Genomic DNA, 144,179 nt, shown 5'->3' on the forward strand with positions numbered 1-144,179 from the left:
GTATTATATTTATTAACCCCTAATCTGCCCCCCACAACGTCGCCTCCACCTACCTAGACTTATTAACCCCTAATCTGCCGACCGCAAAGCGCCGCCACCTACGTTATCCTTATGTACCCCTAATCTGCTGCCCCTACCACCGCCGACCCCTGTATTATATTTATTAACCCCTAATCTGCCCCCCACAACGTCGCAGCCAGCTACCTACAATAATTAACCCCTAATCTGCCGACCGCAAAGCGCCGCCACCTACGTTATCCTTATGTACCCCTAATCTGCTGCCCCTAACACCGCCGACCCCTGTATTATATTTATTAACCCCTAATCTGCCCCCCACAACGTCGCAGCCAGCTACCTACAATAATTAACCCCTAATCTGCCGACCGCAAAGCGCCGCCACCTACGTTATCCTTATGTACCCCTAATCTGCTGCCCCTAACACCGCCGACCCCTGTATTATATTTATTAACCCCTAATCTGCCCCCCCCACAATGTCGCCTCCATCTGCCTACACTTATTAACCCCTAATCTGCCGACCGGAGCTCACCGCTATTCTAATAAATGTATTAACCCCTAAAGCTAAGTCTAACCCTAACACTAACACCCCCCTAAATTAAATATAATTTACATCTAACAAAATTAATTAACTCTTATTAAATAAATTATTTCTATTTAAAGATAAATACTTACCTGTAAAATAAATCCTAATATAGCTACAATATAAATTATAATTATATTATAGCTATTTTAGGATTTATATTTATTTTACAGGTAACTTTGTATTTATTTTAACCAGGTACAATAGCTAGTTAAGAACTATTTAATAGCTAAAATAGTTAAAATAATTACAAATTTACCTGTAAAATAAATCCTAACCTAAGTTACAATTAAACCTAACACTACACTATCAATAAATTAATTAAATAAACTACCTACAATTACCTACAATTAACCTAACACTACACTATCAATAAATTAATTAAATACAATTCCTACAAATAAATACAATTAAATAAACTAGCTAAAGTACAAAAAATAAAAAAGAACTAAGTTACAAAAAATAAAAAAATATTTACAAACATAAGAAAAATATTACAACAATTTTAAACTAATTACACCTACTCTAAGCCCCCTAATAAAATAACAAAGCCCCCCAAAATAAAAAAATGCCCTACCCTATTCTAAATTACAAAAGTTCAAAGCTCTTTTACCTTACCAGCCCTGAACAGGGCCCTTTGCGGGGCATGCCCCAAAGAATTCTGCTCTTTTGCCTGTAAAAAAAAACATACAATACCCCCCCCCCCAACATTACAACCCACCACCCACATACCCCTAATCTAACCCAAACCCCCCTTAAATAAACCTAACACTAAGCCCCTGAAGATCTTCCTACCTTATCTTCACCCTGCCAGGTTCACCGATCCGTCCTGAAGAGCTCCTCCGATGTCCTGATCCAAGCCCAAGCGGGGGGCTGAAGAGGTCCATGATCCGGCTGAAGTCTTCATCCAAGCGGGAGCTGAAGAGGTCCATGATCCGGCTGAAGTCTTCATCCAAGCGGGAGCTGAAGAGGTCCATGATCCGGATGAAGTCTTCTATCAACGGCATCTTCAATCTTCTTTCTTCCGGATCCATCTTGCAGACCTCCGACGCAGAACATCCTCTTCTCCCGACGCCTACTAGCCGAATGACGGTTCCTTTAAGGGACGTCATCCAAGATGGCGTCCCTCGAATTCCGATTGGCTGATAGGATATCAGGACATCGGAGGAGCTCTTCAGGACGGATCGGTGAACCTGGCAGGGTGAAGATAAGGTGGGAAGATCTTCAGGGGCTTAGTGTTAGGTTTATTTAAGGGGGGTTTGGGTTAGATTAGGGGTATGTGGGTGGTGGGTTGTAATGTTGGGGGGGTATTGTATGTTTTTTTTTACAGGCAAAAGAGCTGAATTCTTTGGGGCATGCCCCGCAAAGGGCCCTGTTCAGGGCTGGTAAGGTAAAAGAGCTTTGAACTTTTGTAATTTAGAATAGGGTAGGGCATTTTTTTATTTTGGGGGGCTTTGTTATTTTATTAGGGGGCTTAGAGTAGGTGTAATTAGTTTAAAATTGTTGTAATATTTTTCTTATGTTTGTAAATATTTTTTTATTTTTTGTAACTTAGTTCTTTTTTATTTTTTGTACTTTAGCTAGTTTATTTAATTGTATTTATTTGTAGGAATTGCATTTAATTAATTTATTGATAGTGTAGTGTTAGGATAATTGTAGGTAATTGTAGGTAGTTTATTTAATTAATTTATTGATAGTGTAGTGTTAGGTTTAATTGTAACTTAGGTTAGGATTTATTTTAAGGTAAATTTGTAATTATTTTAACTATTTTAGCTATTAAATAGTTCTTAACTATTTAATAGCTATTGTACCTGGTTAAAATAAATACAAAGTTACCTGTAAAATAAATATAAATCCTAAAATAGCTATAATATATTTATAATTTATATTGTAGCTATATTAGGATTTATTTTACAGGTAAGTATTTATCTTTAAATAGGAATAATTTATTTAATAAGAGTTAATTAATTTTGTTAGATTTAAATTATATTTAATTTAGGGGGGTGTTAGTGTTTGGGTTAGACTTAGCTTTAGGAGTTAATACATTTATTAGAATAGCGGTGAGCTCCAGTCGGCAGATTAGGGGTTAATAATTGAAGTTAGGTGTCGGCGATGTTAGGGAGGGCAGATTAGGGGTTAATACTATTTATTATAGGGTTAGTGAGGCGGATTAGGGGTTAATAACTTTATTATAGTAGCGCTCAGGTTCGGTCGGCAGATTAGGGGTTAATAAGTGTAGGCAGGTGGAGGCGAAGTTGTGGGGGGCAGATTAGGGGTTAATAAATATAATATAGGGGTCGGCGATGTTAGGGCAGCAGATTAGGGGTACATAGGGATAATGTAAGTAGCGGCGGTTTACGGAGCGGCAGATTAGGGGTTAATAATAATATGCAGGGGTCAGCGATAGCGGGGGCGGCAGATCAGGGGTTAATAAGTGTAAGGTTAGGGGTGTTTAGACTCGGGGTACATGTTAGAGTGTTAGGTGCAGACGTAGGAAGTGTTACCGCATAGCAAACAATGGGGCTGCGTTAGGAGCTGAACGCAGCTTTTTTGCAGGTGTTAGGTTTTTTTCAGCTCAAACAGCTCCATTGTTTCCTATGGGGGAATCGTGCACGAGCACGTTTTTGAGGCTGGCCGCTTGCGTAAGCAACTCTGGTATCGAGAGTTGAAGCTGCGTTAAAAATGCTCTACGCTCCTTTTTTGGAGCCTAACGCAGCCTTTATGTGGACTCTCAATACCAGAGTTATTTTTATGGTGCGGCCATAGTTTTTCGGGTCGTTACCGACAAAACTCCAAATCTAGCCGTAAGTGATTTAAGTTATATGAGGTAATAAAGTACAGTAGGAAAAGTAAATATAAAAAATCTTCTGTTAGTTTATCATTACATGATAATTACATGATAATTAAGACTATATGGACAAACAACTTTTGTCAGACTATATCAAAATGGTAGAATTGTCGTTAAAATGAATTTTAAAGGAATGTAACAGAAAAGAATATAAACAGATGTAAGGGAACAAAACAATATGTAATATTTTTTCTGTCTTTTTTTGTTAACACTCTTACAATTTATGAATATGATATTGTTCTATGTATTGTAAACTATTGTAACATCATTAAAAGGATAATATATTTTGTGTTGATAGGAATTAATAAAAATTAAATTGGAAAAAAACCCGCCTAATACTATTTTACATACTACAGTACTGTGTGTATATATATATATATATATATACATATATATATATATATAAATATATATATATATATATATATATATATATATATATATATATATATATATATATATATATAAGAAAAGGTAAATGGAAAGTTGTTTAAAAATTAAAATTCTATCTGAATCATGAAAGTTTACTTTGGACTTTGCTGTCCCTTTAAACATCTATATCACTAATCTCTCACTCTGATTTCCCTTCAGCAAATTTTGTATATTTGTTCTTCTTTGGCCTTCAGTCTTTATTTTTCTTTATCTCCACACAAACTTCCCAGACAGTTTAAAGGTACCTGTTACTATCTCGGAAGTACATTTTATCAGTGGTTTATAGGATCATCAAGTCCCACATACTGAGGTGCTAGTGATGCACATGTCAATCAATATGTTAGTGTTAAGGATAATTATCTGACAGAATTCTAAAGGACCATTAAAGGGACAGATATCCTTAATTGAAGAAAAATCAATGCACATAAGTGAGCCAATCACAAGACACTTCTATGTGCAGCAACCAATCAGCAGCTACTGAGCCTATCTAGATATGATTTTCAGCAAAGAATATCAAGAGAATAAAACAAATTAGATAATAGAAGTAAATTAGAAAGTTGTTTAAAATTGCATGTTCTTTCTAAAACATGAAAGAAAAAACTTGGGTTTCATGTCCCTTTAAATACAGTAATTGCATAATTAAGTATTTAATAAAAAGACAATGGAATGACTGTTACTATGAATTTCAGATAAGTAGTGGCTTTTTTTCTGACATATTTTTTCCTGTCTGCTGGCCCCTGTATGACGTGACAGCTATCCGCCAATCACAGACTAGTATACGAATACCCAGTGAATTTCTGGCCATGCTCAGTAGGGCTTGGTGCCTCAGAAAGTGTATAATAAGTGTGCAAAATTTGATGATGGAAAGTTTTGAGACATGGAGGATTTTAATCTCAAATTTTTATCTCCACCATAATTTAAATGAATTTTTATTTTTAGACTAAAACACTTTTACAAATTAATTAAAGGGACAGTCAAGTAAAAAAAATAAATCATGATTTAAATAGGGCGTGTAATTTTAAACAACTTCCCAATTTACTTTTATTACCAATTTTGCTTTGTTCTCTTGATATTATTAGTTGAAAGCTAAATCTAGGAGGTTCATAAGCTAATTTCTTAGACCTTGAAGGCCACCTCTAATCTGAAAGCATTTTGACAGTTTTCACCACTAGAGGGCGTTAGTTCATGTGTTTCATATAGATAACATTGAGCTCAGGCATGTGAGCTCCTAGGAGCAAGCACTGATTGGCTAAAAATGCAAGTCTGTCGAAAGAATTGAAATAAGGGGGCAGTTTGCAGAGCCATAGATACAAGGTAATCACAGAGGTAAAAAACATAATTTATGTAAGAACTTACCTGATAAATTCATTTCTTTCATATTGGCAAGCGTCCATGAGCTAGTGACATATGGGATATACAATCCTACCAGGAGGGGCAAAGTTTCCCAAACCTCAAAATGCTTATAAATACACCCCTCACCCCACCCACAATTCAGTTTAACGAATAGCCAAGCAGTGGGGTGATAAAGAAAGGAGTAGAAAGCATCAACAAAGTAAATTTGGAAATAATTGTGCTTTATACAAAAAAGCATAACCACCATAAAAAGGGTGGGCCTCATGGACTCTTGCCAATATGAAAGAAATTAATTTATCAGGTAAGTTCTTACATAAATTATGTTTTCTTTCATGTAATTGGCAAGAGTCCATGAGCTAGTGACATATGGGATATCAATACCCAAGATGTGGAGTCTTCCACTCAAGAGTCACTAGAGAGGGAGGGAATAAAACAAAAACAGCCATATTCCGCTGAGAAAATAATCCACAACCCAAAAATATGTTTATTTTCACTTTTGAAAGAAAAAAACTTAAATCAAAAAGCTGAAGAATCAAACTGAAACAGCTGCCTGAAGAACTTTTCTACCAAAAACTGTTTCCGAAGAAGCAAATACATCAAAATGGTAGAATTTAGTAAATGTATGCAAAGAGGACCAAGTGGCTGCTTTGCGAATCTGATCAACTGAAGCTTCATTCTTAAAAGCCCATGAAGTGGAGACTGATCTAGTAGAATGAGCTGTAATTCTCTGAGGCGGGGTTTGACCCGACTCCAAATAAGCTTGATTAATCAAAAGTTTCAACCTAGAAGCCAAGGAAATAGCAGAAGCTTTCTGACCTTTCCTAGGACCAGAAAATAAAACAAATAGACTAGAAGTCTTCCTGAAATTTTTAGTAGCTTCCACATAATATTTCAAAGCTCTTACCACATCCAAAGAATGTAAGGATCTCTCCAAAGAATTCTTAGGATTAGCACATAAAGAAGGGACAACAATTTCTCTACTAATGTTGTTAGAATTCACAACCTTAGGTAAAAATTTAAAAGAAGTCCGCAAAACTGCCTTATCCTGATGAAAAATCAGAAAAGGAGACTCACAAGTAAGAGCAGATAGCTCAGAAACTCTTCTAGCAGAAGAGATAGCCAAAAGGAACAATACTTTCCAAGAAAGTAGTTTAATGTCCAAAGAATGCATAGGTTCAAATGGAGGAGCCTGTAAAGCCCTCAGAACCAAATTAAGACTCCAAGGAGGAGAAATTGACTTAATGACAGGCTCAATACGAACTAAAGCCTGTACAAAACAGTGTATATCAGGAAGTATAGCAATCTTTCTGTGAAATAAAACAGAAAGAGCGGAGATTTGTCCTTTCAAGTAACTTGCAGACAAACCCTTATCCAAACCATCCTGAAGAAACTGCAACATTCTAGGAATTCTAAAAGAATGCTAGGAGAATTTATGAGAAGAACACCATGAAATGTAACTCTATAATAAATCTTTCTAGAGACAGATTTACGAGCTTGTAACATAGTATTAATCACTGAATCAGAGAAACCTCTATGACTTAGAACTAAGCGTTCAATTTCCATACCTTCAAATTTAATGATTTGAGATCCTGATGGAAAAACGGACCTTGAGTTAGTAGGTCCGGCCGTAACGGAAGTGGCCAAGGCGGGCAACTGGACATCCGAACCAGATCAGCATACCAAAACCTGTGTGGCCATGCTGGAGCCACCAGCAACAAAAAAGACTGTTCAATGATGATTTTGGAAATCACTCTTGCAAGGAGAACTAGAGGCGGGAAGATGTAAGCAGGTTGATAACACCAAGGAAGTGTCAGCGCATCCACTGCTTCCGCCTGAACATCCCTGGACCTGGACAGGTATCTGGGAAGTTTCTTGTTTAGATGAGAGGCCATGAGATCTATCTCTGGAAGCCCCCACATCTGAACAATCTGAGAAAACACATCTGGATGGAGAGACCACTCCCCTGGATGTAAAGTCTGGCGGCTGTGATAATCCGCCTCCCAATTGTCTACACCTGGGATATGCACCGCAGAGATTAGACAGGAGCTGGATTCCACCCAAGCAAGTATCCGAGATACTTCTTTCATAGCTTGGGGACTGTGAGTCCCACCCTGATGATTGACATAAGCCACAGTTGTTATATTGTCTGTCTGAAAACAAATGAACGGTTCTCTCTTTAGTAGAGGCCAGAACTGAAGAGCCCTGAGAATTGCACGGAGTTCAGTATTGAAATAATGAAAAAAAATTGGCGCCAAGGATGACGCACAACGTAACGTAAACTTTTTTGGCGCCAAAAATGACCGGAAATGACACACTTGCGTCACTAATGACCCGCCGTGTGAAAGGTCTTGGCGTCACGTATGACGCAGGAAATTACGAAGTTGCGTCATAAACGTATTTTTTCGCGCCAAAAAAAGTTTGCGCCAAAAATGACACAATAAAGTCTAGCATTTGACGCACCCGCGGGCCTAACACCCGCAATTGCAAAAAGTAGTCAAATTGAAAAAAAGACTAAACCCCAGGTAAGAAATACATTTCTTAAAGTGTTTACATTCCCAAATATGAAACTGACAGTCTGCAGAAGGAAATACATGAACCTGACTCATGGCAAATATGAGTACAATACATATATTTAGAACTTTATATAATTGCATAAAGTGCCAAACCATAGCTGAGAGTGTCTTAAGTAATAAAAACATACTTACCAAAAGACACCCATCCACACATAGCAGATAGCCAAACCAGTACTAAAACAGTTATTAGTAGAGGTAATGGTAAATTGAGAGTATATCGTCGATCTGAAAAGGGAGGTAGGAGATGAATCTCTACGACCGATAACAGAGAACCTATGAAACAGACCCCCGTTCGGGAAATCATCGTATTCAAATAAGTGATACTCCCTTCACGTCCCTCTGACATTCGCTGTACTCTGAGAGGAATCGGGCTTCAACAATGCTGAGAAGCGCATATCAACGTAGAAATCTTAGCACAAACTTACTTCACCACCTCCATAGGAGGCAAAGTTTGTAAAACTGAATTGTGGGTGTGGTGAGGGGTGTATTTATAGGCATTTTGAGGTTTGGGAAACTTTGCCCCTCCTGGTAGGATTGTATATCCCATATGTCACTAGCTCATGGACTCTTGCCAATTACATGAAAGAAAGTATATTATTATAACTGTGTTGGTTATGCAAAATTGGGGAATGGGTAATAAAGGGATTATCTACCTTTTTAAACAACAAAAATTCTGGTGTTTACTGTCCCTTTAAATTCATTATAGTCAAGAAATATATTACTTTCCTATAAAGAACTACTTATTAAGTTATAACAATAAGGATTTTGCTGTGACCGTTACTATATATGATCCTAGGTACCACTCAATATTAAAGGGATATACAACTCAAAATAAATCTGTTATGATTCAAATAGAGTGTGCAGTTTTAAGTTTTCCATTTCTGTTATCAAATTTACTTTGTTCTCTGTATATTCTTTATTGAATATCATACCTAGGTAGGTTACGGAGCAGCAATGCATTACTGGGAGCTAAACTGGTGACTACACATGTATGCCTTTAGTAATTGGCTCACCAGCTGTGTTCCACTGGCTCCCAGTAGTGCATTGCAGCTCCAGAGCTGACTTTAACCATGCAGAAGTTAATACGACTCATAATACTAATTTCCCTTGGCCAGCTCAGCTTTTATCATTTTTACAAGTTTAGCCTAATATACATGAATGCACTGGGGCATGGAGTGAAATAAGTAAACCAATAAATAATTCATTTTCATTTAGACAACTATAAATAACTTTGCCATTCTGAACTTGTATTGACAATTAATGTGCACACATTTTATGTGTATTCATATATAAAACTTTTTGCACTATAATCGTTTCCTCTATCATACAAGTTTTTTTTGTACTACATTTTTCAATAATTATTTTCACTGTCTCAACCACTTAATCTCTGCAAATTCAGCGGGTCAAATTCATCTATTTCATGTCTTGAGTGTCATAAACAGCAAGAATAAACTAAACCAAGCAAGGTTGCATTGTTGACTTTAAAAGACCTGCATTAATATCAATCCATCTACTGTAACTCACTCACGTGGCACCTCATGACTGCATTAGCAAGTAGAATATGCAGGTGGCATATACCTGATCCACTTTGACCTGACATACAGCCTTCATTTGCTTGTGTTTACACTGTGAGATTTATAAAGGTTTTATGGGTAAATTAACAAAACAATAACAGCTCTCACTGAATAACTGATCTACAACCCATCTCAAAATCAGTTCATAAGTGCAAATAACTATATATATATATATATATATATATATATATATATATATATATACAGGTGGCCCTCGTTTTACAACGGTTCAATTTACACCGTTTCAGAATAACAACCTTTTTTTCAGTCATGTGACTGCTATTGAAAAGCATTGAGAAGCAGTGCATTTATTAAAATAGCCAGTAGGTGAGCTGTCCGCTTGTGTTGTAGCAAAGCCAAGCAAGCTAAAATTAATCAATTTAACTAGACCTGAGCTATTGAGCAGATTTCAAAGGAACAAGATTTTCCTGTCTATAAACCAGTCCAGACTGGAATGCATAGAAAGAACTGTTTGCAGAAAAATGCAAGTGAAGTCTCTGTTGTGTGATTATTTTATTAGGTTTATAATGCCGTTTAGCAAATGTTTTTGTTCATTTAACTTAGTTTAATTATATATTCTGTGTTCTGTGGTTATTTTATTAGGTTTATAATGCTGTTTAGCATTTAAAGTCTTCATTTCAAAGCTTTAAAAATAATGTATTGGGTGTAACATGACAATTTTGAGAGGGGCCTGGAACCTAACTCCCTCACTTCCCATTGACTTACATTATAAACTGGGTTTCAATTTACAACGGTTTCGATTTACAACCATTCCTTCTGGAACCTAACCCCAGCGTAAACTGAGGGCTACCTGTATATATAAAACGACTCCATTTTCAGTTATTTGTTTTCACAGATGAATGATAACTTGATTCTTAGAAACCAGCTGGTCTGGTTTCTCTTACTCACAAGCACATGATGGAGCACTAAAGTTATGTCATTATGCCTAAATCTCTACCAATGCAAGTATCTCTTTATAAAGCTTTTTTATGCAAACCTCAAGGGCAAAGATAACTGAGCCTTGGTGTCCTTATGAGAAAGACTCTTTGTCCTCTTCACAATAACCAGGATCTCTAAAACAAAATAACACCAAACTGAAAAAGAGCAAGAGTTACAGAATAACAACTGGTGGCAAATAATTCTGCAACAGATATTTAACAAACTTTATTGAATTTGTGACTGTTTCATTTCTCTATCTGCACTAATTCTATGTGACACCCAAGAAGGTTAGAGTGATTTTAAAGGGACAGTCTACCCCAGAATTTTCATTGTTTAAAAAGATAGATAATCCCTTTATTACCTATTCCCCAGTTTTGCATAACCAATACATTTATAGTGATGTCGCGAACATAAAATTTTGCGTTCGCGAACCGCAAACTTCCGCAAAAGTTCGCAAACAGGCGAACCGCCATTGACTTCAATGGACAGGCAAATTTTAAAACCCACAGGGACTCTTTCTGGTCACAATAGTGATGGAAAAGTTGTTTCAAGGGGACTAACACCTGGACTGTGGCATGCCGGAGAGGGATCCATGGCAAAACTCCCACGGAAAATTACATAGTTGAGCCTGACACAAAAAACAGACTGATGTTTCACAGTCCAAAAAGTTGTTGTTTTTTTTTTAAATGTACACTTACACTACTATTAAACAAGATATGAGTGGTGGCACTGGGCAAGTGGGCACAGTATACGCTGTGAGCCTGACACAAAAAAGCAGACTGATGTTTCACAGTCCAAAAAGTGTTTTTTTTTTTTTTAAATGTACACTTACACTACTATTAAACAAGATATGAGTGGTGGCACTGGGCAAGTGGGCACAGTATACGCTGTGAGCCTGACACAAAAAAGAAGACTGATGTTTCACAGTCAAAAAGTTTTTTTTTTTTAAATGTACACTACTATTAAACAAGATATGAGTGGTGGCACTGGGCAAGTGGGCACAGTATACGCTGTGAGCCTAAAACACACGCTGGCAGGCAGGCAACTGCAATTAGATTACACAAGCAGACTGATGTTTCACAGTCAAAAAAGTTTTTTTTTTTAAATTTACACTACTGTTACACCAGATATGAGTGGTGGCACTGGGCAAGTGGGCACAGTATACACTGTGAGCCTGACACACACGCTGGCAGGCAGGCAACTGCAATTAGATTACACAAGAAGACTGATGTTTCACAGTCAAAAAAGTTTTTTTTTAAATTTACACAACTGCAATTAGATTACACGGGAAAAAAAAACAGACTGATATTCTAGCCCTAAAAAGGGCTTTTTGGGGTGCTGTCCTTACAGAAGAGATCAGATGAGTCCTTCAGGACTGTAGTGGACACTGAATACACCAGCCTAGCTATCAATTCCCCTATTCAATCAGCAGCTACACTGCCCCTCCTCTCCCTAAGAAAGCAGCTTCCAAATGAATCTAAAATGGATGCTGTCCAGGAGGTAGGAGGGTCTGGGAGGGAGGGTCTGCTGCTGATTGGCTGGAATGTGCCTGCTGACTGTGAGGTACAGGGTCAAAGTATTACTCAATGATGACGAATAGGGGGCGGATCGAACATCGCATATGTTCGCCCGCCGTGGCGAACGCGAACATGCTATGTTCGCCAGCGAACTATTCGCGACATCACTATGCATTTAGATTAATATATGTTTTACCTCTGTGATTACCTTTTATCTAAGCCTCTGCAGACTGCCCTCATATCTCAGTGCTTTGACAGACATGCAGTATAGCCAATCAGTACAGACTCCTAAATAACTTCACGGGAGTGAGCACAATGTTATCTATATGACACACATGAACTAGTATTGTCTAACTGTGAAAAACTTTCAAAATGCTCTGAGCTAAGAGGCGGTTTTCATCGGTTTAGAAATCAGTTTGAGCCTACCTAGGTTTAGCTTTTCAAAAATATCACCAAGGGAACAAAGCAAATTTAAAGGGCCAGTAAACCTAAAAAATAATGTTATATAATTCTGCAAATAGTGCAGAATTATATAACATTATATTAGCCTTATCTTTATAAAACCTAATATTCCCTTTGATTTTTTTTTTTAAAAATGACTGTTTTTCAGACTCTTCTCTGTGCTCTTCTGAGCGGGTCTGTTTTTATCACACAGCGCATCGGGCCAGCTGTATAGTCACAGCCCAGCCCGACCGCGCCATTATACTCAGTGCAGCTCGCTCCCGCTGTCTGACAGAGCAGGAGCGAGCTGCACTGAGTATAATGGCGTGGTGCAGAATTATATAACATTATTTTTTCGGTTTACTGACACTTTAATGATAAAATTCAATTCGAAAGTTGTTTAAAATCGCATGCCCTATCTAAATCATAAAAGTTTATTTTTGACTAGACTGTCCCTTTAAGAGATGTATTTGAGTACTCTTTATTATAGGTGGGGAAATCATGAGAACCTTAGTAAAATAATATAGCACAAATTATTAACAGTTGTTCACTGAAGTTTAAGCAATAATTACTAAAGGGCATATGTTGTGTCATAGAGCAAGGCAATAGTTTCTGGCAGGGAAGAGAAAATCAAAACAAAGAATAAGAGTCAGACTCCTAAACTGATGGAGGATGGGACAACATGACTTCATGCTGTTAACTTATTCTGTGCAGCCATAGCTCAAATTTCACTGTATTTTTTATGTTTTCCTTTGCTCCATAGGGGCCCTACGTTATATTTAGTAACTCGTGTTTACCATGTCCTTTGCTTTATGGTTTCCAAATTCGCTCACATACTAATATGTAAACATAAAATGAACGCGCATTTCTAAAGGCAACCCGATTTGCTTTACCTCACATAAAAAGAATTGTATATATAATATGTATATACTGTATATATATATATATATATATATATATATATATATATATATATATATATATAGGCCATAGTATAAAAGCGCTGAAGCAAACTGTTGGTGACCACGAAGAGCTGTGTAAACAAATGCTCGTATTTATAAAAATGTTCTAGAAAACAATAGTTGTGTTAGTAAGTACAACATGTATCGCAGCAAGTCTGACAGTGTACTGGGGTTTTGTACAGCTTTCATCTTGCAGGGACACATGTCCTTCAGTAGTTTGCTCATCAATTGGAAGTATTTCTTACGACAAGGAAGTTGGTTTCTTATTCAAGCTGTTTCTTATTCGTGAAATTCTGTTTCTTATTCATGGAAGTTGGTTTCTTATTCATTTTTCTTGTCAGACTGCTTTAAATTGACTTTAAAATAAAAATATAGGTTTTATTTAAATAATAATATGATTAATATAATGTAGTTACACAGAGGTGGAATCCCTTTATGCAACAATTGGATATGCAAACTGGAAAAAGGGCATACGTTGGCCCCAATACAAATATTAGTATTTTGAATAAGTAACAGATATTTTCAAAGGGTTAATAACTATTGGGCCACTGATTTCACTATGAATATATACAGGGTAGACCCCCCTCCATGCCATGCAATTGTTTTTAGCCTGCCTCAATTGTGTTTTGGGCACAGAAATTGAGGCCAACCCTGGCATAGGTGACATAATTCTCATTTTTAAATAAGTAACAGATATTTTCAAAGGGTTATTAACCATTGGGCCACTGATTTCACTATGAATATATACAGGGTAGATCCCCCTTCATGCCATGCAATTGTTTTTAGCCTGGCCCAATGGTGTTTTGGGCGCAGAAATTGATGCCAACACTAGCATAGCTGCTCTAATTCTCCTTTTTGAATAAGTAACAGATATTTTCAAAGAGTTAATAACCATTGGGCCACTGATTTCACTATAAATAAATACAGGTTAGATCTCCCTCCATGACATGCAATTGTTTTTAGCCTGGCCCAATGGTGTTTTGGGCGCAGAAATTGATGCCAACCCTGGCATAGGTGCTGTACTTCTCATTTTTGAATAAGTAACAGATATTAAGGGTTAATTTAAAAATGAGAATTAGAGCACCTATGCCGGGGGTTGGCATCAATTTCTGTGCCCAAAACACCATTGGGCCAGGCTAAAAACAATTGCATGACATGGAGAAGGATCTACCCTGTATATATTCATAGTGAAATCAGTGGCCCAATGGTTATTAACCCTTTGAAAATATATGTTACTTATTCAAAATACTAATATTGGTGCCAACGTATGCCCATTTTTCCAGTTTGTATATCCAATTGTTGTATAAAGGGATTCCACCTCTGTGTAACTACATTATATGAATCATATTAGTATTTAAATAAAACCTATATTTTTATTTTAAAGTAAACTTAAAGCAGTCTGACAAAAAAAATGAATAAGAAACCAACTTCCATGAATAAGAAACAGAATTTAACGAATAAGAAACAGCTTGAATAAGAAACCAACTTCCTTGTCATGTATTTCTGACTGAATGAAAAATCAATACTTAGCTGCCCGGGTAGGTTTCCAAGAACTGTGAAACAAACAAACAAAAGCGCGTTCCAGCATGCCAGTCCCTCCTCTAGAGTTCTGATTGGTTACCGGCAACCATGCTATTACGTTTCCTATTCGCTCAGCGCATGGTTGCTAAGCTACCGAGAACGCTGTTCTAAGCAGGTGTAAGTCCTTCAGCCGGTTTGAACCAGCAGGCGCGAGACTGCGGCTCTGCGGCTAGGATGTGCGCGTGAGGGAGCAGGGAGGCACGAGCCCAATACGGCGGAGGAGGGAGAGAGGAAGCGCAGTGACAGAGGGACATAAAAAGAGAAGCTGTGGGTGTAATGCAGGAAAAGGAAGGCACAATAACACATATGTACAGAAAGCTACTGTTAATGTACTATGACATGTTGTTGTTATGGTATGGGGTAAATTATGTAGATATAAGAAAGAGATTATTTCACCAACACAAGTGTTCTATAAAAAACCATTACTCAATAAACAAATATGTTCCCCATGGCTAGAGTTAAACGTCCATGTTCATCCTATAGCTATATTGTCACAGTGAGATAAGCTCTTTATCTACCTAAGCAACGAATAAGATCAGCCGAATCAGTAACAGTACACTTCCCCTAGTACTCTGGTACTGAACACACTACTCGCTAATAAACAATGTAGCACTCTCAACAGTATGGTCCTCTTTCATTAACCCGTTTGATGCTACCTTCACCTACTATCTATTTGTTACATCTTAATCACCCGAGCCGCCTCCTGATTGGCCAATTTCTGTCTCTATCCCCCCTCACAGCCAATCACAGACGAGCAATGTTTTTCTCAGAAGCTCTGCAATAAAAAGGACCTGAATAAAGAATAGGAAAAAAAGCCGTTCGGGCCCGAGAAGGACAAGGGGAAGGTTGCGGCACCGGGGACTGAATACCCGAAAACAACAACAAGGTGCCGCCCCGGGACCCGGACTGATTAAGACAGAACATAGTAACCAAGAGCTGACATCACCTGGAACATCTGTAAGGTAGGCTCCGGGAGCTGTCACTGAGTGCTATAGGGGACACTTTACAGTGTATGGACAGCAGTGTCACCAATTAGTTATAATGGGGGTGACAGTGGCCACTCGGATAATGTAGAGATAATGGGGGACTCCGGCGTCTCCAGTGACTATTAGTTTGCCAGTGCTGATTGCTCTCTATAGTGAGAGTGGGTATGATGGCTTAGGATGCTGAGTCAGTGCTGTAGTGAGATATGGATGATATGTTTAATAATGAATTGAGGTGCATTCAATTCTTTACTTTAAGATTATTATTATATTAACCTACGTGGTTCTAAAACAGCACTCTGTATCTGCAGGCATTGATCACTACTTCATTCGTACCGTTCTGTGTGCTAGTGTGACAGTGACATTTATATGAGCATTGGACAATTATTATAAAGTGGAGCATTACTAAGAATATTGGCACAGTGATAGTTTGTCAGTGGTAGTGCCATGGACATATGTTGTATGTAGTGTTGCTTATGATGTATCTCTAGTATTGACATACAATGCTAGTGTGGTAGTGCCATGGACATATGTTGTATGTAGTGTTGCTTATGATGTATCTCTGTAGTATTGACATACAATGCTAGTGTGGTAGTGCCATGAATATATATTGTATGTAGTGTTGCTTATGATGTATCTCTAAAGTATTGACATACAATGCTAGTGTGGTAGTGCCATGAATATATATTGTATGTAGTGTTGCTTATGATGTATCTCTAAAGTATTGACATACAATGCTAGTGAGGTAGTGCCATGAATATATATTGTATGTAGTGTTGCTTATGATGTATCTCTAAAGTATTGACATACAATGCTAGTGTGGTAGTGCCATGAATATATATTGTATGTAGTGTTGCTTATGATGTATCTCTAAAGTATTGACATACAATGCTAGTGTGGTAGTGCCATGGACATATGTTGTATGTAGTGTTGCTTATGATGTATCTCTAAAGTATTGACATACAATGCTAGTGTGGTAGTGCCATGAATATATATTGTATGTAGTGTTGCTTATGATGTATCTCTAAAGTATTGACATACAATGCTAGTGTGGTAGTGCCATGAATATATATTGTATGTAGTGTTGCTTATGATGTATCTCTAAAGTATTGACATACAATGCTAGTGGGGTAGTGCCATGGACATTGGCATGAAATCTTGGTGCATATATAATGTCAGTGCAAAATGTAGGTAATACATGTGAGGTTTATGAAAAAAGGGCATACGAGGCAGTTAAATATAGGGATTTTGGGGTTTTCCAGAAAAGGGTATGTTTTGTATGTGTATAATGTTATACATGAAGCAAAGCACAATAGGTCTCTTACCTCAATAATGCTCACCATTGGTTAAACTAGCAACTTTTTTCACCTCACTAGGAGGGTATTTTTCCTCAAATAAAGTGTGCTTTGGTATTTAACACAAGTGTAATGTAGGATGTAGTAAACCATAATTTCCTTTTGAGTTATCTTCTTATATAATTGGAAATTAACTGTTAAGTTACATGCAGTAGTTATTGAACCATAATAGAATATATAATTATTTTGCATGACATTTTTTTTTGTAAAAAAAATAGGACTCAGATGTATTTGATTTGTTTTTAACACAAGTTGTAATAATCATGAGCCTTTATATATTTAGATCCTAATTTGTTATACATACTGTCATATTCAACTATACCACTGCCCTCCCCTTCCTCAACAACAATGGGTTGGTTTTAACCGGTTTTACTCAATGATTATTGATGTTCCTTTTGTTGTGATTTTTTTTGTTTATTTCTTTTCTTTTTTTTTTTTAAATTGAAACTATGTAGCAAACAAAAGAACATATTATTCTCTTCTGGGATGTAAGCCAGGGTACAGAAAATCACAAGATTGTTTTTAATATATTCAGATCGTTTATATATCTGTTGCCTGTGAGATGTTGGATTACATGATCAGGTTAAATGGCTAAACAAGAATAAAAGAAGCCAAAAAAGACAGATTATAAGAACAAAACAGTGTATTTCTGCAAGTCAAATGCTTCTTGTTAAAGGGATATCAAACCCAACATTTTTATTTCATGATTTAGATAGAGCATGATATTTTAAACAACTTTCTAATTTATTTCAATGATTTTTTTTTGTTCTTTTGGTATCTTTTGTTTAAAACCAGTGATGTATGCTTAGAAGCCACCCCCTTTCTGGCGCACTATATGGCAGCAGTTTTGCAGGAATTTTATTTATTTGCAAGAGCATTAGATTGCAGCACTTTTTCCTGCCATGTAGTGTTCTAGATGTCTACCTAGGTATCTCTTCAACACAGAATACCATGGGAACGAAGCAAATTTGATAATAGAAGTAAATTTGAAACTTTTTCAAAATAGTATGCTCTGTCTGATTCACAAAATAATTTTTTGGGGGTTTCATATCCCTTTAAAGGAATCAATACAAAACACCCAGGGTAATAGTATGTATTTTCCATGGTGTAAACAAATATATCAATAGTTTAAATGATGTCTCTTCCACTATTTCCTTCATATACAGAACATAACCAGTTACTAAAATATAGGTTATGCCAGGAACTCATCTGTAAGCACGACAGAATGTTCTATTCTAAGTAACGATGCTTTCAGAGCTGATTAACCATCTGTGCTCAAGCAGCAGTAGCCATAAAGTCTGGCCTCCTAAAGTTCTCTGGAGATGGGTTTGGGGGGGGGGGGCGGAAACAACAACCAAGGGTTGACAAAAGTGTGACAGTATAACATTTGTATTCACTGAGTTTGTTCACAACATATTTTCAATACAAAACTAATTAAAATTGCAACATAATTATATGTCTCTGCAAGTCTCTACTTTACGTTACCCACTACCCTTTGCAATTACTAAATCTGGAGCCAGTTTTACTGGATCTGGAGCTGTTGCGAGGAACTAATACTTAAAGGGACATTTTCTTTCATGGTTTAGAAGGCGCAAACGATTTTAAAAAAACTTTCCAGTTTTACTTCTGTTATCTAATTTGCTTCATTCTCTTGATATATCCTTTGTTAAAAAAGCATATCTAAATAGTAGAACTCAGTAGCTGCTGATTGGTGGCCTAGTGTGATTTGCTCACCCATGTTCATTTCAATTTCTTCAACAAAGGATATCTAAAGAATGAAGCATTCAGATTATAGAAGTCAATCGATCTGAATTCTGAAAGAACATTTTTGGGTTTCATGTCCCTTTAATGGGACAGGGAAAGCAAAAACAAACTTTATTGGTTCGGATACAATATGCAAATTTAAACAACTTTTCAATTTACTTCTATTATCTAATTTGCTTTGGTCTCTTGGTATCCTTTGTTGAAATGCATACCTAGGTAGGCTCAGAAGCTGCCATGCACTACTGGGAGTGAGCTGCTGATTGGTGGCTGCACATATATGCCTCTTGTCATTGGCTTAGCTGATGTGTTCAGCTTGCTGCCAGAAGTTTATTGCTGCTCCTTCAAAAATTGATACCCAGAGAATCAAGCAAATTTGATAATAGAATTAAATTGTAATGTTGTTTAAATTGTAGACTCTGTCTGAGTCAAGAAATAAATATGTTGTGTTTCTTGTCCCTTTACATAGTAGATATAGGACATGGATTTTTTCATCACAGTTGTAGAAGCCCTACAGGTAGGACATTTTAAAGTCACGTAAAGTAACATTAATAAAATGCCTTAATGTGCTGGAACAGAACTATGGGGTAGCTCAGAATCCTTTAGAAGAGCGTTTCTGATTATTTTCTATAGGAAAATACTATTAAAGCCTTTTGGCAATTTTTGTGTCTAAATCATTTGATACGTTTATGCAAAGGATTGTGATCGACCCCTATGTGTTTAACTCTCGCAAAAGGAAACACTACTGGCCTAGAGCTGAACAGAGGCAGCATGTTTTTGTAGCGGCCTCAATAACTGCGTCCGCTCAGGATTAGAAGTGCATTTCTACCCTTGATCTGACTTTAGCCATGTGTTTTACTCTTTTTTTTTTGCAGAGGTTGTGTTCAAGCAATAGTACAATGCCCCAAGGCAGAACATGCAGTGAGCTGAAATGTCATTGTGGAAAATGCAGAAGGTCTGCAGAAAGAACAGGACACAAGCAGGAACTACTATTAGTGCTTTAACTTTGCAGCGCTGCTCCACATTAGGCTATTCTCTTCAAACATTGATGTGCTCTGGCTGCACAGTGTAAGTTTTCCTGAATACAGTGCATCCAGAGCAAAGTACTGTTTGAAGTGGAAAGTCAAAGATGCAGTAGCGCTGTAAAGCGGCAATACATTGATTGTTGACTAGCTCTCAGATATTTTTTCAAACCTGCCCCTAGCCTTTCCCAGTCTGCAAAGCTGTTTTTTTTCTGAATGTAAGTTCTAAAAATGAATGCAACTTTTTTTTTTTTACTGCATTTCTAAATCAGACCAAGAGAAAAGGAAACAAATTTAGTCAAGAGACATTTTACAATTTCTTTTTTTTTTGTCTGCAGCTAATTTGCAATGTAAGTTTCAACCACGGTACTACATTATAAAACTTAAAAAATTGCTTTATTCTCCAGTTAACGAACACATTGCAATTGACCTGGTGCTTTAGTGTAACTGCCTAATTTAACATTTTATTTAAAAATGACCGGCAGAATAATTTTCACTAACAAAATCTCATTGCAGAAAGTAAAAAAAAGTTCTGCTTCTGGGGTGCAATGATAAATTGATCTAGCTTATTGCTGCTTTCAGAATACCTGGGATAATTGTAAGGTACTATGGAATGAATTAATGGATGGGCCAATCCATTTAACATTTTGAAAAAAAAAAGTTTTAGGAATCTGGTCATGCCTATTACTAGAAATAGACAAAGGATACAAAGCAACAAGATTTATGTTGCTCTTGTTCTTGTAGGAAAGAAAACCTTTTAATAGATAGAAAGCAGACAGGACGTGCCATTCTACCACTGATCTCTTGCATGAATATCAATAAGTATAGCCTGTCAAACAAAGTGATACATTTCATGCTGGTAACACAGCTGTCTTTAATCTTTAACGTTTGTTGAGGATGATACAATTTGGGTTCAGTGTCCCTTTAAAGGAAGTTGTTTAGTTATCTGTTTATTTTATTTATGTAATCTTTACTGAGGATTTGAGTTGGTTGTTTTTCAAGTTTTTAGATTAGGGTTGATCCTCCATTGTAGAGATCCTGATTTGCTGGATACAGTTTTGAACAATATCATAAAGTGACATTCTATTAAGTTATCTTGTTTTTTTTAAAAAAATAAATCACTTTTGGTAACCACTTTAATAAAATCATCTCTCTCTTCCCACTATGAGCTTTATGAATTGTTAACGAAGCATCAGAACAACCTTAGTTTATAACATCAGTACAAACCTGCAATTTATTTAAGAAACTTGTGATAAAAACAAAACTGTGATTGTGGAAGTAATATTGGTACAACGTCAGGATACCTACTTTATTCTTCTGTGTATTCCATATTAATTTAGTTTCTGGCACAGAATACAATGCATTACCTGTGCACAAAGTAGCAGATCTGTTTGAACACTATGGTTTTCAGGCATTTTAATTATTAATTATAATGTTTTCAACTCCTTGTTTTTCAGGTTGACGTTCATAAATAAGCAAGAAGGTCCTGCTTGAAACAATGGCTCCGACTTTGGCAACAGCGCATAGGCGCCGCTGGTGGATGGCGTGCACAGCTGTAGTAGAGAATCTCTTTTTCTCTGCTGTACTTCTGGGATGGGGGTCCCTTCTTATTATGCTAAAATCTGAGGGCTTCTACTCCTACTTATGTCACTACCCAGGTGAGAAGTGACTTTGCAGTGATTGTTTTTAGCCTGAGTATACTGTAATTAAAGGAACATTGTTATGAAGTTCTTTTATTATTATTACATAACAGCTTGTTGCAAACCACAGGTTTAACCCCTGTAAAGGGTTTTAACTTGAAACTTGCATGAAGTGAGTTACTGTGCGCAGCTAATACGTAGATATCCATTGCCTGATTGTGACAGTTTAAAGTGATTTTAAACTTAAATGAATTAAAGCCCAGGATAAAAAATCATCTTAAAAACAGGGGAAATTTAATTCATTAAAGTTTACAAAGACACTTATTTTTTTTAAAACTTACCTTTGCGTTATAGTAAACATAACGCTGATCCTTCACTAGCATCTCCTTTAGCATATGGACAAATCTAGCTTCCTCCAATCGTTGCGTTCCCCCTTTGGCGCCCAGCTCATGGGACATGCAACGATTGAAAAACAGCTGAAAAACATATGTGCTGTGGACGATTACTCCATATCATTAGATGTATTTAACATGGGAGGTAGTGCAGGCGTATCTAAATGATGGTGTTAATTTCTGCCGGGTGTTGACTGTCCCTTTAATTAATTAAAGTTTACAATCACTTTAATTCCACATCTGTATTGGAGGGCTGTGTCAACCCTTCACAAGCTTTGTAAAAAAAAAAAATATTTTATTCATATCATGGGTATATAAACTGTGCCAATTTCAGACTTAAAAAACAAAAAGGCCCTGTCACAATGTATACTACAATGTATGTTAGAGTTATAAAATCCAAGCATATTAGATAACAGACAACCCCTTTAAGCAAATAGTAAATATATTTTATACCCTGAGTTTGATGGAACAGATCAAAGTAAAATGAGAAATTGTCCCTTTAAGATGTCAGCACTAACTGAACCTATTTTCACACATTTTATACTGTATACACATTTGTATACATTCTTATTTATTTATTGCTTCTGTTTAGTTATTACCAATTATTTGTTTTGGTGAGTGACACAGTGAATGCAGCTAGTGAATTAGCATCAGGAATTCTCAGGCATGAAAAATTCTGACTCTATATTAAGCATCATTTCCTCTCTTACATGATTCTTTTGAATATGGTTGTCATGGTCACTGGAATACCCATAATTGCTTTTATTTAATGGATAGTAACACTAACTTTATGAGTTGCTTACTAAAATTTTAGGTTTTTTGTTGAAGAAATATTTTAGTGAGAAAATAAACTTCTCACTTTTGTTAGAACAGTTAAAAATAAAGGGCAATTATAGTGAAAAAACTACGTGGTCTGAGGGTCTCATTAATTTGAGCATGTCATTTTATCACTATTGACTATAGTTAAGGTACTACTCAGGATCTGCAGAAAACTGCTGGAACAAAACAGAAACTGCCTCTCAAGCAATCACCAGAGCTAGTTGCACAACTTGTGTGTGTATTTATGTTTATATTTGTAAATATGTATGTACACACATACATACAAATATACACATATAAACACATAAATGCACATGTATACGCTTTCCATGTAAATACCTTGAAACATGCAATATCATTTTAATTAATTTATAATGTGTTTTGAATAAAAATAATTAACATTTCAATATTCTTTACATAGAAAAAATGTCCCTTATTTTAAATATATATATATATATCTTTCTATACAATATCTATCTAATTCAATCTGTATATATTCCTATACATATACCAGGTGGCCCTCATTTTACAATGGTTCAATTTACACCGTTTCAGAATAACAACCTTTTTTTCCAGTCATGTGACTGCTATTGAAAAGCATTGAGAAGCAGTGCATTTAATAAAATAGCCAGTAGGTGGAGCTGTCCGCTTGTGTTGCAGCAAAGCCAAGCAAGCTGAAATTAATCAGTTTAACCAGACCTGAGCTATTGAGCAGATTTCAAAGGAACAAGATCTTCCTGTCTATAAATCAGTCCAGATTGGAATGCATAGAAAGAACTGTTTTCAGAAAAATGCAAGTGAAGTCTGTGTTGTGTGATTATTTTATTAGGTTTATAATGCTGTTTAGCAAATGTTTTTGTTCATTTAACTTAGTTTAATTATATATTCTGTGTTGTGTGATTATTTTATTAAGTTTATAATGCTGTCTAGCATTTAAAGTCTTAATTTCAAAGCTTTTAAAATAATGTATTGGGTGTTCCTTATGACAATTTTGAGAGGGGCCTGGAACCTATCTACCTCACTTCCCATTGACTTACATTTATAAACTGGGTTTCAATTTACAACGGTTTCGATTTACAACCATTCCATCTGGAACCCAACCCCGGCGTAAACTGAGGGCTACCTGTATATGTATAACTATATACCCACATGGAATAAATTTGACATTTTTGAAAACTAACACGGCACGTTAAAATTTTAATTTGAGCGCAGTTAGAGCGCGAGCGAAAAGTTTTTAGTGCACCAATTGTAATCTGGCCCATAGTGCGTTCTCCTGAGACTACATCAGTATGCTCTCATGTTTTTTAACAATAGATCCCTAGAGAAACTGGTACATTTAAAGGGCCACTAAAGTCAAAACTAAAGTTTCATGATTCAGATAAAGCATGCAATGAAAAAAACAAAAATACTTTACAATAATCTTTCATTATCAAAACATGCGCACTCTTTTTTTCTATGCACACTTTCAGAGGCAGCAACTCCTACTAAACGTGCAAAAGTGCATAGTATATACATAAATGCATTTTGTGATTGGCTGATGGCTGTCACATTATACAAGAGAGAAGGAAAATTGGATTAAATTTAAAATTTGCCAGAAAATATTCTACAGCTTATTTCAGATACATAGTTTGTGCATTTGAATTGTCCTCTTATTGTGAAGTTGTCAATTATTGAATTCTCCTGTACTTAGTGGTCCTTTAATAATTCAAGTAAATTGGATTTTTTTTTATCTGAATCACTTGCATATCTCTTTTAACCCTTGCTAAATGGCTAAACATATAGACAAAATTGCTTGCTGCTTCAGTTGCATAGAGTTGTTAGCCAAGCATGGCTGTTATATTTCAGCTAGAGCGTGCCATTTAAAAAGACGTCTCAATTTACTTTTATTATCAAATTTACTTTGTTCTCTTGTTGAATAGCATATGTAGGGTCAGGAGCATCAGCAAGGCACTACTGGTAATAATTGGTGGCTACATACATATGCCTCTGGTCACTGGCTCACCAGATGTGTTCAGCTAGGTCCCAGTGGTGCATTGCTGCTATGGAGCTGACTTTAACTATGTGTTTAATCTGTTTGCAAGCAATAGTTCAATAATAATTCCCTTATGTTGCACATTTTTGCAAAATTAGTAGAATGCATGTAATATATTCAGCAGTTTCACAAATACAATTGGAAAATATATCACAGAAATGTGCATTGCACACTGAGGGTAGGGTTGCCACCTCGGCCATGTTTTCCTGGACATTTATGAGTTACACATGCTGCAGGGTGGGAAGGGAAGAACATGTATTGTGCTGTTTATCAGCATTATTCATGTAATGTCTAGAGGCACAATACATGTTCCACCCTGCTTACCCAGCAACATGCGTAACTCATAAGTGTCCAGGAAACATGGCCGAGGTGGCAACCCTAACTGAGGGTCTGGTAATCTAAAGATCTGTGAACTAGCTGCGAGATTATCTAACAAGTCTCACCAACTCATTTTAGAAAGGCAAAACTTAGCTTGATAACTGTTTATTTAGTTATGCAGGTGTCTTAATGTGAAGCAGAGACAAATACATTTAGTTCTCAAACAGAACCTGCACAGATTTTGCAAGATACTTTATTTTTAAAACATTCATAGTATGTGGCTACAGCAGAACAAATGTAAATGAAGTTGGCCGGGAATGTCAAGTTAAGGTGAACTAAGTAGTTAAATGCCTCCTATCACCTTGTAATTCATTCAGTCAGGAGGTGACACGTGAGTGAGTTACAGTGGCTGGATTGATATTAATGTTAAAGCTGGCAATACAAACCTGGGTTATGTCAAATAATGAATTATTACCGCTTGTGAAACTTAAAGGGATACTAAACTAGGGTTGCCACCTGTCCCTTAAAATACAGAACACTTATAAGTTACACATGCTGCAGGGTGTGCAGGGAGGAATGTGAATAGTGCTGTCCAGAAATACAATACATGTTCCTCCCTGCTCGCCCTGCAGCATGTGTAACTCATAAGTGAACAGGAAAACATGGCTGAGGTGGCAACCCTATACTAAACCCAAATTTTGTTCTTTCATGATTCGGATAGAGCAGTGTTTCCCAAACCCAGTCCTCAGGAACCTTACTCAGGCCAGATATTCATTATATCTTAACTAGAGCACAGGTGAAATAATCAGCTGATCTATTTAAGATGGGAAAACACTGATATAGAGCATACAATTTGAAGCAACTTTCTAATTTACTCCTATTATCAAGTTTTCTTTGTTCTTTTGTTCTCTTTATTTGAGAAACCAGGAAAGTAAGCTTAAGAGCCAGCCCATTTTTAGTTCAGCACCTGGGTAGCATTTGCTGATTGGTGGCAAAATGTAACCACCAATCAGCCAGCGCTAACCAGGTGCTGAACCAAAAATAGGCCGGCTTTTAACCTTACTCTCCTGCTTTTTCAATTAAAGATAGCAAGAGAAGGGAGAAAAAATGATAATAGGATTAAATTAGAAAGTTGCTTATAATTGCATGCTCTAACTGAATCATTAAAGAAAAAATGTGGGTTTAGTGTCCCTTTAACAAGGAAGATATTCATTTGATCTGCAGCCTTTTCTTTGCTACTTAGTCTACTTCAGCATTGAAACAAGAAGAGGAGGTTAGAGATTCAGACATAAAATATCACCAAATAAGGGTACAGAAAAACACTATAACACAATCAAACCCTGCACAAGAAAGGAAAACTATATGGTTCATTTGACACAGTGAACTTAGAAACATACGTTTCAGAGGTGATGGAAAGTCCTATTTACAGAGGATAAAGTATTTAAAGTACTTCTTTTTTTGGCTCATTATTTTTTCAAATAGAAAAACAATATTGATATAAGTAAAACTTTATAATATATCCTTTTTTTAAAATGTTCATGTAACTTCAAAAAACAACAATATTTAAAATTGACACACACCATCTGACATTCTCGCTTGTGTGAAAGTATTCAACAGCACAACTTAAAATTGTACTGTTAGGGCTAGATTACAAGTGCAGCGCTATTTTATTGCGCACCCATAAACGGGCAAATTGGTCCATTTACGGGCGCACAATAAATAACCAGCCATTGCAAGTTTCAGGCGAGCTTGAAACAGAAGTTATGAAGCAGCGGTCTAAGGACCACTGCTCCATAACTTGTCCGCCTGCTCTGAGATCGGGTTGATTGACACCCCTTGCTAGCGACCGATTCGCCGCAAATCTGCAGGGGGCGATATTGCACAAGCAGGTCTGGTGAACTGCTTGTGCAATGATAAATGCCGACAGCGTATGCTTTATCGATGTGCAGCGGACATGATACGCTACATCCTATCATGTCCGCTCGCACTTTGATAAATATGCCCCTTCAACTGTAATGAGTTTTAAAAGTTGCTGGCAGAGAGGAGAAATTAAGTAGGTTCTGCAAAAAGAAGGACTCTGATCCCTTCTGCAACAAGTACACTGTTATCTTTAATCTGCCTAGACACAGCATCTCAGCAGTTCAGGAGCTGGCCTTTGGTCTGCTATGTAAAACTTCACAGCTTTTAGAACTGCTGAGTGTTCAGCTGAACATCGGCCACTGAAGAGCGTCCATCTGACTCTAAAAAAGGATACTGTAAGGAAATAACGATTTCATTATATGACTTATTTATGTGGCGTCAGTTGTACTGCATGCACATTACAAATAATATTCAAATGTCTGATTTGCTTTTGGTAAAGAGAGACCAGAACTCAATAATTCCTGTAAACCATAAAATGCTTTATTAAATAAATGTGCAATAGATTTGCACACATATTAAAGAAAATAGAAAATATTTAATCATCATATGCACCATGTAGATTTGGTACATGTACATTATATAAATATGTGCTGCATTCAGTTTCTTTTAGGATAGACCTATGCTTAAAATCAGACTCAAACATATGAAGTCTAATATTTAAAGAGACAATAAGTTAAAAAACGTTATGATTTAGATAGAGCATGCGATTTTAAAGGGCCATAATACCCAAATGTTTAAACACTTGAAAGTGATGCAGCATAGCTGTAAAAAGCTGATTAGAAAATATCACTTGAACATCTCTATGTAAAAAAGAAAGATATTTTACCTCAAAAGTTCCTCAGTAGCCACCTCCCATTGTAAAGGATTTCTAAGCAGCATTTTAGTGTGTTTGTCCTGGGACATCTGAAGGGACTAGCATTGTGCACTCTCATATTATTTCACCAATCAGGTAAAGGAAGCTTACTATGAAATCTCATGAGAGTTAAGTCAAATCTCATGAGATCACAGTAAGAGTTCATGACCTCAGCACTGCTGATGCTGATTGGCTGCTGTTCATTTCTTCATATTTTTTAATTTTTTTACCTGCAGCTGGGAGCAGCTGAGTATAACTTTTTACACAGAACTTACTCTGCTGAGCTGAGGAAATTGTGAGGTAAAATATCTTCCTTTTTTACATAGAGATGCTCAGGTGATATTTTCCTGTCAGCTTTTTACAGTTATACTGCATCAGTTTCAAGTGATTTAGCATATGAGTATTATGTCCCTTTAAGTGACTTTCTAATTCACTTCCATTATCAAAATTTGCTTTTGTATGCAATCTTTTTGAGGCGTATACTGTCCATGTGCAAGAGTTTACAGTGTATATGTATATGCATCTTGTGATTGGATAATGGCTGTCACATGATGCAGTGGAAAGGAAAATGGAACTAACTTTGAAATTTGTTGGAGACATTATCTTCTACTCATTTGAAATTCAGAATAAGTGCTTTTGCATTCTCTTTATTGTGCATTTCCTAATTATGCAATTCTACTCTATTTAATGGTACTTAAAAACTGCAAGTTTGTAAAATACATGCGGATAGATTACGAGTTTTGCGTTAGAGGCTATGCGGTGCTAACGAGCAGCTTTTTCTCACCGCTCACTTACCTGCAGCGCTGGTATTACGGGTTTTTACAAATCCGGGGTTAAAAGACAAAAAGTGAGCGTAGAGCAAAATTTAGCTCCATATTTCACTTCAATACCAGCGCTGCTTAAGTCAGCGGTGAGCTGGTCGTACGTGCTCGTGCACGATTTCCCCATAGGAATCAACGGGGAGAGCCGGCTGAGAAAAAGTCTAACACCTGCAAAAAAGCAGCGTATAACTCAGTAACGCAGCCCTATTGATCCTATGGGGAAACACATTTTATGTTTACACCTAACACCCTAACATGAACCCCGAGTCTAAACACCCCTAATCTTACACTTATTAACCCCTAATCTGCCGCCCCCGACATCGCCGACACCTACATTATATTTATTATCCCCTAATCTGCCGCTCCGTACACCGCCGCCACCTACATTATACTTATGAACCCCTAATCTGCTGCCCCCAACATTGCTGACACCTACATTATATTTATTAACCCCTAATCTGCCACCCCCAATGTCGCCGCAACCTACCTACACTTATTAACCCCTAATCTGCCGCTCCCAACGTCGCCGCCACTATAATAAACATATTAACCCCTAAACCACCGCACTCCTACCTCGCAAACATTAGTTAATTATTAACCCCTAATCTGCCATCCCTAACATCGCCACCACCTTCCTACATTTATTAACCCCTAATCTGCCGCCCCCAATGTCGCCGCCACTATACTAAATGTATTAACCCCTAAACCTAACCCTAACACCCCCTAACTTAAATATAATTACAATAAATCTAAATAAAAATTACTATCATTAACTAAATAATTCCTATTTAAAACTAAATACTTACCTGTAAAATAAACCCTAAGCTAGCTACAATATAACTAATAGTTACATTGTAGCTATCTTAGGGTTTATTTTTATTTTACAGGCAAGTTTGTATTTATTTTAACTAGGTAGAATAGTTATTAAATAGTTATTAACTATTTAATAACTACCTAGCTCAAACAAATACAAAAGTACCTGTAAAATAAAACCTAACCTAAGTTACAATAACACCTAACACTACACTATAATTAAATAAATTAACTAAATTAACAACAATTAAATAAATTAAATTAGCTAAAGTACAAAAAAAACCCCACTAAATTACAGAAAATAACAAAAAATTACAAGATATTTAAACAAATTACACCTATTCTAATAGCCCTATCAAAATAAAAAAGCACCCCCAAAATAAAAAAACCCTAGCCTAAACTAAACTACCAATAGCCCTTAAAAGGGCCTTTTGCAGGGCATTGCCCCAAAGTAATCAGTTATTTTACCTGTAAAAAAAAATACAAACAACTCCCCAGTAAAACAACAGTAAAACCCACCACCCACACAACCAACCCCCCAAATAAAATACTATCTAAAAAAACCTAAGCTCCCCATTGCCCTGAAAAGTGCATTTGGATGGGCATTGCCCTTAAAAGGGCAGTTAGCTCTTTTGTGGCCCAAACCCTAATCTAAAAAATAAAACCCACCTAATACACCCTTAAAAAAACCTAACACTAACCCCTTGAAGATCGACTTACTGTTCTGAAGACCGGACATCCATCCGCAAGGAAGTGGCAGAAGTCTTCATCCAACCGGGCCGAAGTCCTCACCGAAGCTGGGAGAAGTCTTCATCCAAGCCGGGCAAAGTGGTCCTCCAGACGGGCAGAAGTCTTCATCCAGATGGCATCTTCTATCTTCATCCATCCGACGCGTAGCGGGTCCATCTTCAAGACATCCGACGCAGAGCATCCTCTTCAAACAAAGTCTTCTTACTGAATGACGGTTCCTTTAAGTGACGTTATCCACAATGGCGTCCCTTAGATTCCGATTCGCTGATAGAATTTTATAAGCCAATCGGAATTAAGGTAGAAAAAATCCTATTGGCTGATGTCCGGAACAGCAGATTAGGGGTTAAAAATTTTATTTTAGGGTTTGCGATGCGGGAGGGCCTCGGTTTAGGGGTTAATAGGTAGTTTATGGGTGTTAGTGTACTTGTTAGCACTATAGTTATGAGTTTTATGTTACGGCGTTATAGTGTAAAACTCATAACTACTGACTTGTAAATGCGTTAGGACTCTTGATGGGGTAGGGTGTACCGCTCACTTTTTGGCCTCCCAGGACAGACTTGTAATACCGGCGCTATGGAAGTCCCATAGAAAAAAAGACTTTACGAAGTTTACGTAAGTCGTTTTGCGGTAAGGCCAAAAAAGTGTGCGGTGCCCCTAAAACTGCAAGACTCGTAATACCAGCGGGTGTAAAAAAAGCAGCGTTAGGACCTGTTAACGCTGCTTTTTTACCCTAACGCACAACTCGTAATCTAGCCGATAGTTAGATATTTAAAACTTCCACCAAAACATGAAAAACTAATTTTCTATAACAGAGTAACAGTGATAATTTGTAAGGTGGTACTATGATTATATTAGCCCCTTCTTCTACAAAGACTTCAGATCATTAGTTACTGTGGGAAGGTTGTCAGCTGTCCACAAAAATTATGCAAAATTAATGATCCAGTTTTATTTAAAATAACCCTTAATGATTTCTAGTCACTGTGGTTTAAATTATTTTGATGTCAAAAACACACCGCATATTTAGCATCCCTCCTGAGTAATCCAATTGGAACCATTTAAAAATGTTTATTAGATTTATCATAACTCAGTGAACCAAGGTTATAAATAATCAAATTGATAAACAGAGTTGCCTTTGGCTGTTCATTGCAGACAATGAAAAGGGTAGAATGCTGACTAAAAGAAGAGGCAAGTCTTTATTGCATACCTCAGAAGTCAGTGCTGCTCCCTGTTTTTACTGGTGGTGTTAGTGATGCTATTCTGGATAGTAAGCAACAATACACTTAAACTCTTTGTTTTTGTACTATCAACCCTGAGGAATGCTGTCTGTGGACAACTTTACAAAAATAACAATACTTACAAACAATCCTAGAGTGCCTAAATCAAATATTAAATAATGATAATTAAAAAAATAAAAAATAAACGTACTGGTAGATAAGCAGGTTCTCATGTTCAGTGTTGCTAAATAAAAAAGAAAAGAGGAATTTAGACATTAAAGTCTTGATCAGGAGCAGCAACATACGCCATTCCTGAGCAGGACTCAGTTGGTGAGCCAATCAAAAGCAGCATAAACACATACCCACCAATTATTAGCTTTATTCAGGACCAGCTCAAGAAAAAATCATCCGCAAACATGATGTGTGCAATAGTAAAATGTTATAACATAAGTCAGTCACGTTATTTGAGATCAAGGTAATGCTTCAATGTTTATTCCCTGTAATGAGGTTAGACACACAGTTAGAAATAGCACTCAGGACTCGTGGTGCACTGCTGGTGCTGAGAAGAAAACCCTGCTGATCCAATCAGCAGTACTAGTTGGACATCTTAGTCGTGTGACTAGTGCTGCTGATTGGATCAGCGGTGAGTCCCGAGCAGTATTTCCACTGTGTGTTTAACCCCATTGTAGGGGTCGCTGGCTTTGTCCATGGTCCTCTACACCGAGCAGCTCAAGTGGAGAAGAACTACCTCAGTGTGCTCTGGTCTGAAGAGTGTAATGTGGGAGGCTAGAAGAACCAAAGGAGGGTTTAATGGAAATTATGCCGGCATTATTGGCCATATGCTCCCACATAAAGGAAGGTTTTCAGGTTATGTTTGAAGAGATTTAGATTTGAGCATAGAAGTAGGTTCCAGGCAACACAAGACACTGCCTGAGTGAGAAGAGTTTATGAGAGTCAAAACTCATTGATATCAGGAGGGAGTGTAATAGCAACAAGATGTAGATATATTAAAGCATAAATCCACCATTTAACATTTATTTTAATGGGCCCAAAATGGCTCATTGTTTGATATAATACAATTTTCCAGTAAAGGATTTGCACTGTAAGCTTTGCTCTATTACCTGCAAAAAAAAATATATTTTCTTCTCAATCCCTCATTGGTGTAACTTTAGACCAAAAGGGATAAAAAGGTTAAAATTTAAATTTAAATGAGTGCATTTAAATTTGAGGTTATTACTGTTATTAAGAGGCATACGCACATATGCTGTGAGGGCCTTTCCACTAATATTCAAGCTCAAAGAGCTAGCGTTGGTCGAATTGTGTCTGTGAAGACTTCATTTGTGTCACACTAAGAAGGTGTAGTGTATAAATACTGATGTGTGGGCCCTCACAGCATATGTGTTTATGCCGCTGAAAAACAGAAATAACTTTTATTAGAAGCATTTTAAATAATGATATATTGCAAAAATGCATTTATTTAAAATTGAAATGCACCAGTGCACATTTTAATTTTAACCTATCCTATTAATGTGCCTTACCATCCCTCTGAATCTGTATCCGATTCTGACCAGGGTGTCCAGTTTGCGAATATGTGAATCATAGTTTAATAAGGACTTGGCAAATAATTATAGAAATGTGTTGTTTCACTGAAAGCAATATCAAAGGATTTTTGCAAACAAAGGGCTAGATTACAAGTGGCACGCTTTTTTTCCGCTTGTGCGCTAACAGCACTCAAAGTAAGCTTTTAGCGTGGATGGGTTAGAGTGCATATAACAAGTTGAAAGTAAAAAGGTAGCGTAAGAGCGAAAGTCCGATTCGCGCTAACTTCAGGACTACGACTATTGCGACCGCGCTAACTTCTTTTAAGTGCTGTTCAAAAAACATGCTTGTGCACTATCATGACACCGCATTAGACCAACAGCACTAAAGCTGAAGGTAATTATGAATACTTTATATTCCAATGTTCTTCACGTACAAGAAAATATTTTTATTTTTAAATAAATATTTACACACACACACACACACACACACACACATATATATATATATATATATATATAAAATTATTTTTTGTAAAATATATAACTATACCAATACATATATATATGAATATATACAGGTATACATTGGAATGTAAAGTATTTTCATTAAAAAATTGTATAAAAATTATATTTCATGTTTCAATGTATTTATCTGGAAATGACTCAAAAGTGTGTGTGTGTGTGTATGTATGCATATATATATATATATATATATATATATATATATATATATATATATGTGTGTGTGTGTGTGTGACTGTGTGTGTATATGTATATACATATGTATATATCTGTGTGTATATAAATATTTAAACAAATATAAACAAATAAATAAACATGCATATAAATCACATATACACATACACATTTAGACATATATCATGTAAAAGAGAAAAAAAGAAGAAAGCGCACAGGGCCGACTCAAGTGAAATATTTTATTAACAGTGAAGTATACACATAAAAACTGACACTTACAAGATTCGTAAGTGCTAAAAAGCACATCAGTTGAGCACTGTGTAGGTACAGCTGCTGCTCCTCCACACCAGGTTCAAGATGGAAATTTTCAGGCACGGTATCCGGAACCCCTGCTCTGATAACCGTGGATAGGATTCTGAGGCAGCTGGCCAAACGCTTGCTCTTTAATAGCCTAACGCGTTTCCCCCGATCAGCGGCCGGGCTTCTTCATGAGGCAGTAATGACGTATGTGTTTGAAATTGCGCCTTTGTTATTTAAAGGAGAGACAGCCAATTATCATAAAGAGGTGTGTTACTTGGCCAATCCTGTTCATAGGTGTGTCTCATATTGCTCCACATACACAGACTTTTAGTTCGCTGCAGTGTAAATGATGTCTTGTCAAACATTTTTACATTTTTACATCAAATTGCTAGATACCACATAATATATACAGAAGAAATACTTATAAAACTAGTTAAAAGAGTTATATAAAAAAAAAGGAGAATACATCATTATTCTTTAAGATTTGACCGCTACTATATACAATAACGTTTTGTACCCAAAGTATAATCGCATAAGGCGCGGTCAGTGTTAAAACTTTATTTACATGAAGTAATTGTCCCCATACTATTCATTTTCCCTGGAGCTGTCTATCAGGGTTTTCACTGTACTATTATAAGATTACTACAGAAGTTTAGTACTGTGTTCTACGTATTACGTACTGTGTGCTAGCTGTATCATTGGATAGAACAGAACAGTATATTACAATAATGGTGATAACAAATAATAAAAAATGTTAACCTGGAATATTTTTATTTTTATTTCTAAAACCAAAAAGTGCAATAAGAGATTAATAAATTATCTAAAAATGTATATTTAAAAATTGTATTAAAAAAGGATTATTAAATATATATAAAGGAAAATTATTATAGCTACATAAATGCCGCTATGTCAATATCTATATTGAGACCTAGTGGTTGCAGGGTTTTTAATTTGTAAATCCACTTAGTTTCTAATTTTCTAAGTGCTAATAGCCTATTTGGTCTAGATGGGGGGATCTGATCTATAATTTGGATTTTAAGAGAACTAGGGTTGTTACCATGATGTTCTAAAAAATGCTTTGGTACACTATGTTTTACCAATTTTTCTTTTATATTATAAACATGTTCGTTTAGCCTTCGTCTGGCTTTCCTTTTTGTGCGCCCCACATATAAGAGGCCACACCCACATTCCAATAAATATACAATATGTGTTGAATCACAATTACTTCTAAACGTGATATTATGTGTTTCAGTTGATTCACTATTATGATTTATAATATAAAAGAAAAATTGGTAAAACATAGTGTACCAAAGCATTTTTTAGAACATCATGGTAACAACCCTAGTTCTCTTAAAATCCAAATTATAGATCAGATCCCCCCATCTAGACCAAATAGGCTATTAGCACTTAGAAAATTAGAAACTAAGTGGATTTACAAATTAAAAACCCTGCAACCACTAGGTCTCAATATAGATATTGACATAGCGGCATTTATGTAGCTATAATAATTTTCCTTTATATATATTTAATAATCCTTTTTTAATACAATTTTTAAATATACATTTTTAGATAATTTATTAATCTCTTATTGCACTTTTTGGTTTTAGAAATAAAAATAAAAATATTCCAGGTTAACATTTTTTATTATTTGTTATCACCATTATTGTAATATACTGTTCTGTTCTATCCAATGATACAGCTAGCACACAGTACGTAATACGTAGAACACAGTACTAAACTTCTGTAGTAATCTTATAATAGTACAGTGAAAACCCTGATAGACAGCTCCAGGGAAAATGAATAGTATGGGGACAATTACTTCATGTAAATAAAGTTTTAACACTGACCGCGCCTTATGCGATTATACTTTGGGTACAAAACGTTATTGTATATAGTAGCGGTCAAATCTTAAAGAATAATGATGTATTCTCCTTTTTTTTTATATAACTCTTTTAACTAGTTTTATAAGTATTTCTTCTGTATATATTATGTGGTATCTAGCAATTTGATGTAAAAATGTAAAAATGTTTGACAAGACATCATTTACACTGCAGCGAACTAAAAGTCTGTGTATGTGGAGCAATATGAGACACACCTATGAACAGGATTGGCCAAGTAACACACCTCTTTATGATAATTGGCTGTCTCTCCTTTAAATAACAAAGGCGCAATTTCAAACACATACGTCATTACTGCCTCATGAAGAAGCCCGGCCGCTGATCGGGGGAAACGCGTTAGGCTATTAAAGAGCAAGCGTTTGGCCAGCTGCCTCAGAATCCTATCCACGGTTATCAGAGCAGGGGTTCCGGATACCGTGCCTGAAAATTTCCATCTTGAACCTGGTGTGGAGGAGCAGCAGCTGTACCTACACAGTGCTCAACTGATGTGCTTTTTAGCACTTACGAATCTTGTAAGTGTCAGTTTTTATGTGTATACTTCACTGTTAATAAAATATTTCACTTGAGTCGGCCCTGTGCGCTTTCTTCTTTTTTTCTCTTTTACATGATACTGCATTGGAGCTGAGGATTGGATTGCCCAGCTGATCACAGGCAGCACGAAAACAGCCACTCAATAAATTGTTTGCAATCAAGGAAAGCAACATATGCCTTCTTCTTGGAATATCCAATAAAAGAATATAATTGGACTGGACTCAATCTGAACATTTTTTGATTGTATGGACACAACCAGTAACCGTAAGGTATTATATACCATTTAAAGGGATAACACAAATAGGCTGAAATTGGTTTTTTAATTTGCAACTATCTGCAACTGTTTACATTCCTCTATCTTGTGGTTTTTTTTATCCTGTTGTGGTTTTGATATAATCCTTTTTTGTTGCATTCTTAGCAAGATCTACTACGTGTGTATTTAGATACAACATAGATATTAACCAGTCTTATATATATACATATATATTCTCTAGCGCAATTCATTTTTCTTTCAATCATTTAGACATATATATTGCATTGAGCAATGATACTTTTTTATTGGACTAACTATATATTTATAAGTAGACAAGCGTTCGGAATATTCCTCCCTTTCTCAAGTATGAAGCAATACTTTAGACTTGAGAAAGGGAGTAATATCCCGAAAGCTTGTCTACTTATAAATATATAGTTAGTCCAATCAAAAAAAGATCATTGCTCAAAAGCAATACTTGAGTGCATATTTTTCTGCGCTCTAGCACAACCGTTTACTTTCAACTTGTAATATGCACACTTGTTGGCGTGGTTGAAATATTGCTTAGCGCGTCCCGCGCTAACATTAGTGCTCCCACTTGTATTCACACCCTAAATGTGATAGAACTTATTCACCCTATTTTTTTCTCTGTTATGTCTTGATACTGTAGGTGTCATAATCGGAGTACTCAGCTATTCCTGAGACTGAACTTTAGTTGTCCTTAGCAAATGTATTTATGATGTTTTATAGCAGAACTATTACTAGGTATTCACCCTTGTTCTCTGCTTGAGATAATATTCCAGTAATCATGAAGTTCAAGAGCCAATTTCTTATTTTTATCATTTGTTTTCTTTAGTTTTTCTGTTTTATATGGCGAAATACAGACTTTACCATCCATATCCATTTTAAATTAAAAACAATATTAACCCTTTGAGTATTAAGCACTTTCCCACCTGGGTGCTAAGATTTTTTAATGTTTTTTTTTTATTTTTTTATTTTTTGAACATTTTTCAGACTGTTGGAAAGGTTAGGCAATTACCTTTCCAGTGGTGGGTCTTGGGGGTCTGTAGCTGCTTAGATGTCTAAGATACAGGCTTCTAAGCAGCATGCACCCTGCTCCTATACTTAACATTGTTAAGTATAAATAAAGCTGTGCGGTGATGTCATCACGTTATTGTGCGTGACATCATCACACAAAACGGGAAGCCCCGGCGATGCCTGTCACTCTACAGGCACGATCGCCGGGGCAGGAGCGGGTGGGAGCCCCCAGATCTCCCTCAAGGTGGGAGAGTGCTAGTGACAGCTCTGAGCCGTCATTAGCACCAGAGTGGGAAACTCTGTGACGGCTCAGAACCGTCATTAGCACTCAAAGGGTTAAAGGGATACTGAACCCAAATTTTTTTCTTTCATGATTCAGATAGAACATGCCATTTTAAGCAACTTTCTAATTTACTCCTATTATCAATGTTTCTTTTTTTCTCTTGCTATCTTTATTTGAAAAATAAGGCATCTAAGATAAGGAGCCAGCCATTTTTTGGTTCAGCATACTGGACAAGCACTTGTTTATTGGTGTATGAATTTATCCACCAATCCGCAAGAAGAACCCAGTTTGTGAACCAAAAATGGGCCGGCTTCTAAACTTACATTCTTGCTTTTCAAATAAAGATACAGAGAGAATGAAGAACATTTGATAATAGGAGTAAATTAGAAAGTTGCTTAAAATTGCATGCTCTATCTGAATAATGAAAGAAAAAAATTGGGTTCAGTGTCCCTTTAAGCTAAAAATACATGTATAATGCATATGGAAGGCTGGCATTTAAACCTCTCAACTAACTGCATCTTATCACATATGCAGCAAAGTAAACAATTATAACTGTTGTATAATATGAAATAAATGAGTAATGTAAAAGAAACTTATAGCAGGGTGTAAGGGCTTAACATGTTTGTTCTTAAGGAAATGGTGTTTATGTTAAGGATATGGCCAATCAGTGTGGATAAACACACACTGCTTTCAATGTAGACTGAAAGAGACCAGGTGCTGCACAGGACAGTAAACTCCCCATTGTTTGTAAAGCCATTTGAATACCTTAAACCTACTTTATTTTGTAAAAAGCACCTGGATGTTGGTGCATCTTAAATTCAGTCTCTGTTTTTGGAATGCAAAATATGAGTGTTTCATGCATAAGAACTAACAGAAATACATACATATCAATGAAAAGCAACACAAATGGGCCATCTTAAATACCTTTATCTTGTGTGCAGAGTATAACTGGAACATCAGTCCTCTTTCCATTTACCCTTTATTTGCCAGTGGGAGTTGAACTTTAGCACACACCTTTATCAAACATATTTTTAAGAAGAATTTGTGATTATAAAGCAGGGGTGTAAAGATGTATATCTTTGTATAAAGGATCAATGTGTCAGTGATGACAGCATAATAACCAGATAAGCTACTCCCAACAATAAATAATTGGGGATGATTGTAGTATTTTTATTGTCCTGCAATTCTGCTTTCAGTACCAAGAGAAATTAAAGGGAAATTAAGCGCAAAATGTTTGTTTCGTTATTCAGATAGAGCATATCATTTTAAACAACTTTCCAATTTACTTCTATTATCAATTTTGCGTTATTTTCTTGGTATCTGTTATTGAAGGAGCAGCAATGCACTACTAGAAGCTAACTGAACACATCAGTAAACCATTGACAAGAGGCAGTGTAGCCACCAATCAGCAGCTAGCTTCCATCTCCTGAGATTACCTAGGTATCCTTTTCAACAAAGGATACATAGAGAACAACGCATATTAGATAATAGAAGCAAATTAGAAAGTTGTTTAAAATTGTATGCTCTATCTGAATAATGAAAGAAAATGTCCCTTTAAGTATAATGTGGGGTTATTTAAATATTACCACACTTATTATTTGATTAGTTTTAAGGAGATTTATAGGTCTGTTTTTGTAACACTTATGCTGTTTCCTTCTAAATGATTGTTGTGAGATTTAACTCTTATCACTTGCTCAATTCCTGCTTTGAAAGAGATTTTGAATGCTCTGTGGAAGCCCATGTATAGCTCGCACAAACATAAAGGTAACTACCAGGGTGCAGGTGAAAAATTATTCATGCGAAATATGACCGCACTCGCTGGATTTATAACCTCATCATAAGTTAATTACAAAAAAGGTTTCGGGGACAGAACCCCCTTCTTCAGACTAACCAGTTAGTCTGAGGAAGGGGATTCTGTCCCTGAAACATCACCTTTTTTGTAATAAACTTATAATGATGTTTTAAATTCAGTGAGTGGCTGTCATGTTTTGAATATGAATATATATATACACCTGGGTGTATGGAACATTATTATATTACATCACTTAAGTCCAAGGCTTGGCACATTTATGTCACACTTAGCCAGAAAAAATGGTAATTCAGCACTTATTTCTTATCCTTAAAGGGACAGTATACTGTAAAATAGTTTTTCCCTTAATGTGTTTACAATTGCTTTTTTTACCAACTGCAGAGTAAAATTTTTTTTGAAAATTAGCTTTTTAAGGCTTATTTGTGTATATTAAAGCTCTGATTTTGAGTTTTGAAGCCACAACCTAATAAAATGGGTTGAGCTTGTAGGTATAATCTGATCTCATTACTGTATCACATTGTGCACATATACCTGCTTCTTTATCTTATATCTGTCCTTAAAACAATCACCAGTACTTTGAGAGAACAAAGGAAAATCAACATTTTATTACCTTATCTCTGCTATATCGCACTGGGAGTGTAATTTCTTCTGCTGGCTGTGTTTACAAAGCTTATCTATAGCTGGTACGCGCGGCCACAAACTTTCAGAATAGGTGGGGATACCACATGCTAAATCAACAATTTCAAATGCCAATATAAGGGTAAAGGAGCTACTTGTAAACAATTTAATACACTCCAGCAGGTAAAGTGGATCATTGGGAACAAATTAAAGGGGAGAAAAATTTTGAGTAAACTGTCCCTTTAAATGGAAGGTGGGGGAGCGCAAGGTCTCTCACATCCACCAGCTCTGTGATGTCGTCATGGAGAAGTGGAAGAGGACTCCAGTGGCAACCTGTGAAGCTCTGGTGAACTCCATGTCCAAGAGGGTTAAAGGGATAGTCCAGCCAAAACTGGAAACCACATGGGTGCATTTCTGTATTGAACAGAAGCAATTTTGTAATATACATGAATTAGCTAAAATGATTCTAATAAAATCTATAGCTGTTTCAAAAGTGTATTTAAGTATGCACTGTGCACCAGCATTTTAAACACAGCACTTGCTCAGAGAGCCTAAGGCGCTTGTACCACCTGTTAATGATTTAATTTATTTATTGCTGACATGATACAAGCCCCAGTGATGATCTGAGCAGCTGCATTATTTAAAATGTGGCTGCAGTAACAATATCTAGCTATGCTTCACATGCAGAGAAAAATGTTGACACTAAAACGGTGATAACTTTTACTAAAAGCATTTTTGCTAATACCTGTATATTGCAAATATGTTTCTATTGAAAGATGTAATTAATCTATGTGCATTTAAAATTTGACTGGAATGTCCCTTTAAGGCAGTGCTGGAAAATAATGGTGGCCACACAAAATATTGACACTTTGGGCCCAATTTGGACATTTCCACTTAGGGGTGTACTCACTTTTGTTGCCAATGGTTTAGACATTAATGGCTGTGTGTTGAGTTATTTTGAGGGGACAGCAAATGTACACTGTTTGGGGCTATGTCTCCCTGTATAGACCTATTTTAGTGCAGGATAAAAATACAGCTGTGTCAGGGTTAAGGCCCTTTCAAGGTATGTTAACTGTCTGGAATTTACTCAACTCTTAGATAAAAATAAAGTCAGTTAGTACAGAACAACACTATGATGGACACATACCTTTTACTCCCAAGTAAAGTCAGGCTAATGACCTGAAACTGTGCAAATACAAACTGCATTAGCAAGAGAGCAAATTCAAATAAAATACCTGAAACAATGTAATGGACTGTAGTTGTGAAAGCTGCTCTGAACAAATAGAATAGCAAGCAATATAAACTGAAGTGCTTAAAACATCAACGAACATGTGCCAAAAAGGTTATTGTTGTCAATTATTCACATAATCCTAGATTACAAGTTTTGCACTATAGAGGGTGCGAAATGAACGCAGCAAAAGTTGCGTTATTTCACCCTCAATAGCGCTGCCATTACAAGTTTTGAAAAAGCCGCCTTGTGCATGCGATATGGTTGCGTTGAGCTCCATACTTCACAAAATACAAGCGCTGCTTTGAGGTGCTTGTGCACGCTTTTCCCATAGACATCAAAGGGGAGAGTGTTAGAAAAAAAACTAACACCTGCAATCACGTAATTAAAAGCCCCGTAACGCAACCCCATTGATGTCTATGGGGAAAAAAAATGATGTTTAACCTAAGACACTAACATAAACCCCACATCTAAACACCCCTAATCTGCCACCCCCGACATCGCCGACACCTACATAATGTTATTAACCCCTAATTCGCCGTCACCAAAAAAATCTATTAACCCCTAATCTGCCGCTCCCGATATCGCCGCCACTATAATAAAGTTATTAACCCCTATTCCCTCTCACCCCAACATCGCCCACACTATAATAAAGATATTAACCCCTATTCCGCCGCCCCCGACATCACTGCCACTAAATAAAGCTATTAACCCCTAAACCTCTGGCCTCCCACATCACTACCACTAAATAAACCTATTAACCCATAAACTTCCAGCCCCCCACATCACAACAACCTAAAATTAAACTATGTTAACCTCTAAACCTAACCCTAAACCTAACCCTAATTGTAACCCTAACCCTACCTAAACCTAACACACCCTAACTTTAACATAATAAACATAGAGCTAAATTAAAGTTACAATTATTAACTAAATAATACCTGTTTAAAACTAAATACAAACTTACCTGTGAAATAAAACCTAAGCTAACTACAATATAACTAATAGTTATATTGTAGCTAGCTTAGGTTTTATTTTTATTTCCGTACGTTTGTATTTATTTTAACTAGTTAGATTAGTTAGTAAATAGTTATTAACTATTTACTAACTACCTAGTTAAAATAAATACACTTACCTGTGAAATAAAACCTAAGCTGCCTTACACTAAAACCTACCATTACAAAAAAATTTAAAAAAATACCATTACAAAAAATACCAAACGAAATTATCCAAAACAATAAAAATTATTCCTATCCTATTCCCAATTTTTTTTACTAGGTTTATAGGTTAGACCAGGGGTCAGCAACCTTGGGCCCCCAGATGTTTTGGAACTACATTTCCCATGATGCTCAGACACTCTTTAGGCTGTCTGAGCATCATGGGAAATGTAGTTCCAAAACATCTGGGGGCCCAAGGTTGCTGACCCCTGGGTTAGACGATTACCTTTCCAATGGTGGGTCTTGGGGGTCTGTAGCTGCTTAGATGCCTGAGATACAGGCTTCTAAGCAGCATGCCCCCTTTCCCTATACTTTGCATTGTCCATTTTAAATAAAGTTGTGTAGTGACATCATCACCTCATTGCACGTGACATCACCGCACAAAACGTGAACCCCCGGCGATGCCTGTCACTATACATATATAACATATACATAACAGGCACTCACTCTCCGGATTATTATAGCACTTTAAAAATAAATATTATTATTTTGTCAGAGACATGTCTCTTTGTCTGATGAAGGGGTGAGATCCCCAAACGTCACATATCATTGTATGTGCAGTGTGCTAAGAAGACAACAAACATTTTATAATTAACATAAAGGGGTTGTGCGGACATGATTCTCTGTATTTAACATTGCACGAGCATTTCTTGTGAAATGCTTGTGCAATGCCGCCCCCTGCTCACTCACGGCTAATCGGCGGCTAGCAGGGGCCATCAATCATCCCGATCGTCTTGGATAGGGATGATTTTGGTTCGCAAGACGTTAAGAAGCAGTGATCTTATGACCGCTGCTTCTTAATTGTGGTTTCTGGTGGACCAGAAACGATGGGGCGTCAATGCAGCATCCGCTGCTTGTTAAATCGACCCCAAAAAATACTCTGTGGCTATGTAATAAAGGAAAATCTGAATTGTATACATTAATGAGTTTATTATTCAGTAATATATATTTTATTGCTAACAATAGCTTAAAATATGAATTAATAGTTCATTGTAAGCTACTAGCCACTCAAGCTTTTCTGCAAGATGGCAACTAATTTCTAACAGAAGTGTGTGAAGCAGGGCAAGAGGACAAGCCGTGTGTGCCTGGCTACTAGACTATCACAACTTGCCAGACATCGGCCTTGTTTCTCTAACATGTATAGGACAATGAGTCTCTCTATGGTGGGAACTAGCGGCAGCTCATGTCCTGCAGTGCAGGTCGCTTACTATTTCCAGCCTTTTTATTTCCAAACTAAATATATATTAGGATTTTATAAACAGAACTGTTAATTTAGCTGACTGCACAAATGTCACTGTTTTTGTAACGTTTCCTATACAGCTTTTACACATTGCTTCTGAAACCGTTCCTCAAACACAGAGTCCTAAATTAACCTAAAGCACTGGTTTTCAAACCTGCCCTCGGGGTCCCTAACAGGCCTCATTGTGAGGTTGTCTGAACTAGAGCACAGGTGAAACAATCAGCTATTTAGTAACCATGGTAATTAACCTGCTCTCATCCAAGGTAATCCTGAAAACCTGGCCTGGGAGACAGGGAGACAACCCTACTGGGGAGGCCTGAGGTGAGGACAGGTTTGAAAACCAGTGACCTAAATGAAACAATAAATATAGTAGATGCCACTATACATAGAAAGAACGGGTTACAGTTCTTGACCCCGTCCAACCTTTTCACATGAGGGGAACCCAGTGAGAATGTTATAAAAATTCAATAAAAAAATATAACAGCTCATGTTTATTTAACAGATTATGTAACTCAGTTTAATAACCTGCAGCTTCCTCCTCAGATATAAATGCATGTGTGATGTTAAACAAACAAGGCTGATGTCTGTACTGGGAGCAGAGCCAAGATCCTTCGGGACATTCTTAGTGCCAAGGACACTGGCTGGGTCCAGGACCTTCCTACAGACAGGCTGTTCCCTCCACAGACTTGTTTGCTATGAAGTTTATATTTGTTGCATTGTTCCCACTTGGTTCCACCTTTAACACCAAACTCATCTACACAGCAACTCATGAGCACAACTACTATATATGAAGTAAACACAGTTTTTTTAACAGCTGACTCAGCCTTACATTACACAGTTTATGTCTCACTGACCTTTCCCCCACATCTGTTTCCTGTTGCCTTATCCTGCTTGATAGGCATGTTAGGCTGAAGGCTGCACAATATAGGAAGGAGATGTATGGCAGAGTAACAGTGGGGTGATGGGAGGTGGAAAAAGACAGTGGCTGGCTTCAAATCAAGTACAAACAGCACTTAAACATCTACATAGATTTTGATGGTACATAAGAACCATAGGTCCACCAATTTTCTATAAGTGTAAGCTTAATTAGTTCATAGGATAGCCTTATGCTTTCTTCAGGCATTCTTTAGGGACAGCCGAGTCAAAATTAAACTTTTATGAATCAGACCAGGAATGCGATTTTAAACATCTTTCCAATTTACTTTTATTATCAAATTTGCTTCACTTGGTATTCTTTGTTAAAAGCTAAACCTAGGTAGGCTCATAAACTAATTTCTAAGCCTTTGAAGGCCGCCCCTTATCTCAGCGTATTTTGACAGTTTTTCACCGCCAGACAGTGCTAGTTCATGTGTGCCATATAGAAAGCATTGTACTCATTCACTAAAGTTATTTATGAGTCAGCACTGATAGGATAAAATGCAAGTCTGTCAAAATAACTAAAATAAGGGGTTAGTCTGCAGAGGCTTAGATACAAGGTAACCACAGAGGTAAAAAGTGTATTAATATAATCGTGTTGGTTATGCAAAACTGGGGAATGGGTAATAAAGGGATTATCTATATTTTTTAACAATAAACATTTTCAAGTAGACTGTCCATTTAAGCAGTGTTGGGCTATGATGATACTGTTCTTTATAATAGGCAACATATGCATGTATAGACAGGAGGAGAGCTTATTGTTCCTATGTACTGCCGCAGAGACGTTTCTTTGAATTAACGGTTACAGGGACTTTTTTCCACCAAAGGATTCTGTGGACTTTTATACTTACTTTTGACATTACTGTGACATACTTTTACTGAGAATTGCAATTTTAATTGGATTGTTTAAATTAATGACCTATGCATATACTTTCACGTTGGCTATAAGGACCAATTATCAACACTTACGCGCGCTTCCTTTTAGGTGTTGAGATTTATAATTTTTAGACTGTGAATAAGAAGTCTTTTAACGGCTTAGTTTGTGCTGTTTCATATCTAGATGAGCGCTGTACCTTATCTGTTTAATCACAAACCATCCACTAGTATTTGATTAGATTCTATACATTGGTTAATGGTATGAGATGTTTTTAAATAGACTATAAATATTGGGCCAGATTACGAGTGGCGCATTAACAGAAACGCATGAGCGATAAGGGGTTAGTCTCGGTTGTTTGCGCGCGTTGGGTTTTCCGCTCATATTACAAGTTGAAAGTCAACGTGATCGCTTGAGCAAAATCACGATTTACACTACAATTATTACCACATCCTCAAAGCTCTAAAGCTGTATATGTATTTTTATATGTGTGTGTGTGTATACTGTATATATATATAAATCAATGTAAATATTTGCATAGGAAATTAGCACATCTAGGCAAGAATCCCTGCTTGCTTTTTCCCCTGAAATAACTCATATACAATGTTACCAATGCACAAGAGAATTCTGGGTAAGCTATGCAAGTTAGATATGCAAATTCTCAGTTTTTTTGCTTCAAAAATACTGTTTTAACACAGCGATCCTTTTAACAGGATTATAGCAGCAAATCAGAAATCACTCCTAGACAGCCTGTTTTCATTCTATTTGGAACTCATCAGTAGGAGATAGATTTCTGGTTGCTGCATTGATAAAGCTATTTTTAAGGTTAAACCAAAATTCATTAAAATTATGGGGGGAGATATAATACTGAAATTAAAATCCTCCATGTCTCAAAATTAAATCAATGTAAAGATACAAGGTAACCACAGAGGTAAAAAGTGTATTAATATAATCGTGTTGGTTATGAATTTTTATTTATATATATTAGGGTTACACCGATACCGATACTAGTATCGGTATCGGTGCCGATGCCAAGTATTTGCATGAGTACTTGTACTTGTGCAAGTGCACCGATACTTAAACCGATACCTCCAATTCCTACCCATATGCCATCTTGTGGCATTTTTCAAACTGCATGTTCCCATTTCATTTTAAGCTGGAGTGGAGGCTTAACTAAAAATTGCTCTGCCAATACAAATTGCTATTATTTGTATTATTGTACATCAGAGCAGTCATTCAGACAAACCCCTGAAGTACTGGGCAGTTAATAAACTGAGATTTAATGGCCCAAACATATCTTTCTAACCCATGCAGTAGTGTGAAAAGTGAAAGAGACTGTTCAGCTTAACGTCAAACATCCTTGCTGTTAGCAGAAACAGACTTATAGCTGAACATGCAGAAATGCTTCTGTTCCTTAATAAGAACTTGCCACTAACGTTTGAAAAAATATTCTAATTGCTAGATTGCCTGTTATACTGCTAGTTCTCCTCTTGTACAATTATGCTCAAAACATACTGTACTCTGAGGAACAACCTTAGCCAGGGCTGGACTGGGAATAAAAAGCAGCCCTGGAAAAATATGAAGACCATCCCTATTTTCTGTTGAGTCAGTAGAATGCAAATGCCCCATTTTTCTCAGAGGATTACTGGGATACTCCTTCCTCAATATTATTTTCAGAATTAAATTATATTACTTTGTATTAAGTACAAATGTTAGATTGATGAGTTATATAGGCACCCTACAACCCAATTGCATCCAGTAATCCCCCCTTTAAATTGTAGCTTTCCAGCTCTAGCTGCTGCAGCTGTTATTTATTGTTGTTATTATTAACATGTTATTGTAATATTATTATTTATAAACATGTTCTGTAAACTTTGTGACCACAAGCGCATAAAACTGTTTTATTATTTCAAAATGTCTTTTGAGATACAGTTCACAATTATAAAGAAGTGATCTTAAATCATTACTCTGTAATGTGCTAGGTAAACTGTCATGACATAAAAAGTGAGTATTTGAAAAAAAGTATCGGTACTTGTACTCGGTCTTAAAAAAATGGTATCGGTGCAACCGTAATATATATATATATATATGTGTGTGTGTGTATACTGTATATATATTTATATATATGTGTGTGTGTGCGCGCGCATATGTATTTATGTATTTATATGTGTATCTATGCATTTACAGACATATAGAGACATATATATACACATATAAACACATAAATACATATGTACCATATATATGTAAAAACATATTAATGCAATATTCATTTTTAATAAAGTGTTATACTGTAAATAGTTCACATTCCAATGTATTTCACAGAAGTGAATATGTTTTTGTAAATAGATATTCATATATATATATATATATGTATGTATATATATTTATACCTATATATAATTTTATATATATATATATATATATATATATATATATATATATATATATATATATATATATATATATATATAGGTATAGGTATAAATATATATTTGTGCAAAATATCACCAGATATATGTCCACTTGTAATCTATCCCATTATGTTTTTATGTTTAGTTTGGATATTTTGCTTTAATTAGTAACAATTGTAATTTAATGGAATATTCCAATAAAAAAATAAAATTATTTATTTTACTGCACTTTGGTTAAACACATAGTTGAATCTGCACACATTGTGTTGTGCTGTAGCATTTCAAATAAGGATACAGTGGCCAATCAGGTACAGGCATATGTATGTATGCTCCAATTACAGTTCAAACCATTATTTTCACAGGCAATACTTTGACATTGTGTTTAACCATTTTGCATTAGTCATACTCATAGTAAAAGAAACAGATCATTTTATTTTTGTTAGATTGTCCTTTAACTTAGTGTACACTTGTTTTGCGTTCACCTAAATGATAACATTGTCTTTCTAACTTTTCCAGAAAACATAACTTCAGAAAACCTCCCTAACAGCTCCTTGTTTGAGAATGAGACAGACAAAGAACAAATAACAGAAATGAATGGCTGGCTAGTGTGTAAGGAACAGGACGAGATGCTAAACTTAGCTTTTACAGTGGGATCTTTTCTACTCAGCGCTATCTCGTTACCGCTCGGAATTATCATGGATAAATATGGACCCCGTAAACTCAGGCTTAGTGGAAGGTTAGTAAATCCCTATAACAGCCACTTCAGGCCACTGTCCCCTTTTATGTGAGACAAAAATATAACGTCTGTCTTTTTTTCTTGCAGTGCCAGCTTTGGCGTTTCTTGTTTGTTGATTGCTTATGGAGCAAGTAACCCTAACTGTAAGTAGCATGTATTTGTGTGTGTATACTTGTTAGTAATAACTTTTCTCATTATAGCCTCTATTTATTATTATTCAAATCACTGTATGCAATTATGGGCTAGTTTACGAGTGGCACACTGTTGCACGCCAGCGGTAAGGGATATGTCACGGATCTTTGCGCTCGTCAGAAGTAGCGCGCATATTAGTTGAAAGTAAACAAGTTCGCTTGAGCGCAATTGAATTTAACATGTATTGGGATAGTGCAACTTCAGAACTCTGGTTAAAGGGAAACCTAAAATTTTTCTTTCATGATTCAGTTAGAGAATACAATTTTAAACAACATTCCAATGTACTTCTATTAACTAATTTGCTTCATTCTTTAGATATCCTTTGTTGAAGAAATAGTGATACACATGGGTGAGCAAATCATATGAGGCATCTAAGTGCAGCCACCAATCAGCAGCTACTAAGCCTATCTAAATATGCTTTTCAGCAAAGGATATCAAGAACAGTGGCGTCACTAGGGGGGGGGCGGGGGGGGCGGGCCGCACCCGGGTGACACCCTCCAGGGGGTGAAATTCAAAGAAATACAATGTTGAGATGCATAGATTATTTTATTAGAGGCTGGCATTTGTGAACATTAGTGGGACTGGGGAAGTTGTAGACACACAATTTTTTTGCCCCTTGAGCCAGTGCTGCAATTTCAACAAATAGTTTTCCTGGCTGCTTTTGCTTGTTTGTACTTTGCTCCTCCCCTGCCCAATTTCACTATGAATGTTGTGGGTGTGCCATGGGGCTTGCAAAGTTGCGCTGCTAGCCTAAACCTGCCTGCCTATCTGTGCTCACTGCTCAGTGACATGCGGCCCAGGGCTGTGCACTGACAGACTTGGAACAGAGTCAGAGAGCAGAATTTTCATAGTTTGTGCGCCTAAACCTTTTCTTCAGTGATTTATTTTAGAGTGCTCTGTTTATCTTTCATTTGATGTTCTGCTGAGCCAGGGAGCAGCTCTAGGCATGAGCTTTATAATTAATGCAGTGCAGTTTACATATTTTGTATGTGTGTGTCTGAGTTTTTGTGTGTCTCAGTGTTTTTGTGTGTGTGTTTTTGTGTGTGTGTCTGAGTTTGTTTCCGAGTGTTTGTGTGTGCATCTGAGTATGTTTTAAGTGTGTCTGAGTGTTTGTATGTGTGTTTGCCTGTGTTTTTGTGTGTGTCTGCTTTCTGGGGGGGGGTGACACCATGACTTACCGCACCGGGTGACACCAACCCTAGTGACGCCACTGATCAAGAAAATGAAGCACATTAGATAATAAAAGTAAATTTGAAAGTTGTTTAAAATTGCATGCTCTTTGTAAATCATGGGGGGGGGGGGGGAATTTGGGTTTCATGTCCCTATAACTTTTACGCGAGACAAAAACGTTGCATAAACAAAAAATAAAAAATATTCAAAAGACATGAGGTCTCTCAGGTGTTTGAAAAAAAAGGGCTTTAAGAGATACATCATGTCTATATATATATATATAAAACAACATTTACGGGGAGGCGAAAAGTGAGTTTAAAATCCTCCACTATGCAAAAGATATAGTGAAAATAACTCCTTGTGTAGTCCATTAACACATAGACAAGCCGGAAGACTTGCTTATTCCAAAGAAATCCTCTGAATACATTGTTTCCAATGCAGCAAAGGATTCTGGGTAAGATATGCAAATGAGGTTCGGAATGACTTTCATACTTCAAGCCTGCTGTTAGGCAGATTCCCTTTATGCCATAGCATTGCTGTATACACATCTTTTAAACTTAGTAAGGGTTAGTACAGTGATTCAGAACCATCCCATGACAGCTGTTTCATGGTGTTTACTACTCATCAGTTGGGAGTAGGTTGAATCACTGCAGGGTGAAGTTGATTTCTGGGCAAAATACAACAACATTTAAAATTATGGGGAGGCGAAAAGTGAGTTTAAAATCCTCCACTAAGCAAAATATATAGTGAATATAACTCATTGTTTAGTCCATTAACAAATCTAGACAAGCCAGAAGACTTGCTTTTCCCACAGAAAACCTCTGAATAGATTGTTTCCAATGCAGCAGAGGATTCTGGGTAAGATATGCAAATGAGGTTCACAATGACTCACTTTTATACTTCAAGCCTGCTAATAGGCAGACTCACTTTACGCCATAGCATTGCTGTATACACAGCTTTTAAAGTGAATGTACATTTTGAGGAACCAGTGTCCGTTTTTTAATAATCCTATTAAAAACAGGGGCACTTTCATTCATCAAACTTTACATTTCACTAGTTTTGTTAAAATATGTACCTTTTCTTTGTGAAACCCGCTCCTGGCGCTCCCCCCCCCCCCCCCGCAAACCTCTTCCTACGTCAGAAATTACGATCCCGGCCTTCCTCCAATCACGGCGTTGCTTTAGGCAATGATTCCCCCGGGGGGAAAGCCGTGATTGGAGGATGCCGGAATCGTCATTGCTGACTGATGAAGAGGCTTGCGACAGGCTGGAGAGTCTTTCAAGAAGAAAAGGTAAGTTTTTTAACAAAACCAGTGAAATTTAAAGTTTGATGAATGAAAGAAAGTGCTCCTGTTTTTAACAGGATTTTTAAAAACCGGGCACTCTTTCTGCAAATTTTACATTCATTTTAAACTTAGCTAGGACAGTGATTCAGAACCATCCCAGGACAGCCTGTTTCGTGGCGTTTGCTACTCATCAGCTGGGAGTAGGTTGAATCACTGCAGGGTGAAGTTGATTTCTGGGGGAAATACAACAACATTTAAAATTATGGGGAGGCGAAAAGTAAGTTTAAAATCCTCCACTAAGCAAAATATATAGTGAAAATAAGTCATTGTGTAGTCCATTAACAAATCTAGACAAGCCAGAAGACTTGCTTTTCCCACAGAAAACTTCTGAATACATTGTTTCCAATGCAGCAAAGGATTCTGGATTCAACCTACTCCCAGCAGATAAGTGGCAAACACCACGAAACAGGCTGTCCTGGGATGGTTCTGAATCACTGTACTAACCCTAGCTAAGCTTAAAAGCTGTGTATACAGAAACGCTATGGCGTTAACCCTTTAAGGACACAGATTTCAGTTTGCTCAATTGTTTTATGACGGAAAAATTCCGTCATATGTCCTTAAGAGGTTAAGTGCGTCTGCCTAACAGCAGGCTTGAAGTATAAAAGAGAGTCATTGTGAACCTCATTTGCATATCTTACCCAGAATTCTTTGCTGCATTGGAAACAATATATTCAGAGGTTTTCTGTGGGAAAAGCAAGTATTCTGGCTTGTCTAGATTTGTTAATGGACTACACAATGAGTTGTTTCCACTATATATATATATATATATATATATATATTATATGTGTATACGTATGTATTTATATGTGTATATATGTATTTACAGATATATACCCATATAAACACATGAATTCATATGTATACATATATAATCCTAGGTGTACAAATAGACTCTCATGTGTATAATCACATAAAAGTCTAATCCTCCTACTCAGCTTAGTTGTTCAATAAATAGTGTTATATATCATTATCATAGTATCATTGGTATGTGTATACTAAAATAAAACTGCATGTAATAAGCTACAACTCCAGCTTGCAAATCATGTCTGCAAGCCTAGTCATTCAATAAATGAAATGCAGGGACAATTTTATGAATACGGCTCTTTTGTTTGCAACCAGTTAAATTCAACCTCTTTATGTGTTTAATAATCACTACTTTGAATTGTGTGGTTTACAACAAAAAAAGGGTGCAAAATTAAGTACATAGATAAAGCAATATGTTGCAAGTCTGTGCCAGCAAAATCAACTTAGATACCTTCACATGCATAGTCATTGGGTCATCAACTAGGCTTGCTGATATGATTTGCAATCCGGAGTTATAGATCATTACATGCAGTTGTATTGTGGTATACACACACCAATGACACTATGATAATTACATATATCACTATTTTTTAAACATATAATCTGTGTGGGAGTAGGAAGATTGGACTTTTATTTTATTATACACATAAGAGTCTGTCTGTACACTTGGTGTTAATGTTTTTTTGGCGCAATTGTGCATGTGAGGTTAGGGCCCTGTGATCTATTTACACCTGACTTTTTGGGTCACTCTTCTTTGGTCTAAGGAAGGGGTTACGCACCCCAAAACATCACCAGTATTATTATAGATTAAAAATTGTTTTTGTTTTGCTTTTCTTTTGCAAATCCAGTGAGTGCAGTCTCTCTTTTTTGGTGTGTGTGTCTGTGTGTGTAATATATATATATATATATATATATATATATATATATATATATATATATATATATATATATATATATATATATTACCAAAAACATCTTATATATATATATATATATATATATATATATAAATATGTATTTAATAATAAATAGAACATATTATGCTATGTGAAGAACATTGGAATGTGAAATATTCATATTTTATGTGAGGTTAGTGCACTTGAGTAAACGCGATCAGGTTTGTGCGCGAGTAAGGCTTTTAGTTTTGTTTTTTTCAATTTTCGCGCTTCAGTGAAGTCTATGGGGGAATATGTTAATGAGTTTGTGATATTCAAAGTTTGGCTTTTTGCACGCATCGGGTTAGCGCTTGCACACAAACTTTTTACTTTCAACTTGTAATACGCATGCTTCCTGAAATGCGCAAAAGCTTACTTCTACCCAAGTTAACGCGCACACACTAATTTGCGCTCCACTTGTATTCTAGCCATATATAAGAACAGGCCAGTGATGTAATTCTCATTATTTTCATTTTCCTCCCCAGCTCTGTCTGTACTTATCTTTGTTGCTTTATGTCTAAATGGTTTCGGTGGAATGTGTATGACTTTCACATCACTAACCGTAAGTATAAAAATGACACTGTACCATCACCAACCTGGCAATATATTCCCTTAAAATTACACCTATTGCTGTTATGTAAAATTTGTGCTTTGTCCCATGCTTCCTATAGAGGGCAATTAACAAAATCTGTAACCTAGGTTTTTAAATTGCTGCAAATTGTCTTGACAAGTTATTTGATTTGTAGCCTTAACAGAATTTGTGTTCTTGCCTCTAGGCAGTGTGGGACATGCACAAGTTTTACACAAAAGCAAGAGATGTTTAAAGGGACAGTGCACAAAGTGTAATTATTGTTTTTTCATAAAATGGGCTGAACTTGCCTCCTTAATCCTATCGTAATTCTGTAAAGATTTTTGCACTACAGATCTCACAGTTTTTTCTCACAAACTAAAAGCTTTTCTCAAAACACTCAGAATATATATAACCCTAATAGAAAACATATGCATACGACAATATAGGCGATTGTAAGATGCTATATGCAGAAAGCAGCGTAATGTGATTTATATTGGCTGTAGGATTTAACTTTTAAAGTGCACCCCCTGCTCACTTTCCAGCGAGCACCATTTATTTTCAATAGGAGACATCTCGCCATTTGCAGGAAACTGCCCCATTTTTAAGATAATTCCACCTGGGCAGCCCCTGCGAGGGTTGGAGTGAAAACCATGTTAGATTGGGCAAAGTTTAGATCATGTGGCCCTATATATTGGTCATAAAGTAAACAGTGAGAAAGAAGGTAAGGAGGACTTTGTGCACACATTTAGACAGATAAGATAAAGAGGTCCGCTACCCCTACAAGCTCAGCTCATTTTATTGAGTGTGGTTTAAATTAGCAGAAATAGCAATGTCATATGGAAAAATAAACCTAATATAGCAATCCCCCATACCCTTTAATGTCATTTTAAGTTTATGTAAACGGTGCCCCCCAAATCTTAACTTGGACAAGCGAACTATGCAACTATTCAGCACATTGAACCTATGTAATAATATGAAGTGTTCCCATGAAATGAAATAACAATTCTTATACTGATAACACAACACTACAAAACACTGGTATCAGACCAGGTGAAATTCTCAGCAGACATAAATGTAGAAAAAACCCAGTGCTTACCATTTAATAAGTTGAAATAAGCTTGACAGACCTAGAAATACAAAGTCAACAAACATCTTGTAGTCAGCTGCTACAAAGCTTTCTGCAGTACATGTGCAAAATATTGTGTCTTCCATGTCATTACCCTAATGAGCAAATGGGTTAATTCATGCTTATGATCCCAGTTTGCTTTTAAGCGCTCAGTCTTTTCTTTATGTAAGTACTCATTTATTTTGTAGCACTAACAATAATCCTTTTTATGGCAGGGATTCCCTTTTGTTATTGTTTCATTTGCTGTGTTTTGTTAGGATGCTGCTATAGTCTCAGATATTGTAATGGTCATGTTGTCTGTCTGTGGCCAAACCAACACCCAAAATCTCTAAACTATTCTCCATCTTAATTGGTAATGTGGTTAAATATTACCCTGGGGACAGTGTACATGTTTCAGTCTGAACCTGTTCAAGTAATAATAAATAATGAGCTGATACTGCATAAATTCTCTTAATATAGCCTCAGAAAGATGTGAAGCAGTACTTCCTTTTAGTGATGGTTTCATAAGAAGAAACATGGAAATCAAATTTAAAGGGGCATTTCACTGTAAAATTGTTTTTCCTCGTATGTGTTCCCCATGACTTATACCAGCTGCAGCATATAAAATGTATTAGAAATTGCTCATTTATGCTTCTTTTTGCAGAAGAAATTACTGGATTTACTCTTTAGGGACAATCTATCAAAGTACAGCAGCGGATCATGTCCGCCGCACATCGATAAATGCCGACAGCATACTCTGTCAGCATTTATCATTGCACAAGCATTTCTAGTGAATGCTTGTGCAATGCCGCCCCCCTGCAGATTTGCCGCCAATCGTCCGCTAGCAGGGGACGTCAATCAACCCGATAGTATGCAATTGGGCGGATTGCAGTCCGCCGCCTCAGAGGTAGCAGACAAGTTTAGGAGCAGCGGTCTTAAGACCACTGCTTCTTAACTCCTCTTCTGGCGACCCTGAAGGCTCGTGCCGAAACAGGTTTATACGGCCGTGATAAATTGGCCTCTTTGAAACCACAGCCCATTCAAAATAGGCTAAGCTTGCAGATACAGTAGATCCGATCTTGTTATTTTATCACTCAAATACTTCCCTTTTTTTATCTCTTCCACCTCCCACTCTGAGTTTTAATTCTTCTGCTGGATGTGTATTACATATCAATAGCCTATACCTAGGTATAGAAACTTTCAGTATAGGTAGAAATACTACAGTCTAAATCCGCTATTTCAATTGCCAATTCAAAGGCTAAGGAGCTATTTGTAAACAATAAAATACTCTCCAGCAGGTAAATGGATGACTGGGAACAAACAGGTTTTTGGGTAAACTGTCCCTTTAAAGGAACAGTCTACTCAAAAACATTTTATTGTTTAAAAATATAGATAATCCCTTTATTACTCATTTCCCAGATTTGCATAACAACACTGTTATATTACAGGGAGTGCAGAATTATTAGGCAAATGAGTATTTTGACCACATCATCCTCTTTATGCATGTTGTCTTACTCCAAGCTGTATAGGCTCGAAAGCCTACTACCAATTAAGCATATTAGGTGATGTGCATCTCTGTAATGAGAAGGGGCGTGGTCTAATGACATCAACACCCTATATCAGGTGTGCATAATTATTAGGCAACTTCCTTTCCTTTGGCAAAATGGGTCAAAAGAAGGACTTGACAGGCTCAGAAAAGTCATAAATAGTGAGATATCTTGCAGAGGGATGAAGCACTCTTAAAATTGCAAAGCTTCTGAAGCGTGATCATCGAACAATCAAGCGTTTCATTCAAAATAGTCAAGAGGGTCGCAAGAAGCGTGTGGAAAAACCAAGGCGCAAAATAACTGCCCATGAACTGAGAAAAGTCAAGCGTGCAGCTGCCAAGATGCCACTTGCCACCAGTTTGGCCATATTTCAGAGCTGCAACATCACTGGAGTGCCCAAAAGCACAAGGTGTGCAATACTCAGAGAAATGGCCAAGGTAAGAAAGGCTGAAAGACGACCACCACTGAACAAGACACACAAGCTGAAACGTCAAGACTGGGCCAAGAAATATCTCAAGACTGATTTTTCTAAGGTTTTATGGACTGATGAAATGAGAGTGAGTCTTTATGGGCCAGATGGATGGGCCCGTGGCTGGATTGGTAAAGGGCAGAGAGCTCCAGTCCGACTCAGACGCCAGCAAGGTGGAGGTGGAGTACTGGTTTGGGCTGGTATCATCAAAGATGAGCTTGTGGGGCCTTTTCGGGTTGAGGATGGAGTCAAGCTCAACTCCCAGTCATACTGCCAGTTTCTGGAAGACACCTTCTTCAAGTAGTGGTACAGGAAGAAGTCTGCATCCTTCAAGAAAAACATGATTTTCATGCAGGACAATGCTCCATCACACGTGTCCAAGTACTCCACAGCGTGGCTGGCAAGAAAGGGTATAAAAGAAGAAAATCTAATGACATGGCCTCCTTGTTCACCTGATCTGAACCCCATTGAGAACCTGTGGTCCATCATCAAATGTGAGATTTACAAGGAGGGAAAACAGTACACCTCTCTGAACAGTGTCTGGGAGGCTGTGGTTGCTGCTGCACGCAATGTTGATGGTGAACAGATCAAAACACTGACAGAATCCATGGATGGCAGGCTTTTGAGTGTCCTTGCAAAGAAAGGTGGCTATATTGGTCACTGATTTGTTTTTGTTTTGTTTTTGAATGTCAGAAATGTATATTTGTGAATGTTGAGATGTTATATTGGTTTCACTGGTAAAAATAAATAATTGAAATGGGTATATATTTGTTTTTTGTTAAGTTGCCTAATAATTATGCACAGTAATAGTCACCTGCACACACAGATATCCCCCTAAAATAGCTATAACTAAAAACAAACTAAAAACTACTTCCAAAACTATTCAGCTTTGATATTAATGAGTTTTTTGGGTTCATTGAGAACATGGTTGTTGTTCAATAATAAAATTAATCCTCAAAAATACAACTTGCCTAATAATTCTGCACTCCCTGTAAAGGGATACTGAAACCAATTTTTTTCTTTCATGATTTAGATAGAGAATGCAATTTTAAGCAACTTCCTAATTTACTCCTATTATCAAATTTTCTTTGTTCTCTCTCTTGGTATCTTTATTTGAAAAGGCAGAAATGTAAGCTTACGGGCCGGCCAATCTTTGGTTTTAGCACCTGGGTAGCACTTGCTGTTTGGAAGCTAAATGTAACCACCAATCGGCAAGCGCTACCCAGGGTCCTGAACCAAAAATGGGCCGGCTTGCTTTTTCAAATAAATATACCAATAGAACGAAGAAAAAATGGTAATAGGAGTAAACGAGAAAGGTGCATGTAAATAGATTTGCAAGATTGTTTTATGTGAATTATTATGAATATGCACAGATAACCTGTCATGTGAAGATGGATGGTTATATATAGGCTTTACTAGAGGAACCCAGATTTTGTCATTGTTTGAATCCTGTCTAAGTTAGGATTATATCATAGGGAGATGGTGCTATCTGAATACTGTTTGTTTGGGGGCGGCGGGAGTACTTGATGTGCTAAGTTTTAGCAGGTCAGACAAAATGTTCCTGTTATCGTATCAGTGCCGCATTCAGATAGGAATAACTAGACTCACAGTGTAGGTGAAATGGCTCTGTGAACCTTGTCTGTTATATTATGTTTGGTAACTTGTAGAAAGTACTTTCAGTATTTAAGGTTTATATTTTTCTTTACATTCTGGGGTATTTTCCGTCCTTCTTTGCATAAGTGCGTAATGACTGGGCTTTCAGTTACTTTACACCCCCTGAATGGCATCTGTTAACCCCTTAAGGACCAGCGACGTACCCTGTATGTCGCTGGCCTTTTTTAGGGACTTGATTGTTTTATAGCGCGGTCTTGCCACCAGCGTTGAGACTGCTCTATTCCACAAAGCCTGCTGGAGGGAGGGCATTAATAGCGTGTTCTTGCTAGACTTGTGCTATTATGTCCTGAAAAAACCCTTAACGACCAGTGACATACAGGATACATTGTGGTCATTAAGGGATTAATAATTCACTTGGGATGATTCTTTGTAAATGTACAAATGTCCACCATTTCTTAAGTGTTTCATTTTAGCTTTTGGGACAATAAAACTGTTACAGAGAAGTGGAGACTAGAAACAAATTTGGTTTGACACAAAGTCATGATAACTGCTGATATGAGCTTTGGCATGAAGGCCCTTAATATTATTTTCTTTTGGAATGGACAGGGCTTGATGCATTTGTTCAAAATCTAGGAGCTGGACTAGATAAATTATTAAGCTTATGGTTAATGTGAAAAACCCACCGATATACATAGACAGTAATGAAGGAATTAGGAAACATTTTATACTTGCTTGATTATAGAAAATAGTACAGAAAATCTATTTCTAGCTTAAAATCCCCTAAAGTACAGCAGTTCTACTGTACTTCAGGAACAGTGGGTGTGACATGCAAATAAGCACTTAAGTGTGTAATTCTGTAACCATGGTAACATGGCTCCCTATAATACTAAAGCCACTGTTTTATACACAACCATTAACACTGCACAGGGTGGAATGCCTATATAATACAGAATCAGCTGTTTAAAGCCGTTTCACCCCTCTTTGGACTCCCCAACATAATGTAAACCAGGCCGTGCAAACAAGTAATGTAAATAGTAAGATGTTAAATAAAATACAGAGGACACATAAGGGGGTTAATCACTGCTGTGACACACAGTAGTGATGTAACCGCTTGATTACAAGTATCACTCTTGCAAAGGTTAATTAACCCATTGATTACATAGAAGACACACAGCAGTAATTTTAACCTTGGCTGCTGGAATATACACAGGAAATCTTGGGGAAAATCAGCCAGAGGGGTAATTTTATCAGCAGCCTCTGAAGGTGAAGGTGACAAGTTTAGGGGGTCCATTTATCATTGTGCGGACAGACATGATCCGTTATAGCGAACTATGCCCACCGCACATCGATAAATGTTGTCAGCATACTCTGTCGGCATTTATCATTGCACCAGCAGTTCTTGTGAACCACTGGTGCAATACCGTCCCCTGGAGATTCGCGGCCAATCGGCCGCTAGCAGGGGATGTCAATCAACCCGATCCTATTCGATCTGGTTGATTTCTGTCCGCCGCCTCAGAGCAGGTGGACAGGTTATGGAGCAGCGGTCTTTAGACCGCTGCTTCATAACTTGTGTTTCTGGCAAGCCTTCACACGGGGCATCAAGCTCCGTCCGTAGCTTGATAAATAGACCCCTAGAAGTGCATTTTACTGGTCACTAGGTTAGATGTCAACAAATGTATTATACAATTTAGGAGCCAGACATTCTTTTAAACGCAGACATTCTTTTAGGAGTCAGGCTGTGGACAATAACCCAAAAAGTTAGGACCCAGGGGTAAAATTCTAGGAGCCAGTGGTTCAGAGCACAGTAATGCACTGCCAGTTTTTAACCCCTTTTTTGCCAGCAATCTGGCAGGATATTTTTGTTTGTTTTATGGAATTTGCTTCAGTCTGCAGTTTGGAAAGAGCATTTCAGTATTGAACTTCTAATGTTATGAATACATTTTTACTGCTAGAAAGCAGCTGCAGTTAACTGTTATTTGGCAGAGCTCTGTGCATATTAGTCAGTGGTTCCTGCCCATCACCAGGCTGTGTGCTTGAATAACATTGTACTAACCATGAACTTGGAATACATTACTGCTGTGTGTGTGTTACAAACAAAATAAAATTGCTCACAGCAGCCTCACCCAGACTTTCTCCATCCAGCACAGGTGCAGTGCTCTCACAGTTCACTTAAGGACACTGATGGGCACTGAGATTAGACACCAGTTGCACGCAGTTCACTCTTGTCCCTTTGTAGTAATCTACTGTATAGCAAAATGATGTCATGTTGTATGTATTTCATTGCAACTGCAACCTCTTCAAATCTGTTAAAATGAAGAGGTGGACATGATAGTTGTGTGTGTATCTATATGTAATTTAAAGGGACATTAAACACTAAATAAATGCTAGATACAATGATGCTGTCAAATAAAAAATTATTCTGAGAATAAAATGTAGATGTATTTTTTAAAAGTTTTATTAGCTGTTTAAATATTAGCAAAATAAGTTTAACGTTTTAGTGACTATAAAACAATGGGAGCTGCCATGTTGTAACTTAAGTTACCTTCTCTGCTGTGGCCAATTAGAGGCAGTTATAAATAGGTCACTAGAGTGTGCAGCCAATGGCTATGTGGCATATAACAGTGTTCTGCACTTACATTTCTTACATGAACAAAAAACAGCTCACAATTTCAAAGTAGAATTACAGGAAAAGGGGACAAACTAAATAATGAAAGTATATTGTATTTGTTTTAATATATATGATTTATCATTTTATATCACTATCTCAAAGTGTTTAATGTCCCTTTAAAGGATCTAGACTCTAACCACATTAATAACTGCAATTGTGCTAAATTGTAACGCAATATATATATATATATATATATATATATATATATATATAAGGACCAGTAAGACGTTGTAGAGGACTAATAAGAAATTAGACTGCTCTATCACTTTGTTAAAAACCCTTGTTCTGAAACACAATGATTAACCATAATGCACCATTCTTATAGACATGTGGCTTGTGCTGCAAAGTAAATTGTGACAGCGTGGTTTGGTGACGTCTATGATGCATGGAGGCTGATCAGAACCATTGTATTAACACAGTGTGAAGAATACAATGTCTTAGAGTGTAGACAAGTGAATAGAAAACAGGTGTAAGCTAAGACCCTTGTATTGTTGAAAGAGACCCTCATCCATCTGCTCTTTGAAAATAATAAATATCTCTTTGTTGTGTTTGCTTTGGTATTATGGGGCCATCTGTGTTCTACTGCAGTGAAGCATTTGAAACTAACCTCAATAGCCTCAATATAACAAAATGCAGTTGTTTATTTTTAACAATTGCATTTACATTGCATAATTATTAGTAGAAGATATTATCTTCTAATGAAATTAGCACATTTTGTAGCTATCCAATTATTATTTATATCAGAGTAAACTGTTGAAGGGATAATGTATTATAGTGTTTTGTTTTTTTGAAAAAATTAAATTTGCTGAATAAAAACCAATTTTCTGTGGGTGAGTTTTCCACATAAGCCAGTGAGCAATAGATACTTTGGTATTAGTTGCACATCCAGTTTTTACTTAACCTTTTCTTATATTAGCACAGTTTTCTAAAGAAAAAAGATGTCTTTCATATACGTGGGTCTTGTAACTGCTTCTCCTAAAAGTAGAAATTGGCTTATTGTTCAGGAGACAGCATTTCTTTATTTACTTTTAAACTCAGCTCATTGCTTTCAGTCTTAAGAAATAAGAGTAAAAAGGAATAAATAGTAAAATAAATTCTGTATTTCTTGAGATCATGCAAGATGCTAGTTGTGCCAATAATGAGTATATTGTATTTCCAGTGCAAATCTTTTACTTCAATGATAATGTTTTAAGGTAGACTAGGCAACCCTTTGAGTTGACAGTTTGGATAAACCAGTCTGTTCTTTTCTAATCCTTGGAATTTGATGTTCTTTTTAGCTGCCCAACATGTTCGGGGATCTGCGCTCTACTTTCATTGCTCTGATGATCGGATCATATGCTTCCTCTGCCGTCACCTTCCCTTTCATCAAGGTGAGCATTTGTTCTCTTATACATGCCTCTCAACATTTGTGACTGGGTATCAGACACTCAGGAAGTGGATGGGGCTGGCCACCATTTTGTGGGAGGAGCCATGTTGGGAGGAGGTTTAATGGTTTGTGGTGTGTCTCTGCGGTTGGTGAGTGTGTTTGGGCGGTTTGTAGTCGTATATAGGTGCACCGTTGATGGGGCTAAGGGAAATTCTGCAAATGGGACATATAGCTGTCTCAGGAAGACAGTAGGACAGAGCTCAGAATCAGGGACTGTCCCTCTCAAATAGGAACAGTTAGGAGGACTACTCTTATGTGATGTCCAAACCAGTTCATCTGAGAACCTATGTACTTCACATTAAAGGGATACTAAACCCAACATTTTTTATTTTATAATTCAGATAGAGCATGCAATTTTAAACAACTTTCTAATTTACTCCTATTATCAATTTTTCGTCGTTCTCTTGGTATCTTTATTTGAAAAAGCAGGAATGAAAGCTTAGGAGTCGCTCCATTTTTAGTTCAACGCCCTTGATAGCACTTGCTGATTGGTGGCTACATTTAGCCATCTAATCAGCAAGTGCAACCCAGGTTCTGAACTTAAAATGGGCCGGTTCCTAAGCTTTCATTCTTACTTTTTTCACATAAAAATACAAAAAGAACGTAGAAAACTTGATAATAGGAGTAAATTAGAAAGTTGCATAAAATTGCATGCTCTATCTGAACCATGAAAGAAAAAAATTGGGTTTAGTATCCCTTTAATGTAAATCATAGATTTATTTAACACAATTAGTTATTATAGCAGGACACAGCAACGACTTTGAAATATATTTTTCAAGGCATTAAGAAGGTACAAATTGTATTTAAAATAATAATTTGGTCACTTAAAAATACTAAACTATGGGTTGTTATGGAATTATTTGGTCTGGACCCTATTCATTTTCTAGGAGAATTACAAAGTGCAGTGCATTACTAATAATTAAGTATATGTTCTCTGAAATAGCTTTGTATGCAGTTAAATAAAATATGTCACAGGCTTAAAAAGATTAAACTAACGATAAGTAGTTTATACTGGCACGTGATCAATGTCATATTAGGACATGGATTATGAATCTTGAATGTATATTTTGTAAATATGTTTGTGTTACGTCTCTGTTTTGAAAATGAACACCAATCTCGTATATAGAATTCATATATTATTAAACAGACTGCATATTTTTAGTATACTTTTGGACTTATCTTTTTTTTTCCTCAGTTTTAGCATATGTGTTCCCCCAACATAGTGTTGTAGATTTTTTTTTTTTTTAAAGGGACAGGAATGTCAAAATGAATCTTCCATAGTTTAGATAAAGCATGCAGTTTTAAGAGGCTTTGAATTTCTGGATGTTTTTGTTAACTTCCATTGAACATATTAAATGGTCTAGTTCATTAGACATTGTAATACACATTATTGTTTCATTCTCACTTTGTGGTGGTTCACTTGGGAACTGCAGCACATTGCAGCTCCTAGACAGGATATGGCTTTGTGGGGGTTTTCATTAGTCCCTTTATTAAAGAGCGAGATTGTTGCTTGCATACAAACTTCTGATGTGTGCCTTCCTTTTATTACCATTGACTTGTTATTTGCAGGAGAAAATAAATAAAAATATTTCAATTTGCACCTTTTTGTTTATCTTTCAGGTAATATATGATCTTGGGGTGACATTTATCAGCATCTTGATAGTCTGGGCCGCCTGTGCCATCCTTGTTTTTTTGAACTGCTTCTTCAATTGGCCGCTAGAACCTTTCCCAGGCCCAGAAGACATGGACTATACGTAAGTTGCTTGTGCACAATTACACCTGCTTATATACCTGCTGTCATAGAAAGATTCTTCCATGTAAACATTTCTTTCTTTCTTCCACCTAGAGTAAAAATTAAGTTCAGTTGGCTGGGATTTGACCACAAAATCACTGGGAAGCAGTTCTACAAGCAAGTGACCACAGTAGGGAGGAGGCTCAGTGTAGGAGGATCCATGAAGAATCCTAAAGAGCTTTCTGCCTTGCAAGAAGGAAACAAATTGTGTCTGTCAACTGTAGACCTGGAAGTGAAATGCGAGGCGGATAATACAGGTGCATCTCTTTCTTACAGTTTGCCACTGCCATTATACATGAAATATTCATTAAAGGGTCCTGAAACCCAACATTTTTATTTCATGATTCAGATAGAGTATACAATTCTAAACAGCCTTCTATTTTACTTTTATTGTCACATTTTCTTTGTTCTCTTGGTATATTTTGTTGAAAAGCAGAGACGTAAACTCAGGAGTGTGCATTTGTCTGGAGCACTATATGGCAGCACTAGCTCCTGTTATGTAGTATGCCAGACACTTACCTGGCTATCTCTTCAAGAAAGAATACCATGGGAACAAAGCAAATCTGATAATAGAAGTAAATGGGACTTTTTTAAAGTTGTATGCTCTATCTGAAACACAAAATATATTCTTTGGGAATATTAAGATTGATTGTTACTATTTAAAAACGATTGAAAAGTATCCTTTCAAACTTTCAGATGTTAAAGCTGATGTTCAAATGTTAACATTTGTCTATAGAAACATTAAAAGGTTGAATATAAAAAATGTTTTCTACTTTGTAAAATTTATATTGAAATCGACTGATTTCTAATGCATCTAATGGCTGCAGCCTGAGGGCTGTATTCGTGTGTATTATAGTGCTGCGTGCTAGAAGGTTAAGGTGTCACATAAATACTGCACCTTCCTTTTAGAGTGGTCGCTGCTGAAACAGGAATCCATCGTCACCGATATCCATATCGATATTCACCGGACTTGATGCTTTAACCAAGGCTGAATTTGGTTAAAGCATCAAGTCCGGTGAATATCGATATGGATATCGGTGGCGATGGATTGCGGTTTCAGCAGCGACCACTCTAAAAGGAAGGTGCAGTATTTATGTGACACCTTAACCTTCTAACACGCAGCACTATAATACACACGAATACAGCCCTCAGGCTGCAGCCATTAGATGCCTGTCGAGGTATCGTCTCTAATGTTGGAAGTTCACACATTGCTTCATGGGAATAAGGAGAACATTAAGTGCTTCATTTAGTGCATGAATTTGCACACTCCACACAAGAAACTTGTTACAGAGGTCCACTGGACTCTTTCTATCAATAACATTTCTCACCGTTTGGTTAATAGCTTGCTATATGAATGTGTGACTTCATACCTTGGGCTGCAATATATTTTCGCTATTTATTTTTGCTGTCTTGCATAGAGTTTTTAGTCCAACAACTTAGATCCCAATAGACTACCTGCCCAGACTATACCCCGCATGCATTTTCTCACGGGGATTTGTGAGCAGCAGGGTGTAGTTGTATGGATCATTATATTACACTATCTAAACATATATGCTGACTCTCATGCTTTCTTTGTATATATAGCATGGTAACTGCTGTAACTTTGTCGACACTGCATTTATTTGTGTATGCTTTAAACTAATATATAAGATGTAGCCCTGAAAATCTAACATCTTTATATGGTTTACTATTTTGCTGCAATGGTATGCATGAGGGTGTCTTGGTTTTCCTGACCAGTCAGGTTTTTCCTATACTGTTTATTGTAGACAAATTGTTCTACTATCTTGCACAATATCTTTCTACAATAGTTTGATTAGCTTACACACTAAGATTATTATTTTCTTGCACATCCTTAAGGGGGATGCAATGTGTTTTTGAATCGAATTGCTGTACCAATAAATTGACATTGTGTTTATTTAACTTAAGAGCTGTGCATTTTTTGTGACAAAAGAGTGCTGAATTTCCTGTCTTTTTTTAAACAAAATACCTATTTGTTTCTTTCTTGCTCCTATATTTTCTTGATATATTATTTATAAGGGTCTGCAACATTAGCCTTATTTGGCAATTTTTTAGAGGGTAGTACACTTTTTTTCTATACCCTCTCACAGCAGCTTTTTGTCTAGCAATTGCTTCTCACTCTGCTTTCTGCTTGATTATATATATATATATATATATATTATATATTCATACATACATATACACACACTATATATATATATATATATATATATATATATATATATATATATATATATATATATATATATATATATATATATATATATTAGACATGTGTGGGGGAAAAAATCTGCATTTATTTGGCAATTGAATGTCAAATATGGCCACAGACAGCAGCATTTAGCTATTTTCGGGTCTGGTTTATATTAGTGTGAAAGAGCAATACACAAAGATCTGTGCAAATCCTGATATTTGTGTGTTGCTCTTGCACACTGATATATGTGGGCTGAAAATATTTGAATGCTGCTGCCTACAGACATATTCGGCATTTGTTTAGCAAACACACATTATGTCATTTCTGTATTTATTTAATCCTATATTCTGATCTGTGAGGGAGGTGCATTAATGAATTCATTAACTGATCTATTGGTGCTATCATGCAACAGAGGTTACGGGATAAGCAGAATTAGTGCTTATATTTTAACGTTATAATTTTTTTAATGGCAGCAACTCCATCCTTCATGAAGAGTGTATTCAGTCCCATCCTGCTGCTGAGCCTCATCACTATGTGCGTCACTCAGCTACGGTTAATCTTCTATATGGGCGCCATGAACAACATCCTGGAGTTCTTGGTTGATGGAGATATAAATACTGGTAAGATATATTTTATGAACTTCTAGCTATAAATATGTTAATTTCCTATTTTGTTTCTGGATGTTTACTCTAACGTTATTTTTCTATTTTTTTCTGTTATTTGTTTGTAGTTATCCTATCAATATTTCTGAAGTACACACAAAGCTATATATATATATCTATTTATATATTATAAAGAAGAAAATTGCTACAATAGAATGAGGTGATAATTAAATTACTGCAGTCTTAAAAGAGGTCCATAACTTATATTTTTTTATTAAAGGGATACTAAACCCAATTTTTTTTTTTATTTCATGATTCAGATAGAGCATGCAATTTTAAGCAACTTTCTAATTTACTCCTATTATCAAATTTTATTTGTTCTCTTGGTATCTTTATTTGAAAAGGAAGAATATAAGCTTAGGAGCTGGACCATTTTTGGTTCAGCACCTGGGTAGCACATGCAGACTGGTAGGTAAATGTAGCCACAAATCAGCAAGCTCCTAAGCTTACATTCCTTCTTTACAAGAGTAAATTAGAAAGATGTTTAAAATTGCATGCTCTATCTGAATCATGAAACAAAAAAAATGGGTTTAGTATCCCTTTAATTTTGATCCAATAAATAAATGAAATGATGTTGTTATTTTGTGAGCAGTACTAAGGTAGGAATATCCCTCGGCTAACTTTATTAATCATGTGATAAACTATGTTCAGATAACTGCGTTTTTATCAGTACGGAAGCAAACTATACTGCAACACATGGATACAAAATAAGGGCAAATAAGCATTGCTGCAGCAGCTTGCGGTATATTCCTATTGCTTTAATCAGTTATGGGGTTATTCCCTTTGCTTAGTCTTTTGTAAGCACTTTAAATCACCTACAAAATGAACAGCTTCTCTGTCCCTTAATGTAGATAATCTTTTTAGCAAGTGTTATGATTCATACGCTGTTTACCTCAGATGTGAACATCCTAGACTGCCAAACAGCCTCTGCCAGGAGTTCAGTGTGAATAATCCAGTCTGAGCCTGCTTTATGAAGGGTGACGAGCGGATGGGCTGAGAGTTCTGTTTTGAGAGCCTTGTAGGCATGAGGCTCATGTGAGTGTAGAGGAGGAGATAAACTGTTATACAACACACATAGAAAGGTGTCCAGACCCCTGCAGCAATAACTGGAATATAAAGCTTTAAATGGAGGCTGCCAGTTACTAGGGATGCTTCAAACAAGCAATTAAATTAATTACGGTAAACAGACACAGTAATACAATTATATGTATTTTCAGCGATGGAAAACTATCAATAAAGAGAAATAGGTTACAAGAAATACAAGTCTGTTCAGTGTTAAAGATAGTTTGCTCCATTACAAATGCAGCGTCACCCGCAAAATCCTCCGCCACCAGATTTTACACGATTTTGGTATTACATATACGGCGTAGCATACAAGTTACGCGCGTATATTTCACCCTTCAGTCGTATTTTTTTATCCCCATAGACTAACCTAGAACAGCCGCGCAATTTTGTATCCAATATACAGCGTAAGGCTTACGCGCACAGAATTCTTAAAATCTACTCCATTCTCATCTCGCCACATATTGCAGGCGCAGCAACCCTTGCACTGACTAAAAAAGCAACGTAACTCCCTGGAAACCTTAACAAACACATACATTTAAGCAGCATCTCAAGGTTAAAGGGACATTATACTATGATATTATTTTTTAAAGGTTTATTTGTGTATTTGAAATAGCTGATTTTGTTGTTTGAAGCCACAACCTAATCAAATGGATTGAGCTTGTAGCTAGAATCAGATCTCATCACTTTATCACATTGTGGACATATACTTGCTTATTTACTTTAAATTTGTTCTCAAAACAATCAACAATACTTGGAGGAGAGAACAATGGGAAATCATAATTGTATTACCTTCATCTCTTTAGAACCCACTGGAGTGTAATTTATTTTAATGTTAGCACAGCTTGGCATTGATGCCAAAATATATAAAGGAACAGTCAAGTCCAAAGAAAACTTTCTTGTTTCAAATAGGGCATGTTATTTCAAACAACTTTCTAATTTAATTCTAACACTTCCTTTGTTCTTTTGGTATTCTTAGTTGAAAGCTAAACCTAGGATGGCTCATATGATAATTTCTAAGACCTTCTTGAAGGCCGCCTCTTTGCAATTGTGTCAAACCAATCACAGACAACACAACCTCTCACCAGCAGCCTTAAAATACCTGATAATGCACACCCTATCAGTAACATCACTATTATATATACCCATATGTCAATTTATATTGGATGTGAGATACATTTATATGCATCTTAGAAGTGAATATTAATATATGTACCCTTTATAAACTGTGGATGTGAGTTATAGTACAAGAATATGTCATAAACATGATATATTGTTTTTATTGCCATTTCCACACAGGTCATATTATATGTTTTAACAATATTAGTGTACTTAAACACACCTCACATGGATGTGGATGACAATTATATGGTAAATAACAGAGGACAAGATATATGGTGAACTTTAAGAATAATTCTTTTTTGGCTTCTTGGGTGATGGAGCTGAGGTGACTGTAGTGGATTTCCTTGTTCTCCTGGTTTGAGAAGATTCTGGTGTTTCTGCTGGTGTGCTGGCCACAGATGATAGGCTGGAGGCAGTGTCCTGCTGGTGTGTAAAGTGCTCAACCAACCAAAGAGTTGATTTTGTTCTCTCCATCTATTGTCCATCTGCATATCAGACGGAATTTGCATCATCTGTGACTGGTTATGAACACTTACACGTAACGATGCTGCCATGTCCCTCTGTAGCTCTATGCTACGTTGTTGTATCCTCTCTTGGCTGCTGATGAACCTTTCATGGTTCCAGAAGAACCTCTCTTGGCCTCTTTGTATGCTCTCAGTGCTTGTTATGAGCCTCCTCTGGAGTGCAATGTATTCCTCACCCAGGGGAGAATACAATGCATCCACAGGCACTTGAGCAGCAGGGCTTCTAGGTGTTTGTTGGGCAGGGTCACCTGCATCTGCGTTTGCTTGAGGTGCAGGGTCAGCTTCAACTGCTGGTTCATGTGGGGCAGGGTCAGCTTCAACTGCTGGTTCATGTGGGGCAGGGTCACCTGCATTTGATGGTGCTTGAGGTGCAGCTGTAGATTCTGCTATATTTCCATCTGCAGATGTTGGAGCTCGTCCAATTGATGATGATGATGGTGGAGCTCGTCCAATTGATGAGGATGGTGGAGCTCGTCCAATTGATGAGGATGGTGAAGCTCGTCCAATTGATGAGGATGGTGGAGCTCTCATGGTTGGTTGATAGTCCCACTGATGACCAGTGTGTGACCACTCAGCCTGTCCAATTGGCACTTCCTGTGACATTGTCTGTGGGTAAAATCCCTGACTGCCATGAGATTGTGTTGTGGGGGGTAAATACATGGACCCTTTGTGGCTGTCTTGGCTGTCTTGACTCCCCCTCAAAAGGGAGGATATTCCTCTGGCCAGGAATCTTGCCCGGGGTCATATGGCAATGGTAATGGCATCACTCCCGGGTCCTCAACTGAAGCCATCCAACCATGCTCATGCCTGGGAGCATACTGTTCTTGCGGTTGCCTGAAGACTGGTGGTGGTGGTGGTGGTGGTGGCATGGATGTTTGTATCCTCGTGACAGGAGGTTCTGTGAAGGAGTCAAAGGATGAGAGGGATTAGTACAGTCAAATATATGTCCACGTGGGCATACAATATACATTGATACATGCTAGGGCCTATACTGATTCTCATGTCAAACTCTATAACATGTGTCCTGTGTTATTCTGAGACATGTTAGTATTGCACTATTCCACCACATATCATGAATTGCATTGTGTTAAGTAGCAGTAATGTCAAGTATAATTGTAGATGTGTTTGTTAGTAGGCCAAATACCATGCTCCTCATTGTGTACATGAATGTGTGATATTAAAGGATGTTATATCTCAAATACATATAATACTGGTGTGTGGGATGTTACTCACCAGCATGATGTGCTGTGGTTTCAGCCCCTGAGTCACGAGCCCCTGGAAGTCCACGGACTGCTGTGATACTCAGGGACCTGCGTATCATCTCCTGCCAGGTGTTATACTCAATATCCAGGGATAGACCACTGCCTGTCCCCCTCTGGTGCATAGCTTCCTGCCCCATCTTTTCTTTGACCCGTCTCTTGCAGTCATTCCACCACTTTTTTAGGCCCTCAACAGTCTCTACTGCCAACCCTGCCATTTTTCTCCTTTTGGCAATGCCTTTGCCCTTCTCCTGCCAGAGGTCACTGTAATTGTCCATGATAGCCTGGACAAGGACAATATTTTCATCAAATGAGAAGTTGGGACATCTCAGCCTCTCATCCTCCATGGACACTTGGCTTCCTCCCTGTGTTGTCCCTGGTGTGGGTTCCTCCCTATCCTCTCCCTCCTCCCCCCTTCTGTCCCCATGGGTACCCTCTATCCCTCTCCTAGATGTGCCTGCTCTCTGGGGCTCTCGGGCATCTCTCCTCCCATCATCCCTTCTAGCTTTCCCTCTCCCCACTTCACTTACTCCCTGACGGGGGGGCCCACTGCTCCTCCTGTCCTCTCCAATACTCCTCTCCCTGCCATTCCTCTCCCCTCCTCCCTACCTCTCCCTGCCATCCTCACACTAAATCACACTACACACACTCACACTCCTAGTTCAATCACACACAATCACAACTAAACACTCAGTCCATCACACTGTAAAAATCAAATAAAATGTGTGAGGTGTTAGAAAAAAAATTGTGGTGTATTTGTATATGTATGTATGCAAAATATGTGTCCAATATGTAAAAATATGTGTAAGTGTACAAGCTTAATCAAACAACAATGCGGTCTAACTAACGCCTCTGTTTGCGCCTCTCTCTACTCTCACTAATCCTCCACTCCAGTGTAGTGTGTTGTAGCTCAACGAACAATCCAAACACACTGAAGAAAATGGCGGCTGTGCATGGGTTTATATATGAATTTTGACTAGCGTAATTACGTGTCACATTTTTATTTGAAATCTGTCCATTTTTACGAGTGTTAGCCTAATTTGCATAAAACTACTCTTTATTGACACTTTCCGTGGACAAAATACTGGCGTAAGTTACTTGCGACTACTAAAATGTGTATTTGCGCACATTTCAGAAGATCGCCAGTTTGTCCTACTAAAGCCAGTTTAGCATCTAACAGCGCAGTATATGTAATACCCCGATGTGCAAGGTGAAATTACAGGCGGCGCGGGTTCCCACACTTGCGCCAAAACTTGCGCCGTATATGTAATTGCGCCCCGTGTCTGTTTCTTATTCCTCAGACGCACAGACTAGTGGGAATGGAAACCCTATTTTTTTTTGTGATTGAGTATACAATTTAAAAAAGTTTCCAATTTACTTCTATTATCAAATTTGATTTGTTCTCATGGTATGCTTTGTTGAAAAGATACCTAGGTAGGTAGCGTACAAATGACTAGAGCACTACATGGCAGAAAAAATGCTGCCATATAGTGCTGAATACACGTGCACTCTCCTGAGCTTTCAAGGCTCTATCTGAATCTTGAAAGAAAAATGTGGGGGTTTTATGTCTCTTATAGTTGGAAGGAAAGCAGCATAGGAGCATACAGGCACCAGTGATTGATTTCAAGGGCTTCCCTTCAGAACACAGATTTAAAGGGACAGTCAACCATAGAATTGTTATTGTTTTAAAAGATAGATAATCCCTTTATTACCCATTCCCCGGTTTTGCATAACTAACACAGTTGTATTAATATACTTTTTACCTCTGTGATTACCTTGTATCTAGGAACCTTCTTCCAGCCCCCTGATCACATGACTGTGACTGTTTATTATCTATTGTCTTAAATTTAGCATTGTTTTGTGCTAGATCTTAAATAACTTTCTGTGCCTGAACACAGTGTTATCTATATGGCCCACGTGTACTTTCTGTCTCTTTGTGTTGAAAAGAGATTTAAAAAGCATGTGATAAGAGGCAGCCCTCAAAGGCTTAGAAATTAGCATATGAGCCTACCTATGTTTAGTTTAAACTAAGAATACCAAGAGAAAAAAGCAAATTTAATGATAAAAGTAAATTGGAAAGTCAATTAAAATTAAAAGTCCTATCTGAATAATGAAAGTTTAATTTATACTTGACTGTCCCTTTAATGTATTTTATCCTCTCTAAACACCTGATCTAGATTTTTCTCTTCTCACACATAATGTAGTTGTCCCCAGACAAATTGCTATAGGCCAGACATAATTTATAGGCATCCTGTGACCTAGTAAAGGGTTCCAGTGCTGTAAATGGAGGGTAACTCGTTGCCCGTCACACCATGAATTGGACAACTTGAGTAACAGCTGAGAAATCTTACAAATCAGGTGTCATTAAGGCATGGGCAAGTCATCAGCACATTTTCAGGGACTAATATTTTTATTTGCTGGGGATATTAACATGGCATTAGTGCTTTTTAATGATACTGCTACAGATAAATAAAAAATAAGGGTAAAATAGCATTAAACATAAACAGACATTCAATAATGATACATACAATGCCTATGTTTGTAAGTGTGCAGTGTAGTCATACCTAGACAATGTGTTCATATACGGTATATGAAACATAGCAAATACTTTACCTTTAATTTCAGCCTCCTCCTTGATGTTGTCATCTCCTTTTTGTGTGATCAACTAACACGTGTAGCTGCATGAAACAATATTTTAGATAATTTAATAAAACCATTCAGGTATAATTTAAAAATGTATTGTTTTATTGGTTCATTAAAAGTTATGAATAGACACACTGGGTGATAGTGTGTAAATAATGCTCAGATCTGAATTATACCTTTAAAATATGCGCTTCACCGAAGGAACGTGCTTTGAATTTTTTGCATGCTTACGATTAAGGAATCTGTTCACACTAATAATAATTATTACTTGTTTAAATTAGTAAAATGCACTGCAAGGTATAAACAACTCTATTATCTAAGAGTTAGTCACCCAAGAAGGAAAACAGATTACTAACTTGTAAATCTATTTACAAACAGTGGAGTTAACAGAACAGCTCATTTCTGCCATAGGGCGCGATTCTCAAAAAAATTACTAACATGGTGTGAAGTCATCAGCTTATTTTACTCAGCACTCTATTGTAATCTTAACGTCTTGCTGTCACATAAAGAATATTAGGAAGCTCCCATGGGGTAGATTTATTAAGAGGCGAGTGGACATGATTCGCTGGTGAAATGCTTGTGCAATGCCGCACCCTGTCACTGGAGGCCAATCGGCCACTAGCTGTAGCCATCAATCATCCCGATTGTATCGGGATGATTACAGTCCGCCACCGAAAAGGTGGCGCAGAAGTTAAGGAGCTATGACCACGGCTTCTTAAATTCTGTTTCAGGCAGACCAGAAACAATGGGGCCCCCGAAGCAGCATCCGCTGCTTAATAAATGGACCCCTATAAATGAGTTACACATTTCTGCTAAAAATTGCCTTTAACACAATCCCCAAGGTGCTTTGTGATACTGACAAGACATCTTATAGAATCTCGCCAGATCAGAGAGCTTTAATGAATGAGGCCCAGAGTGTCACTTTGGAAAGGTAAAATTAAATACGATGATAAATAGTGAGGCTGATAGGAGCTAGGGTGGGCAAGTTATAATGAAGGGCTGAGGTTTTCTAGTATTTACACAATAGCAAATGCAACTGATACCAGACACCATTTTGTTTAGTAGATTGTGATACCTTTAACATTTATTAAGATGTATTCACAGAGCTCTCAAGACCTCCAAATCTTTCAGGAATACAAGGAATGACTTTTAAAGTCTCTGTCTTGAAAGTGTATTTAAAACAAAATGCATTACATTTTATTACAAACTATAAAAAGAAAAGTTTAAATGAACATATATAAGCATTTCAAGTGCTTGTAATTTATATCTTACAAATTACAGTGTTTCTGAGAAAAGAAGGCTTTTTTCCTTGACAAGATTACTACTTGTCCAGTTTCATCATCACATCATTATTATTTTCTTAAAGTTTCGCTCTCCACTAAGCTTCCATACCTGCACATTCAGCTGACACACTTGTCAATCACAAGACATCATTTCTTGCTTTATGAAATGGTATTCGCTTGCTTTAGTCATCCTTAATGTGGTCTGTTTGTCCTGGCAACTGAATGTGCTAACGGTTTCTTGTTATTGCCTCCTTGCGGTCACATGCTGCCTTGTTTTCTGCACACAGTGATGCACACGGGTAAGCTTACAGAAACATTACTTCCAAAGCCAGGGTTCATATTATTGCAGCACACCCTTTTAATAATAATAATAATAATAATAATAATAATAATAATAGTAATGATAATAAAATACAACTTCTATGCATTTATTGATGAGGAACATATTTATGTTGCACTAAAGTCTCAAATGAATCAATTTTGCTCACTGGTAATTCATCTTTATTTCAGAAGTACATATACTTTAATAAAGAATTATGTTTTTACTACTACTTTTTTTTTGCTTTATAATGGATCTATTCCAATCCATTAGAAAAAAAAGCTATCTAATATATAGGACAGGGGTGTTCAGAGTCACTGCTATTCCAATTAGACACTTGAAAACACCTTATCATGCGGTTTCCCTGCGACTTGGCACTGTGTTAACTCCAGCAATAATTTGCATTGTATTCAATGGTATTCTAATGCATCAGAAAACAATTTAGTAAGCATGGTGGTTTCCAGGTTTAATTAAAAAGTTAAAATATAGCACAGATCACAAATTTAAACTACAACACTTATAAAATTAAATAGATCATCAGAATGCTTGTTTATGGTTGCAATTAAGAATTTGGATGTTTAAAAAATTATATTAAAAGATATAGGGGACGATTTATTAAGGGCCGAACGGTCCCTGATGCCCCGCCGGAAACAGGAGTTAAGAAGCAGCGGCCTTAAGACCGCTGCTCCTTAACTGGTCCGTCACCTATGAGGCGGCGGACATCAATTCTCCTGATCCTATACGATCAGGCTGATTGACACCCCCTGCTGCTTGTTCAATGTTAAATGCCGACAGCATATGCTGCTATTTCTGGTGGACATAATACGCTACAGTGTATCATGTCCTCCAGACAATGATAATTCTGCCCCATAAACAGTGCAAAAATAATATGAGACTGTTAATTGTATAAGTCATTAATTGATATTGTTGGTTTTGTCCAGGGACATATTTAGGTTTTGTGCTGCCCTAGGCACTGAGAACTCTGTTGCCAAAATCACCACCTCCACCAATTTTAGCTTATATTTGCCTCATAAGTTTTTTTAAAAACCTGCGGAACATGAAACACAATTTTTTTTCTGTCATGATTTAGATACATGACACTATGTGGAAGCAGTTTTGCAAGAATACGTTTAAAAATGTTATACATGTAGAGCTTCAGACACGTGCATGCTACCTACCTAGGTATGCTCTTATACAAAGAATACAGTGAGAACTAAACAAATGTGATACTAGAAGTAAATTAGGAACTATTTTTAAAAACTGTATGCTCTAAGGCCCATTTATCAAGCTCCGTATGGAGCTTGAAGGACTGTGTTTCTGGCGAGTCTTCAGACTCGCCAGAAACACCAGTTTTGAAGCAGCGGTCTAAAGACCGCTGCTTCATAACCCTGACAGCCTGCTCTGATGAGGCGGACAGGAATCGCCGCAATTCAACCCGATCGAGTACGATCGGGTTGATTGACACCCCCTTGCTGGCGGACGATTGGCCGCGAGTCTGCAGGGGGCGGCGTTGCACCAGCAGCTTTTGTGAGCTGCTGGTGCAATGCTGAATACGGAGAGCGTATTGCTCTCCGCATTCAGCTATGTCTGTCGGACCTGATCCACACTGTCGGATCAGGTCCGACAGACATTTGTTAAATAGGCCTCTCTGTCTGAATCATGAAAGAAACATTTGAGGTTTCATGTCCCTTCAGTTATTTACTCATTGGTGCCAGACGCACAGGAAAGCATGGATATGTGATCATATATTGGTGTGTTTTTCTTTTGTCTACCATAAATATTCAGTTCTAATTTGTAAAGTTTGTGTAGTAATAGTGACACAGTCAATTTGTGCACTAATAGTGACACAGTCAGTTTGTGCACTAATAGTGACACAGTCAGTTTGTGCATTAATAGTGACACAGTCAGTTTGTGCATTAATAGTGACACAGTCAGTTTGTGCAGTATTTGTGACACAGTCAGTTTGTGCAGTAATAGTGACACAGTCAGTTTGTGCAGTAATAGTGAGTCAGTTTGTGCAGTATTAGTGACACAGTCAGTTTCAGGTATATACTTCTTGACATTTTTTTGCTTAATACAATAAAATAATTTACCTCAGATGCGGCCTCCATCAAATGACGTGGAACAATTTTTGCAGTTGTACAACCTTATGTTAGTCACAAAAAGAACACACTCTCCCTCTGTTGTGACCTCAGTTATATGCAACATAAGCCACCATTTAGTGATGTTTGACTTTAATAGACATATTTTTATTTATTTTAAAGTTGTTTTTTTTTAAGTTATTTAAATAGTCCTGTAAAAATTATAGATTGTATATAAAAGCAACTGAAAGTCATACGTTATTTGCTTTCTTTGCAGTTGGCCTTTATACATCTATATTTGGAGTGTTGCAGCTGCTATGTCTGCTCACTGCCCCAGTCATTGGCTACATTATGGACTGGAAACTAAAGGATTGTGACGATGGCAACGAGGAGGATGAAAAAGACACTAACCCGTACGTGATCTGAGCAGAACTTATATTTACACAACATTTAGCAATCAAGCAATCTCACGATACCCATGTACTTAATTATACAGCATTATTGAAGCCTGAATGTTGCTTATCCTAAACCGATCTTGTGAATTACAGTTAATATTTTCCTACTTTCGTACACGTTAGCTGAAGTGCAACCCTTATATTTGCAATGTAGGTGGTAAAACGGACTATGTAGTTAATTATTGTATTATTTTTATGAGCTATTTATCTGGTTTTCTTAAACCCTTACCTGCTAATCTTTGTCACTGCACATTCTGCTTAAACACCCTATCTATATATGTATACCATATATATATATATATATATATATATATATATATATATATATATGTGTGTGTATGTATGTATGTATGTGTGTGTGTGTGTGTGTGTGTGTGTGTGTGTGTGTGTGTATATATATATATACACAAATGTTTATCACCAAGCACTCTCGTACGACTTTAAACATACACCTCAGTGATATTTAATAACTTGTAACGTTTCGGGGTCTCCCCCTTTGTCAAACATGAAAATCACAATACACATACCTCAATAAATACCCCATACCCGAACACCAGCATCCAGATCTGCCCGCTGTGACTTCTGGTAGCGTCTGCCAAGCGCAACTGCGCATGCACCGGGCGGCACTAAGGAAGCCCATACGGGCCAACTGTAAAAGTAAAAAGTGAGAAACAAGACCATAACTAAGCAACGGTCGTAAACAAAGATTCTTAAGTAAAACAGAACAGCCTAACTATCTAACCTGATATACTCTGTACCCTATGTCTCTACTTTGATCAACACATTATATACACGTAGTTAACCTTCTGTTATGGACTTTATCCATTCTTTCTATAAGTCTCCATGTTCATATTTAAGGCATAAAATGGGGTCAAAATAATACGGCATACAGTGACAGGCATATATACTTGAACTCGCTATATATAACCATCATATCTATCAGCAAATCAGAGGAATATGACTATGTAGATCCAATTATGCACTATTTTCTAGCACTATCAGTTCATATATACACTATTGATCAGCACTAAATAGGACTGTGCTGTACTATGAAACATTAAACTGATAAATTACTAAACAGCTTAAGCACAAATTTCTGCTATTGTTATTTCACTGCAAAAAGAAACAAATATATTGGACATGTCATAAGCATATTACAGAAAACAAATCTTAAGCCTATTAGAAAAAACCATGTTATATCCATATCATACATACTATAAAAAGCATTGCAAATCAAAATGTGTGTTGAGTCCTTTAGGGATTCTTTTACAGTTGGCCCGTATGGGCTTCCTTAGTGCCGCCCGGTGCATGCGCAGTTGCGCTTGGCAGACGCTACCAGAAGTCACAGCGGGCAGATCTGGATGCTGGTGTTCGGGTATGGGGTATTTATTGAGGTATGTGTATTGTGATTTTCATGTTTGACAAAGGGGGAGACCCCGAAACGTTACAAGTTATTAAATATCACTGAGGTGTATGTTTAAAGTCCTATGAGTGTGGTCTCCATCATTTCTGCATATATATATATATATATATATATATATATATATATATATATATATATATATATATATATATATATATATATATTATAGTCTAAATAGATAGATAGTTATAGGTGAAGCATCTATATTTAATAGCCATTATTTTAATAGCGGATTACCAAGCCATTTATTTGTTTCCTTAGAGGACATTTAATGCACACAGAATTTAATTTCTGTATTATCACAATTAATAGTTCTTACTTTCTAAAATCTACATGTGTTAAAAAACTATCAGAGGAGGGAGGAAGTCATTAACTGCAATAATAATATGTGCATATACACGTAGTTAAAGCCTTTTCCTGCAGTACACTGTTCCTCCTGAGCTTAACACTGCTGCTTAACCAATCACAAGTAGCATATGTATGCATTGCCACTGCAGAACTGACTTTCACTATATGCTTAACCCTTGCTAAGGTTAAACACATGGGCAATAGTGCAATAAGAACATTCTCTAATGCATTTGAACATTTTCCTATTGCTTTTTTTTTTTTGTTTCAAGCTTTATTTATATGTGTCTGCTATAGAGTTGTATTATTCTAGCACTAGTGGAAATTTTCAGCCCTGTTAATAAATTCCTGTGCTTTCCAGAGATGGCAAGAAAAAAAAGAGAAGAGATCGTCAGATTCAGAAGATCACAAATGCTACCAGGGCTTTTGCCTTTACCAACTTGTTACTTGTGGGATTCGGAGTCACATGTCTTGTTAATAACCTCCCCCTACAGGTACGTTGGAATCTAGGAGGGAAAGTGACAGCGTTTCTTTTTTATCTAATATACTTGTATTAAAATAAAGATACTGTAATCATTTTTGTGTGTAACGTCAATTACTTTACCTTGACATTTATTTAGCGCTCATATTTTGCATAGTTGAATTATTGAATTATGCCTCCATTCATATTTGCAGTAGTAAACACATCACCTTTATTTAATTTTGTTTAACTTTTTTGTTACATTAACATTTTTTTTACATCTTCTTGTGTTAATAGGTTCCAAATTTTGAAAGTTTAGGTGTTCAGTCCTGTCAATTATTGACTATTCAGTTAATAAATGATTGTCAACCACAATAATGTGTATGTAGCATTATACAATTATAGAAAATGTTCCAAGATAGCTTAGATGTGAATAATGTCGCAGCAAAATAGTGCTACATACATATAGCAAGCAGAATTAACTAACATAATGAACAGGAGATCATGTATAAAGCAGATTTCAAAATAAGCTTATTTGTTGTAATCAGTCTTTGTTTTCATATGTAAAGAAGTATATAATTGTAGCTATACATTGTAATGATGGGACATTTCATTATTTTGCAGATACTCTCCTTCATTTTGCACACAATAGTCAGAGGTTTTATTCATTCTGCTGTGGGAGGCCTCTATGCTGCTGTGTAAGTATTGGATACGATAGATGATTATTCTTTAAACTGAAGTAACAGTGTTTTGGAAATTAAAGGGATAGGAAACCCAAATGTTTTGTTTAATGATTCGGATAGTCCATGCAATTTTTTGCCACTTACTACATTTAGCCACCAATCAGCAAGCACTACCCAGGTGCTGAACAAAAAAAATGGGCCGGCTCCTAAGCTTACATTCCTGCTTTTTCAAATAAAGTTACATAGAGAACCAATAAAATGTGATAATTGGTGTAAATTAGAAAGTTGCTTAAAATTGCATCATGAATCATGAAAGAAAAAAATTTCGATTTCATGTCCCTTTAAATAACAGAAAGCACAACTGAACTATCATTGTGGGCAGCCCAGCAATAGGGGCTTGCAAGATGGGAAGTGTACAGACCTGGCTTATTCTACTGAACTTACACCTGACACAATACTTTCTCTTTACAGATATCCTTCATCACATTTTGGCAGTTTGACAGGACTGCAGTCTCTTATTAGTGCTCTTTTTGCACTCCTGCAACAACCTCTTTTCTTGGCTATGATGGGACCCTTAAATGGAGATCCACTTTGGGTAAGGAAGACATTTTGACCATTTTTGTTTATGTTTCAACTTTCTTAACTAGTGTTCCTTAAAGGGACATAAAACAAGTTGGGATAGAGACAAAATATAATATGTTCTTTAATGACTTTACCTGCAAATTTATACTGCAGTGCCTCGCCATTAACCCTTTCATTTTTAAGTTTCTGAATTGTACAGCTCTAACTCCCCCCCTCCCACACACAATTCCTTTTATGGCTGTAACTATATCCACCTTTGCTTTGGTATAATGCAAGACATTAACACTTCTTACTATTCTGCTGGAGCATGCCTAGTAGCAATACAATACCTGTGTTTCTGATGCTAAATACTGATAAGGGGGGGGGGATCAGACTAACCCAGACAGCATGGCTATGTTACTAATTTTGCTTATTTTTTAAAATTATTTTAAAATACTTGCCAGCAATTTTTAAACATTTTTTATGCAAACTATTTTTACTTAATAAGCCCTTTTAGGATATGTACAGATCTCAATATGTTTTATGGCACTTTAACCATTATGTTCATTCTCTGTAACAAGGACAAAAATACTGCCCTAAAGTGTATAAGTGATATATGTGGGGCAATAAGACAACAGTTATAGTTGTATAGTCTTGTGTAAGAGTTCAAGCATATTTGGGTTTGTGTGTGGTTCTACAGAGAAGTTGCCACTCTTTTTTTATTATTATTATTTCTAGGTGTGTGAAAACTAGTTCCTGGGTGGCTGTTTTGGGGTCCTGGAGTTTGCTAAATACTTTGAATGAGATTAAAGGGTTCCATTGCTTGATCAGCTTTGGGCAATATTTTTAACTATTCTGTGTAGTGATGCCAGTATCCTTTTCTTATTACAGGTTAATGTTGGGTTATTGGGAGTAAGTATGTTCGGATTCTGTCTCCCACTCTACCTCATATTCTACAAGCGAAGCCTGGAGCGACAAAGGAAACAAAAGCTTGAAGATTCTAAGCTGTACTTGAAAATTAATGGCACTCCTGATCATGAAGCCTTTGTGTAGACAAAACAAAAATGCCATGTTGTGGATTGACATGTAATGCCTACTATGTTCCTCACCATTTGCTGTCTGGGAAGATTCTGTTCCGGCTTAACAAGTCACTATTTCAAAACAAATGTTAACCTCCTTGAAGTTTCATCCTTGCACCAACCTTTCATAGTAAATCAAGCTAACAACATATTTCGCTAGCCTACTGTATGTTGTTACGTAGAGTCTGGAAAATGGTAGAATAACCTAATCAACGTAACATATCAATACCTTTTAAAGGAAATTGAAAGATTTCCTGAAAATTGAGATAAGCTAAATCCTAGAAATTTCAAGTTGTGTGAATTCTATCTGAATACTTAAGACTTGTCCCGGATCTGGAGATTTCTCCCCCTGGAGATACTTAAAAGGGATGCACTTTGCAACAAAAACCCTTGGAGATGTGATTTGACTATTGTATGAGCATGTGGCAGAGCTGGAAATGATGTATTGCAGAGATCACTAAGCTGAGATTAATAGGTGCTCGGCAAGAATTATATTTCTGTTTATCATGGCATTATCTTATAAGCATGGCAATGCCATGGTTCTAAAAACCTCTTTCCTCCCAGAAGAGGTGTCAGGTATTTGCATTCTGGGTTCTTTAGGGTGACAAAGAAGCCCATGTTTGATTAAACCAGGTTTGGACACAAATCTTCTATGTAGAAGCATGGCAGTGAGATCTGAGTTCCTGGATGGCCTGTGATAAAATGCTTCAAGGACTATGCCAAAAAGCTATATGCGTTTCATTTGCTACCTGGACACACTGTGTGTTTGGTCCCATCTCGTGACAGTTGCATAGCATTAATTTTACAGAGAACTTGCACCTTTTCTTGGGATCTGTTTGCACATAACTTGCTACTCCTTAAGAGTAGTAAACATAGTGAAAGATGAGATCAGTACAAAAGGGATAACATTACAACCTATATGTGAAGACTAAGTGAAACCCAGTGAGTTTCCCATACACTCACCTGGCAGCAGTTAATTTCTATAGCAGAGGCTTTGTGTGTTATTGTGCCATCAATACTTCAGGATAGCAGGACTCCTGATTCTAATTCTAAGCAATACCTGTTTTATTTGAAACTATTTGATATAAAAGACTAATAGAGTGTTATGTTATGTCCATTTGTGCATGGTTTTTTATATTGATGCATATCTTTTTTTTAATAGTTCAATCTGTTTGGTGGGGGTGCTGAGAATTATTGTCACTTTTTTCCTAACCAGATCAGTAAAATTAGACAGAAAGTCATATTTTCTGCACTGATTTTTTGCCCATGGTGTTCTGCATTCCTCTATGTTCTATTTTTATATTTTTTTAGTTTTCTGTTTTTGGAGATGTATTTCCATGCTTCTTAAAGATTTATTGCCTCATTATCTAGTTCTAAAAGTATACGTGCAGTATTTTTAATATCCCTGCTGCTACAGCACATTATCCTTTTTAAACAAACCTTATGTTTAGGGATTAATTTACCTCACTCCAGTGCACTCTGATTATACCTGTGATTTCATAGCCATTGGCCAGGTAGGGTGTGGATGACCTTTTAAGTAGTCACCTGTTTATCAACCTCAGGAATTGACTATTTAAACACATTATGTGCAATTAAAGTCAAAACCTGCACCACAATACTAACATCACCCCTTTCTGTGAAAGTGCAGACTGAAAAAGTCTAAATCAGTCTTTTTTCTAACACTCCTGTCATAAAGTTAGATCATTATCTAGCTAAAGAATGGCGTTCTAACATCTAACATACATTTTTCAAATACATGTTAACATTCTGTTTGTAGACAAGCTACGCCCCAATACTAGGAGACTTTATAGGTGTGGCCTTGCAAGAAATGGACTATATGTGCGTATTCGATACGCCAATATGCCAACTTGGGTATTTATTAGGGATCATGGGTAAATTTAGCACAAGAGCAATATAAAAAATAATCTGTCCTTCAGATACAAGTTGTCGTTGTGAGGAAACACAATAACTATGGAATCCCCACTGCTAGCTGTGCAATCTTAGTCAAGTCACTGTATCTATCAGTGCCTCAGGTGCAAAAAAAAAAGATTGTAAGCTCTTCTGGGTAAGGTTTTATTGTGCCTGTACATTCTACATACAGTGTTTGCTGGTACTTTTAAAAATAAATTCTTTTTACATCTTATTGTTGTGTTTACCATTATGTTTCTATGTTATTAAATGATTCATGTATACTTTTTCAGGATGGGATAACAATAGATCATTTTTTTAACCTACTGAGAAAAACAGACTTTTGACATTAACCCTATTCAGTCTCACCGTATTTCTGTGTTAGATTAACTGTAGCATATTATTGCAATAACTAAATATTATTTTCTAAATACTGTCATTTCTGAATTTATACAAAACACATGAAAACTATATTGTTCAGCTGGGCTGAGTTCCTTGTATTAGAAACTTCTAAAATAACACTGGGATATTTCAAAACTGCACACTTAAGTGATTTATTTAAATAAACTGTTTTAAAAAATCAAATACTTGTAATAAATTGAAGTGTTCTTAACATAATTTCCATCAAACCATATATTATTCAAGTGGTCAATCCACATCTAAATCAGAAATGTAACCACTTGGTTACCAGGGGCACACAGGACAATCAAGAGGTTAAATTACTAATATATCACACCTAGAGAGGATATTTAATTGCTTGATTGACAGAAATGTAGAGGTGAATTAACTGCTTAATTACCATAGATACACAGTTACAATCAAGGGGTTAAATCTCTGCTGTATAGCACACCGGTAGAAGCAGTTTAGCCCTTCCAATGGCAAAAATGTATATAATTTACTTTGGATAGCAAGCAGTGACCCCACGACATTTCCAGCTGGGTCCCTGCAGCTGACGGCACTGCACTTTGAATTGTATGTGACATAATGGGAACTACATATCTCATAAGGCCGCATGTAATTCACAGACCAGAGCTACAAGATCATGACTTATGGCATTAGGTAGATGGGGCTCCGCAAGCTTTAGAAATTTAAATCCCAGGCAACCATGGTACTTTGGTTTTGTGGATATTTTCAAACACTACATTAAATTCCAACACACTTCTATCAGTATTATGTAACACTGTATTGCTCTAGGTAGTGTGGTTTAAATTAATGTTTAAAGGGACATTCTTGCCAAAACTGGAATCCATGTGGATGCATTTCAGTATAGCAAAAATGCTTCTAATAAAAGCTATAGCTGTTTCAAAAGTGTATTTAAGTATGCACCGTGCACCAGCATTTTAAACAGAGCACTTGCTCAGAGAGCCTAAGGTGCTTGTATCATATGGCAATGACTACATTTTTTTATTGCTGACATGATACAAGCCCCACTGGCTCTCTTAGCAGCGGCAGTATTTAAAATGCTGGTGCATTGAGAATATCTAGCTATGCTTCACATGCACATGCAGAGAAAAATGCTAACACTAAAACAGTAATAACGTTTACTAGAAGCATTTTTGCTAATACCTGTATATTGCAAATATGTTTTGGTTTTTTTTCAAAGGTGTAATTCATCTATGCACATTTTTAAATTTGGACCAGAATGTCCCTTTAAGTGATGTATTAAAAAAGGACATTAAACACCTCTTGCTTTTGTGTAAAAATGGTGTTCTCTCCCATGCTCTCTAGAGGCCAAAAAGCTAATTTTGGAACTGGAAATAGCTGGTTAAGGCAATTAGCAGCATTTTGAAAACCTAGGTTACAGAGTTTGCCTGGGCACAAAGCACAAGAGTTGTTTATTGTCCCTTTAAGAATAATATATCTCATCCAGTCCACCTATCATAATGCATTGCTGTGTGCCCCAAAAACATAGAGCTTACCTTTACCAGGCTGTGACAATAGGGGGAGTATGGGCATTACAGGGTTAACCTCACAGGGTTTCCAGTTAACTACAGTATCCCAATTAACCCACAAATCCAAGCTCCACTTCCCTAAACATGAACATTTGCTGCCACCACCCAAAAACGTATTATTCAGGGCTTTTTAGGGCAACCCTTAAATTACAGTAGCGTTAACACCACAATAACAAAATATATATAAAAAATAATACTTTGATAATGTTTCTAAGTTCACTGAAGATGTGGATTCAGTTTCTAGAGTACAAAGACAGATTATTATTATTATCATTATCAGGTATTTGTAGAGCGCCAACAGATTCCGCAGCACTGTAAACATAGTCAGTGTTAAGGATAGATTTTGTAGGGGTCAAGTGGGTAGAGGGCCCTGCCGAGAGTTTCACTGTTGTAGTCGGCTCTTATGAAGCGATCTGTAAACAGCTGGGCCCATAGGCTTACATTCTAAGGGGTTCAAGGGGAAAGCAATGGAATTAGGAAAGGTTAGTGTTGGTTGTATGCATCCCTGAATAGTAGAGTTTTTAAGGAGTGCTTGAAGCTGTTAAAACTAGGGGAGAGTCTTATGGAGCGAGGCAGGGAATTCCACAAGATGGGGGCCAGTCTGGAGAAGTCCTGTAAATGGGAATGTGAGGAAGTAACAAGAGAGGAGGAGAGGAGGAGATCCTGAGCTGATCGAAGGGGATGGGAGGGAGAGTATCTAGAGACAAGTTCTGAGATGTAGGGGGGAGCAGTGCAGTTGAGAGCTTTATATGTCAGGGTGAGGATTTTATGTTTAATCCCAGAGGCAAGAGGAAGCCAGTGAAGGGATTGGCAGAGGTGCAGCAGATGAAGAGCGACGAGTAAGGAAGATGAGCCTGGCAGAGGCATTCATAATGGTTTGTAAAGGAGCTATGCAGCAGCTAGGTAGACCAGAGAGGACGGAGTTGCAGTAGACGAGGCGGGAAAGGATGAGAGAGTGGATTAAAATGGTTGTATCTTGTGTAAGGAAATGTCTAATTTTAGCGATGTTTTTAAGGTGGAAGCGGCAGGCTGTGATGATCTGCTGTAGCAGATATTGTTGCAGTGAAAATATTAAGTTTGTATCTCTTTTCCTGAATATAGTCAAGCAATATGGTCTTGATAACCTGACTAGTCAGTAGTGAGAGTTACTGTTATAGATAAAAGCACAAAGTCTTAATCTGAATTGTCTTTCCAGATTAGATAGTAAATGAGCATCAGAATATTAATAAGACAAGATATGATAAAGAACAGATCAGATGAGATATAATCACACAGGTGGTTAAGGAATAAACTTCAGCCGAGAAATAACTTCTGATAAATATGTATCCTCTTCACGCACTCACACATGCAAACATAAAATATATACAAGTCCATTCACATATCCTTTCGTTAGGAATTTAGGCAAATGTATAGATGTTGGTTACTTTGATTCCTGAGGTAAGTAACATAGAATCAGGATAAAGATATATGCAGCGTTTTGTAACAGAGAGAACTTGTACCTGTCGACCGGTCCAGTCGGCGTCTTCAGTGTGAGTGCGGCTTCCGGATTGCGGTAAGTAGTTCCGGCGGCTTCGAGATCCAAGAAAGCAAGTGAAGTCCGTAAATACAGACAGGATAAGTAAGTTGAAAAGTTCGATTGAACAAATGATAAGTGATAACGAAATCCAAGTAGAAAGAAACAGTCCAATAATGACAAAATAGTACAAGAGTAAAGAGTCAAGTAGCAATATTAACTAGAGAAACAGAATCACTCTAGTAACAGCAATTTCCAGACAAGGAATGCCTGACCCAAAGGTGCTATAAATAGGGAGTTACCTGTTAAAGGCGGGATATACCTTAAAGGTATATCACACACTCCCTCCTTCAAGGTCTCCCCACATCAGCAATGGTTGGTTTTAATGGGTACCGTTTGTGAAAACACTGTATAAGACGCGGAGCATGAACCTCAGATTGTCTTCGCCATGAATTATCCTCAGGTCCAAAACCTCTCCACTTCAGAAGGTATTCCAGGTGACGACCACGGATTCTTGAATCCAAAATCCTCTCAATTTCATATTCCTCCTGATCATCTATTTGAATAGCAGGGGGTTTAAGGTCATCATCCTTATTCGTTGCTTTGTATGGTTTTATTAATGATACATGAAATGTGGGATGTATCTTATAGGAAGGTGGTAATACCAATCTGACAGTAGAAGGATTTACAATTTCGTCTATTTCAAAAGGGCCAATAAACTGGTTTGCTAATTTCTTTGAAGGTACATGCACCTTTAGGTTTTTAATCGATAATAGAACTTTGTCACCAATTTTATATAAAGGACTAGGTCTATGATGCATATCATAATACCGCTTCTGATAATTCTTGGCTTCCGTGAGGTGAGATTTAATCAACGCTAATCGTTCCTGTAACTTAATTGAGTAATCTTTAGCAACTGTTGAGTTCACCTCAGTATTGGTAATCAGTATGTTAGTTGGATGATATCCATAAGTTACATAAAAAGGTGTCATTTTTGTTGATGTTGAAATTGAGTTGTTGAAAACTCGGCCATGGGTAAATAATTAATCCAATCATCTTGAAGATGGGATAAGTAACACCGTAGATATTGTTCTAATGTTTGGTTTAATTTTTCTGTCATGCCATTGGTTTGTGGGTGAAATGCTGTTGAATACCTGGAGTTTATTTTCAACAACTTACATAAGGATCTCCAGAATGCTGAAGTAAATTGTGTTCCCCTGTCTGTGATAATAGTTGTTGGAAGCCCATGTAACTTTACAATATGGTTTAGAAAAACATTGGCAGTGATGTAAGCGTTAGGTAAGCTTTTTAATGGTATAAAATGTCCCATCTTTGTTAAGTGATCTATTACTACTAATATCGTATTATGTCGGTGTGATAGAGGTAAGTCTACAATGAAATCCATTGAAATTGTGGACCAGGGCCTATCAGGAACTGGCAGTGGGTTTAACAATCCAATTGGTCCCCTGTGATCAACTTTATTTCTAGCGCAAGTATCGCAAGAGGTAACATATTGTTGAATGTCTTGATCCATTTGTGGCCACCAGAAACTTCTTCTTGTTTTTTCTATTGTTTTTTGTATACCTGTATGTCCAGATAAAGGTTCATCGTGGGTGTTTTTTAATATATGGGTTCTCATTACTTCCGGAACATATAACTTGTCTTTATGATAATAAAGCCCTGTTTCTGAGTTTTTAATACAGTTCTTAGGATAATCATCCTCTTTCTGTATTGCCTTTATTATTTCCTTCTCCAGAGGAGTTAGTACTCCAATAAATCTTTCAGCTGGTATAATAGGAACTATTGCTTCATGATGTGATTCTTCTTGTATTCTCGATAGAGCGTCTGCCTTTACGTTCAAGTGACCAGGTTTGTATGTAATTATAAAATTGAATCTGTCTAAAAATAAAGACCATCTTACTTGTCGAGCAGACAAGGTTTTGCTTTTCTTTAAGTATTCTAAATTCTTGTGATCTGTGAACACTTTGAATGGTTTCTCAGTTCCTTCTAATAAGTGCCTCCATTGTTCAAGAGAAGTTTTTATGGCTAATAACTCCTTATCTCCTATGCTATAATTAATTTCAGCAGGAGAAAATCTTCTGGAGTAGTAACCAACTGGGTTCATCTCTGTCTGTTCCTTATTGTATTGTGAAAGGATGGCTCCAATTCCAGAACTGGAAGCGTCTACTTCAAGTACATATTGAAGATTGTTATCTGGTATGTGTAGCAGTGGAGCTTTAGAAAATTTCTCTTTTAAGTAATCAAAAGCTATCTGTGCCTGTTCTGTCCACTTATACCTTTGTTTCTTACTGGTTAGTTCAGTCAAAGGCTTAACGATGTTAGAAAAATTATCAATACATTTTCTATAGTAATTTGCGAATCCGATAAATCTTCGCAGAGCTCGTATCGATTTTGGTATAGGCCATTGCAATATAGCAGATACTTTTTCGGGATCCATTTGAATCCTGTTGGGTGTTATGATATAACCGAGGAACTTTATTCTATTCACATGAAAAAGACATTTTTCTTGTTTTGCGTATAGTTTATGCTCTTTTAATCTTGTTAAAACCCATTGAACATGTTTTTCATGTTCTTGTGGATTCTTCGAGTAAATAAGTATATAATCTAGATATACAATGACACAAACATCCAGTAAATCATAGAATATTTCATTAATGAAATGCTGAAAGGTCGCTGGGGCGTTGGTTAACCCAAATGGCATAACATTATATTGATATAAACCGTATCTGGTCCTAAATGCAGTCTTCCACTCATCCCCTTTTTTGATCCTAATAAGGTTATACGCACCTTTCAGATCTAGCTTGGTGTAAATGTTTGCTCCTTTCAATCGTTCTATGAGCTCTGGAATCAATGGTAATGGATATCTTTTTTTTATTGTAATGGCATTAAGAGCCCTATAGTCAATTATAGGTCTTAACGATTTATCTTTATTTTTAACTAAAAACATGCCTGCCGCTGCTGGGGAAGTTGAATGAGTAATGAATCCCTTTCTTAAATTCTCATCCAAATATGTCCTCAAGAATTTTAATTCTTCTTGTGATAATGGATACATTTTCCCGTGTGGTATCTGCGACCCTGGAACAAGGTCTATAGGACAATCGAAACTCCTATGTGGAGGCAAATTTTCTGCTTCCTTTAGATTGAAAACCTCTGCCAAATCCTGATACAAACCTGGTATCCCTTCTTCAAGTGAAGCTATAACAGTATGAGGGTAACACGTTTTAGTGCAATAGGAAGAGGTTAGTGTAAGTTCTGAGTGTTTCCAGTTTATTACTGGATTATGTAGTTGTAACCATGTATACCCTAAGATTAAGTTATGCAATGCAATTGGTATTACATCAAATTTTATGTATTCTGTGTGACCTGTATTGGATTTGACTAATAAAGGTACAGTATGATGTGTAATAGGACCTTTTTTTATCAAAGTTCCATCTATAGACTTAACATACACAGGTGTTTGCTTGCACACTAAGGGTATTTTATTTTTTTCAACAAACACAGAATCAATATAGCTTCCTGATGCCCCGGAATCAATCAACGCCCTGGTTAGGATATTTTCCTGATCCCACTGTAAAGAGAGAGTTAATGTCAATTGTTTATCATCTGAGATGTGACAAATGTGATTTGGGTTTTTATGCTTACCCTTCTTTTGTTTCTGAAGTATTGGACACTCAGACACAGAGTGCTCCTTGTTTGCACAGTATAAACACAATTTTTCAACCCTCCTCCTTATCTTTTCTTCATGAGTGAGAGGTCCTTTAATCGCTCCAATTTCCATAGGTGTAGAATATAGTTGTGGTTTTTCTGAAGTTGAATTATAAGTGATGGTTCGCCTTGTTGATGAATCATATGACACCCTTTCTGCACGCCTTTCTCTAAGCCTTCTGTCAATAGATGTACTTAATTTTATTAAAGCTGGTAAAGTATCTGGCAACTCCTGACGTGAAAGCTCATCTTTTAATGTTTCAGATAGACACAGCCTATACTGATTTTTAAGGCTAACCTGGTTCCATTGAGAATCTACTGCCCACATTTGGAAGTCAGTAGTATATTCTTCTACTGTACGCTTCCCTTGTTTAAGTGATCGTAACTTGGATTCAGCTATTATCTGTGTGTCAGTGTCTACATATAAGTTGGACATGGCTTGGAAAAATTCTTGTAATGAATCCAGTATGGGATCATTGTTCTCATAATATCTGTTTGCCCACGTTCTAGGTTCCCCTTGTAAAAAAGAAATCGTGGTGCAAACTTTGATGCGGTCAGTATGGTAAGTACGTGGTCTTAAAGAGAAAAGAAGATGGCAAGCATTTTTAAAATCTCTGAATTCATGTCTCTTGCCTGTAAAAGTTTGAGGATATTGTATGTGGGGTTCTGGTATGTCAGGTTTAGCAGTTACATAGTCTTTGACTATAGTTTTTAGTGCTGCATTTTCCGTTTGAACCTCAGTTAACCCTCTTGCAAGATAATCTAATTTTTGTTGGATATTAGTAAACTGATTTTTTATTTCAGTTGGATCCATTGTATGAAAATCTATAACAGTACTACAACTTAATTCACTGTGGTCTGGAAATTATGTGATGATCTGCTGTAGCAGATATTGTTGCAGTGAAAATATTAAGTTTGTATCTCTTTTCCTGAATATAGTCAAGCAATATGGTCTTGATAACCTGACTAGTCAGTAGTGAGAGTTACTGTTATAGATAAAAGCACAAAGTCTTAATCTGAATTGTCTTTCCAGATTAGATAGTAAATGAGCATCAGAATATTAATAAGACAAGATATGATAAAGAACAGATCAGATGAGGAATAAATTTCAGCCGAGAAATAACTTCTGATAAATATGTGTCCTCTTCAAGCACTCACACATGCAAACATAAAATATATACAAGTCCATTCACATATCCTTTCGTTAGGAATTTAGGTAAATGTATAGATGTTGGTTACTTTGATTCCTGAGGTAAGTAACATAGAATCAGGATAAAGATATATGCAGCGTTTTGTAACAGAGAGAACTTGTACCTGTCGACCGGTCCAGTCGGCGTCTTCAGTGTGAGTGCGGTTTCCGGATTGCGGTAAGTAGTTCCGGCGGCTTCGAGATCCAAGAAAGCAAGTGAAGTCCGTAAATACAGACAGGATAAGTAAGTTGAAAAGTTCGATTGAACAAATGATAAGTGATAACGAAATCCAAGGAGAAAGAAACAGTCCAATAATGAAAAAATAGTACAAGAGTAAAGAGTCAAGTAGCAATATTAACTAGAGAAACAGAATCACTCTAGTAACAGCAATTTCCAGACAAGGAATGCCTGACCCAAAGGTGCTATAAATAGGGAATTACCTGTTAAAGGCGGGATATACCTTAAAGGTATATCACACAGGCATTAGCCAAGGACTGAATGTGAGGAGTGAAGGAAAGATCTGAGTCAAGTGTGACTCCAAGACATCGGGCATGCTGGGTAGGGGTAATGATGGAATTATCAACAGTTATAGAAATTTTGGGTCTGGAGACATTGGAAGAAGGGGGGAAAAAAAGGAGTTCAGTTTTGGAGAGATTTAGCTTAAGGTAGTGAGAGTATATCCAAGATGAGATGTGAGAAAGACAGTTAGTGACACGGGTTAGTAAGGAAGGAGGTAGGTCTGGTGCACTAAATGTACGGTTAGTCAGATAGGAAGAGAACCACGAGAGAGCTGTGTCGCAGATGCCAAATTATTGGAGGGTTTGGAGCAGAAGAGGGTGGTCAACAGTGTCGAAGGTTGCAGACAGGTCAAGGAGGATAAGCAGAGAGAAGTGGCCTTTGGATTTTGCTGTAAGTAGGTCATTGGTAACCTTGACAATTGCTGTCTTTGTAGAGTGATGGGAACGAAATCTAGATTGCAGTGGGTCAAGAAGAGAGTTTAGTGTAAGGAAATGGGATAGACGTGTGTAAAGTAGCTTTTCGAGGAGCTTTGAGACAAGAGGGAGTAGGGAAATAGGGTGGTAGTCGGAAGGGGAGGTTGGATCGAGGGAAGGTTTTTTGAGTATAGGTGTGACCTATATTGTTATGCATGTTTTAGAGATGAGGGAAATATACCAGTGCTGAGGGAGAGGTTTAAAATGTGTGTGAGTATGGGGGTGAGGGTAGAAGAGAGGGAGGGGAGTAGCTGTGAGGGGATGGGGTCAAGGGGACAGGTAGTGAGGTGGGAGGACAGTATAAGGGCAGAAACTTCATCCTCATTAACAGGGGCAAAAGAGCTGCATTTTTGGATATTTGGGTTTTGGGTGATTGTTAGCTTTTGAGGGGGTGGGAGATTGGAAGTATGTTGAGAGCTGATTTCACTTCTGATGGAGTCACTTTTGTTGTTGAAGTGGCTGGCAAAATCTTGAGCTGAGAGAGAGGTTGTGTTAAGAGGTGGGGGTGGGCGGAGAAGAGTGTTGAACGTGGAGAACAGAAGTTTAGGGTTAGAGGAAAGAGTAGAGAAGAGATTAGAGAAATATTGTTGCTTATAAAGATTAAGGGCAGAATGGTAGGAGTTCAGGATGAATTTGTAGTGAAGAAAGTCAGCTGAACTCCGAGATTTCCTCCAGTGTCGCTCAGCAGTACGGGAGCATCTGCATAGGTATCGTGTCAGAGGAGTATGCCAGGGCTGAGGATGAGAGTGTGGTTTCTGAGCTAAGGTGGGAGGGGCCAGAGTGTCAATGACGGATGTAAGGGTAGAATTATACTGGCAGATAGATTGGTCAGGGCAGGAAAAGGAGGTGATGGATGAGAGGAGAGGTTTGAGAGAGCTAGCGAGCTGATGCAGATCTAGTGACTTAGTGCTTCTGTGAAGTTTGGTGTGAGGGGTAGAGGTAGGAGGAGTTGTAGGTAGGGAAGTGATGTTGCAAGTTAGGAGATGATGGTCAGAGAGAGGAAAAGGGGAGTTTGTTAAATTTGAAAGAGTGCATCGATAGGTGAATGCCAGATCAAGGGAATGACCATCTTTGTGAGTGGGAGAGTCAGTCCATTGTGACAGGCCGAAAGAGGAAGTCAATTGAAGAAGTTGTATTGCAGAGGAGGCAGTGGGATTGTCAAGAGGGATGTTAAAGTCGCCAAGAATGAGGGCAGGGGTGTCTGAGGAAAAGAAATAAGGAAGCCAGGCAGCAAAGTGATCTAAAAATTGAGTTGGGGAGCCAGGGGGCAATATATGACTGCAACACGTATAGAGAGGGGAGAAAATAACCAAATCATGTGTGCTTCAAATGAAGAAAATGTGAGTGAAGAGAAGGGCTGTATTTGTTGGAAGGTGCAACGAGAGGAAAGTAAAATACCTACACCACCTCCTTGTCTATTGCCAGACCTAGGAGTGTGGCTGAAATGGAGACCCCCATGTAAAAGTGCAGCAGTGGATGCTGTGTCTGAAGCAGAGAGCCAGGTTTCTGTAAGAGATAGAAGGTTAAGAGAGTGGGAGATAAAAAGATCATGGATAGAAGTGAGCTTGTTGCAAACAGAGCGAGAGTTCCAGGGTACACAAGTGAAGGGGGAGGTGGTTTTAGATTTAAGAGGAATGCGATTAAGGTTACTAGAGTTTAGTTTATGAAGTCTTTTGAAAGGCACACAAGGATGTGAAAGGCTAGAAGGTTGTGAGGGATCAGGATTAGGGGAGATATCGCCAGCAGCTAGTATGAGCAAGAGGGAGAGTGACATGAGATGAGAAGCAGATTTGCAGTAATGAGACTGTTTTTTGGCCGAAGTGCATGGGGGAGAGGGAGTGTTTAGGAATAGGAAAGTTCATGAGAACAAAAGTAAAGTGAGTATAAGAGAGATGGGCTAATGAACAGTGCAGGTGGAGAGGGAGAAGGAGTAAGTGAGTAATGTAGTTTGTTATAGAGACAAGAGGTAGCAAAAAGGAATATGAACATATAGAGCATTATTATGAAAGTGGGAACCAAGTAAACACATAAGACACAGTGTTACAGCAGCACTTGCAAAAGGATACAATGAGATACATAAAACATAGTATTACAAGATTACTTGCCTTCTGTCTTGCCCCTTGCCCAATACTTGTTCAATTCTTGTAAAATTCTTAAAAATTAGTGCCTCACTTTTAAAATGTTCACTTTGAAAATGTGAACATATGCTATTGTTAAAAAGTACACTGCCCTGTAAGCAATGCACATCCCCAAACTAGTGTGAAATATATACAGGCAGGGCAGTCAGCTGAGTCCACTAAATTTAGTTGATTGCTAATCAAAGACAGTTGGTAAGGCCAATTGGAATGTTAGATTCTGGTCATGGTGAGATGAGTTAAGTAAACAGGCAATACAATTTGGAGGGGCTTAAAACTGTGACATAAGACAACTATAAATTTTAGTTATAGCAAGTATTGATAAGGAGTGAGCATCACATGGCAATTAACTAGACATTAGAATTGAGACATTGGGAAAAATCATTACAATAAATGCAGGACTTAATTTTAACAGCCTAAATTCAGATCTGATTAAATTTATAGTTTGAGCTGAAAAAGGGTCAAAGTGCAAAAATACATGAAATCAGATGGTATAGAAAAAAAGTAATTAAACAATTAGACAATGAACACACATAATTGCAAGACAAATTATTATACAAAATAAAAATGTTCTTATGATTTAAAATGAAATGTGTTGGACCCAATAATCCTTTCAATATAATGAAGTCTGCATGTGTTTTAATCACACTTTACTTTATACTTAACCCAAGTCACATGGCCTCCCTTCCATGGGGTAATTAAAAACTGCTCAGCTTACACTATTTCAGGCTGGTCTGGATCAATTTATCTCTGTTCAATTTAAGAAATTGGACCTAGGGAAATAGGTAAACCCACTTGGGCCTTTCCATGTGCCCACTGCATGCAAAATAATGGCATATAATTTTGGATGACTTTATTAGACACTAAACATAGACACTAAACACCCTATGGGGCCAATTTATCATGGCCCGAATGGGGCCAAATACATCTATTTCTGCACGGAAACAGTAGTTAAGAAGCAGCAGTCTTAAGACCGCAGCTCCTTAATTTGTACGCCGCCTCTGAGGAGGCGGACAGCAGTCCACACAATCACATATGATTGGGTTGATTGACACCCTATGCTAGCGGCCAGTAGGCCGCGAATCTGCAGGGGGTGGCATTGCACAAGCAGTTCAGCAGAACTGCTTGTGCAATGATAAATGCAGACAGCGTATGCTGTCGGCATTTATCGATGTCTGGCGGACATGATCGCTACAGCGGATTAAGTCCGCCAGACACATGATAAATCGGCCCCTATATCTCAGTTTAAGTAGCTCCCATTCCCCAGGGTAGCCTCCTGGCACTTATCTTTACCTAGGCGTGTTTGGACTTATTTTTATCCCTGCTTTTATCAGAACCCATAAATATGTCTCCATGGATACTGAAGATGTTTTCTGAGTTATGGGCATTAACCCCTTAAATGCTAAGAGAGAGAAAAATAGAAAAATAATACCTTTGCATGACACCTCCCCCTTAAAATTGTGGACAGAGGGGTTAAGCCACTGACCCCTATGTCTACCAAGGCTCCTCTCTCTTGCCAACAAGGCAAACCATCCTGCTCACACTGGAGACTCTTTTTCTCTTGCTGGACAGTAGGGTCCTGCCACAGTATGAAACTCCAGCTAAGTAATTTACTGCTGTTCCCATTCACCCTGTCTAACCAATTTAGATTTCCAGAATAACCTTCTGCTCTGGTAGAATATGTTGTGCTCCTTCGACATTAGCCTGGCTATGGGTAGCCACTAAACCATACTAGGAAGAGTCTGCTAGTACTTTGTCTCTATTCACCCGGGTGTATTCCAAACACTGAACTGTCTGATGTGCACAGTTTCCCTTTTTTCCCAGTAGATCCACTGTACACCAGTATGACCCACGTGACATATTGTGTTCTGTCTCATCACTTCCATGGGAGGCTTAGTCACAAAGTATTCAAGTAGACCTTATTTTCCAGTTCAGCCTTACTGGAAACCAGGGGCCCCTCTGCCATAGCTGTCAGGGGAGCTGTGGTTGAAGAGGAATCCTGTGGATTAGTTAACTCACACCCTGCTAGAAAACTGGTTAACCTATGATCTATGTTTTTAACTCCTACATCTGCCTTCTCACTGGCGGTTACCCTGGCAGCCTGCAGATGGGTCATTATTGCTGTTGTGTTGTTACATCCCTGCTCTGCATCCAGGGTACAGGATGCATCAGCAGCAACACGCAGCATATTTAACTACACAAGCCCTTGGGACACAATGACATCACTGGAAGGAGGAGTCCGGTGGCCATTTCAAAACAGCCAAAGCATGAAAACAAACTGGATTTTCACAGAATGTATGTGTGGGTGTGCATGTGTGGGTGTGGGTGTGTACATAGACTTTGCAAGGCCTTAGGCGAAATTCAAACATGAGGCCCCACTGACACCAATAATGAAAAAATGCAAGCAATAGAAATGAACTGTATAAATTGCATATATTATGACAACGCATAATGCGTGAAACGCATCAGTTAAAGAGTTTACCTTGCTGAACAAGCCTGTATCCCAATAAATTGGTGGATATACTTTGAAGACCCAGCGTGTTCTCTTTTCCTCATTTTATATTATGACAAGCCTTGAAATTCTATGAACTTAGAATTCACTTAGAACTTAGAATAGAATTTTATTTGTCTCATAACCAATTATTCTTTAGTTTAGTCAGGTCTGAGGAAGGGGATACTCTGTCACCGAAACGTCACAACTTTCACAGTAAAGGATTTTTTGGAAAGACCAGAGAGTGCCAGTTTTGTGTTCAGTTTTTTTTATATATATATATATATATATATATATATAAAAATAAATAAATATATATATGCATTGGAGCCCTTTGCTGTCAAGTAGATGAAAACATGAAAAAGCATATTTATGCAATATTCATATTTAATAAAGTGTTATAGTGTGTATTTAGCTGTAAATATTTCACTTTCCAATGTTCTGCACATAGCAGAATATGCTTTATGTATTCCTAAATAGATATTCCTATATATATCTGTATATATTTATACCTATATATAATCATATGTATAGGTAAAGATATATATTGTACCAAAATATCATCATATAGGTGTAGAAATATGTATTTAAGAATAAATATGACAGATTCTTCTATGTGAAGAACTTTGAAATGTAACATTTTCATATTTGTATGTCGGGTTAGCAAATTTAAGAATATGTGTTCAGGCTAGCGTGCGAGTGGAGTGTTTTTCCCCCACTTTTTTTTCTCTGTTGACTTCTATGGGGGAATTGTTTATTGTGCACCCAATATTCTAACTTTGGCTTTTTGGGTGCATCAGATTAGCACACGAGTGGTAACGTTTTACTTTTAACTTATAATACAAATGCAACTCAACATGCGCAGAAAGCACACGAGCATACAGTATATATATATATATATATAATCAGGCTAGAGATTATTAATAAAATTAGTGTGGATCAAACATCTCTCACTAAAGTACTAGATCCCTATTGCTAGATATTTTATATACATTATTTAAAACTGCACTTTTTTTTCCTTTGACCATGTATAACTGCAGAAAATGCAGCACTGCTCATGTGCTTATATCTGGGTGTACTTTACTGCCTTTTTGCTTAAAGGGACACTTCAGTTAAAATTGAAATGAACATAGATGAATTACATCTTTAAATAGAAACATTTTGTAGTATACTTGCATTTGCAAAAATGTTTCTAGTAAAATTTATCACTGTTTTAGTGTTAGCATTTTTCTCTGCACGTGCATGTGAAACATAGCTAGATATTCTCAGTACACCAAGATTTGAAATAAGACAGCTGCTCAGAGCACCAGTGGGGCTTGTATCATGTCAGCAATTAACAAATTGGGTCATTACCAGATGGTACAAGCACCTTAGCCTCTCTGAGCAAGTGATGTGTTTAAAATGCTGGTGCAAGGTGCATACTTAAATACACTTTTGAAACAGTTATTGCTTTTATTAGAAGCATTTTTGCTAATTCATGTATATTACATAAATGTTTCTATTCAAAACTAAAATGCATCCATGTCAATTCCAAATTTGTCTGCAATGTCCCTTTAAGGGTCTTTTAGAAAACAAAAGAAATACACTTATACAAAATATTCCACCATGTGCACAAAATTAAATATTTAGAATACAAATTGTTTTGAGAGCCTCCGTTATGCACCTACAATCTACTTAGTCTCTATTTTGCACACTCTCCTTAATTTATAAAATATTGGTTATGGTCTAGTAGTGTTATCCTGACACTTCATCTTGTACTGTAGTATAAAGTTACTAACAAAACTTTGTAAGCTTCTAAACAGTGCAAAAATACTACAAACACTATACAGCCAAACATATGAAGCATAACATGCATACTGACGTTTGTACAAAAAAAGAGATTAAAGGGTCATTTAAGTCAAAATATATAAATACACACACAAATATACACACACACACTTGGTTACTATTATATATTGTTTTATTATTCCACTTTTAAGTTTATGCAGTTCTGAGGGTAAAGGCGGAATTTGTCTTGAATAGTGAATGCCTATGATGCAAAGCCAAGAAAAATGTGCAATTCCCTAAAAAATATAACTAATTCCTATAAATCACCAACAGATCACTCTGCACAAAAAGTGTTCTTTCAGTAGACACTCTGCCCTGGCTGTTTCGGAGGCCACCCCCGATGGATCAGACCGAGTCACACACACGCTGATACTGACTCACTGACTAGCCTGTGTCAGATTTACCCACCTGAAGAGACCGGCATTCTCAGATACACTGCCACACTCCAGACTTCAAATGCAGCATGTGCCGTCATGTCCGTTAAAAACTTGTTACTGCACATGCACTTAACTGCAGACTGCACTGACTGACTGTGCTGGTCAGGTGCAATTGTGGTCACGTGATGACCACTTGGTGAGGACCCAATGAGGATAAAAAAATATCAACAATGTAACAGCCCGGATGCTGGGAGGCATTGCTGGACAGACGCACTCTTCCCGGGACAGCGGGACAGACCCTGAAAATCGGGAAAGTCCCGCGAAAATCAGGACAGTTGGGGGGGTAAGATTATTAATGCACGAATCAATGGGGGAGAATCGACTGAAAAAAAACCTAACACCTGCAAAAAAGCAGCGTTCAGCTTCTAACGCAGCCCTATTGATTCCTATGGGAAAATACTTTTTATGTCTACACCTAACACCCTAACATGAACCCCGAGTCTAAACACCCCTAATCTTACACTTATTAACCCCTAATCTGCCGCCCCCGACATCGCCGACACCTGCATTTTATTATTAACCCCAATCTGCCGCTCCGGACACCGCCGCCACCTACATTATCCCTATGAACCCCTAATCTGCTGCCCCCAACATCTCCGACACCTACTTTTTATTTATTAACCCCTACTCTGCTGCCCCAATGTCGCCGCCACCTAACTACACTTATTAACCCCTAATCTGCCGTCGCCAACATCGCCGCCACTATAATAAAGTTATTAACCCTTAAATCTAAGTCTAACCCTAACCCTAACACCCCCCCTAACTTAAATATAATTTAAATACATCTAAATAAAATTACTATTATTAAATAAATTATTCATATTTAAAACTAAATACTTACCTTTAAAATAAACCATAAGATAGCTACAATAAAACTAATAGTTACATTGTAGCTATCAGGTTTTTTTTTTATTTTACAGGCAACTTTGTATTTATTTTAACTAGGTACAATAGTTATTAAATAGTTATTAACTATTTAATAACTTCCTAGTTAAAATAAATACAAATATACCAGTAAAATAAATCCTAACCTAAGTTACAATTACACCTAACACTACACTATAATTAAATTAATTACCTAAACTAAATACAATTAATTACAATTAAATTAAATAAACTAAAGTACGGAAAAAAACACACTAAATGACAGAAAATAATAAAATAATTACAAGAATTTAAAACTAATTACACCTAATCTAATCCCCCTAATAAAATAAAAAAGCCCCCCAAAATAATAAAAATCCCTACCTTATACTACATTACAAATAGCCCTTAAAAGGGCCTTTTGCGGGGCATTGCCCTAAAGTAATCAGCTCTTTTACCTGTAAAAAAAATACAATACCCCCCCCAACATTAAAACCCACCACCCACACACCCAACCCTACTCTAAAACCCACCCAATCCCCCCTTAATAAAACCTAACACTAACCCCTTGAAGATCACCCTACCTTGAGACATCTTCACCCAACCGGGCAGAAGTGGTCCTCCAGATGGCCAGAAGTCTTCATCCGATCCAGGCAGAAGAGGACCTCCAGACAGGCAGAAGTCTTCATCCAGGCGGCATCTTCTATCTTCATCCATCCAGAGCGGAGCGGGTTTATCTTCAAGCCATCCGATGTGGAGCATCCTCTTCCATCCGACGACTAACACTAACTGACGGTACCTTTAAGTGACGTCATCCAAGATGGCATCCCTTCAATTCTGATTGGCTGATAGAATTCTATCAGCCAATCGGAATTAAGGTAGAAAAAATCCTATTGGCTGATTCAATCAGCCATTAGGATTGAGCTTGCATTCTATTGGCTGTTCCAATCAGCCAATAGAATGCGAGCTCAATCCTATTGGCTGATTGCATCAGCCAATAGGATTTTTTCTACCTTAATTCCGATTGGCTGATAGAATTCTATCAGCCAATCAGAATTTAAGGGATGCCATCTTGGATGACGTCACTTAAAGGTACCGTCATTTAGTGTTAGTCGTCGGATGGAAGAGGATGCTCCGTGTCGGATGGCTTGAAGATGGACCCGCTCAGCTCCGGATGGATGAAGATAGAAGATGCCGCCTGGATGAAGACTTCTGCCCGTCTGGAAGTCCTCTTCTGCCTGGATCGGATGAAGACTTCTGGCTGTCTGGAGGACAACTTCTGCCCGGTTGGTTGAAGACGTCTCAAGGTAGGGTGATCTTCAAGGGGTTAGTGTTACTTTTTATTAAGGGGGGATTGGGTGGGTTTTAGAGTAGGGTTGGATGTGTGGGTGATGGGTTTTAATGTTGGGGGTGGGGTATTGTATTTTTTTTTTACAGGTAAAAGAGCTGATTACTTTGGGGCAATGTCCACAAAAGGCCCTTTTAAGGGCTATTTGTAATTTAGTATAGGGTAGGGCTTTTTATTATTTTGTGGGGGCTTTTTTATTTTATTAGGGGGATTAGATTAGGTGTAATTAGTTTAAAATTCTTGTAATTATTTTATTATTTTCTGTAAGTTAGTGTTTGTTTTTTTCGTACTTTAGTTTATTTAATTGTAATTAATTGTAGTTAATGTAGGTAATTTATTTAATTATAGTGTATAGTGTATAGGTGTCGGCGATGTTAGGGACGGCAGATTAGGGGTTAATAAAATGTAACTAGTGTTTTCAATGCGGGAGTGAGGCAGTTTAGGGGTTAATATTTTTATTACAGTGGCGGCGATGTCTGGTTGGCAGGTTAGGGGTTAAAAAATGTATTTAAGTGTGTGCGATGTACGGGGCGGCCTCGGTTTAGGGGTTAATAGGTAGTTTATGGGTGTTAGTGTACTTTTTATCACTTTAGTTAAGAGTTTTATGTTACGGCGTTAGCCCATAAAACTCATAACTACTGACTTTTAAATGCGGTAGGGGTCTTGACAGGAGAGGGTTTACCGCTCACTTTTTCCAAGACTCGTAATACCGGCGTTAGGAAAATCCCATTGAAAAGATAGGCTACGCAATTGACGTAAGGGGATTTGCGGTATGCTCGAGTCGTGGAAAAAAAGTGATCGGTACACCTGTACCTGCCAGACTCGTAATACCAGCGGGCGTTAAAAAGCAGCGTTGGGACCTCTCAACACTGCTTTTTAAGGCTAACGCAAGACTCGTAATCTAGGCAAGTATAATTCACATTATAGTTCTACATAATGTTTAAGAATTTAATACATAAATTAAAATGTAGATATTCTTGCTTGATGCATTTATTATTTTAAATATAAGTCTATTTTTAGAATAGATATTTATGTTATAAAAGACAGTTGCATTATAATTATAGTATTACATAAATGCATGCCTGTAGGTAATAATACAATTGTAATACTAATGACTTTTTTTTACATAAATAGAAATTTTAAAATATATATTGATGTTTCAAATAAAAAACTCAAGAAAAAATAAATACATATTGATTTATTTATATACAATAGTTAAAAGAATTTGTATCATACATAAGAATGTATAATTTTTTAACAATTGCAGATAAATGCACTATTAACCCCTAAGCTGCCCTAACCTAATCACCAAATCAGCCCCTATAAAGGTGGTTAGAAAATTAAGGCCTACTAAGTACTTACTAACAATATTCACCTAATCAACACCCATACAGGTATGGGGGTGGTTAGGATATTAAGGCCTAAATCGCCACCTCCCAACGCAAACTAAAACTACACTAACACCTAAATCCCCTCTCTAAACTAACCCGCATCTAAACTAAACCCCTAAGTTACAGAAAATAAAAAAAATCTAAATACAATAAAATAAAAAATAAAAATAAACTACAGTATCCAAAATAAAAAAACACCATTATACCTAACACTAAACTACATGCACCATAAAATACCCACCCAAGAAAAAAAAAAACTAAACCCTAACACTAAAATAATTTCCAATAGCCCTTGAAAGGGCTTTTTTTAGGGCATTGCCCTAAAGTGTTTAGCTCTTTTACGTTGAAAAACCTACAATCCAAGTAACCTCCCACCCCCCAAAATAACAAAATCTAACTCAAAAACCTATCTTGGAAAAGAAAAGTTAAAATAAAAATGCCTATTCTTAAAAATAAAAAAAACACCCTACAAAAAAGCCCTAAATAACCCCAAAAATGGTACTCACTTTTGGGAAATCTACCTCCTCTTGATCCTACATTGGGCCCTCTTCATACCAGCTCCTTGTGCCAGGGCCCATCTTTGTGGAGGCAGACATTGGAGGCCTCTTCCACCTCCTCTGCTCCGCAATCTTCTTCTCCATCTGTGCCCTCTTCATCCTGGCGCCGGGGCCCATCTTTGCGGGGGTGGACTTTGGAGGCCTCCTCCGCCGCCTCCTTGCCTCTCTTCTACGAACCCTCCTTTTCACTGAAATTATGAAAGCATGGAACCCCAACATCTATGGTTATCACATAATTCAGATTGGCTGATTTTAATTCAGTCAATATCTATTGGCTGATTTGAATCAACCAATAACAAGAACGTTTTTAAATTTAAATTATAATTATCCTTTTCTATTGGATGATTAGAATTTAAATTTAAAATAGTTCTTGCTATTGGCTGATTTAAATTAACCAATCAGAATTAAGTGGTACCCCTATATATTGGGGTTCTGCGCTTCCGGAATTTCAGTGTGTGCTGGTAACTACATGAAGAGGAGGACTTGTAGAAGAGAGACAAAGAAAAGAAGATGTGGAGCTGTGGCGGTGGAAGAGGCCGCCAAAGTCTACCTATGCTGCTGCAAAGATGGGCCCCCAGCACCAGGAGCCGGGATGAAGACGGCCCAACATCGGATCAAGAGGAACCGGATTTTCCAACGATTAGTACCCCTTTTGGGGATAGTTAGGGCTTTTTTGGGGTGGGTATTTTATTTTTAAGAATAGGATTTTTTATTTTAACTTTTCTTTTCTAAGATTTTGTTATTTTTGGGGTGTGGGGGAGTACTTGCATTGTAGAGGATAGGGAAATGCCCTACAAAATTTATTTTAGTGTGTATGTAATTTAGTGTTACAATGTGTCAGTATTTTGTTGAACCACCTTTTGCTTTAATTACAGCCTGTAGTCTGTTGGGATATGTCTCTACTATCTTTGCACATCTTTTTTCCTTCAATAACTGTGTGGTCATTTTTGCTCTGTGCTTTGGGTCATTGTCATATTGTAAGGTAAACCTTCTTCCAATTGACAACTTCCTGGCAGAGGGCAGCAGATTTTCCTCAAGAATTTGACAGTATTTTGCCCCATCCATTATTCCTTCTATCCTGACAAGTGCTCCAGTGCCTTCTGCAGAGAAACACCCCAATAAAAGGATATTACCACCTCCATGCTTTACTGTAGGTAGGGTGTTATTTGTATGGTGAGCTGTATCGGATTTCCTCCAGACATATTGTTTGGTGTTGAGGCCAAATAATTAAATTTTAGTCTCATCTGACCATAACACCTTTTTCCATCTGGCCTCAGAATCTCCTAGGTGTGTTATGGAAAAGCTCAGTCGTGACTGCATGTGGCCTTTCTTTAGGAGTGGCTTTTTTCTTGCAACCCTCCCATACAAGCCCCATTTGTGGAGAATGTGTGATATTGCTGTCACATGCACACAATGACCACTATTTGTCATAAATTCCTGCAACTGCTTCAGAGTTGTTGTGGGCCTCTTGGTAGCCTCTCTGACCAGTTTCCTCCTGGCTCTTTCATCCAGTTTGCTGCGACGTCCTGAACCAGAGAGGGCCTGTGTTGTACCAAATACCTTCCACTTCTTAATAATAGACCTCACTATTATGCTGAGCTAATCAATATGCCCACAGCTGATCACAGTTGAAGGTCAAATGGCTTTGTGTGTGCCGTTGAGAAGGTGATTAGCAACACCTGATTGAGTAATTTTAGGAGGGGGTGATCCTTTTCCCAACTCAGTGATTCTCTCTTTGAATTGTCTTTATTTTTGCCTGATATGTTGGTTTTATATCTTTCACTTGGATGTTATAAGTTGCACTGAGTAATTACAACTGGATAAACAAAAACTGTGTCTGTCTTTATTTCAGGCTGCAAAGCAAAAAAATGTGATTATTTTCAAGGGGGTGTGATTCTTTTCAATACCCACTCACTGTAGGTATAATGGTGTTATTTTTATTTTGGATACTGTAGTTTATTATTTTTTGTAACAGGTTTTTTTATTTTATTGTAACTTAGATTTTTTTATTTTTTGTAACTTAAGGTTTAGTTTAGAGGGGGGTTAGTTTAAAGGCGGGTAAGTTTAGAGGGGTGGTTAGGTTATGGTAGAGTAGGGTCAGATTGTGTTTGGGGTTGTGGCGGTTTAGGTTTAATTTTTATTTACTTACTTTTTTTGTTAACTTAGGAAGTTTAGTTTAGAGGCTGGTTAGGTATTAGCTTAGTTTGCGTTTGGGGTATGTGGCGGTATAGGGGTTAATAGGATAGATGCTTGCAGTGGGTATGTGGTGGTATAGGGGTTTATGGTTTAGTACACGCAGTGGGTATGTGGCAGTATAGGGGTTAATAGTCTAGTACTTGTGGTGGGTATGTGGCAGCATAGGGATTAATAGTTCAGTACTTGCGGTGAGTGTGTGGCAGTAGAGAGGTTAATAGTTTAGTACTTGCAGTGGGTTGTGGCGGTTTAGATTTTTATTAGTGTAGTGTTAGTTTGCGATTGTGGGGTATTAGGATTAGTGGCTAGGCACATGGCAATTATATTCCAGGGATCCTTTACTATACATTACTAATATGGGCGGTGATGCTGGGTGCTATCTATAGCCAGTATCGCATGTATAGTAAATGCCTCTCGGCACTGCCGAGAATATTTTGACAGGCTTGCTCAACATAGCGGGAAATACCTTTAAATATTTTGCCGCCTTGTAGCATCTTCGATTATCGGGGCCAGCGTGTTTTCAGGGTTGTAGTGTGCTCCTGTAGGCCTCTAGAAAGCTTTGATCCTGTCAAGTTCTAATTTCATGGGGGAGCCTGCCGCATCTCCTCCGGCATAACACCTGTTTCTAAACGGGACGCCTTCCAGCTAATGAAGCTCCTGAATTAAGCCAACATCTAGAAGGCTTGCCAGCTCCGCCCCTGAACTTTTTTTTCTTTTTCTGGTGATTGCAGATTTTTCCATTTTTGTTGTTACCTCACCAAGACGTTGTCTTGCACATTACAGCCCACTTAAAATCTTAAAGGGACAGTAAACACCTTGAGATTTTTATATAAAATATTTAGTTATGCATAATGAAACAGCCTTGCAATATATTTTCATTATTTATTTTGACCCATTTTTATGTAAATTGAAAAATTTAGCAATTTCTCATTCTTAGAACATAAAAAGTATACTCTAACCCTGCTACCTATATTTCACTAATTGGCTTTAACTGATAACAACTGCAAAACAGAGTACTTTATACTAAATGTATTATCGGGGGCTATTCTTGTTGTCTGTAGACTAAAGCCTGGATTGGCTCCTCCAAATAGGGGTGGAGTTTGATTATTTAAAAATAATTGCAGTAAAAAGGAAATTAATTTGTTTTCAAAACAGACTTGACTGATATGTTACTGGCCCAGCACTTAAACACAACAGAAATGTCTTGTAATTACAAGGTGTTTGCTGTCCTTTTAAGCATTTGTTTCTGTTTTACTTTTGGTCGTTTTCAATGGATTTTTTGGGCTTAGAAAGAATAACTTTACGGTACCAAACCAAGCAAGCAAGGGTTAAATTAATAACCCTTCAGCATCTGTTTACAGGACACTACAAACACTACAAAGAGTTTATACAGCTAGTACACAGCCTGAAATTAGACAGATATTAACACAGTGGCCTAGATTTGGAGTTCGGCGGTAAAAGGGCTGTTAACGCTCCGCGGGTTTTTTTCTGGCCGCACCATAAATTTAACTCTGGTATCGAGAGTTCAAACAAATGCTGCGTTAGGCTCCAAAAAAGGAGCGTAGAGCATATTTACCGCAAATGCAACTCTCGATACCAGAGTTGCTTACGGACGCGGCCGGCATCAAAAACGTGCTCGTGCACGATTCTCCCATAGGAAACAATGGGGCAGTTTGAGCTGAAAAAAAACCTAACACCTGCAAAAAAGCAGCGTTCAGCTCTTAACGCAGCCCCATTGTTTCCTATGGGGAAACACTTCCTACGTCTGCACCTAACACTCTAACATGTACCCCGAGTCTAAACACCCCTAACCTTACACTTATTAACCCCTAATCTGCCGCCCCCGCTATCGCTGACCCCTGCATTACACTTTTAACCCCTAATCTGCCGCTCCGTAAACCGCCGCCACCTACGTTATCCCTATGTACCCCTAATCTGCTGCCCTAACATCGCCGACCCCTATGTTATATTTATTAACCCCTAATCTGCCCCCCACAACGTCGCCGACACCTACCTACACTTATTAACCCCTAATCTGCCGAGCGGACCTGAGCGCTACTATAATAAAGTTATTAACCCCTAATCCGCCTCACTAACCCTATCATAAATAGTATTAACCCCTAATCTGCCCTCCCTAACATCGCCGACACCTACCTTCAATTATTAACCCCTAATCTGCCGACCGGAGCTCACCGCTATTCTAATAAATGTATTAACCCCTAAAGCTAAGTCTAACCCTAACACTAACACCCCCCTAAGTTAAATATAATTTTTATCTAACGAAATAAATTAACTCTTATTAAATAAATAATTCCTATTTAAAGCTAAATACTTACCTGTAAAATACATCCTAATATAGCTACAATATAAATTATAATTATATTATAGCTATTTTAGGATTAATATTTATTTTACAGGCAACTTTGTAATTATTTTAACCAGGTACAATAGCTATTAAATAGTTAAGAACTATTTAATAGTTACCTAGTTAAAATAATAACAAATTTACCTGTAAAATAAATCCTAACCTAAGATATAATTAAACCTAACACTACCCTATCAATAAAATAATTAAATAAACTACCTACAATTACCTACAATTAACCTAACACTACACTATCAATAAATTAATTAAACTCAATTGCTACAAATAAATACAATTAAATAAACTATCTAAAGTACAAAAAATAAAAAAGAACTAAGTTACAGAAAATAATAAAATATTTACAAACATAAGAAAAATATTACAACAATTTTAAACTAATTACACCTACTCTAAGCCCCCTAATAAAATAACAAAGCCCCCCAAAATAAAAAATTCCCTACCCTATTCTAAAATACAAATATTACAAGCTCTTTTACCTTACCAGCCCTGAACAGGGCCCTTTGCGGGGCATGCCCCAAGAATTTCAGCTCTTTTGCCTGTAAAAAAAAACATACAATACCCCCCCCCAACATTACAACCCACCACCCACATACCCCTAATCTAACCCAAACCCCCCTTAAATAAACCTAACACTACCCCCCTGATGATCTTCCTACCTTGTCTTCACCATGCCAGGTTCACCGATCCGTCCTGGCTCCAAGATCTTCATCCAACCCAAGCGGGGGCTAGACATCCACTGAAGAAGTCCAGAAGAGGGTCCAAAGTCTTCCTCCTATCCGGCAAGAAGAGGACATCCGGACCGGCAAACATCTTCTCCAAGCGGCATCTTCTATCTTCTTCCATCCGATGACGACCGGCTCCATCTTGAAGACCTCCAGCGCGGATCCATCCTCTTCTTCCGACGACTAGACGACGAATGACGGTTCCTTTAAGGGACGTCATCCAAGATGGCGTCCCTCGAATTCCGATTGGCTGATAGGATTCTATCAGCCAATCGGAATTAAGGTAGGAATTTTCTGATTGGCTGATGGAATCAGCCAATCAGAATATAGTTCAATCCGATTGGCTGATCCAATCAGCCAATCAGATTGAGCTCGCATTCTATTGGCTGATCGGAACAGCCAATAGAATGCGAGCTCAATCTGATTGGCTGATTGGATCAGCCAATCGGATTGAACTATATTCTGATTGGCTGATTCCATCAGCCAATCAGAAAATTCCTACCTTAATTCCGATTGGCTGATAGAATCCTATCAGCCAATCGGAATTCGAGGGACGCCATCTTGGATGACGTCCCTTAAAGGAACCGTCATTCGTCGTCTAGTCGTCGGAAGAAGAGGATGGATCCGCGCTGGAGGTCTTCAAGATGGAGCCGGTCGTCATCGGATGGAAGAAGATAGAAGATGCCGCTTGGAGAAGATGTTTGCCGGTCCGGATGTCCTCTTCTTGCCGGATAGGAGGAAGACTTTGGACCCTCTTCTGGACTTCTTCAGTGGATGTCTAGCCCCCGCTTGGGTTGGATGAAGATCTTGGAGCCAGGACGGATCGGTGAACCTGGCATGGTGAAGACAAGGTAGGAAGATCATCAGGGGGGTAGTGTTAGGTTTATTTAAGGGGGGTTTGGGTTAGATTAGGGGTATGTGGGTGGTGGGTTGTAATGTTGGGGGGGGGGTATTGTATGTTTTTTTTTACAGGCAAAAGAGCTGAAATTCTTGGGGCATGCCCCGCAAAGGGCCCTGTTCAGGGCTGGTAAGGTAAAAGTGCTTGTAATATTTGTATTTTAGAATAGGGTAGGGAATTTTTTATTTTGGGGGGCTTTGTTATTTTATTAGGGGGCTTAGAGTAGGTGTAATTAGTTTAAAATTGTTGTAATATTTTTCTTATGTTTGTAAATATTTTATTATTTTCTGTAACTTAGTTCTTTTTTATTTTTTGTACTTTAGATAGTTTATTTAATTGTATTTATTTGTAGCAATTGTGTTTAATTAATTTATTGATAGTGTAGTGTTAGGTTAATTGTAGGTAATTGTAGGTAGTTTATTTAATTATTTTATTGATAGGGTAGTGTTAGGTTTAATTATATCTTAGGTTAGGATTTATTTTACAGGTAAATTTGTTATTATTTTAACTAGGTAACTATTAAATAGTTCTTAACTATTTAATAGCTATTGTACCTGGTTAAAATAATTACAAAGTTGCCTGTAAAATAAATATTAATCCTAAAATAGCTATAATATAATTATAATTTATATTGTAGCTATATTAGGATGTATTTTACAGGTAAGTATTTAGCTTTAAATAGGAATTATTTATTTAATAAGAGTTAATTTATTTCGTTAGATAAAAATTATATTTAACTTAGGGGGGTGTTAGTGTTAGGGTTAGACTTAGCTTTAGGGGTTAATACATTTATTAGAATAGCGGTGAGCTCCGGTCGGCTGATTAGGGGTTAATAATTGAAGGTAGGTGTCGGCGATGTTAGGGAGGGCAGATTAGGGGTTAATACTATTTATGATAGGGTTAGTGAGGCGGATTAGGGGTTAATAACTTTATTATAGTAGCGCTCAGGTCCGCTCGGCAGATTAGGGGTTAATAAGTGTAGGTAGGTGTCGGCGACGTTGAGGGGGGCAGATTAGGGGTTAATAAATATAACATAGGGGTCGGCGATGTTAGGGGTAGCAGATTAGGGGTACATAGGGATAACGTAGGTGGCGGCGATTTGCGGTCGGAAGATTAGGGGTTAATTATTTTAAGTAGCTTGCGGCGACGTTGTGGGGGGCAAGTTAGGGGTTAATAGATATAATACAGGGGTCGGCGGTGTTAGGGGCAGCAGATTAGGGGTACATAAGTATAACGTAGGTGGCGGTCGGCAGATTAGGGGTTAAAAATTTTAATCGAGTGGCGGCGATGTGGGGGGAGCTCGGTTTAGGGGTACATAGGTAGTTTATGGGTGTTAGTGTACTTTAGGGTACAGTAGTTAAGAGCTTTATAAACCGGCGTTAGCCAGAAAGCTCTTAACTCCTGCTATTTTCAGGCGGCTGGAATCTTGTCGTTAGAGCTCTAACACTCACTGCAGAAACGACTCTAAATACCGGCGTTAGGAAGATCCCATTGAAAAGATAGGCTACGCAAATGGCGTAGGGGGATCTGCGGTATGGAAAAGTCGCGGCTGAAAAGTGAGCGTTAGACCCTTTAATCACTGACTCCAAATACCAGCGGGCGGCCAAAACCAGCGTTAGGAGCCTCTAACGCTGGTTTTGACGGCTACCGCCGAACTCTAAATCTAGGCCAGTATGTTTAACCTGCTAACTACTGTGTTGGGGCTGCTGTAATGGAAATAATGTATGTAGAAATAAGGAGGATTTGTTTGTTATGTTTTACTTTTGCTAAAACACTATTGAAAGTTTCACAAGCAGGTGGCACTTTATGAGGTAAATAGTTATTTTTTATCTTTGCTGCAGCAGTGATTGTGGGCAGTTGGTTAAAAGACATAGAAATGCCTCAGTAAATCTGTATTTTTTGTATGTTCTTTGAATTCCAGTCCCAGCACATGAAGAGCCTGATGTCTTAATCCTCTGCTAATAAAATACAATTACACATTTTCCAAATTGTGTAATACTATTCAGATGCCTTGCTTGTTTACTCCCATATTGCATTCTAGTCTTCCCATCCTGGTATTACACATCTCATGGCTCCCCCGTACCTGACTACATATTGCTATTGCTAAACTTCAGTATAACAGATGAGCATTCAGCACAGATAAAGAAGACTAGAGGAAAAAACTTACATACGGTAGTAATTAAAAGCCTAGATACAATGAAGTTAAATCGTAAGCCACAGCGCCCTCTGTGGTGGGAGTTTTGCAAGAAATACATTTTATAAGCATAGTATTGAGATTATTCCCCGCCTCCCTCCAGGCAAGGGTGCCGCCATGTTAAAATCTGTCATTCACTACATTCCAGTACTGACCTGTTTACACATGTGCAGAAACTTTCCTTAAGATACCTACAGTGTAAACTAGGTTCGAAAATGGTGGTACCCATGATTAGAGGGAGGTGCATGAGATGTATTTAGCATTTAGTGTCCATTTAACTAAATAAAGACTAAATAGAACAAGAGACACACATAAAAGGCAGGGACAGGAAGCTGAAAAAGGGACTGTCCTTGGAAAATCGGGACAGTTGGCAACTATGACTGTCCCTTTAATGATCAGTTGTACACAGACAAACAAATCAAAGTAAACAGCTTTCTCCGTGCTCAAAATGTTTTTTTAACATGTTTAAACACAGCTCTTTTATATGCATGGTTGGCTTTCTTAAAGCTTACTGTCCCCTTCAGTATTTTATTTTCTGTCCCTTGATTTATGGCTCTCTGCTTTTCTTTTTTTCTTAAACAAACATGCATAAACACCTAATCGCTTACATGAACACATACACATCTAGGCACACACGTATAGACACACAGTTATATGCATACACATATGCTTATTTGCATGCACAGTGACATTCACACTTACTTATATTTATGTACACAGTCACATACACATGTGCACACATTATATATATACACACAGTTATATGAACACACATGCACATATACATTTGCATGCACAGTCAGATTTGCACTCACTTGTATGTAAACATACAGTTATATACACACATGCATACTTAATACATTAAGGGCTAGATTATTTGTGGCATGCTATCAAGATTTTTTTCTCACGCTCAAAGTAAACTTTTTAATGCAGGTGGGTTAGCAATAGCATGCAGATTACAAATTGAAAGTAAAAAGTTAGCACACGAGCAAAACCTGATATGCACTAACATCAGGACTTCAGATATCGCAATTGCATTAAAGGAATAGTATTGTCTAAATTAAACTTTCATGATTCAGATAGAGCACGCAATTTTAAGCAACTTTATAATTTACTCCTATTGTCAATTTTTCTTCGTTCTCTTGGTATCTTTATTTGAAAAATCAAAAATGTAAGCTTAGGAGCCGGCCCATTTTTGGTTCAACACCTGGGTAGCGCTTGCTGATTGGTTTCTAAATGTAGCCACCAATCATCAAGCGCTACCCAGGTGCTGAACATATATTCCTATGGCCGCGAGTAAGGAGGGGGGGGGCGGCATTGCACAAGATACAGCAAATCTTGTCCGCTCAACTTTTGGTATATTTACCCCTTTGAGTGGCATTTGCTCGTATCGGGCTTATCACTCCTATTACAAGTTGAAAGTAAATGTCATCACTTGAGCGCAATCGTGATTTATGCTAGAATGATTACTGTGTCCTCAGAGCTCTGGTTTACTGTTTTGAAAAACTAGTTATAAAACACATAAAAAATACATGACAAAGTACAGTTACACTTATAGTAACACTGTCTAATAAATATTATTGTAAAAAAAATATTGCACAAAAAAGTTATAAGGGCTCAAAGATATGAGGTCTCAAGTGTTTAAAAAAAAGGCAGGCAAAGTGCTTTAACATTGAGATACATACTGTCATGATCCAGCCTAGAATTGAACCTGGGACCAGTCTCTATTTCTGCTGCTGTTCTTCCCAGCCTGTTGTTTTACCACTTTCGCACCAGTTGGCTTGATCACAGGCTAATAATATTGGGTTTTTCTGTTTGCTGCAACTTTGGCTCTCTGGCTCCACCTGCTTTCCAGCTGAAACAAATCATATAATCAGCAGCCTGCTATATCTGGGAGGTTTGTTTTCAATTCTGGGCCTTGACATTGAGTGTTATACTCTGAAAGACCCTCTGGTCCTGTTTCCTGAGTGAAATACAGATTTGTTGGATTTCCTGGTTCCTGATTTCTGCTTCATTTCCTGACTACTCTTCTGGATATTCCCTTGGCACTGTGTTTAGTTTTTGGACTGATTTCCTGGCAATTGATCTTGCCTAATTCTCTATTTCCTAAAGACTGACTCATGTACTTTTGCTTGCTTGTTACCTGATACTATAGAGTACTAGTTTGCAGTCTATGCAAGTTTTCTGTCTGTTATTACACAGTTCCAGTCTACAGCATATGCAAGTATCCTGTCTGTTATTACAAAGCACTGCATTCCTGCCTGTTATAACACAGTTCCAGTCTACAGCATATGCAAGTATCCTGCCTGTTATTACAAAGCCCTGCATTCCAGCCTGTTATTACACAGTTCCAATCTACAGCATATGCAAGTATCCTGCCTGTTATTACAAAGATCTGTATTCCTGCCTAATACTACAGCCTATAGACATTGTCTTATCCAATTGCATATCTCTGCATTGCTAATTATCCTATAAATAAAACCATCACCTTTTATTTCCTAAAACCTTGTACCTGTTTATTTATGCCAAAAAGGAAAGACACGCGCAGACAAAACACAACTTTAACCCCAGAACCTGACACCTCTGCACAACAGCTACCAACTCCTGAACCTGCTCCCTTGCAGAGTATGACACATACATGTCTAAATATGGATATGTATGTACAGGGAGTGCAGAATTATTAGGTAAGTTGTATTTTTGAGGATTAATTTTATTATTGAACAACAACCATGTTCTCAATGAACCCAAAAAACTCATAAATATCAAAGCTGAATAGTTTTGGAAGTAGTTTTTAGTTTGTTTTTAGTTATAGCTATTTTAGGGGGATATCTGTGTGTGCAGGTGACTATTACTGTGCATAATTATTAGGCAACTTAACAAAAAACAAATATATACCCATTTCAATTATTTATGTTTACCAGTGAAACCAATATAACATCTTAACATTCACAAATATACATTTCTGACATTCAAAAACAAAACAAAAACAAATCAGTGATAAATATAGCCACCTTTCTTTGCAAGGACACTCAAAAGCCTGCCATCCATGGATTCTGTCAGTGTTTTGATCTGTTCACCATCAACATTGCGTGCAGCAGCAACCACAGCCTCCCAGACACTGTTCAGAGAGGTGTACTGTTTTCCCTCCTTGTAAATCTCACATTTGATGATGGACCACAGGTTCTCAATGGGGTTCAGATCAGGTGAACAAGGAGGCCATGTCATTAGATTTTCTTCTTTTATACCCTTTCTTGCCAGCCACGCTGTGGAGTACTTGGACGCGTGTGATGGAGCATTGTCCTGCATGAAAATCATGCTTTTCTTGAAGGATGCAGACTTCTTCCTGTACCACTGCTTGAAGAAGGTGTTTTCCAGAAACTGGCAGTAGGACTGGGAGTTGAGCTTGACTCCATCCTCAACCCGAAAAGGCCCCACAAGCTCATCTTTGATGATACCAGCCCAAACCAGTACTCCACCTCCACCTTGCTGGTGTCTGAGTCGGACTGGAGCTCTCTGCCCTTTACCAATCCAGCCACGGGCCCATCCATCTGGCCCATCAAGTCTCACTCTCATTTCATCAGTCCATAAAACCTTAGAAAAATCAGTCTTGAGATATTTCTTGGCCCAGTCTTGACGTTTCAGCTTGTGTGTCTTGTTCAGTGGTGGTCGTCTTTCAGCCTTTCTTACCTTGGCCATGTCTCTGAGTATTGCACACCTTGTGCTTTTGGGCACTCCAGTGATGTTGCAGCTCTGAAATATGGCCAAACTGGTGGCAAGTGGCATCTTGGCAGCTGCACGCTTGACTTTTCTCAGTTCATGGGCAGTTATTTTGCGCCTTGGTTTTTCCACACGCTTCTTGCGACCCTGTTTACTATTTTGAATGAAACGCTTGATTGTTCGATGATCACGCTTCAGAAGCTTTACAATTTTAAGAGTGCTGCATCCCTCTGCAAGATATCTCACTATTTTTGACTTTTCTGAGCCTGTCAAGTCCTTCTTTTGACCCATTTTGCCAAAGGAAAGGAAGTTGCCTAATAATTATGCACACCTGATATAGGGTGTTGATGTCATTAGACCACACCCCTTCTCATTACAGAGATGCACATCACCTAATATGCTTAATTGGTAGTAGGCTTTCAAGCCTATACAGCTTGGAGTAAGACAACATGCATAAAGAGCATGATGTGGTCAAAATACTCATTTGCCTAATAATTCTGCACTCCCTGTATATATATATATATATATATATATATTAACATTATAAGGTTAAATATATCAAGTAGAAGATGGCGCTCTCTGGTCTTTTCAAGTGTACTCTATTTGAAAAAGCGTGACATTTCGGGAACACACTCCCCTTCCTCAGACAAGTGGAAGGGGAGTGTGTCCCCAAAACGTCACGCTTTTTCAAATAAAGTACACTTGAAAAGACCAGAGAGTGCCTTCTTCTACTTGATATATATATAAATATATGTGTGTACAGATGTATTTATATATATATATATAAATGTCTATATATGGCTACATATGTACTGTATATATATATATATGTATGTATAGACATATATACACATATAAACATATAAATACATATATAGACATTTATAGAAGTGCATTGAAGCCCTTTGCAGTTAGTTAGATGAAAAAGTAAAAACATATGTATGCAATATTCATATTTAATAAAGTGTTATACTGTGCATTTACGGTAAATATTTCACATTCCAAAGTTTTTCACATAGGGGAATATGTTCTATGTATTTTTAAATAAATATTCATATATACAGTATGTGTATGTATGTATGTGTGAATATATATATATATATATATGTATATATATATATATATATATATATATCTATCTATCTGTATATTTATATATTATATATATATATATAGTTATTGATATACTTACTGTATATTGTACCAATATATACAGAAATATGTATTATGAATTAATAGAACATCTATGTGAAGAATATTGGAATGTGAAATATTCATATTTTCATGTAGGGTTAGCGCACTTGAAAATATGCAATCAGATTTGCGCACGAGTAGGATGTTAGGTTTTTTTCCACTTTTTTTTGCTCCATTGCCTTCTATGGGGGAATACGTTCTCGCGCACGTAAAATATATAACTTCTGCTTTTTACGTGCATTGGGTTATTATCGCGCAAGTGAAAACAGTTTACTTTCAACTTGTAATATGAGCACTACCCGACGCCAGCAAAAAGCTTACTACTAGCGTTTTTAGCACTTGAGCACTCCAGTTGTAATCTGGGCCAGAGTCACATGCACATTTCGCACACACATATATACGTACAATATTATATACACAAACACATACCCACTATAACATTGTAGATGTGACACTTAATTAAGTGCTGTAAAGTTTCCTAAGATTTTCCACAAGAAAAACTCTATCCTATAGCCCCATGATACCAGGCGTCATTGTCACAGCTTAGTCACAGAATCGAGTTCTGTGTTGTTGTTATTGGGGAAACAGAATAGAAGATACCTTTACTAAAATCTTCAGAAGAGAAGGTTTTATTATAAGTATAATTGTAAAACATTTTCTAGATTCACTTACAAACACTGTAGATAAAATTTTAAAATTGCAAGTTAAAAAAGGATAAAGCTGTATTTGTTTAAACAAAAGGATAACACAAAAACTAGGGGGCCTATTTATTAATGTGCAAGCGGACATGATATGATGTAGCGTATCATGTCCGCCGCACATTGATAAATGGCGATAACATATGCTGTTGGCATTTATCATTACACAAGCAGTTCTTGTGAACTGCTTGTGCAGTGCCGCCCACTGCAGATTTCCGGCCAATCGGCTGCTAGCAGGGGGTGTCAATCAGCCCGATCGTATAGGATCGGGCGGATTTCTGTCTGCGGCCTCAGAGCAGGCGAACAAGTTATGGGACAGCGGTCTTTAGACCGCTGCTTCATAACTGCTGTTTCCGGCGAGCCTGATAATTCGGCCTCTTGGTCTCTTTCTTTAAATCTACAACTTTGCTATGAAAAGTAAAACTTAGTGTCAGATTTCACTGATGTTTGTATTGCTTTACATTACACTTGCCGTAATTTGCTGTGATTGCATATTGTTTTCTCTGCATTGCACTAGTGCTATGGTACTGAATTAATTGTGAGTTTAGGGGAGTAACCTAGGTGCCAGAACTGCAAGAATGTACCAGGATAAATTCTGAAAAAAATGCACATCATTTCCAGGGTAGGCTCAATAATTTGTGCTGCTGGGGTTCGAGAATGAAATGACGCTACCCCCTCCATAGTAACAATACTAATTAGCAAATCCACCCACTAGTATGGTTGCCCCCCTTCCTAAGCCTGCCTGCCTGTAGCCAATGCTTATTCACAAAAGGGCAACAAATGGGAAATTATGGCAGCCCTACTCTTGACCAGCTCTATTCAAGCGTATTGCCAATGATCCGCATTCACATTCGATTCTATTTGACCCTCTTACCAATTTATCAAACATTTAACAGGTACGCTCGAGTCTATTCCAACTCAGTGTACCTATCCTTCAAACCACCACCTCTAAGGCCGCGAATGCCATGGAAATCAAAGGGAGTCTGAAAAGGTTTTTTTATGCTGTTTGTCATCGCAGACAGTTAATGATCATGCAGAATATTTTTAAATTTGTGATATTTTTATGATGCAGAAGGAGGATATTAATGACCCATCTGAATCATGAAGTATAATAAAAATGTTTCATGTCCCTTTAACCTTTTGTGATAACAAAATATATTAAGATCTGCCCTTATTACTAAATACAATCAAGTAGGGAGATGTTACCCTACTTCATTACAAAGCAAGGGGACAAATTATTTATACAGGAATGAAAGAAAGGAACACAGTCCCTGACCTTTCAGACGCAGAAGGAGGAGATTAATAAACCAGCAACAGGCTGCACAAGTAGATGTGTGTCAACAAATGCATTGATAATGATAGGTAATGCCTGTCTGGCAGCAGCACTAGTAGATATAAGGAAAAAAATGAAATAAATACATTACATAATATAGCTAACTTCCTTTTTTTGATAAATCTATTTGCACCATGTTTAATGCATGTAATACAAGTCCCACTCTCCACTTCACACCAAATATGACGCAATACTTTGCACAAAATTTGAAGCAATACTTCGCACAAAATTTGACGCAATATTCAAACTCCTAAACAACCCACAAACTAGTAAAATATTCCAACACTTTTTATTGGGAAATGCATAATCACGTGATTAATTAAATCAGCCAATCTGATTTAAATATACATTTTATACTATCACTAACAAATCAAATTGCTCTATACTTGTGTCATTGATCAATCATCAAAACTTGTAAGTGCCATTTGTTACATGGTGTATTATACTTTGAAAGTATGTATATGTGAAATTAGTATTAACGATAAACATTGATGATGACATTAGGCCACACAGTGTAATATTTTTGACAATGATTTTAATAATTGAATGATGTTTGATTCAATATAATCCTAAACTGATAGCTCAAATGGATAGTCTACCGAACATTAAACTGTCATGAACAGATACAGCAGAAATTAAAATCACCTCTTTAATGTCCTCCTATTTTCTTCCTTGTCTTGAATTTCATTTTCATTAAAAAATGTCATCTTAAATGCCAGCCCATTTTTTTGTTTTTGAAAAATAGTTTTTTTTATTTTGATCAACAACAATAACAGCAAGATCAGGTATGCAGTTAACAGTGATAAACAGTGCAATATTTTCAATATACCATTTTTTACAAAGTATACACATCCATTGGAAGGTTTTCTGGGTGGTAAAATCCATTGTCCATGGGTATCTAAGACTCAGGAGCCAACCATAGTGAGACAAGACAAACATATTGAAGAGGACAGTCTCATTTCCATTTTCCGTTTGTCTAAGTGCGTTAACATTTTACAGATATGACAAAAAACAAACATAAAATAACTGTTCTTACCAGCATTAACATTTAACCATTGTTTGTTCTAATATAGGATAATAAATTGACCTCTAGGTATGTACTGAGCGAAATATAAATAAGATAGAATAAGAAAGGGGAAAAAAAAAACTAGGGAAAAGAAGGGGAGAGGAAGGGGATGTAGGATGGTTTCATTCAAAGGGATGGGAGGAGGGGGAAGCTGGTGGACAGGTTATTGGAAGTACTCACAGGGTTGTGAGGTATCATGGGTGTAAGAGCAGATGAGGTCTATAACTGAGTTTTACTCAGGGCCATACTCCCAGATCATAATCTGGAGGTCTTCCGAACTATGTATGTGGGAAACATATGATTCGATCGTCTTTACGAATCTCAGAATATCCACCACCTGTTCCCAGGAGGGTGTGGTCTGTTGAAGCCACATTCTGGCCAGAGCTAGTTTTATTGCTAGAAATAAGTATATACAGAACACCTTCTGTGGTAGCGCCATATGTGCAGATAGTATATGGAACAAGCCTATGCTTGGAGACAACTGTATTGGGATACCTTTCATGGTACAGTACTGAGCTGCTTTTTGCCAAAGGTAGCGGAGTCCCCAGTGCATCACATCCTCTCCAGCACTTAGGAGAGTTGGTGGGTGAGATCTTAAACAGGTGCAGAGGTGTCATATGCCATTGTAATAATATTTTAAGGAACAGCTCATACAGAGTTGTACAGTGAACCGCTTTTTTGGTTAGTTGCGTTGCGGTCTTCCATTGTTGTGGTTCATATGTAAGAGCTAGGGAAGTTTCCCAGAGTTTTATTGGGGGAGATTTATAAAAAAAGAGGGGGATTCACAAGATCTAGGTATGAAGTTGAAAGCAGCCTTGTTGGAGGAGAAGTCGAATCCCATCTTATTTCTCACCTAGTTTTAGCTCTCAAGGGGTCTTTATCAAATCCCATGACTTGAGATAGCTACGTAGCCTCCAGAATTCAAAGTGTAAGATGGCAGGTGGATTGAACTTCCGAATAAATGCTTGGGAGGTTAACAGACTATCCACTTCAAAAATGTCTGCCACCCTGGTTAAGCCTAAATTAGCCCACAAATTTGGATGGGTGTCAGGTAAGGTTAATAACAGCCCTCTGAGCATATGGGATGGCGACGGATGGGGAGCGATAGCTGCTAAATTATGGATTTTGTCCCAAAACTTCAAATTAGATGCCACAATATAATTAAGCGAGGTGGTCTGGTATGCTTGGGAAGCCATATTAGATCTCGCAAAGCAAACCCTGCAGGAATAGCTGCTTGTTCAATCTCGGCCCATCTACTCTGCGCGGTCGAACCCCACTGAGTCACTTGTGACAATCTAGCTGCTTCATGGTATCACAAGATGTTGGGGGCCGCCACCCCCCCCCCAGCTAGTATAGGCTGTTGCAAAGTACTGGTAGCCACTCTAGGAGCTTTGTTGCGCCAAATAAACCTGTTACAGTGCTGTTGGAACTTATGAATCGTAGCTCTGGGGATTGGGATGCCAGGGATCTGAAAAGATAGGTCAGTTTTGGGAGAAGGCTCATTTTAAAAGCTGCTATTCGTCCAAGCTAGGATAAAGAGGGAACATTCCATGTGTTAATGGACGTTGCAATGGTAGATAATAGAGGAGAGAAGTTTAAGTCAATAATGGTCGATATGTTATGTGAGAGATATACACCTAAGTGTTTAATGTGTGATGTGGACCATTGAAATTTATATTTATTCTTCAGTATACTAATGGTGTTCTCTGGGATATTTATAGTATAAGCTTCTGTTTTGGATACATTGAGTTTATAGTAACTAACTAGAGCAAACTTCTCTAATAGAGAGAACAGATGGGGTAAATAGGTAAGAGGATCAGATTGTCAGTATATTTATGAAAATCTTAGTAGTGCTATCCAAATAATATATCAGTTTATGGCAGGGTTATAAACACAATACAAAAAAATAGAAACCCTAATCAACCATGCATCTACTAGACCATACAATTAATATAAATACCTGAATTCTTTTATTTAGTTAATATCCATAAACATATTGAAATATATTTGCAATAAAAGGAAATGAAATAATATTATATGTGCTTGAAAACTATTTAAATATGCTATGCAAAATTCATACACGCTTATATTAAAAACCCACCTTATTTATAAATAGTCTTTATTTATTTAACACAATGGGACTCAAAACCTTTAACATCCAAGCAATACAATTCTAAACAGTGTTTATAAAACAATAGGATAATATATATATTCTGCTATTTAACTGCAATCCTAATACAAAATTAACTTACAATCTCAGAATTTGCACAGATGAGTTACTCAGCCAATCAGATACAGATTTAAACAATATATATATAGGCTGTGAAATCCTAACTTAAAAAAACACACTGCTTCTTTAAATCTATTAAATACAAATTGACTATGCATATAACTTATCTTACAAAACCCAGAAAACTGTATCTTTAAACTGCAGTGACTTTAAAATATCACATGTAATTAGCAGCCCTTTTCTTATACTCTATATATACGTTACCAAAATGATATCCAGCTTCAAGATTTTTCACACCTCATATAAAATAAGTGTAATTGCAATGGAATAGGAGAAATATGGCCCACTTTGTTTTTATAGTTTGACTGTGTCCCACGCAAAACAGTTTCAGTCAGTTACAAAACTCTGCAGCCAGTCTCTTTTCCACCTTTTCCTGCATAGCACTATATAGTGTAATCATTAGTGTGAAATATGGGTGGCCCTTCGAAACCTTGTCCCTCTATTGGACAATCAGAATATCCCATTTCCAACAGCCAAAAAGCTTTCTGGCTGTAGTTCTCTCATGGCAACACCGGGTGGCAGCATTACAATTAGACAGCACAAACAAATGCAGCATGACAAAAAAAAATACAGCTATACATTTAAACATCTTTCTTTAAATGTATAATAACTACCATAATTTTCTTCATATTAATAAGTTTGCAATACCAATCGCAGCTGGGTAATATTATATTACCTCTCTGGTCATTTTGATATGAGACATGTGTCTAACATTATTTATATTGTATTATATTAGTTTATACTGCCAATTATTCTGAAATTAATGGCATTTATATATTCTAATATGTTTTCTTTCACTTAATATAATATGTTCTATGTCTCCGACAATTTCTGCATATATGAATTGATGCCTGCAATAGAAATGGAAACAATTATCAGAAATGGTTTAAGCATTCATATGTCTATGGTCCATATGAAATAAGATTAAGTATTATTAATCATTTACTTTTAGGTCCACAAATATTTATTTATATTCTTAAAAACACAGAGGTTATTAAACATTTTTGACTGACTAAAACAGTTACCTCCCAGCTTAGCAAATACCCATGTAATAATAGAGAATTAGACAATTTCCCAACTTTCTATATTTAATACACTCTGAGGCATGCATTCAAAGAGAGAGAAAAAATGTTTATTTGTTATCTGTTTTAATGAGTTTCAGAGTCACACCTCAGCATCTGTCTTTTGTTTCCCAAGGCCTTCACTGCCCTTTCAGTAACTTCAGACTCCCTGTCTCCCACTTACTACATGGGGTCCCCTGCACTTAAGTGCAAATGCTGAAAACTCTCATAAAACATGTTACTTTTGAGATCCTATTACACCTTTTCAGTTGGAAGACAAATGGTATCCTGATTCCAGTCTGTGAATTCCCATCTCATTATCTCCTAAATCAACAGCCTTAGACATTTATGTTTTTATTAACTGTATGATGGTAAGGTATGCTTGTATTTTTAATTAAGGAGCAAATGGTTTTGGTCCTGTCTCAAGCCACAAACTCTGTTTTCTTTCAAAATTACTTTCCCAACATTCCTCTAAGTGACTGTATTAAATTGGGGTAATGTCTTAGAGTCATAAAACTCTGCATATAGTCAAATGAGCATGGTCACTGAGTTAGTTCCTTTTGGAGAATGTCTGTGTATTTTACACCGCAGGGGTCGTGCTTCAAAAGGCTATGCTGATTTCCAATCCTGATAAACGTGCATTTACCTAGCCAAAATCAGCTTGTAGGGGGTTTTGAGTTAAATCCTGACATCAAAATTTCTATTCTACAGCACATCTGATAAAATAGACGGCTTCATATATACACACATCCTTTTTATATTATTTTCATTTACGTATATATATTAGTATATATATATATATATATATATATATATATATATATATATATATATATTATTACATTGACCTTTACCCTGACATAATTCCCCCTTTCAAATTCAAATATATGTAGGACACATGTGTTTGAATTGGATCAAAGTCAGTGGTACTCGGTGAGGATGTTGGCCATATACAACATAGATAGTCTCTTATGTAGATAGTCTGTCAATTTTGAGCCTTCATGTTTATCAGCATCTTTAAACTACAGTATGTCTTTAGTTCATTTGGGGATATGACACTTCATTCTCCCTCTATGACTTGTAGTTGGGATCTGGGATGACATGCCCTCAATTGATTGATATGGACCCATTTATCTATGAAACCTTCATTTTTGGGGATTCTTATTTTATAGGCCACTGGAGATATTTTGTCAGTAATGACAAAAGGACCTTTCCATGAGGGAAGAAATTTCTTCTCCCTAACCTGATCTTTTCCAAAGTTATAAAGATAAACTTTATCATTTATTTCATATTCCTTTTTGGACGTTTTGAGATCATAATAGGTTTTGGTGGCGGTTGCGGCTCTTTCTAAATTCCTTTGAGCAAATGCAAAGGCATGTTGCAGATGTTTTCTTAGGTTCTCCACATATTGATGTGTATTGGCAGCGTTTATCAAGTTTTGGTCTGATGTACGGTACAGCAGATGCTGAGGTAGAACCATTCTTCTACCAGTCATCAGTTCAAAAGGTGACATCTTGGTAGCACTACTTGGAGTTGCTCTTAATGCCATTAAGACTAGAGGTAGTTTTACATCCCAGTCTTTACCCGTTTCACTCACAAACTTTTTGAGGATTTTAACAATGGACTGGTTGTAACGCTCTACACCACCACTTGAGGCAGCTCTATAAGCAATATGGAGCTTTCTTTTAACCCCTAGTATTTTCCACATTTTGGTCATCACTTCGCTAGTGAAGTGGGTCCCCCGATCTGATTCGATTCTTTGGGGCAAACCAAATCTGGAAAATACATGGTTGATGAGCAATGCTGCACATGTTTCAGCACTATTGTTAGGTGCACTAATGCACTCTACCCATTTAGTGAACAGGCATGTCACGGTTAACATGTATTTGTTACCTCTTGATGATCTTGTTACTGGGCCAATAAAATCAATTTGTATATCTGACCATGGCATTACCATCCCCCTTTTCTGCAATGGCGCTCTATGCGTTGGTGCAGTGGGTTGGAACTGTGGGCAGATTAAACACCCTTGACAGTAGGTTTGAACATCTTTCAACATGTGTGGCCAAAAAGCATAATCACGCAATATTTCGTACGTGAGTTTGGCACCACGATGACCAGATGTGGGAGCATCATGGGCATGTTGAAGCATTAGACCTCTGAACTTGGTGGGTACTACCCACTGCTGGATGCCAGTTTTGGAAGTTCTAATTAACAAACCATCCTGTAACTTGAATTGTGATTTAGATTTTATTAAGATTCTAAGATCTTCTTTGCCAATATAATCATCTTTTGAGATGGGGTTGCTTTCAGGATCTTCTATGTGTTTATAGAAGATGCCTACAATGGGGTCTTCTTTTTGACTAGTGATCAGGTCCTCACTAGGAGAATCCTGACTCCATTGTACCAAGTTAGGCTCACTCTGTTGTTTTGCCTGGTTTCTGGTAATGGCTTCTACCTGAATTGCACCCATTAAGTGGTCAATATTAAGGAGTTCTCCAGTTATGGCTCCTTGTTTGGCTAATGAGTCTGCAAGGTCATTGCCTTCCTTATCAGGACCTAGAACTCTGGAATGACCCTTGGTCTTTTTCCAGTGTATGGTTAAATCATTGGATACTATCAGATTATCAATCTCGCAGAACAACTTGCCATGCTTGACTGGTTTGTTATTGCTTTTCTGCATGCCATTTCTTTTCCAAGTTGGCAGGTATTCAACAAAACTGTCACGCACATAATTTGAGTCAGTTATGATCACAAATTCATGAATACCATGTTCAGTAGCCATTTCAATGGTTTTGAAAACAGCAGTTAGTTCTGCAACTTGACTGGGTCTTGGTCCAATGTTGAAACCTATAGATATATTTGGGAATCCATTTGCCCTAGTTATACCAATGCCAGCGACTAATCTGCGCTCATTATCAATAGTGGCATGGTAAGAACAACCATCAACATACACCCAAGGTAATGTTTGGCAATTTTCCTCATTGTACATTTTATATGGGGAAAGCAATTGTTCTTCCAGAAAATCATCTTCTGATAATTCTTCCCCAGGATCTCTAGCAGTACAGTCGTGGAGCTCAGCAAGCCCTTGTGCAACTGGATTCTTTTTATTCTGCTTGTAGCGAATTTCTAATAACCAGCCTTGTAAGGAAAGAGTCCACGCTGTTATGCGGCTATTAGATAAATTCCCATCTCTTATTCTCTCACTTTGCAAATATAGCAAAGGCTGGTGGGCCGTTTCTACAATAATTTTCTCGCCCTGTATATAGCTGCGGAAATTTTGTAGAGCCCATACAGTAGATAAGAGGGCTTTTTCGCAATCGTTGAACTTTATTTCTACTGGGGATAGATTTTTGCTCGCATAAGCAATGGCTTTGTTTAAATTATCATGCTTTTGGTATAAAACAGCACTCATGCTTATATCTGTGTAACCTGTCTCTAAGAAGAAAGGTTAACCACCCTCAGGGTATGCTAGGCAAGGTGCTTGAGTGAGTTTTCTCTTCAGCTCTCTGATGGCTGTCTCTTGAGACTCACTCCAGTGCCATTTCACATCCTTCTTTAGAAGAAGTAGTAGTGGTTTAGCTAATTCCGCATAATTATCAATGAATTTCCGAGAATAATTCGTCATACCCAGGAATGATCTCAATTCCTTTAAGTTAGTTGGGTTTTTAGAATTCACTATAGCTTCCACCTTTTTCTTCTGGGGATTTAATCCCTCAGAGGTAACTTCATGTCCCAAGAAGTTTACATGAGTGCGGCACCATTGAGCTTTTTAGCAGGGATAATTTGACACCTGCCCTTTTAAGTTGGCTGAGGACGTGTTTAAGCTCTGCGATGTGTTTTTCAAAGTCTGTGCTTTTGATTAAAACATCATCAACATAAGATAAGGTCCCCCTTTCCAGTGCATCAGGCATAGCCTTATGCATGAATACAGCAAATTCATGTCCAGAATTTATGTATCCAAAAGGAAGTCTTTGAAATGCATATTGGACCTTTTGGAAGGAGAATGCTAGCTTATATTGGTCCTCTTCATGTACCTATATGGTCCAGTATCCCTGTGCACAATCAATGGCAGTGAATATTTTGGATCCCTGCATTTGTGCTAGGCACTGGTCAATGTATGGTACAGGCCAGCCAGACATGTATACTCGTTTGTTTAGCTGTCTTAAGTCAGCACACAAACGCCATTGTCCATTGGGTTTAAGGACACCTAGAATAGGATTATTATAAGAGCTGTGCACCTGTCTGATAATACCTCTTTCTTCCAAATTCCTTATGATCTCTGCAAGAGAATCATATGAGGCTAAGGGAAGTCTGTATTGTTTGACAAATACAGGTGGTGCATCGGGATCTGTTTGTATTCTTGCAATGTGCAAGTCTGTAGTACCACAGTCATAAGAATCCTTAGCAAAAATATCCTTGTACTCCATCAGGAGTTCTCGCAGCTGTTGGCGTTCATCATCGTTGGAACAGCCATTAGCTAAGGATATTTGTTCTTCGACTATTTGCTGAAATCCTGGAAAGATTTCAGGCTGTCCTATTTCATAGGCTTCTTCCAGCCTAGAGGTGAGATCCCCTTGATTATAATTTACATTGCTCCCATGACTCTGGGTATTGGGGTAATCTTGCTGTTTGATTGGCTGATCAAACACTAGAGAGGCTTCTTCAATTTTACAGATGCCTTCCTCTGAGCTGAAGGGATAAATAGACTGGATATTAAATAGACCCTCTGGCATAGATGCAAAGGATTGTTCTATTAATTGTTCTTCAGTTAAGTATCCTTCAGGTATTAGCCCAATTACATTATTTTGGAATCCAAAAGTGTAATAACTTGATTCCAGTGCATATCCTATGGTAGTTCCCTTGGATAATGTTATATCCTGTGGGGTCATGTTATGCACAATAATATTTATTGGAACAGTTCCAATATTCACCATAGGAGTGTAGGTTACTGTAACACCCAGATTTTGTATTCTATGCTATGGGAGAGGCAAATCAGTGTTTCAGAAGTTTTTAATTTCTGACCTCTCTTTACCTGTAAGGGTAAAAGAAATTTATCAGCCCCAGCAGGAATTATAACATTGCTAGATACCTGCATATTCACGGCATATGGAAATTGCTGGTTTGATTTCAGGGCTGCATTTTCATCCTGAAATACTTCAGGGTCCCCCTTTAACCTGCTCCAGAGGCAAGAGTTAATCAAATCTATTTGTATGGCATATCTATGTAAGATATCATTGCCAATGTATATTTGATTATGGGGAGTATTTAAGACTAAAAACAGGTGCTTCACTGACTTATTACCAATAGAGATCGATAATAAGCACTTAGCTGTGATGTCATAGCTTTCAGACCTGTCATCCAGGCCGTGGACACAGTGGTCTTGGGGAGAAAGATATTTAATCACTTTAGGTTCAGCTATTTGCGCTAATAAACCTTCGCTTATATAGCTAGCTTCCTGTTTTAAGTTTATTTTAGCATACTTGGTTTTACCAAGGTCATGTACTTGTATAGGGATAAATAGATCCTCTTTAACTCTCTCAATCCCTGTGAGGTATTGAGCGTGGCTTCCCCCCTTAGGGATTTTATGATCCCCCTTGTGGAGTGATATGGTTAATACATCGCCATCTAGGGAAATATTCGCTATCTTTCCAGGCGAAATTTTAAAAGTATTACCATCAGAGCCACTAAAAGGAGTTTGATCATCTATTTGTAGAATAGTGATTTCAGGTACAGAGTTATTCCTGAAATGAATCTCCATAGCATCTGGTTTCTCTTCCACCACGTGACAGCTATGTCGGGTGCGAGATATACCAGATTTTTCATAATTGATAGGCCGTTTAACTTGTGACCAAATTACATTATTTATGCAATCAATTATGGTGCTTAATCGCTTCAGGAGATCACTACCAATAATTAAACGATCAGTTGGCAGATCCACTATAATGACAGGGTGTCTTATGACCCTGTTCCCCAATTTAAATTTTAACCAGGCAGTACCGTAAACTTTTAGGGAGTCACCCCCAACACCTATTAGAGAACCGTCAAATTCTTTTATTTTAGGTTTGTGGGGTGTTAGCTCATTTAGCTGTGTGTAGTACCTGTGGGATAAGATAGTTGCCTGTGACCCAGTGTCAATTAATCCCTTGATAGGGTTGGAGACTGAATCTTGCAGCTCAACTAATACATAATATCTTCCTGCAGTTTCTACCATTTCACACATAAAATTTGCATTCTTGTACATCTGTGGGCTTCGCCACGTTTTACCTGGATCCGCTGTGTCATTCGATGCAGAGGAAACTTCATACCTACCTGTTTCCCCTATGACAAGGTCAGCTGGGTTCTTGTGTACTGCATCTGTGGAAATAATGTTAAGAGAACACTGCAGAGGAAAAGTTTGGTTAATTTTTCCCGGCTGAGGTCGCTCATCGTCACAGCTAATTTGTCCGTTTCCGGTCTGTGGGGAGAGAACACGATTAGTATCATTGATATTTATTATTACATTTTGTATATCTCTCCCCTCCCCTTCAGGTGATGCTGCAGTATTTATGACTGTGCCTGTGGTCCACTGCTGACCACTGGCTGTACCCCTAAAAAAGTATTGTTCGGTTGCTGAGCCGTAGATTTTTTACTCATATTAGCGATTTGTTTGCTCAACCGATTTAACTGGGTAAACAGCATATCTACCTGATTGTACAAGTTACCTCTACCCCTGGGTCTATCTCCTGGTGCCCCATTGTAATGATTCCTGGATCATTGGGTTCCCTCAGAATCAGGGCCGCTATTTCTATTCTGGCGTGGGTGCCCCTGGGGTTCAGCTTGTTCAGCATTAGTACTTTGGGGAGCATTATATACCTGGGGTGTCTGGTTACCCTGAGAATATCTTCGCCGTCTATTGTATCTACCCTTGCGCGGATACCAATTATTTGGTGAGTATTCTCTTTGTGAGTAATTATTCACCTGATTATGTCCCCCACTTTGGTTATAGTCTCCCTGTGCCTCAACCTGTGTAGGGGGAGGGGCAGAATTAAACCTCTGTGGAGATGGCCTGTTTTGACTGGCCACCTCTGCATAAGTTCTCTTTTTAGACTCCAAATTGAGGGGGCTAGGTGACACCCTAGTTTCTGCCACAATTTTGGGTTTTGACTCCTTTTTAACCCCCTGCTCACTGGACTGCTGAATAGAGTATAACTTCGTACTCTCTTTGATCAGCCATTCCAATGAGCAGTCCTCATCAAAATCTCTAGCTAAGTTGATTTTGATGGGTGTAGGCAGTGCTTCAAAAAATAAATTTACAAATTCTGAGCCATCAAATTTGGGATTATCTTCAGCCATACTGTACGCATTTTTCAATACAGAAAGGAATTCGATTGGACTCTGATTCGCACGACACTTTAAACCATATACCGCTATTTTCACGGCAGTTTTAGTGCGATATTGTCCGAATTCTTTTCTGCATTGTCGTTTTACCCCATTCCAGGAATGAATATTCATATTCTTTAGTGAAGCAAAGAATTTGTGGTGCTTACTGTCAAATACCCAGGGCAGAAATTCAATTTTCAATTTCTCACTTGTAACATTCATTATAGCTAACGCATTTTCAAAAGCCTGTAAATGATCAATTACAGATGTTGTTCCCTTATTGGAGAATATAGGTACTGCGCGTTGTACGAAGGTGATTATTTTATGGGAATCGTATACTTTATTAGAATTATTTTGGGATTCTCTGTTAGAGTTTTCCTCCCCCGCGCCAGCTGCGCTACAGCAATCCTCTGGATTTACATCCTGAGGGGATTGTCTATTCGGGAAATCTATTTCTGACCCGTTAGGGGTCGTTTGTCTATATTGTTCTATATATTTTTGTACCTCATCCCTGACGCGTTCGCTAAAGGAGTTAGCATTATCTGCATTATTCTCACTGTTAATATAAAGGTTTTCATTATGGCGATATGACCTTTTTAAATCGCTTAATTCTCTCTGGCTTTGCGCAAGCTGTTTATTTAAATCTTGTATCTGCGCGATTAAGTCCATATTATGCTTATCTAAGGTGGCTAGGTTTTGGGCAAATTCATCCATTTTATTTTTGGCTATTTTTAAACCCTCTTCGCATCTGCGCAAGGAACGAATACTATTTTCTAGCTCCTGTATTTGCAATCGTTTGTCTGTGGCACAAAACAACATTTCGTCAATAATGCATATTAAGAGGGGCCAAGATTTTAGTATTAGTTCTTCTCGCTTTTTGGGAGCTTTGCATTGATTAATCATTAATAATTCCTGGAAGAATTCATTCTCTTCATTCCACATATTATTATTAACGGTAATATTTTTAGCCCTAGTTTCAAGTGTGTCCATAAAATCATTTAATTTACCCGCAATATTAAACTTCCCTTTAAGGTAATTTAAGATATCTTTCTTAAGGACCTGACCTTTAGTAATAGGTATGGTTATGGGACTATTTTCATCGCTATGTATAGAATTAAATGAGTCACTTCTGGCTACAGACATTATTATATTGGTTTAGTACTTAGTTAAACTAAAACGCTAATACAATTTTTGCCAATAAAAAGAGAGAAGAAAAATGTTATATTTAAAAAAAATATATATATATTATTAGTTTTGAAATATGAAAAATTAATATTTCGAAATATGAAAAATTAATACTTTTGATTAACTTTGAAAATATGAAAAATTAATATTTTTGATTAATTTTTAAATATGAAAAATTAATATTTTTATCAATTTTTCAAAAATTAATCTTTAATAATATTTCAAGATATTAATATCAGTCTCGAAATATGAAAATCAATATTTCAACCTTTCAAAAATTATATCTTCAAAATATTAATATCGAATTATGAAACTTTTTCTCTCTTTTAGGATAATTTCTATCTACTACAAATATATTACATCAAATATGATGGAATATTAATAAATCTCGTGCAAAGTGCCTCCAATTATTATGTCAGTATATTTATGAAAATCTTAGTAGTGCTATCCAAATAATATATCAGTTTATGGCAGGGTTATAAACACAATACAAAAAAATAGAAACCCTAATCAACCATGCATCTACTAGACCATACAATTAATATAAATACCTGAATTCTTTTATTTAGTTTATATCCATAAACATATTGAAATATATTTGCAATAAAAGGAAATGAAATAATATTATATGTGCTTGAAAACTATTTAAATATACTATGCAAAATTCATACACGCTTATATTAAAAACCCACCTTATTTATAAATAGTCTTTATTTATTTAACACAATGGGACTAAAAACCTTTAACATCCAAGCAATACAATTCTAAACAGTGTTTATAAAACAATAGGATAATATATATATTCTGCTATTTAACTGCAATCCTAATACAAAATTAACTTACAATCTCAGAATTTGCACAGATGAGTTACTCAGCCAATCAGATACAGATTTAAACAATATATATATAGGCTGTGAAATGCTAACTTAAAAAAACACACTGCTTCTTTAAATCTATTAAATACAAATTGACTATGCATATAACTTATCTTACAAAACCCAGAAAACTGTATCTTTAAACTGCAGTGACTTTAAAATATCACATGTAATTAGCAGCCCTTTTCTTATACTCTATATATACGTTACCAAAATGATATCCAGCTTCAAGATTTTTCACACCTCATATAAAATAAGTGTAATTGCAATGGAATAGGAGAAATATGGCCCACTTTGTTTTTATAGTTTGACTGTGTCCCACGCAAAACAGTTTCAGTCAGTTACAAAACTCTGCAGCCAGTCTCTTTTCCACCTTTTCCTGCATAGCACTATATAGTGTAATCATTGGTGTGAAATATGGGTGGCCCTTCGAAACCTTGTCCCTGTATTGGATAATCTAAATATCCCATTTCCAACAGCCAAAAAGCTTTCTGGCTGTAGTTCTCTCATGGCAACACCGGGTGGCAGCATTACAATTAGACAGCACAAACAAATGCAGCATGACAAAAAAAATACAGCTATACATTTAAACATCTTTCTTTAAATGTATAATAACTACCATCATTTTCTTCATATTAATAAGTTTGCAATACCAATCGCAGCTGGGTAATATTATATTACCTCTCTGGTCATTTTGATATGAGACATGTGTCTAACATTATTTATATTGTATTATATTAGTTTATACTGCCAATTATTCTGAAATTAATGGCATTTATATATTCTAATATGTTTTCTTTCACTTAATATAATATGTTCTATGTCTCCAACAATTTCTGCATATATGAATTGATGCCTGCAATAGAAATGGAAACAATTATCAGAAATGGTTTAAGCATTTGAAATAAGATTAAGTATTATTAATCATTTACTTTTAGGTCCACAAATATTTATTTATATTCTTAAAAACACAGAGGTTATTAAACATTTTTGACTGACTAAAACAGTTACCTCCCAGCTTAGCAAATACCCATGTAATAATAGAGAATTAGACAATTTCCCAACTTTCTATATTTAATACACTCTGGGGCATGCATTCAAAGAGAGAGAAAAAATGTTTATTTGTTATCTGTTTTAATGAGTTTCAGAGTCACACCTCAGCATCTGTCTTTTGTTTCCCAAGGCCTTCACTGCCCTTTCAGTAACTTCAGACTCCCTGTCTCCCACTTACTACATGGGGTCCCCTGCACTTAAGTGCAAATGCTGAAAACTCTCATAAAACATGTTACTTTTGAGATCCTATTACACCTTTTCAGTTGGAAGACAAATGGTATTCTGATTCCAGTCTGTGAATTCCCATCTCATTATCTCCTAAATCAACAGCCTTAGACATTTATGTTTTTATTAACTGTATGATGGTAAGGTATGCTTGTATTTTTAATTAAGGAGCAAATGGTTTTGGTCCTGTCTCAAGCCACAAACTCTGTTTTCTTTCAAAATTACTTCCCCAACATTCCTCTAAGTGACTGTATTAAATTGGGGTAGACCAAATGTCTTAGAGTCATAAAACTCTGCATATAGTCAAATGAGCATGGTCACTGAGTTAGTTCCTTTTGGAAAATGTCTGTGTATTTTACACCGCAGAGGTCGTGCTTCAAAAGGCTATGCTGATTTCCAATCCTGATAAACGTGCATTTACCTAGCCAAAATCAGCTTGTAGGGGGTTTTGAGTTAAATCCTGACATCAGAATTTCTATTCTACAGCACATCTGATAAAATAGATGGCTTCATATATACACACATCCTTTTTATATTATTTTCATTTACGTACATATATTAGTATATATATATATATATATATATATATATATATTATGTCATTGACCTTTACCCTGACATAATACTAGAACCGTCAGATCATCTGCGAAAAGTGCTATTTTCTGCTCTACACGGTGTATTTCCACACCTTTGATCTGTGGGTTGGAGCGAATGGCTGCAGCTAGAGGCTCCATTATGAGAGTAAATATAAGAGGTGACAGCGGGCAACCTTGTCTGGTACCATTGGTTATTAAAAAGGGTTCCAAACAGAATCCTAATCCTTTGACCTTTGCAGATGGGTTAGAGTATAGCGCTGCTATAGTTGTGATAAAAGATGATGGAAATCCAAACCTCCACAGCACCGCAAACATATATTCCCAGCCCACCCTGTTGAAGGCCTTTTCAGCATCCAACGACGGGGTGACACAGGGCAAGTGTAATCTATGTGCCTCAAAATAGACATTCAAAAGTTGTCTTGTGTTATCAGGTCCTTGGCATTTTAAAACAAAGCCCACCTGGTCAGGGTCAATTAGGGTGGGTAGAAGTGTGTTAAGGCGTGAAGCTATTATGTTATCATATAGCTTAACGTCAAGGTTTAGCAGCGATATGGGTCTATAGCTCTCACACATCGTGAGATCTTTCCCTTGTTTTGGAAGTGTGATTATAACCGCTTGTAAAAACGCTGGTGGGTAAAGTGCCTCAGGAACTTGCCAGCCTGAAGAAACGCATTAAAATGGGAATTAGCTGTGCTTGGAATTTTTTGTAAAATATGTCTGTGAATCCATCTGGCCCAGGTGATTTAAAAGCCTTAAGAGACTTAATGGCCACTTTGACCTCCAAAGCAGAAATAGGGTTCTGTAGGATGTGTGCCTGATCTTGGGAAACCTGAGGGAGATTTAAGGAGGTAAGGAAGTCATCAATGACATTGGAGACTGGAGGAGGGAGTGTATCGTCCTTCTTTAAATTATAGAGGGAAGCATAGTATTTTGCAAAGGTATCCCCGATATCTTTTAGCTTGGTGATATTTTGTCCCCCTACTTTCAATGCAGCTATACATGCTGCCGCCGTCCTCTGTCGCAACTTATTAGCGAGTAACCTACCGGCTTTATTGCATTTATGATAATAGATTTCTTTAAGCCTAAGAAGCCTCTCTGCCGACCTTTCATTTTCCAGTCAGACTATCTGAGCTTTGATGTCTACTAGCTTTTTAAGGAGTTGGGATGAAGGATTAGTTTTATGGTCATCTGTTATTTTACGTAAGTTCGTTAAGAGCTATGCCAAAGTATCCCCTTTACGTTTCTTCATAGCTGACGCAATCTTTATAAATGAGCCTCGGATATACGCTTTTAATGAGGTCCACAGAGTAAAATCATCTACTTCGTTATTATCATTCGACAATATAAAATCTGAAAGATCCTTAGTAATGGAGGCCACAGTCTCCGGAGAGGAGAATAGATGAGGGGACAAGCGCCAGATCGGGGAGTGTTGTAATTCCACTGAGGAATGTAAAGTAATATGGTCCAGTTTCTGAAGGAACCTACGCAACGTTCGAATGTATTGCTTGTTGGGGCCATAATATGAGGCTAGGGTGTAGGTGACGCCATCCAACCGACAAACAATGATTAGGTATCTACCCTGAGGGTCAGATTCAATAAAAATATTCTCATAGGAAACATCATTATGAATAAGGATAGCTGTCCCTCTAGACTTTTCTGAAAAGCTGGCAGCCTCAACAACTGGGAACAGTTTAGATTGGATAGGGATTTTCGTACCTTTCACCCAATGGGTTTCCTGCACGAAAACCAGTTGGGCTCTAGCCAAGGATCGGACAAAAATGCTGCATTTGGTTGGGGAATTAAGCCCTCTCACATTTTGGGTTACACAATTGTATGTCATACTTCCTCAATGTTATTTACTCCTGTTTCTATATAGGAGGAGGTTAGAGAGGAGGGTCAGGAGGAGGGAAAATAGGGGAGGAAGGGTGGAGGGGGAAAAAAAAAGAAAAAGGGCTAAGCAAAGCTCAGCGGTAGCCTCTGAAACATAATTCAGAGTACTTTAAGGGGGGGGGATATGTACCTGCAAGCAGTATGTAGTGTCAACTCAGCACATGGGAAGAGAAGTATAGGTAGATCAGATAGACAATAAAGAGGAAAAAGAAAAAAGGAGGAGAGGGGGGAGAGAGGATTTCCGGACCCGGGGGGGGAGAGAAAAAAAAAAGGGGAGGGGGATAGGGGAAGCCAAGCTACAACAGGACAGAGGAGGTATAAAAAAAAGCTTAAAGTACCTTAATAGATTGTATTAGTGCTGAACTCATGCCACCGAAAAAGTAGATAGATTTGGCAGGCTACATGAGCAGTACACATAGCGCAGATGATCATAACTGAATACTACAACAGTAACTAGTATAACAACCCTTAATTAAACATTCGGTTACAATTAAGCCTGAACATTATAAGTCAATACTATAGTATATAAAACATTCATGGTAGATAACCCCTGTTTCAATATTATATGGCAAATTAGAAGGCTAATATCAACACAACAAAAACCTCACTGTGCATAAATAAGACCTGGAGTATGTAGGTAACTTGTATCGACACCTATCTTATGCGGGGCTAGAGGGGGGGGAGGGAGAAAGAAGAAAAGAAAAAAGAAAAAAGGGGGGAAGCCCCAGCCGCATAAGCATTACAGGTAGCATAGTTGAACACAGTACATGGTTATCGCAATAACTGGTGCATCAAAGTATTATTAAAATATCTGGATATAATCATATTTTAATATTTCAAACCAAAATCTACAGTTTATAAAATGTTCATGTAACATAAATAATAGTAGAATACCATTACGTGCAAAGCTAGATGGTCAATAACATAATGAGAGTAGTACCGTGTTTGGCCCACCTTAGAACCTAGTGGTCTAATGGTCACTTAGTGAGCTATGTGGCTAAGCGAAAGAATATCTACAGTTTGTCTTCCCTTCTATCACCTGCAGAGTCTCCTGGATTTCATACCATTACATAAGGGGGTGGCAGGTCGAGGCTAGGGCTCTGGGTCTAACTATGGAAATTGTAAGGTTATACAGCCCTATATCACTACGGCTGGTATATCCATAACCTCATACATTGTTATTGGTATTTAGAAGCAATGTAAGCATCCCAAACTGGGAGATATGGCAGGAAGTTATCCCATCCTCTCATACACCCTCTAAAGTAAGAGATATTATCTGTGATAATTGTGTGGTGAGGGCATTGTAAGTAATGACTGGTACCTTTAGAGTGCAACTTCGAAATAATTGTGACTCCCCTCCCCCTCATGTTGAGGAGAGACCTGACAATAAGTAGAAGACTTGTGAGTTATATATGGATATACGGTTGTCAAAGGTAAAATGGTGTAAAACCCTATATTAGGAGGGCATAGTAACACATCTGAAACATATACCATCTCTATCTACATTCTAATCCGGAAGATAGAGTAATATAAAATTTAAACAGCACAGGTTTAGGCCAAACACATGGCCTCAAGGGGAAGCAAGATAAAACATAACAAACAAGTCAGGGACAAGGGAAACAAGATGGGAACAAGGGAAAACATGCCAAACAAATAAGCAGAGAAACACACAAGGAGGGAGAAAAAAAAAGGGGGGGTCCGTTTATTTACACTGACTCACTTTAAACAGTATATTGGAGAGTGGAGAGCGGCAAGGCTCTATTAAATGGAGGTAACATACAGTCTTAGTAGGGTGGCATAATAGAGACACATTTTAACAAACATATTACCCATTATAAGGCTCTACTTAACCATCCTCTTATTCTTCAGCTTGGTTTGGAGCAACAGAATTTTTGGAGTTCCTTTGTGGGAGCGGATCCCACTGGGGGACCAGTGGATCCAAAGAGCTTTATGATGGGTCTTGGTGTGCTGGTTCGGAACTCCATAGCTTCATGAGATGCTGGCTCTGTTCCATTGTGGTGACAACATGCTGTTGATTATTTCTAAGAACAAAGAGTCTCGTCGGGTGACCCCATCTATATTTTACGCCTTGGGCTCTGAGGAATTTGGTAAATTCTCCAAACAACTTTCGCTGCTGCAGAGTATGAAAAGACAGGTCTGCAAAGATGTTAATATCCTTAAATTGATCAGGAAGGGCAGGTTATTGATCCGGAAGGGCAGGTTGCCAGCCCATTTTTAACACCTGTGTAGGAGTGGTGTAGTAACGTGCAGTGATAGGAGGCAGGGGAGGCACCGCCTCTCCTGTCAAATCAGAGAAAATAAGTTTTTTTTCTGATTAATAATTATAAAAAATATATGCTGTCCAACGTTGACAGTCTGACATCCATGATTTCACAACCTGGATGCTGAAATATGTTATTAGCTCATTTTGAGCTAAGCGCCACCTAGTGGTGGCTCACCAGGCCCCATACACGCTCCAATAGAGGCAGTTCTCAAAACTGCCTCTATGATGGAGCTACATTTACATCCAATCAGCAGCATCAGTGCTGCAGGGGAGGCGTGTCTGGGTTGAGTGAGTGACCTCATATTTGGTGCCTTGGAGTGAAGAGCAGAGCCGCTGCCAGACTGTAAAGAGGGAGCTGCTGCTGCGTATGCCGGTGTAGAGACGAGCCAGGAGCCAGACATGTGGGAGAACAACTCACTCAGGTGTTTAATATTTATTTTAAGTTTCCAGCACTGCCTAATCTTGCACCACCGGTGTATACGCTGACTCTCCCTAAAACAGAGCAGCACACATGAACACTCTCACTCTGTGTAAGTCCTCTCCTCCACTTTCAAACAGCAGCTTCAAATTCAAAACCTGCACGCTGCTTCTCACACACCCAGCTTGCATTCTGTAACAGCCTACGCGCTATAATAACACTCACTATACTGCGTGCAGGCTGTTACAGAAGGCAAGCTGTTTGTGTGACAAGCAGCGTGTAGGTTTTGAATTTGAAGCTGCTGTTTGGAAGTGGAGGAGAGGATTCCCACAGAGAGTGTTCATGTGTGCTGCTGGACACATCCCTGTACAATGGTAGGATGGTAGGCTGCATTTATTTTCCCTGGGGGGCTGACTGGGCTGGGTGCAGTGCAATTTCCCCCCTGGCCACTATCAGTCACTCGAAGGTGGTGTGTAGGGTAGTGATGTTGTGAACAGTTCGCCGGAGAACAGTTCCCGGCGATCATAGGTTGTTCGCGTTCGCCGTGGCGGGCGAACATATGCGATGTTCGATCCACCCCCTAATCGTCATCATTGAATAAACTTTGACCCTGTATCTCACAGTCTGCAGACACATTTCAGCCAATCAGCAGCAGACACTCCCTCCCAGACCCTCCCAGCTCCTGGGCAGCAGCCGTTTTAGATTCATTCTGATCCTGCATTCTTAGTGAGAGGAGTGATAGTGAGCTGCTGCTGCTGATTTTTTAGGGAAATTGATAGCTAGGCTAGTGTATTCAGTGTCCACTACAGTCCTGAAGGACTCATCTGATCTCTGCTGTAAGGACAGCACCCCGAAAAAGCCCTTTTTAGGGCTAGAACTTCAGTCATTTTTTTTTTTTTTTTGTAATCTAATTGCATTTGCCTGCCTCTCAGCCTGTGTGTGAGGCTCACAGCATATACTGTGCCTACTTGCTCACTGCCACCACTCATATCTGGTGTAACATTAGTGTAAATTTAAAAAAACAAAAAACTTTTACATCAGTTTGCTAGTGTAATCTAATTTCAGTTGCCAGCAGGCCTGTGTATCAGGCTCACAGCATATACTGTGCCTAATTGCTCTGTGCCACCACTCATATCTTTTCATAAAACTTTTTTGACTGTGAAACATCAGTCTGCTAGTGCAATCTAATTGCAGTTGCCTGCCTGCTAGTGTGTGCCAGGCCCACTTGCCAACTAGTGCCACCAATCCTATTTGTTATAACAGTATTGTAAATATTAAAAAAAAAAAATATTTTTTGACTGTGAAACATCAGTCTGCTAGTGTAATCTAATTGAAGTTGGCTGCATGCCAGCGTGTGTGCCAGGCCCACTTGCCAAGTTAGTGGCACCACTCATATTTGTTGTAACAGTAGTGTAAATATTTCAAAAAAATCTTTTTTGACTGTGAAACATCAGTCAGCTAGTGTAATCTAATTGCAGTTGCCTGCCTGCCAGCGTGTGTGCCAGGCCCACTTGTGAACTAGTGCCACCAATCATATTTGTTATAACAGTAGTGTAAATATTTAAAATTAAAACTTTTTTGACTGTGAAACATCAGTCTGCTATTGTAATCTAATTGCAGTTGCCTGCCTGCCAGCGTGTGTGCCAGGCCCACTTGCCAACTAGTGCCACCACTCATATCTGTTGTAACAGTAGTGTAAATATTTAAAAAAACAAAACCTTTTCTTTTTTTCCCCCCTAAAATCGATGCCATACCTGTACTCGATTGTGCAAAAGGAAGTCATGGCATATGGGGTCTTTCATGCTGTCGTGCCTGTTGAGGGTCGGGGACCCTCGTATAAAAAGGCTGAAGGAGAACGACCTGTACTGGGTGTACAAGCATCTTTTTCCATCTCCCGGTTCCTAAAAATTATCTCCGGGTTCTTAAAATCGATGCCATACCTGTACTCGATTGCAAAAGGAAGTCATGGCATATGGGGTCTTTCATGGTGTCATGCATGTTGAGGGTCGGGGACCCTCGTATAAAAAGGCTGAAGGAGAACGACCTGTACTGGGTGTCCAAGCATCTTTTTCCATCTCCTGGTTCCTAAAATCCATGCCATATACACGTCCCCTGATAGGGGACACTGCAGTGGAAGGTACCCGGCCACAATTTCTATGCACAAAAGGCAATCCCGGACCCCAACCTGTACTCGATTGTGCAAAAGGAAGTAACCTTACCATGGGTCCCAGCCCGCACGTCTTCGTAATTCTCTGTCTGGGAAATTATATATCTATCAAATCTATCTATCTATCAAATCTATCTAACTATCAATAGTATCTATCAAATGTATATTGCATCTATTGATCTATGCAATTCATATCTATCAAATGTATATTGCATCTATTGATCTATGCAATTCATATCTATCAAATGTATATTGCATCTATTGATCTATGCAATTCATATCTATCAAATGTATATTGCATCTATTGATCTATGTAATTCGTATCTATCAAATGTATATTGCATCTATTGATCTATGTAATTCGTATCTATCAAATGTATATTGCATCTATTCATCTATGTAATTCGTATCTATCAAATGTATATTGCATCTATTGATCTATGTAATTCGTATCTATCAAATGTATATTGCATATTTTGATCTATGTAATTCATATCTATCAAATGTATATTGCATCTTTTGATCTATGTAATTTGTATCTATCAAATGTATATTGCATCTATTGATCTATGTAATTTGTATCTATCAAATGTATATTGCATCTATTGATCTATGTAATTCGTATCTATCAAATGTATATTGTATCTATTGATCTATGTAATCTATGTATCTATCTATCAAATCTATCTCGTGGCCGGACTGTTTTGTGACAGCCACTTGTGTTTCGGCCAAATTTGAAGTAGGAGGACCGACCAAGCATCTTTTTCCATCTCCCGGTTCCTAAAATCCATGCCATATACAACTCCCCGATAGGGGGAGTAACAGGTATTAAACTGCTAAGAATAGTACTACTTTACACACCACTCATATCTGGTGACACAATAGATTGCACGCGCAGTGCCCCAAATTTGAAGCAGGAGGACCGACCAAGCATCTTTTTACATCTCCCGGATCCAAAAATCCATGCCATATACACGTCCCCTGGCGCCACAACTGCCTCTGGGAACCTTACCATGGGTCCCAGACCGCACGTCTTGTAATTCTCTGTCTGGGAAATTATATATCTATGAAATCTATCTATTTATCTTTCAAATCTATCTAACTATCAATCAATCGTATCTATCAAATGTATA

At 37.4% G+C, this 144,179-nt stretch overlaps 1 protein-coding gene and 1 long non-coding RNA gene across 3 annotated transcripts; one reads left to right on the forward strand and one right to left on the reverse strand.

The window, feature by feature from the left end:
• The first annotated feature begins 14,970 nt into the window (after positions 1-14,970).
• Positions 14,971-85,054, forward strand: SLC43A2 (solute carrier family 43 member 2). Of its 2 annotated transcripts, XM_053706233.1 has the most exons (15): positions 14,971-15,085; positions 15,559-15,780; positions 21,397-21,597; positions 48,881-49,100; positions 49,188-49,243; positions 54,032-54,108; positions 62,798-62,890; positions 64,567-64,700; positions 64,793-64,995; positions 67,424-67,570; positions 78,183-78,318; positions 80,490-80,622; positions 81,213-81,286; positions 81,743-81,866; positions 82,724-85,054. In XM_053706233.1, exons 3-15 carry the CDS (start codon positions 21,438-21,440, stop codon positions 82,883-82,885), a joined length of 1,719 nt encoding a protein of 572 aa, XP_053562208.1. In that variant the 5' UTR covers positions 14,971-15,085; positions 15,559-15,780; positions 21,397-21,437; the 3' UTR covers positions 82,886-85,054. The 2 variants fall into 2 exon arrangements, with proteins under 2 accessions (XP_053562208.1, XP_053562209.1); XM_053706234.1 differs by lacking the exon at positions 14,971-15,085 and having other exon boundaries at positions 15,273-15,780.
• Positions 71,155-77,975, reverse strand: LOC128653129 (uncharacterized). The gene is made up of 3 exons (XR_008401335.1): positions 77,918-77,975; positions 74,193-74,257; positions 71,155-71,218 (listed from the first exon to the last, which is right to left on the reverse strand). It is a non-coding gene; the product is annotated as an uncharacterized LOC128653129 (long non-coding RNA).
• Positions 85,055-144,179: the final 59,125 nt, after the last annotated feature.

Source organism: Bombina bombina, chromosome 3, assembly GCF_027579735.1.
Source record: "Bombina bombina isolate aBomBom1 chromosome 3, aBomBom1.pri, whole genome shotgun sequence".
NCBI lineage: Eukaryota > Metazoa > Chordata > Amphibia > Anura > Bombinatoridae > Bombina > Bombina bombina.

Excerpts from the sequence above, each read along its gene's own strand:
- SLC43A2 (XM_053706233.1), top strand. The coding sequence starts at position 21,438 with ATGGCTCCGACTTTGGCAACAGCGCATAGGCGCCGCTGGTGGATGGCG. Across the intron at positions 64,701-64,792 it reads CCAGAAGACATGGACTATAC|AGTAAAAATTAAGTTCAGTT; the intron begins GTAAGTTGCTTG and ends TCTTCCACCTAG. Across the intron at positions 81,867-82,723 it reads TAAATGGAGATCCACTTTGG|GTTAATGTTGGGTTATTGGG; the intron begins GTAAGGAAGACA and ends TTCTTATTACAG.